At 45.4% G+C, this 120,267-nt stretch overlaps 3 protein-coding genes across 4 annotated transcripts; 1 reads left to right on the top strand and 2 right to left on the bottom strand.

The window, feature by feature from the left end:
- Positions 1–3,017: 3,017 nt before the first annotated feature.
- Positions 3,018–32,387, bottom strand: LOC126540425 (sodium/nucleoside cotransporter 1-like). The gene is made up of 11 exons (XM_050187237.3): positions 31,937–32,387; positions 28,611–28,670; positions 26,701–26,842; positions 22,443–22,655; positions 17,906–18,067; positions 16,503–16,628; positions 13,135–13,274; positions 10,491–10,656; positions 8,013–8,171; positions 5,249–5,432; positions 3,018–3,384 (listed from the first exon to the last, which is right to left on the bottom strand). Exons 1-11 carry the CDS (start codon positions 31,978–31,980, stop codon positions 3,365–3,367), a joined length of 1,416 nt encoding a protein of 471 aa, XP_050043194.2. The 5' UTR covers positions 31,981–32,387; the 3' UTR covers positions 3,018–3,364.
- A 25,747-nt stretch (positions 32,388–58,134) lies between these two features.
- Positions 58,135–100,905, bottom strand: LOC126540873 (uncharacterized). 2 transcript variants are annotated; one of them, XM_055076023.1, is made up of 8 exons: positions 100,753–100,905; positions 86,777–87,032; positions 84,056–84,294; positions 79,421–79,678; positions 78,199–78,446; positions 74,762–74,959; positions 59,632–59,840; positions 58,135–58,924 (listed from the first exon to the last, which is right to left on the bottom strand). In XM_055076023.1, exons 2-8 carry the CDS (start codon positions 86,904–86,906, stop codon positions 58,311–58,313), a joined length of 1,896 nt encoding a protein of 631 aa, XP_054931998.1. In that variant the 5' UTR covers positions 86,907–87,032; positions 100,753–100,905; the 3' UTR covers positions 58,135–58,310. The 2 variants fall into 2 exon arrangements, with proteins under 2 accessions (XP_054931998.1, XP_050043658.2); XM_050187701.2 differs by lacking the exon at positions 79,421–79,678.
- Positions 100,906–114,577: 13,672 nt separating this feature from the next.
- LOC126540874 (gamma-secretase subunit Aph-1-like) lies at positions 114,578–116,789 on the top strand. Its single transcript, XM_050187702.1, has 3 exons — positions 114,578–114,790; positions 115,435–115,636; positions 116,404–116,789. Exons 1-3 carry the CDS (start codon positions 114,578–114,580, stop codon positions 116,787–116,789), a joined length of 801 nt encoding a protein of 266 aa, XP_050043659.1.
- Positions 116,790–120,267: the final 3,478 nt, after the last annotated feature.

The following is a 120,267-nucleotide window of genomic DNA, read 5'->3' as shown; positions in this document are numbered from 1 at the left end:
GAGGAAGCGCGCCGACTTCCGTCGCACGTGAGGTACTCGACATTGCGAATTACCGGGCGAGAGGAGAGCGGGGACGACGGCGTTGTACTTCGGCTGGAATTGCGTATGTGGCGGCTGCACGCGGTCGCGCGGCCGTATTTTGAGAGCGATCTGCTTTGGGGGCAGAGTCTAGGCGCGTCGACGGCTCGTAGCTTTGTGCGTGATGTGTGTTCTCGGCGCTCATTTTGCGTAGGAGCGATACACAGTACGAATGTCACTTCGCTCGCTGCTGCTGCTGCACTTTTTCATGCCAGCGTTTTGACAGCGAGTGTCCGCGGTTATCGAATGGGATATGTTCATGTTTGCTGGGTGCGCTGACACCGTGCTTGTTCATTTAGTTGGCAAGTGAATCTTGAAAAGTTGATACGGCCGATAAAATTACAATCCTTACTTCGAATAGCGGTCTGCTAATTTGCTATCGCAATCGATGCATTGCCTTTTCGGCGAAACTGCGACTTTTTATTACCAAATAATATTTTTCTCCATGGCGACTCCAAGTAGCTAGTGACAAAGCGATCGGCGGGCAGCCATCTTTTATCTTTTCGAAACTGGGCACTCTCCGCCTATTCCACAAGAAAATCAGTCTTGATTGGCACATTAATGCATCTTTCACGCATACACGTGGTCACATTGAGTTATCGAGTTTCTTTTTTTTTTTGATGTCGCGTAACACGATATCATTACGAAAAGGGCTTTACAAATACACTACCGACATACCTTGCACATACTTTCTAGTGACAACACTAGAAAATGTAACGCATACAAATTCCGGACATCTGCACTTGCCGCGATTCCCTCTTTATAAGCCCCCTATACATAGAAGCTAGCTTATACAGATCTTGAAAACGTTTTTGGGGAGCCTAATACGCGTATATATGTCTAGCAGCCTGCGGAATTATCTTACTGAGCGATGTGTTATGATAGGTTATGGTATTCAGAAGTTCAACTCGCCCCCCCCCCCCCTCCCTGTTGTTCGATGGTGTATCAGCGTATGACCTCCTCCAGTGCACTACATCTGCAGGCTTGGAGTGGCGCCTGAGAGATGCCGCCCAGAATAGCCGCTCGGCCAGCCTCACTGCCTCTGTCATCTGTCACAACGGTACGATCCTGAATTACGCATCTTTGAAAGATTCTACTCCCTCGAGGGACGAGCAGGCGGTTATAGTTCTCGCCCTCCAGGACGATAGGAGTTCGCAAATGTAGTCTCTAGATCGGCGGTTAGGGCCTATGCTTCTGGCTCCATTTTTGTCGAAGCCTCTAACATTATGGATAAGAACTCCCCGCACATGATTACTTGGCTTCCAGCACATCTCAATCACCAACATCAATGATACTGCTCACTTTCGGGCGCATGGTCGAAACATCCGCGCCGGGGAGGACGCCGGTTTGCAGGATGGGTAGTGGGAATTTAAATATATTTTATTCACCTTTAACCAAGTCACCAAGCACTATCAAATGAACAGGTGGGCTTTTCCGCCCCCGCAAGGTGAACTTTCGAGTTCTCAGGCAATCATAGTCACAATGTTGCAGACTAGGTCATATCCCAGTTTAGCTTTTTTCAGCATTATTACTCCGGACGCCTTCGAGTCTACCTGCCCGCAGTGCGGGTCGGTTAGCAACTTAGATCACATGCTCTGGCGGCGCCCCTCGCTATGGCAGCCCAATCAAGTCACCAGGAAGGAGTGAAGCTCTGCCATCAAGAGTTCCGAGCTTCTCCCACAAATTTGGGCTGTCCAGAGAGCCCACGATGCGGCGGTGAGGCTAGATCTCCCTGTCCTCACGTGGGAGCGGCCCGCGGTGCTGCTCCAAGGGCGGCGTTTGTCAGGACCTCAATCAAGTTCTGTCTCTCTAAACTTTAATTGGTCTATTGAAGCAACATTTTACGCAAAATAATATGTTGCCTTCAATAATTCTCGAAGTAATGTGTCACTACGAGTTACGTCAAAGCAGTGAGATGTACGTAGGCGCAGTTGTGTGGTATGCGTTGACTCTCCGGCAGGGAACGCGGTGCCCGCGAGGACAAGGGCAAATGGTTTCGGTTTTAAATTTCAGGTCTCTCCGCGGTGCGTAGCGATGTAATACTTAGGTGACATGATCCTTAGCGCTCAATGTATGCACGGCGCTTGTCAGCTCAAAATGGCCAGAACTGGTGACGGTCTCTTTAAATGTGCGGCACGACACTCCCTGTCAATATTTTTATTTGGACCCTTTAGATACAACTACCGATATTCAGGTCTTCACGTACACCCTCTCTGAGGTTTCCAACCGCAACTCACATTCGCGAGCAATGTTCAGAACAATACCCCTATGTTTTTTTTTCTCTCTCTTTTCTCGCACTTAAATGATTTAGAGAAAAAGTGAGATAGTGATAAAAGAAAGTGATAGGTAGGGCGGCTTTCTCGTAGGGTGGAGTCCTCAGTTCAAGGCCCCATTGGCTCGCCACACTACGCATACCCGCTGAATAGGTCGTTGTTGAGGCTGCTGCGTAGCTGAGCTGGTCGGGGCAGTTTCCCCGGTGGACGGGGAGGCAGAAGAAATGGGTGGTTAGTCCGGAGGATGTGGGCATTTCCAGGTGCAGTGCTATACTCTGTGCTTTGCTCCACAGTAAGGACCATACAAAGGATATTGTGCGGAGTTGAGGAGGCAAAGGTAAGAGAGACAGGAGAATTAAAAATCTGTAGCTGTCACCACGCGACGGCATCTTCTCGGTTAGGAGAACAGTTTAGTGTTGGGGAAGTGTGTATTGCAATGTCTGTAATGTTGTAGCGTTGCAGCGTAGTTCAGTGGTTCTAGCGGTGAGTCATCTGGGTTGGACAGCTCTTCCGATGGCGCCCGATGAGCAATCTTTAGCCAACGCCATTAGCGCGTTCATTATACGTAAAATCATGTTGTGGTACGTTAGGAAGACATATTAGTGAATGAGGTGGATCTCCTCCAACGTGATCCCGCTACAGAACGGCCTTGATAACGCTACAGAACGGCCTTGATAAGTAAGAAACAAGTTTGATAGCTACAGACATTAAGGTACATGTACGGCTAAAAAAGGCCCCCCTTCTTCAGAATCATTACATTTTTAAGACGCGTGGTCAAAAAAAAAATGAAAGGACACGTTGCTGCAGCATTGCGAACAATACAATTCGCAAAATAGTATCCCAATAATGAAAATAGACAAACAGTCAACGAGGAAATAAAGCGAGATGACCGCTTGTCTCTCGCTTTGTAGCAGAGTCTTCCACGAGTTGAAGGACAATGCGTATCAAGCAATAACAGCTTCAATAATTGTGGTGTCTGCTGGCAACACGCAGTTTCTTCTTCGCTCTCTCACTCAGTCTGTGACCAAGCAGCCTGCGTTGAAGTAACAAAAATAAATAATTTTCTCGGAGCGATACAGACGCAACACAGAATGATCACATAATCACGATGAATAATTAGGTGTACTGTAAAAATAGAGAGAGAAAGATTTGAATTCCATAGACCGGTAACTCTCTTACTGGTATTTGTAAAGGCATTAAAACAACTAAGACTTCGAGAATTACTATACTTTGCTTCAGCAGTGCTTTTCATGCGCAGTGTGGCTTTCGTTGAGAAATTTAAAGATCACAGTAGTTGTTGCACGAAAAGAGCTAAATCTCTACTATTACTAAGCTGGTTTTTGCACTCACGGTATAACTGTTTGTGCCAAAGCACATGGCCGCCTCAACCAGGGAATTCCAATAACAAAAATCGAATGACGCGGTATTTGTGGAACGGTCGGCGCTAATCTAGATTTACTTATAAGGTATACTGTTCACTACAAGGCAGCTAAAAACACACAGTGAACATTTTTTCTATAGATCGCAGAGAGCAGTCGTTCCAAAACAGAGTCAAATTTTTTTTAAAAGTTTATGATGAGGCATAAATGTGTAAATAAATCAAAAGTATGGAAGCCCTCATGAGGTACTCTCTCTAGTGGTTTAGTGAACTTATCATCCATGAGCCAATAACACCCATACCTGTCTGTCTGAATAGTTGGTAGCTTGCCAGCTCTCGTTCTTGGTTACAGCCCCATATTATAAATGTTTACTACTCTGGATACCTGAGCAGGCCATTTTTAAACATTTCAGTGTCTGTTGCAGGTCCCGGCTCAGGCGGCGGCAGGTGTAACACCCAACGCATCCCGTAGTCTATGTAGAGAAACTTCTTGAACACGAGACATTTACGGGGGAAGGTAGGAGACACATGACGGGATTAAGGCCCTTGTTTTGCGAAGGATAAGTGAATTTTGCGCAGGAGTAAGGTCTAAAGAGAGGGTGTCACATTGGAATTGTGGCGCGGAATCATAGTGTGTATTTCTGGTCGCGAGACGCTTGCACGAGTTTTGATCGTGCTCCTGAGGATGGATCAGTGAGGGGTGCGAACGTTGTATGTTTTCGCAAATTTGTTGCGTCTTCCGAACTAAGCTTCTGATATCTAGTGGGGAATGTAATACTGATAGCATGTAAACTAAGTGAAAAGTATTTTGGCAAATGTCATATTGGAGGACAAAATTCAAGCTTCGGAGGAATAAACATCGCCCACCGGCTTTTCTAGAAAGCCAGTGGGCCTTTGACCTTATTCCTCATGAGCTTAGCTTTAACTCATGAACACCCGAGTTCTATAAATTTCTGCATATATCATACATGTTTTTGCTTTCTTTTTTCTTTTAGGCAAGATTTCCTAGCTTTATTTGCACATGTCCTCTTGGTATTGTTGCTGATAGTTGTATTTTATTTGTACGTTTATTTACTGTAAGGTGGGAACTTTATCTTTTCTTGTTGCTGCTGTTGCGAGCAGCTGAACCAACGGCGACTTCCGTGCAACACGGCCCATCTGCTGGCTTTTGCGTCCTGCTTCCTGTACACTAGGGCCCACTGTTAGAGGAAACAGCCGAGCGTAGAGCCTGTGTAAATCCTCTGACAAGTGTACAATTGTACGAATTTTTAGGAAATCAATTGTGGCTGGTGGCTGTGGCACGTACACTAGGGAACTTCGCTATCCACGTGTGCGGTGCATCGACACAGCTACAGCTGGCATTTTCCGCTAGAGCAGGAGCAAAATGAGAGTCGCAGAGTAACAGTGTTCCCTTTACACATGAACCGTACACTGGAGAATTGAACATCCAAAATAACGTAGAATTTGGAATGCAACGAAGTCGTGAATGTCACGCGATTGCGCGTGATGTGGGTCATACCTGCTATGCACGTGTTGAGCAAGGTGCTCAGACATCCCGTGAAGAGCGCCCTCCAGCAGACGCTCTGGATGTCGGCGATGCGACTCGGTGGTGCCATGTCGTTGAGCACGCTGGTCACGGCTGGCACTTGGCCCAAGCAGGAGGAGCTGCTGAGCGCATACGTGGACAGCACGCCGGCACGCTTCTGCGCACACACCAGGGAAAGTGTACACGACGTCACTAACTTAACCTAAGCTGACTTAACCGGTAATAACCTAGCCTGAAGCAGCTATTGTTATGCTATCATACTGAAGCTACTACAACACTGAAACGGCCGAGGGACGTCTGACTGAGGGAAGGACACTTCAGGTGCCCACGGCAGACGTCCATTCGTTACGTGAATTCTTGCCCTTCAGTGGTCTAGTGACCGGGATAGCAGCTCTCTAACGACGCTCACTTGCTACTTGCCCACTTCTGAGGCACAATCGATAACATTGCTCACTCCCAACGGGATGAAATAGCCAGGTGCCTGAGATTTTCACAGCGCCACGTGAAAGCGAGCGACCAATCGAGGATGTGGCACATGAACAGCGGGTGTTCGTTAATCATAGATTTTCAAAAGCTTTCAAGAAGATGCACTCATTAAATAGTTCAGCAAACCGATTAGGATAGGTATTCCGCGTAGCACGACTGCAAAGTGGCGTATGGCAAAATGAATTATCCACCAAAACCATTTATTGAGAATACTTGGGGCTTGCAGGTTCATTGTTCTCGCTCAGTTATTACAGCAATTCCAGTCTCTGTTCCACATTGTTTAATAAAACACTTGACCGCACAGCTTACGTAGTTTACCACGAGTTTTCACAGTTAACAGGAAACACAACCAGTCCTCAGCCGGCAATACACGATGATTGCGTTTGCTCGACACTGTTCAATCTTTGTCATTCATACCACATAACAAGCTGATCTTGTTGGAACTAGAGTACCCTTTGTACCACTGAATAAGCAAGCAAAGAAGAACAATTCGAAATAATTTTTTATCTTATTCCGCGCTAGGTCCCTCGCATCTGCTATAGTATAGATGCGCGTTCCACAGCAACATTGAGGTATTTCCTGATGAGAAAGCTAATGTAGTAATACTGCTAATTCTTCCCTAGAGCAATGCCGGCCACACGAGATGCTATCTTGATGAGGTATTTAGATGAAATCTTGACAGATGTGCATGCTTACCAGCTGAAGTCCACCTATACAGCTTCATGCTTGCTTTTACCCTGTATACCTTTGTCTTTACAGCGCTAGATTTGTAGGGCTGTTGAGGCCGTGGGCCTTTTATCTCCGTTAAATGGTGCATGTGCAATAACTTCGTACGCGAATAGGCGTGGGTGCATGAGCAGAAAATGCCTGTCCATGACCTGCTTCGGCCACGGTTTTGGCTCTGATCGCGTAAATATGGTCGTCAGCCTTGGCGACAAGATAACTTAAGATTGATTTTCTGATTACGTGCAGCGCAGAACAAAATCTATTCCCCTACGTATGAGCGAAAATGTTGCAAATGTCCATGTGGTCGCTCGCCTGCTGTTTGATTACCGGCTCAGAACATAAGCTCGTGGTGCCCGCCTATTAATCCAGGTTTCACTTCGCTGTTATGAAAATTAATGTTGCTTGATTGTGTCAGTCGTTGCTGTGTGGAAGAACTCAAAGCTGACGGACTGGTGGTCATCGAAACTCAACATTGCATGGTATTTTGTGTGAGTGGAGGTGTTAGCGCTGCGTTATGGCTGTGTTATTTCTGCAGGCCGTGTTAGTTTGGAAGTCCTTGTGGTCAATTTGCTATAAAGCTCAGGTGGTAGAGCTTGTTCTGCTCGCCTTGCGGAAAGATACACATCAACAACGCCCCTAAATACACGCACTACATGTGCCGCTGAGGCGGATGAATCCCTCGAACACAGGCCCATCCCACACATTCAGGTCTCTCTCGCAGTTCTTGCAGTTCACGACAAAGCACGTCTTCCCTCTGCTATTTCACATTTCAGATAAATAGCTCAAGGCGCTTCGCAGCATCCCGGTGGATTATTACTAGGGTGGCGGCCGATGGCTGATGCGTGCTTGCTCTATCTTCAGAAGGCGTTCAATGGCCGCGAGCTTGTGGCGACCTCTGATGTGTGGTGCGCAGACTGCTCGCTGTGTACACGATTAAAATTAAGGAGTTTTACATGGCAAAACAATAACTTGATTATGACTAATTTAATTAAATTATGGGGTTTTACGTGCCAAAACCACTTTCTGATTATGAGGCACGCCGTAGTGGAGGACTCCGGAAATTTCGACCACCTGGGGTTCTTGAGCGTACACCTAACGCCAAGTACACGGGTGTTTTCGCATTTCGCCTCCATCGAAATGCGACCGCCGTGGACGGGATTCGATCCCGCGACCTCGTGCTCAGCAGCCCAACACCATAGCCACTGAAACCGGATTATTAGGCACGCTGTAGTGGGGCACTGCGGATTAATTTTGACCACCTGGGGTTCTTCAACCTGCAGTAAAATCTAAGTGCCCATGGGTGTTCTAGCATTTTGCCCCCATTGAAATGCGGCCGCCGTGGCCGGGATTTGATCCCACGACCTCGTACTTAGCAGCGCTGCACCACAGCCATTGTGCAAGGTTTATAAACTTTGATAAAACCAGTGACGCCCTAGTGGCTGGCAAGACGATGCCTCCTCCTAGAATGCAAGCAATACTCTTAAAACTGCCGTAAAATTGCGAGAGCCGCCCTCGCCTTGCGTACCGATATGGCGCCGGCCGCGTTCATCTTGTTGAGCTCGATGAAGGCGAGGACTTCGCTGCCTATCGTGTGAACTGCCAGAAGGTAGCCTACTTGCACAGCGTCACGGCCTGTCAAGCCGAAGGCGAACGATAGCGGCGAGAAGAGGATTCCCAGGAGCTCCTGCGACCAGGTTAAGGGGTAAACAACGCGCTGTTATCCCGAAAATACGTTGCTCCCAAATTGGAATAACGTGAAAGTCGTGTGTGAACAGTGCTACGAGCTTTATCCACACTCATCGGCAAGCCGTAAGCGCAGTCACTTTAGGTCGAGAGCAGGGCAGCCGAGCAGACCCAACCAAATGCAAGCGCGAGCTGCAGTGCCGAGGTGACCGCCCTCTTTCTCTTCAGCGGACAAGCGCCAGGAGCGATGCTTGAGCTCTGCTTCATTACACAAGAAATATCTATATAGAAACATATCATCAGGTACTCAGTGACCACTCATTAACAGATTGAGCAAATAGATTTTTTTTCACAATAGGGTGCCCCTATAATTGATGGGAACATAGTTTTTGTTATATGAGAATTTCATGTGCTCATACAGTAGAAAAGGTGGTAATGAGGCATGTTTTTTATAGGGTGTTGCATTGATTTACAGGAACGTAAGAGCGTCTATATAGGATGTCCATATGTTTTAATGAAGATATCGGATATGCGGCAGTGGCCGCGAGGGTTGTCGTGTACTGGAGAGACTGGCGCTGCTATCGCTATGACAAAGGAAGTGACACCACGTGACTGGCGTTCGACCTTCGCGACTTTGCCGTAGCCAACGTAGCTGCCTGCCTGGGCGATTGAAGCCTTCATAATGGTGTTGTAAATTTAGTAATTCATTGCCAAGGCTGCAGTTTAGTTCCGCGCTCTTAAAGAAAGGTTCTGTTTGATGCTGCAGTGCCGGACGTGTTCGACCGGGCTGGGTGGGAGTTTTCATGCATACCCCCAAAACGAAGCGCCGCCAGATGACTGGCTCATAAAGTCATTGAAAACGAAAACGCCGGCAGGTCCCACGCGCTGTGGGAATCGATGTTATGCGAAGCAATGGGCGGGGAATAGGCGTGGGTTCTGACACGCATGTCATTGAATTCATGTGATTACCTATAATTTATGTTCGACATGCACTCTTGTCACACTATGGCAATTTTTTACGTACCAAGTTAAAGAAACGACCATAAGAACATCAAGACGTAGGCAGCTGTTTCACGACATACATCACACGCATGTCATGAAATTCATGTCATTAACTATAATTTATGTTCGACATACACTCTTGTCACACTATGCCAATTTTTTACATACCAAGTTAAAGAAACGACCATGAGAACATCAAGACGTAGGCGGCTGTTTCATGACATACATCACACACATGTCAAGACTTTCATGTCACGGCATTCAGGTCATGACCCCCCCCCCCCCATCATTTATGTTCTCATACACTCTTGTCATACTATGCCAATTCTGGTATGTACTAAGAAATTGGTGGCTGTTTCAGGACCTACATGACACACAAATGATATTCATTTCATGATAAATCATTTATTTTTATCATATACTGTTGTCATACTATGCCAGTTTTTGTTCATACCAAGTTAACGAAACGACCACGACAGCACAAACATGTAGGCGGACAGACAGACACAGACAGACAGACAGACGGACAGACAGACAGACAGACAGACAGACAGACAGACAGACAGACAGACAGACAGACACAGACAGACAGACAGACAGACAGACAGACAGACAGACAGACAGACAGACAGACAGACAGACAGACAGACAGACAGACAGACGCACCTAAATCTGTGTGCGAAACACCTCTGAATCTGAAATCTGAATGCGAAAACACCTAACGAGTGTTTTCGCATTCCGCCCCCATCGAAATGCGGCCGCCATGGCCGGGATTTGATCCAGCGACCTCGTGCTCAGCAGCCCAACACCAAAGGCGCTGAGCAACCACGGTGGGTGGGTGGTTGGGTAGGAAGATAGGTAGGTGGTAGGTAGGCAGCATATTATTACATGCTTCGCATGTAATAATATGGTAATAATACTACTACTACTAATAATAATAATAATAATAATATACTAATAGTAAGAGTCGAGCAAGAGATGCACACAGGGCTTGTAGCGGGCCCACTTGATATGATCACTTGATATTACATCAGTCAAAATCGCCTGCGCTGAGATGAATGCGCCTTGCATGTTCGCACACGGCGGAAACGCTGATTGACGAGACAGACCTATCACCGGTTGACGTTAGACGTATTATAACAGAACGGTAATAAATCATCTATCCCTCGACAATTTTTGCAAAGGTCGCAAGCCGCACTCCGCGTGACTAAGCGAGGAAGAGTACTTTTATCCAGCCAGAATTGCGTCCTTGGTCTTAACAATATGCAAGAACGTCGTGTATTTAACATTGGTGGAGGTCCATCATTTATTCCCTCACCTTTAGACGCACGGCAAATCCCAAGGCCAGGAGCATGCTCCCCAAGACAGCGTCGGCCATGTGAAGTACTGCGGTGTACACGATCAATGCGACCATGATGTGGGCTACTTGGGGCAGCGCCCCAATCACGCCATTGGACCCAGCCTCGAATACCGTGTTTTCAGAGCTGCACGATTCGGTGAGTAAGGTATCAGTATAGGTGACCGTATAAGATCTCTGTCGGATTGCACTCGTAATACTTATGCTGACAAAAGTAAAATTCATTGGGAATTATCACTGGTGAACTTCATTGCATTGACTAGCTGTCAGCGCTATCAGCAAGAGACTAAGCTGTGCTACCAGATAGCCTCTTGTTTTGCGGGAAGAAGTTAATACTGTTATTCATGATATTATTCGCCTGTTATACGGCTTTTCTGTTCTGCGGCTTTACGTTCCAACATCACGATATGATTGTGAGGCATGCAGGAGTGGGGGAATCCGGCTTAGTTTTGCCCACCGCAAATACTTTACCGAGCACTTAAACCTAAATACACGAGCGTTTAGGAATTGCACCCCCATCAAAATGCGGCTGCCGCAGCCGGCATTGACCCCGCGACTTCGAGCTCATCAGCACAACGACAAAGCCCCTAGGCCTTCATGGTGCGTCTGTTATTCGACTCCTAAGCAAATTACTTCAACAATACTGCAAGTATCGTCAACATCACTTTCAATGTTTTGATCTAACGCAACAGGATATGGTTAGAAACTGCAGTTTCGATACGCTCAATATACAGGTGTTTGCTGTGACAGCGGGAAAGAAGTCGAAAGCATTGTTTTGTTATTTTCTTGACTGTGGTCATGGGCGACATAAGCTTCACTTCTAATGCCGCATTTTCTTAAAGCGTGTTCGAGGATTCTCTAATGATTCCCGCGTCTATCGACACTATCAATGTCACTGTAGCGCCGTTTGTAATGTAGAAGTACCTACTACGGACACGCCTCCTGTTAACTGTGTTTCGTGATGTTTCAGAAAATGATTCCTTTGCATGAACATTTTGAAGGCTTGTGAGAATTTATTTGTTACAGCTTTGTTTTACACACATTGGCGTTCCCTCTTGAAAGTTAACTTCTAGGTTCGACGCATCGGCTAGGTATCGCCGTACTTTGACAACGTTTACAAATTTGTCTTAGTGCTTGCTTGACTATTCCACCCCCAAGCTCCACGTACTATCGTAAATCTGCGTAATCCGCTGTTCAAAGAGTTAAGTGTGGACTCATTCATTGAACATACTTGGAAGTTCTCTTCCGGAATCATTGCGCTTTGAAGTCTACGTCAGAATGGGTAGCAGGTTTGGAACAGTATATAACATAGCTGTCGGACGGCCGATAAAACTACTAGCCTTACTTCGTATAGCTATCTGCTAATTTGCTATCGCAACTGATGCTTCGCCTTTCGGGGGAAACTGCGACTGTTTATTTATTTATTGCACAGTACTTTGTTGGAAATAACAAACTTACCAGGTCAAAGAGACGTTTAAGGCGAGAAGAACAAAGCTTAAGCTTTGTCCTTCTCATGTACTTCTCATAATTCCATGCATAATTCCCATGCTGGCTTAACTATGCCGATTGCAGCTCACGTATACACTAACGCCAGAGTTTCCTCTAGTAATAATTGTATGAAAACATGCATTGAATGGTTTTTAGCTTTCTTCTTAGTACGTCAGGTGCCAGCATAGGTCGTACTGGTTTGCATTGCCTCCTCATAGAGGGCGTGGGAGCTTTGAGGCACGGACGTTGAAAAATGTTGGGGGGGATAGACATATACAGCTAAGCTGTGGAAGGCTGTATTGCGTTACCGAAGGCGGTCTAGCTAAGTATCTTGTTAACTGCTGTCGCTGGCATTTCCGCGAAAATAAAGCACATCTTAGTTGGTATTGCCGCATTTGCCGTATATGCTCTATTGCTATCTTTGATATCAAAGTGCGTATGTCATTTTGTTTTTCTTGTTCCTTCTGTTTTTTAACCCACTCTTCCACTGCACCTTGCGCATGTTTTCAACTGGTCGGAGTTAAAAGGCGACCTAGTTAGGTAGTTATAGCGCTCTCAAGGAGTTGAGGCAACCCAGCAAAATTCCTTGGTGGAAAGCACACGCCAATGTTGTCTAGTACCACGAAAGCGCCTATCGGGATTCGGTGGCTGGAATAGTTTTCTTTTCAGTTTCAGTTTATTGAGACATAAATTGCCTGGGTTGAAAGGGCTAAAGGCAGATAAGCTCTGCCTGACTAGGTACATGCAACCATACATTTGCTCCGCAGCCGTGAAAAATAAAACAAAAACAGATAGCAATGGCTTTTTACATCCGAACATGACAAAAATAGTTCAAATGGAGAACTAACAAGGACAAGGACATCAAGGACAAGCATCTTACATTATGACACAGAAACACGCAATTATGCAACAGAAATAACCCATCACATAACCCGAGATGTGGCGCTGCACTTGGCGTATGTTTTCACCTGGTCAGAGATAAAAAGCAGCGTAGTTAAGTAGTCGCAGTGCTCTAAAGGAGTTGAGTTGTCCCAGCATAATTTCTGGCTTGAAAGCTATCCCATTAGGAATGAAAAAGTCGGCAAAATTTTCCCTCTAATACTTCGTCAAAGCTCACCTGACGAGCGGCTTGGCGTCCGCGCTTGCAAGTGGAGCCTTCTGCGTTTCGGGCAGCAACAGTTTGGCCATTCCGAGTCCAGCAGGGACTGACATCAGGTTCGCCGCTAGGAGGTGGTGGCCATTTCGATGTGCCGCGTTCTGAACGTTTGATCGATGTGCATTCTATAAATCCTTCTGCGATGACCTTCGACTTCAGAAGCGCTGTTATTAACGTTGACATATTATTCTCGCAGAAAAAGAGCGGGAATGCTTTTACATAAAACCGACAGCCCGAGCACCAATTTCAATTTCACTTTCAATTTGTTCACACACGCGTACAATGTACCCAAGAGATGCGACAACTGGAGGCAATGGCCACACGCTTCCGAGAAAAGCCCTGGTAGTACATTGAACAGTCATTGGCTATCGCAATTATTCGTCGATTAATAGCAAATGCATTTCTTGTACTTTTTCTCAAAGCTTTAAAAATGCTATCATTGAGAGAAAAAAATTCACCAACGATTACGATACTCCCTAATGCGAATTTCAAGCGCAGGTGTTTAGTGTTCTGAATCCGCGATATATTGTGGCAAAGAATTTGATTTCGAACGACAGGGTCCCCTCGGCGGCGGCGCTGGGCCTCTGCTCGAGCAGCTCGTCTAGCAGCAACGGCAGTCGAAGCATTTCCACCGGCTGCACTGTTCAGAAAGAAAGCGTGAACACGGGAACGCGTAGGTCGCGCGGATCGCATTCTCTAGCCTGGGAAGCGCAGGCGAAGTAGCGAATGCACGGTGGGTCCGAAGCCCACGCCAGCGCTTTTTTTCCAAATAGGATATCGGCGGACGCGCTCGCCGCATTTCTGTCGCCGCCGCAAACCACGTCTCTTGTGTCACTCTGCTTTCCTCCTCACTGTATCGCCATACTCTCCTCTTAGGCTTTCCCTCTGCGCGCTCTCTTCACTCTCGCAGTCTTTCCTCGCCGGCTGCGCTCCGTGTTCGCTCTTTCATCTTTCACTGTGCTCGATCGCTCGGCTACGCCGACGCTCAACGCAGGAACGGTTGCCTAAAAACTGCGCTATAAATGAGGTCTTCCACTCGAGCATAGCGCATAGGAGTTTCAACCAACTAAGTAAGCCAGACGCTAGAATTAAGAAAATCGCAATGCAAGTGTGATACTTTCCCGATAGAAGCCAGCTCTATAGGAGGCTCGGACACAGGGCGCTAAATTCTAAATGCCAAACAAATTGCATTACAAAGAGCACCGACTACGCGGCTACATTTAAAATTTGAATCAACTGGCGAATCAATTTCTTGCGCTGTGCCTGTTCCTCCGCAGCGCAACATTAATTATGCCGTCGCAGTAGTTTTGACTACCTCTGCCGCAGTGTGCGTCTGCTTGCCCCAATGTGATCTTGCCTATGTGCGTAGAGTTTGTACACATCTAAATTGATTCAGAACGCTGGTGGAACTGGCACCGTTCTTTTTATTCATTTCTTTTGTGCATTGGTCATGTTTGCAGTTCTTTTTGAAGTGTTGTGTCCCGTGGTTCCTAAACTGCGTTGCTAAAGTCGACAGGAAAGTTCGGCGCCATTGTGCGCTTGCTGACTGTAAAGGCGAGGATAGAAAAAAAAAGCGCGGCATCAGTTATTCCGAGACGCGCAGTTCCTCCAAGCGCCATTAGAGTGTATCGCAGTACTAGCATCCCAGCTGTTCAATCCCATGTAGATTTGTGGTCAGCCGCCTACGCACAAAGCACAGATGGGGAGCATGGCCACCTCGCGTTGAATTACGCAATGAAGCGTCGGTGTGCAAGTCGAAGCCTATATCAGCCGTCAGCGGAGTCTATTAAGCGGGGTCCTCACCACCGAGCCCGTATGGCTACTGGCGTGGCACACTACGCTAGTCAGCCACCGACAAAAGCTACGCGGCTTCAACATTTGATCGCCACACCAATTGACTGTTACACTCGTGCGATAACGACAGCGAGAGAGCGGCCTCATGGAAGTCCCGGTCACAGGCCTTATGAGCCTGGGGCGACGGAACACAAAGCATGTTCTTAAGTTCTTCCACTGTGCGCAAAGCCTATTTTTAAAATTTGAGATAAAGGACATGCGCATTACGCCTTAGTATCATTAAGAAAATTTCTCGTATAACTTGCGGTTACGTTGGCTTGTGAAGTTGTCGTTATGTACAGAGGGAAAGTGTTGAAAATCTGCGGGCTTCGATTTTAACGCACTGCTCCTACTCGGTATAGCGGCCAATGCTTTTCTTGCTCGCTAGAGTTAGCGGGCTACGACGTTGAGCAAAACCGAAAGTCGTCCAGGACCTAGGTCGGTAAACAGTAAAAGGGGCTCACTGTCGGATCGGAGCATGTGAACTCTGTGGCCACACAGCCGCCAGTTCAGGGATAACCTCAGATTTTAGCAAGTCGCGCTGGTGCCAGAACAAGAATTAGTGGCCTTCAGATGAACATTAAAAAAAATTATGGGGTTTTGCGTGCCAAAACCACTTTCTGATTATGAGGCACGCCGTAGTGGAGGACTCAGGAAATTCCGACCACCTGGGGTTCTTTAACGTACACCTAAATCTAAGTACACGGGTGTTTTCGCATTTCGCCCCCATCGAAATGCGGCCGCCGGGGCCGGGTTTCGATCCCGCGACCTCGTGCCCAGCAGCCCAACACCATAGCCACTGAGCTACCACGGTGGGCATGAACATTTAAAACCAATATTGAACTGCGCGCCACGTTTACTTTCAGTGGACGGAGAGCGTCGCGGGAAACGCCCAGGAGCCTCAGCATGCGCAAGCCGTTGACGGCGCAAGAGCACAGGGCGAGGGGATGAAGGGCCAGCGATAGAGAGACGGCGTAAATTCACTTCAATAGATCACACTCAAATAACTTTCGCAGTAAAAGGTGACCTAACTGCCCTCTATTGACAAATACATTTCACGAGCTGCCTTAAAGAATGTTGCAGGTCGTCGATACTTTGCAATAAAGAGAGGGCAACACAGGTCGAACTCTCATAAAACAAGAGGACAAAAAGAATGGCCAGTGCAGATTGAATTGCGTAAAAGACCGAGTCGCATTCCAGAGTGAATAACGTATTGTGTGACGATAATCAAATATTACAAGAATAAGATACTCATAGGTGGAAGAATACGCGGACTTCTCATACGCGGTGGAGTGGTACAATTTAATTGGGAGAAATGCGCAGGGAGCCGCAATTTTTTGTGGTATAACATGTTCACCACTGGAGCATTGCCGTAAAAAAGGAAATTAGGGCATTTTTTGGCACCAAGCCCACAAGGAGTACAAGTTACGATGACAAAAATCGCAATCAGCTCTACTTTACTCCGCCGTCTAACCTGGTGTCATTTTCAGACTCACCCAAACGTTTAATATCATGGCGAAGGTGGCAGCTGGCTGTCCACAGTAGCCTGCTACCATGATACAGTGCAGCTCGGAGAGTGTCATCTCGCTCATGAAAGGCTTGATGAACGCCACGGCCATTGGCTTTGTGTTCATAAAAAAAAAGACGGAAACAAGCACTTGGGTGGGCATCCGAAATTGCGTTACGAATACTACTGCGACGGTATCAAAACTGATGCTTCCCTCAGCATATTGGAACCCCGCTATTGCTTCATGCTAAAATTTCCTGCAATTGACGGGCATAATACTTATTGAATGAGTGTGGTTTTTCTGTCAGCAAGCTGATGTTTCTCCGCTTATTAAAAAAAAAAATTCACTCGCCATCCCGGCGCTGCGAAAGTGGACGTCCAGCGAAGCTGTTGCAAAACCACCACTCCAATGGTCGAGGGGAGGGACACAATGTTTAATTTATGATTCGGATGCTTGTTTGAGCTCGTTTCTTTTAAACGCATGCTGTTCTGCGTGCTGTATGTGCGATTTTAATAAATGCATGCCCTGTTCGCTTTGCTAGGGCTTGTAGCCTCTGCCCTACGGCGGTATGGACCATTGCGTTTTTTTTTTGCTTGCTTACGGAGGTATGAACCATTGCTCATGATAATAGATGCTTGTTTCGAGCTTGTTATTTATTGAAACGTGCACTGTCCTGTACGTTGCATGCGTGCTTCCACTAAACATATGCACTGTTCACTTCACTTTGCTGAGTGCTTGTAGCCTCCGCATTACGAGGGGGATGAGCCAGTGCATTTTTTCTTTCTCATGGGGATATGACTCATTGCTGAGGATGATAATTTCTGATCACGGACGGACACGAAAAATGCCGACCATCGAGAGGCTAACAGCTTCGCTGTAAAACGACAGCGTCAGATATTTTCAAGAAAATATATGTGCTCATAACCTCATGTTGTAGTGACGGTGAAAGCACAGTAAATTCCAGAACAGTTACTCACAAATCTAGCTCTTTAATTCCTAATCGGGCGAACATGTGCAGAGACAAGCAAGTAATACTCAAAACACGACAGTGGCGTGAAAAATTGTAGGTATTCAAAATCTATAATACGGGACAAATTCATGGGCTATAAAACACGACTTATTCATATAAACACGCATATATATACGCCCCATAAAAACATAAATTGTATACATAAACATATGGAAAATATATGCGCAACGAATTTCATGTGCACCACACAGGCATACAAGAATGATGATTAGGGTTTCTCTGTATTTGCACGGGACTGTGTTAGTCACATGTACACATGGGTCCACTGTTAAGTGGGTCCACTGCTTCCCGTTCATGGCGAGTGGACCGACCTGTGCATCCCGTAATTCATTAATGGCGGAGCTGCGAACACCATGCTTACCAGGCCTACCAAAATGGTAGCTGATGAAGAGATACATTCAGGCGTCGAGAGTCTCGTGATCATCCTCAGCACAATTCCCATGTTGACGGCTACGAATTGCACAGCGCCGCAGTAGTGCAGCACCGACAGCAGGAAGCTGAAGAACAGCAGAACTGGAAGAATCTGAAAAGACGCCGTGTGTACACACACAGGGGCAAGTGCACCCTTACAAAAAGTAGGCACTTCCATCAAATCAAAGGAAGCATGATAAAAGCGGTTGACTGTAAGTCCGCAAGTTCCAGGCGCGGGTGTATCTGGCGTTGAAGTCGCTGGGATCTATAGTTTATTTTGAAAGGGGACAGGAACAACTGACGCGGTCGAAAACGCCGACGTGCGGTCATCAGCTGGGCCCGAAGTTTTGTGAACGACGCCAGTCACTCTCGGGAAATCTAATAAGTAAACACGTGTAATAAAACGATGTTGGAAGAGGTAGTGGCCAATAACGGCTTCTCGGGATTCGTGCATGCGATGACATGTTTCGCATTGACACCGTCCATTGTTCCAATATTTCTGGAAACATCGATGTTTTTTTGGTTTTGTTTTTTTAATGCGGCGCTGTTTCAATTGCTCACGAAACCCACACAAACTGCATATAGCAGAGAGCAGAACGTCCATGTAACGCCTCGGGATTCTGGAACGGTCCACGCCACCCGACCAAGAGTGGCGAACCGTCCTGGCTCGGTTTCTCCGTGGCTGCGCGTTTGCGCTTTGCGGGAAAAATGCAGTAGCGCCGTCTGTCGGGTGAACTTTTACTCACCAACGGCAGTAAAAGGCGGTGATGGCGTATGCAACGGCACCGCTCCTTGCTGGTGGCGTGCGATTGGAATTGTGCTAAAGGTATGCAGACACAATTTTCTTGTCACCTAAGTCTCTTCTTGGCACTCAACAACCACTGCGAGGTTGCCAAAATGGTGTTTTAATAGTCGACGTTGACTTAGTATTTGCCTTTAGCGTCCCTTTAATCACCGATACAAAAGCGCCGATGCTAGGGATGCATACTCATGTGCAACTGAGTTTCGCGGCGCTTTGTGACCTTGGACGCAAACGTAGTTCTCACAAACTTATGACTTATATAAATGTCATCTTGAAGGACTAAATAAGCATTACCTTAAAATTCATAAACTAACAAAGGCTCTGAGAGGTTGCGAAATTAGCCAATGGGCGGCAATGTAAAGATGTGCGTTCGCTCCGTTGTAGATATCCCTTCATTACATCGCCACGAAGCCGTACTTGTAAGTTACTTGTCGGGTTGGCAGGCCCATGCTGTAGCTCGAGCGCATTGGGGCGTCTGAAAGGTCAGACCCAAAAAATGCTCAGTTGCTGCATTGCAACGCGCTGCCAAAGACAGCCCTCCTGTTCTCCACCACCCTCTGTCCCTGCGACATCGTTAGGAGGGGGCTCCTGCATCATTACAGATCTACTAGTTAAGGGCTGGGCTCTGTACGGAATGGCACAACGATACAACAAACACAATCCAAATGCTCTTACTCCAGCAACGATACGCCTTGACGGGCATCAATTCTTTAATAAAGTGAATAGTTTTATAGAGAGCTTCGGCTACTAGATTGCACTGGCAATATCAAGCCGGCAGCTTCTAAGCTTTTGTGCTGTCTAAAACACAAACAAAAGCATTCAACAAATAAAACTAAGCTTTCATACACCTCACTTGTTTGACCATTATTATACTGCACGGTTGTTGTCTAGGACCCACATGAAATACTGACATTTATAACATTGAACGGGGTCAGAACATATCCTTCAGATTCATTTATCACGCATGCGGAAGGTGTGGGGGAATAACAGAACTGCGCAGTAGTTCCGGATTGACAATGCTAGACTCTCGCCGTGAGTTTTACTGGGATAACAAGTATATGGGCACTCCATGCGAATTTTGCCGTCGGCATCGCTGTCGTCATGATGTTCTGTATGAAGTCCAAGGGGGATAACACCGCCGCCGCGCGCCGTATGCTGTAAGTGCGGGTGAAAAAAGTACGCGAGGGGAGCCGACGAAGGTGGCTCAATCTGGTACGCTCAAGGGAACAAAGCTTAAAGGCAATGCGCCGTCCTACGTCGCGCGAAAGGCCGTGGAAGGATGGGAGGGAGGGAAGGGGTCGGCGTTTTTCTCTGGGAGCAACTACGTATTTCGCGACCGCGCGGGAAGATACGGGGGGCGGCTTTCTACTCTGGCAGCAACTGTGTACTTTCCGAGGCCGTGTGCGGTCGTGCGCGCCTTGTGTTGAAGGCGATCTGCTTTCGGGCAAAACCGCGACATATTTTACACAGACTACAAATGCTACACAACATCATTAACAATAAAACTTCACTTTAACAATTACATGAGTTTTTTGCGACCCGAAGCACCTGCAGTGGCTGTTTTGCGTGTCTTCCGTGTTCTGCATTGAATGATTTACCGTAGCCACGTACAGTAATCGGCGACATTCAAGCAGTGTGTCTTACTTATTGACCCTTTTCGCGGTGCCTTGTTTTATCACGTGGTTACGCGTTCATTGCTTGCCTCCGGTGCCTCCGTGTTTACAAGGGGCGTGTATGACACCGGTGCGGCTTAGCAAACTTCTGTTTTGAGAGATATCGTGCATGGTGACTGGGTGGAGCATACGAAGCTTTGGCCACAGATTCAGTGAGCATGCAAAAGTGCTTTCGGAGCTGATTAGGCTATGCCCAAATGGCGCGGGCAGCGTATATATGGTGCGTGTTCTAAAAGAGGGGTTTAATATGCATTCAAAGCTATCCAACCTTTCGGCTTATGAATTAAATCAGGATTAGTGTGTTTTGTTCTACGTTCATTATTTGGCAAATATTTTGAAGCAGCGGCTTGTCACATTTCTGAAACAGTAAGTTTCCTCGGTGCGGTCATTATCTGAATATTTTCTGCCTAGTGGCTCACGGTTGTGCTCTGTTCCGATAGATTTGTTCTTGCTGTGTGCAAGGTTTGAAACGTGGCTGTTTTGTACATTGTAATACCTTGTAGCAAAGACGTATTATCGCTAGGAACTCGCTTACTCTTGTGGACTGTCACGAAGCATTCAGCTTCGACCGTTCGTGCACTATCGCTGCAGTCCGTCATTTCTTGTGCGTATATGGCGCGCATATATTCAAGTGTGCGCTCATTCACTTATTGACACATTGGCGACAGAGTGGGTCTAAGATTCCGCGCTAGTTGGCGTAGATGTGTGCAGATACTGTGCGCGAAGCTTACTAAGACAGGAAGCGGCGCTACTCCCTCTGCCATTGTTTAACGAGCGGTACTCACTATTGTTGACGTTCCGCGGCTGAAGCACTTCATTTGGAGGTTAGCGAAACAATGCTAGCGGATGAGCTAATTATTATATCCTCGAGGGAAGCAACACATCTCGAAGTGCCGTGAACACGCACGAAGAGTTGCAGCAGTGGTCCGCGAACTTAGCCAGACAAATTCATTCCATGCCTTAATACACCAGTCACTATTTTTGCAGCCAGCTACTTAATGCACACGTCTCCAATCCACATGATTCAATCCACCATGATTAGAATACAGTGCGTGAGTGAAAACTCAGTTGCATTTCCGACAGCTGATAGTACAGAATCAAGGTGGAAGCGGTAATGATTTCGTATTCGTGCGCTATCACTGAGGCTGCGTGCCACGTAAAGCGCCATCTCATTTCCCTAAAAGAAAGTGCGCCGCGAAAAGGGGCAATACATTTTTATGAGTGTGACTTTCATCCTGTTGCAGAAAGCGGTGCAACTTCTAGAGGTAGGGGGCACGCAAATTTGGTTGAAGTGTTAACTGTTTTTACGCCGTTTAGAAATTTTATACTTTTCAGAAACGATCGACAGCGCGTAATCTAAGCACCGTGTGGTTTGCAACACTGAAATATACAGCGAGTGACCCGAACGTTGTTGTTAACCATGCAGAAGTTTTCCTTCACTTGAATATTATTATGCGGGTTTGGTTTATTGTCTAACCGTTTTAGTAACAGTGGTAAAGAGGGAACCTGCTGTTTCTGCATCAGACATCGATTGATGCATTGTAAATATAGCAGCCCAATAATATGTGCAAGCTTGAGCTTTTGTGTTCCGTTAAGTTACGGTGTACTAGTACAGTGTAGTTAAGTACAACGATATTGTTGCAAATGCAGGTTCGATTGCTTATCGCCAGTGAATCCGCTTTCGCACCAAAACTGTTGTGCTTACCAAATTTAGGGATACCTGCGTTCACTATGACAGCTGATATCAATTACTCCCGCCCCTATACCCATGCCTCTGCGTAAACATTTTCAGGTAGGCATGATCGCAGTTTGTTTTGCAAGTACTGTCATGCCACACTGTATTGCTGCGTAGTTTATACTCGTGTTCATGAAGTAGTACTTGTAGTATACTGAGTTCAGGAAGTAGTGGTTCAGGAATCGGCAAAAGCGATGTGGTCAGGCCACCAAATCAAGAAACTGCTTGATTAAGCAAGTGCGTAGATGAGTCTTTTCGGACTACGAGCGTGACATACGTGGAAGGCGAAGATGGGCGCCTGGCGTGGAAGTCCCTTGTAGTGGCCATCGTCGAGGTATGCGAAGATGAAGGCACTACCGCGGAACGTGCTGTTGATGGCGTTCCCAGCACGTATGATTAGGCACTGGAAGAATCTGGGAGTCCATCGCACCATGAGGAGGCCACACAGGAATTGCGCTATCAGTGCGCCCACCACACTAGGCCACGGGACCTGAGGAGTGCGCAAGTACTTTAGTTTCGAGCACAATTATATGGACACACCAGGCGCAGTTCCGCCGTCACCGTCGTCGTCGTCGGCAGCGCCATGATATTTTCTGTAAAGTTTAAGGGCAATAACAGCGCAACCCGCGCCGTTTGCTCCGTGTGCAATTGAAAGGGGCGAGAGTGAACCGACGATGGTGACTCGATCCACCGCCTCCTAGATAGCACAAGGCCTGTGCAATTCGACCCATGAGGTCATGCTACCTTTCCCGACTGCCATAAGGCTGTTTCACATGACGCGATTGGGGCGAAAGAAATCGTTCTGCCGCGCACGTCGCCGAGCGATTTTCGCTGACAGCTTTCACATGTGCTTGCGGTAGCGCGTTTTCCGTCACAGCGATGCGCAAAGTTGCTCCATGCCTGCATCGTTAAAAAACAACATGGAAACAAGTCAAATATTCGAATTTTCCTATTATTATTCGATAATAGAATAAGTACACCATTTTTTAACGTTTAAAATTGTGGAGGCTTTACGACAGCTTGCAGATGCGGTAAGTGAGACACTGCACAACATCGCAAGTATGAGCGTGCGGCTTGTGCGGCGTCGGTGGGGTGGTTCCGTTTAGTACACCTTAGTTTCGTTGTTACTATGGAAGCCACAATTTTTTTCCTGGATGACTATTTGCTTTTTCAAAAGAACAAGCTACTTTTGAGTGTGCATATGTAAGGAGGTGGCAGAATTGGTAGCGATGAAGAGGGTGACGACGGTGGCGATCGCGTGGGTATGTGCCTTATGTTGAAGCGGCGTCGTTCTCCCGACCTGCATAGCGTGCAGCTTCTCCTTTTAAACGAATTGTGTAAGCGGAAGAAAAAATGTTGATGAAGCTCCTAAGCCGCAGGCGCTGGTGGGTACGCCCTATTAAAACATACCTATAACTGGCGCTCGACATTGCTCCGCAGAGATACCAACGCGCGGTAGAACAGGAAAGCGCACATTTTGACGGCGCTTTGTTTCGTCACACATTGGCCCTCCCACATCGCGTCGATCGCTGCGACTCAGCGACGGCGCGACCAACTTGTTGGAGTCTAGTCGAGGAGAGCCCATGACGCCGCGGCGGTCGCTGAGCGACGGAATTCGCTGTGTCGCTGACTGAAAATCGCGCCATGTGAAACAGCCTATAGAAGGAGACGCTCTCGAGTAAACCACACTGATTTTGACGTCCCCGCTTTCGTCACGCTGGGCATGGCAGGGAAAATTTCAGTCCAACTAGCATGGCGTCATAAAGCACAGTGCAGAGGCCTGCTATCCAGGATACGTTGCTCAATCTCGTGCGCGCAAGGGAATAAGGCGGGAAGTAGTCACCGGGGGAAGAGGGGGGGGGGTTACTCAGGCGGCGGCTGCCGATGGCGCGGCTGGGCACGGCCGCGCGCGTTCAATTTTGCAAACGATCTGCGATGGGGACAGAGCCTACGTGCGCTGAGGGCTAGTAGTTTCGTGTGCGCTGGGCTCTCGCCGCTTAGTTCGCCGCATAATCTTCTAAACATTCGCCTACTAACTAAATTAAGAAGCATGGCGTCACGCACGCACAGGAAAGCATGAACACATCACATTTGTTGACCGCTGACACTCCTTGTCAAAACACTGGCGGGAGAAAGCGCGATAGCAGCAGCGAGCAAGATGACCTTCGTGCTGCCTCTCGCTTCAACGCGAACTTGGCAGCTAGAACACAGCCCACACGAAGCTATGAACCCTCAGTGCATTGAGACTCTGTACTGATCGTAGATCGCTTTCAAGATAGAGCCAGCGAAGTCGCCGCCGAAGTAGAACCCCTTTGCCCCCGGTGCCTAGCACGTGTTGGAACACTGCAGGCTTTCTCTGCGTCGTCCTCCCTTTCCCGCGCGAGATCTAGCCAGCATTTTTGGCTCGCCCTCACGCGCTTTCACTCGCACACCCAGGATGTGGCGGGCGGCCACGATGTTATCGCACTTGGACTTTATACTGAACATCCCGGTAACACGAACGCCGACGGTGACAATGACGGCTAAGACGGCGGAAATGCGCCTGCAATGTCCATATAATTGATGTTGCGATATAATACGAACGTAATTTGGGTAATAGAGCTGACATTTTCCTGAGGTGCCATTCACAGATGTTTACCCATTGCTATGTAAACGAAAGATTTTAACGCGATAGCGTTAAGGAGCTCGTGTCGCAGAAAAGCCGGTGTCGTCAGCATCGGTGTCGGCGTCCGCGGCGTTGGCCGTGAGCGATAAATCCCGGCAGGCACTTCATGAATAAAAAACAACTTGCAAGATGGGCTGGGTGGGAATCGAACCAGGGCCTCCGGAGTGTGAGACGGACACGTCACCACTCGGCCACCAGTTCGATGCTTCAAAGCGGTGCAAAAGCGCCTCTAGTGAATGCGGTGTTGCCTTGGAAACGAGCCGTAGAAAGTTATACTGCGGTGTATATCGGTAATTATGAACATTTAACTTACAGAAGTCGCAGTTAAACGAGTAGCGAAGTGCGTTTCCGCTACATTTCGTCAGCGCTTTCCGCACACGCAGAGCCATCTTGCGGCAAACACAGAAGACCCCCTCCTCTCAATGTACGGCGCTGCCCCGACAGGTGGCGCGCCACGCGCGCATTGGGGTTGTGCGGGGGCAGGTGCGAGGCGCGTCGCGTCCCGGTCTCCTCTCCCCTGACGACGTTTCTCCTTGCCCCCTCACGGGTTGCAGAATCAAGCGTCCTTCCATTCTTTAGATCACTATCTGTCTATCTCTCTGCCCGTGCCAATCACGACGTTTGGCTGGCGTGCATCGCTTCCCCGGGGCTCCGAGACACCGAGTTCTTTGGTTCGTTCCGCTTGCTCAGGCGCACGTTTCTTTGCCGCGCCGAACGCTCCGTTGCTCGACGCTCACCGCGTCCGATGCGGGGCGCCTCGTAAGTGATCGCTGCGCCGTAGCCCGTTGTCTTACACCCCTTGGCGGGTCGACGGGAACGCTTTGGCGTTCCACTCTTGAAGGCGAAGCTGAAGCGTCCTCCAATTTTTTTAAAAGCATATTCTCTCTGTATAGCTCAACAGCAAATATATGTCTGTTTCACGAAGGCATGTATGGAGTGCATGCAATATCCTCGAATACTACGAACAAAATTCATTTTCTTTATTTCTATACTACTTTCAATTAAACGGTTGAGCGCAACTTGCCCAAAGACGTAGGTGTAGGCAGAGACATTTCATATGCGCCAGCGAATTATTCCATTTCTCGAATAAAGGTACTTTCATATATAGGTCAGTTAGCACCATTCAGGGTACGGCTACATAGACTTGTAAGGTTGATTCTTGGCGTGTGTCTTGAAATGCCTGGTGTCTTCCGTTTGTCGTATATGTAGCACGGTTGCCTGTAGTTGTATGATCTTCTACAAACGAATTTGTCGCATACGTGCGCTCTCAAAACATTGCAGTGCCTTACGTGTTTTGTAAATTACGGAGTATTTCGTCTAGTTTTTCCTACATGTGGCAGGAGGTAAAACAGACCAAATAACCGTTTGTCCACCCCCTCTATTTTGTAATTAGTAGAATGATGAGGGCAGCATTTTACTTGGAGGATTCTCCGTAATGTTTGAAATTTTTCGCCCTGTGGGCACCAAACAGAACTCATCATGCCGAAATGTTCTTTTTTTTTCAAAGCGCATTTATGAGCTGCAGACAACACGGTAATGTTTCGCACGTGTCTCATCATTATGTACCGACGCTGCCTTGTTTCGCGTTAAAAGAAAAGTGCGTGCACTAGCATTCCATGTCATCCTTCGCTGTGAATCGAAGCTGGGCATTTCCCGAAGGCCATTTAATCTCCCATATCGTATCCATGCGCAACCAGCCACTAGGCAAAGACTGTTAAAACTGGTGCACTCTCTTTATCACAATGCAATGTTGGCTAGTGGTATCACTCAGGCACTAAGCGTCTCAAGGTGATTGATTGCACGAGCGAAGGATGGGTTTGCCCAATGAAAACGCTTTGTACAAGTTATAAACACAAAATCTGAGCCTCACCTCTTTACGGTTCTTGGAGCAACCGTAGCCGATAAGAATGCAGAGGCCCACGCCACCACAGGCCGTTAGTCGCGGTATGCTGTGGCTGCTATCGAACAGCACGTATGCTGCGACCGCGATCATCACTAGGATCCAGGACGCCCTGCAGAATCGGGTAGGCGGATGTCGTACAGACGTGACCAAACCTATATTCGTGTGACCAGATGTTTTTGAGCAAGAGCTGGGTTAGCTGGAGGTGAGGAACTAGATCTTAAACAAGTACAAGGAGCCGAATTGCAATATATGAAAAAAAGAAGAGAAAGCAACATTCCGCAGAGGCACTTAAGACTGCCCACGTCTGGGAATGCGAGAACATTATACCATTTGTAGCCTACGTTATAGGTTATACACTCATACACGTTATAGACTTATGACGTGGCGCCACTTCCTGCCCATTGGCTGTGCCTTCACGTGCCCTGTGACGCACGTACTAGGCCACACCTTTAGTCAGCCAGATGGCTGCGATGTGAAGTGTGCAATGACGCACGCATTAGGCACAGCTTTAGTCAGCCAGAACGGTGAACACGCCATGGCGTTGGGGAAGCATGCTTGCCTTATATCCTGAGGGACCGGTTTCGATTCCCACGGAGACGGGAATTAAGAGAACTTTTTTTCAAGGCCATTGATTGACTTTGTTTACAGGGACCTCCGTGGGACATTTGACGTCAATGCGAGGAATTTTCTTATGTTTTTAATCTTTGCGCCGTAAGCCATTTCCGGTACAATCTTTTGGTCACACCGACGTCGGCAGAAGTTCGCGTAATGGGGCATATAATGATTTCGCATTAAAAAACAGATACAATCTGTTGAAAGACATAAAATCCCACTTGTTATCTCCGCATAAATTTTATTGTATTTATATTGTCATATTTTTGACCGTATTGACGCACATGTATCTTCATTAGTGCTCTTTGAGGCCAGGACTGGAACTTACAAGGCGATTCGTACGCTTTAGGAATATCAGGCACCCGCTTACGGTGACCTCCAAAATGCAACGATGATAACATTCCCTAACAAACAGTCCTTACAAACACAAACCTGCACGCAAATAAATTGTCAGTGGTGCTTTAGCGCTCTGTATTTGAACTCTGGTCACTATAACAGCGACTGGTTGCTAGTATCTTTCCTTGAGCAATACCTCCCCTAGTCATCTTACTCATGGTAGTTGGCGAATGCAAAAATATTGCCGTTTTTGTTAGATTGCAGCGTGTCACGCGAGCTCCCATGTTTTGAAACGCAGAATCCGGCTATTAACCTCCTACGAGCAACGGAAAAGCGGGAAGAACGAGAGTGTCATCATCACAGCGGGGCCCTCGTGTGGATGTGACGTTTGCCCCGCTTAAGCCCGGATGCCTTTTCCTTCTCCTCTCTCAGTCTAACGAACTTCCTGATGAACAGTGAAAGACACGTGTCCCGTCATGATACGAGTGGCACGAACCACCGGTCATGCACCTTCGTTCTCAAAAATGCACGGGGATGCCTTTATGCTGGTGCTCAGGAAAGAAGTAAGCGTTTAAATTGTTTCATGAACATTTAGTAGAGGTCCGCGGTCAGTAGAGGTAGACTTCTAATCCATTGCAGACGTGTTCTACTGAATATTCTTGCACGCTGCAGCTAATAGTTCTAGTAGCACCCTGCACTGTTCCAAGTTTTCCATTAGTATCTTTATGCAGCCGTTTGCGATATCTGAGTCCCAAACAAGCTATGTGTAAAGACCTGGCTTATTACCGCCGTGGCTGCAAAACTACTTTTTGAATTTCGCTTATTCTTACACCGCCCCTGATATTATTGCAGCTTCGCTCCCAAGAAAAGCGAAAAAGCCCCATTATAAACACGTTCACTGGACTTCGACATATTACACATGAACTTACTTTTGCAGAAGTTTGAGCCTTGGAGAACGGATCTTGAGGTCTTTAACTCCATCGACGATCCTGTTATGCATACGTAAACGAGAAAAGCATAACGTCGCAGCCACAAAGCAGGATTGGAAACGTAGAGATGTGTTAGAAAGCGTGTATTGAGAAATGGTTTAAGCTCACATACATGCCTCTGCATTTCGAAAAATATCCATTTTCACCGTCGCGGAAATTGTTACAGTGCTTGCAACGCCAGACTTTTCTACTCGAATGACAAAGTGGCGCATCTTTTCCCGTCTGCTCTGCTACAGTGTCGCATAGCGCTGCAGTGCTTATGACTCTGTATTGCTATTTTTGCCTTTTGACGGCCGCCACATAGTTACCGTTCCAATACATCCAATGCGAGATTGTTTGTTGTTCTCCAAAAGAACGCGCAAGGCGAAGCTTTTGATAGTCTCGCCGCACATCTGACAATATGCGTAACGAGATTCTACTATTTCGTCACTTTAGTGGAGTTGTCACGGCACCGCATAACTTTAATACTGTAAATAAATAAAGAAACGACCATCTTCGTGCAGAGGTTAAGGCACCAGGGTCGGGTACGAAAGCTTGGGAGTTACAATCGCGTTAAGAGACAGGCTTTATTACCTGAGCGGCACTTTTCATAACAAACCAATAGATATTGTCACGTGGTAGTGACTATGAAGAAAGCAGCCAAACTGAGAAAGACGAAACTAGCGCTTTATTGGGCGAATTTGGGCCCTCAAAAACAGGCTACACTCAAAGAACGGCGATCGGTGAAAATCTGATCAGCGGGTCAAGCGCGTCGGCTTTTATACATCAGTCATCGAATGTTCCAGAGTAATCATTGGGACCCGCGTGCCTTCCACAAAGTTCTACATTATTCGCGTCGCACACACATGCGATCAGATAACGCAAGGTTCGGTCACAGACAGCGGATGGAAGCATCGATAACATTTCAGAAACTTTCTATACATGCAGGCGCGTCCTGCGCTGTGCGATAGCATTTGTTAGGCGGTGAAAGGTGTCGCCCGATAAAGACAAACAAGTACATGTCTCAATATGCATCCACCGCAAGTACTGCTTTCGCGATGTGATAAATAGCCATAGCTACTTAGCCGTGATTGACATTTTAACAAAATGTCCACACCTATTTATCATATCTAAAACAGGAGAAGTGTCAGTAAGGTATCCGCGTGCTGTAAACGAAGTTTAAGGTGTCGAAGTTTCATGCAAGGAAAAAATGCCATAAAAGGTCGGACGCAAACCGCATAGCATACAGCGTTCGACGCTGCACTGAGCGGGAAACAGTAAAAAATCTCAAATTATGATTCTCCAGTCAATAAGTCGTCTGAGGAGGAAGTAACAAGAGTTGGGGCCCCACTCAACAAAATAGCAAGTTAGTCAACATCACTGTTAATGTTCATAAAAGCAGATGGTAGGGCCATATGCATATATTAGGCGAGAATTACTACCACAGAGGTAAGGACGATAGAAGTTCATAGCCAAGTGGAAGACTGATGCCAGGGTGGTGGGGTCTCAAAGCCGACAATAGTCTCTGCAAGTAGGGACTTGATTTAAAGAATCACAGCCACAATGACAACTCAGGAAAAGAACCAGTGTAATGCAGCGGAAAGCACTCATGAGCAAGAATAAATGTTTGAATTCTTGCGTTAGTTTTACTCGTTGTGTCCATTGCTTTATTCTTTGTACCAGATGACGAGCTGGTCACCCGCGTATTGGCGTAGTCTTCACACTCTATTACAACAATGAGTGTTGTACGTTCTCTCGTGCCTAAAGTTTTCCAGGCTGGAAATAAGACTACTTTTCCTAGGGTCCCATGATATAAGCATTACACAAAACAATCGCTGTTGGAAGTTAACGCTGTGTGTGTGTATTTTTGTTTTTCTATGCACCCATGTAACAGTTACGATACACTGAAAAGCCTTCAAGATGACGCACTAACGAGCCCAAATCTCCACCCCGAACAAGTAGACCATGCCTTCGACTCCGACTCCACAAGTACTAGTTCTGTGTAATCATAGAACGAAACGAACGAGGCTTTCAAATTTAGCGACTGATATTGCCACAGTCCTCTATTAATTATTGCCATTTTCATGTAACCATAGTTTTCTTTGATAGCATTTTCTTTGCGCCACGGAGAAAGATCCTCCGGAGCGACTAAAAAGTGAGACTAATGCTGAAGCAGTAATAATTCAAATGAGAAATAGGAACACATATTAACATGGGGAACCATTTAAATAGCCAATGTCGAGGCATAGGTTAAACGTACAAAAGGCAGGAAAACTGCCACGAGTAGCGGATACCAGGGAACTTGCCAAATGCCGCTTCCAGCGCTTTCAAGAAGCTTGCTCACAATTTTTTCCATATTATGCTTTTGTTTCACTCTCAGGGCTCAGTCACTTGAAAACGCTGTGTTGGTATTTGAGCGTAGCCTTACTATTTCGTGGAGTCAAGCAAATTTTCCTTACTTAAGCAAGGAAAAGTGCATGTGCGCCAACGTTCGTGGTCTTTTCCAGGCTTACCTTGCAAACTGTGCGTTGGCGACACATATCGTCTCATTGCTTAGCCATATATACCCTCATATGACAAACTGACAGCAATGAGTGTATTGTAGTTAAGTAGCGATGTGAAGAGTGTCAATGGGAAGACATTGGATCACCGCGGTGATCTGAGGTGTTCTACGAAAGCTATGAACGCGAGTCAAACGTTGGATTCGGATGGCGCATCTGCAAAATCTATGGTTTACCATGGCCAACTCTAGGCGGTGTTAATAATTGCGCTGATTAGTCTTCCAGAGGCTGCAGCACCCAAGTGGACGAAGATGAAGGCAGGTGTAAGGCTTTCGTCGGCTACATCTTTCATCCTCGTCTGATTGCGCGGCTCAGTATAGTTAAGCTGGCCGATAGTTACCCACCGGTTTAATAGCTGTAGCGTAGCAGCTATGTCCGCAAGAATTTTCTGCTGATGTTCTGTCTTTATGTAAGCGCGTTGAACTTGTAAATGACACTGTAAAAGGATGCCGTTATTTCAGACAAACAGCTACGTGACTGCCAATAGATCGAAAGCAATGGCTCCGCACCATGATGGCAACAAAGCACACTCTCGGCGGGCCTAAACTTACTATCAGAAACGTAATCATCCTTGTCAATTGCACTGTTTATGCTAGCCGGAGCACATGCTTGAGAGGCTTTTCCTGCGGCCATTTCTTATCGAATCAAGGCGCAACCATGACTCATGGTAATCCAAATACAGCCGCAAGGTGAATTTAGGCTTGATTGAACTTCAAGAACCTGTACCTGCCCAGGATGTTTCCCTTGACGCAGAGCATGTGCAGTAACATGGCGTCCACAAAGAAGACGGTGGCAGCGATGATCCTGGCGCCCGTACACCAAGTGTCTCCCCAGCCTCGAATGTGCAAGGCTAACACAAGGTACGCGTGCAGCAGCAGCAACAGACAGGCGTACTTCAGCTTGCGCCAAGCGCCGCGCACGATAATCGCCACCCGGCTGTTCGAGAAGGTCTGCACGGCGTGGCCTGTAAGGAACAATTTTTTTTTTGCATTTCAATGCGGAATTATAGTGTCCGTTGCCTTGGTCGTTGACGCAACACGCAAATCCAGAAATGCGTATCGCTCGGGCGATACCCTGGCGCAGTGTTGCTCATTTCTAACGCTGCCAACCCCATTGCACTAGAGAGGCGCGGGTGTTGCACGACTGATCTTGTCGGCAAAAGTAAATAAAATTTGATGCAAAATTTCTTCGGGGCTCAGTACCGGGATAATGCAGCGATTCTGCTTGAATGTCTTTTCCTGCTGTGCTCTTCGTTCGTATTTTGTCTGTTACAACGCTGAAGCGATTACCAGAAGTGGCTCGTCCTGAACGGTTGATAAGGGCTAAACTTCGAGTGAAATGAGCTATTACTCAATGCTGGCTGAAATCTGTGACATGGTTAGCGCATTCCACGGTAGGTCTGCATTTACAGCAGTTTTGCAGAGAGTAGCTGAAGAAAGAGACGGACAGCAGATGTGATCATCTGTCTTACCGGTACTTTTTCTTGGAAGCGTAGTAATGGGATAATGATTGTAAGCGTGCTACAAAGGTGAAGCTGCCTGAATTTGCTGCGAATACTTACTGTGGTTTCCGCATTCACGCATTGCTCCACTACAAGTTTCGGCGTTGAACAAAAGATGCAATCAAATTATTTTGTTACCTCCCATACGTTCTAACCATGACTGTCATAGGCGTATGTTCTCCGCTTAGGGAGCCGCATCTGATTGCAGTGGGTTCATCATAATTAAGATACACGAATCAAGCAATTGCAAATATAGTATTTGCAGTTCCAGTGCTCGAATCTCAGGTCAAATGCTTAGAACACTTGAAATCCGCAAGAAACCTAGGTCCATATAGCGAAAAATAATGATCTAGTCATTTTATTGCAACCCCCACAATCTTCGTCGTGTCTCACCGGATGCGTCGAGTTACCATTTAGCAAACGCTCTAGAAAAATAATATTGCAGTGATTGGCTTTATGGCACCGTCTTTGACCTGAATATATGTCCCTAAAGCGACTCGATTTAGAAAGCCTTATGTTAATTTACTTGAACTCACGTTTAACAAGGGTTGCTGCCAAAGGAACCACTCTCGTATGCAAGGATTTATATAAACATATTTATCAGCTCCAACAAAAGTATTCATCATAACCTTGTTGATAAAAATGAGAAGAATATCACGTAGATCTTATATAATTGCAGAATTTAAAGGGAGATTCAATATTTATGTATCTCATGAGAAGCGCCCGCCCGTGCCGATTTATTGGTTATATTCTGAGTTGATATAGCGCAACAAAGTTTCACAAAAGATCAGCTCTTTTTGTTTTCAGTGGGCTGTATTGTGGCCTTAAAAGCTAGATGCATTACAATAGTTCAAATATTTGAATTTACTGAGAAAATAATGCTTTGGCGTAAGGAACACAACTTATACGCTGGAATGTTTCCTGGAAATCTACTAGTATATCAGGTCCATTTGGAGTGACAAAGCGAATGCTGCATTGATATTTCCTATGATGTTCCAAGATGAGATATACGACGTCCACGTAGCCGACACCTGTGAAAATTTATTGGCAATATTCCGGATTCATATTGTGGATAGTCGGTGCATGATATCCCCTATGGTAGGACAAACAAGACACGCTGAAAAACCGATGTAGCCAAAGTTTGTAAGACGCCATCAAAAGAGCTTTTATAAACACAAATAACACAGTTTCACATTGTGGCAACATCATGACATATACAGATAGAATACATCTGTCTAGCGAGAGGTACAGTCACTTTATAGCACTATTTTTAGATGTGGACACCAGAAATGCCTTCATTTGCTGGCATTCCGTATTGCTTGGTCGCGCAAGGTCTCTACAGTGTTTTGGGCATTCAGTTCAAGAGAACGACTGACATTTTCATGCCACAGACGAAGTGAAACCGCAGTCCTAAATATTGCTTTTTTTGTAACTCACCTCGATGATGTCTCGTGCTCAACATCATGCCGCGGAGCTGGTTGGGTGGTCTGGCTTTTTGGCAGACCAACACTGAACGGGCCACTTTACCTGCATAAAAGTCGTTTATGAAACATAAAGAGACGTGAAGGAAATAGCGACAAATATATTCAAAGAAAAATAGTGTGTGTGACATGGTGGTAGCGAATCCTTAAAAAAAAACAAATATTAATTAGGAGCACTATATTCATGAGCCTGGACAAAACGGCGTATGTAGCTCGCGGCAAGTACAACGACTCCAAAGCACGCTGTAGCTCTTCTGCACAGGTTTAAGCTTTTACAAGACAGCGTGTCGTTTTAACGCATCACGAATACTAAAGATGTGGCATGTTTTTTTCCACAAAAGGAAACAACTCTATATGCCACGTGATTTAGAGTGGTTTCTGCTGGGCAACAGTTTTTATGCCAACGGAAGTCAGCACGGTAATTACGTTATACCAAAACCTTAATGGCACAGTGTAGGGCATCTACATCGTTTGTTAGCGTTTTAATTAGTAGTCGATGGTGTTTACAATGAAAGCTAACGAAATAAAGCTTTCACGCAAGCGGACAGAAACTACACGACTGGACTTCAACAGAGAATAATTTTTGCGCTGATGACCTGCAGCTTGATCGGTTTTCGGAATGAATTCTCGCGGACAAGACTAACCGCACTTCATTCTAAAGCATCTTGTTCACGAACGGTATCTGCTAAACACGCGGAAGCCGTCTAGTGATCTAGGGAATAAAGAAGTGAAAGTATACGTTATGATTACGCTATCGTGACAATAAAGATTAGCAGCTCTGCCCGAAGTGCGCAGCACTACTGCCGCCAGTCACAAAGCTGAAGAAAGACGCCGCTCTAGCTGTTCCTTTTCTGTGTGTATGTTATTTAATATTTGAGCGTCGATTGCAATAATTCCACGGTCGAAGTACCATACTGCGTGGGGAAAGCCTTTTAGAATGAACTCTAAAAAACGCTGAATAGGCTAATAATTAAGCGTTGTGCGATACGGCCCCATAGTACATGCATTCCGGTGTTCTCCCTTTTTCGACCCTTAGCGGTATACGTACTTCTCGGGTATGCGCCTTGAATCACGGGTGGGTACAGTCGCGACTAATACTGCAGGAAACACTGAATTACATCTTAAGCAGTGGCTACTCCTCATTGTTAAATCAGACACGATCAAGTAGTTTTTGCACCGAACATTTGATTTCGTTGAGCTCTTCAACGCGTGGCACGCGTTTTGTGCCACTACGGCATCTTAAGTGAAGTTTGCCTGTTCGCTTCCAAATTGCTCGATGTGACACTAACGGTCACACGTAGCAGAAAGAATTTATTGAAACGTTAGAGTTACTTTGGGTCGAATTTTAATGCGCAAATTATACGTAAATCTAGGGCACAGATATAGAGTGCGCTTTCTTTAGTACATGCCATAATACCGAAAAAAAGTGTAGCTAAAAATACCTTTCCTAAGAGCATGTGTAAGTAATCGATGAAGCCGTAACAGGTTTCGATACACTCTTTTTTCTTCTTGGGGTAAGCTGCGCGAGAAAGGCGTAGAGCTAAAATTTCGAATTATTGCAAGCAAATATATGCTGGATACTCAACGGACAATACTGAACTTTATACCAGCCTTGACCGTCGTCCTTGAGCCGTAACTCTGTTAGCGGTTTACAAGTAAGCCTAACGGCAGTGACAATTTCCGGAATTAGCCAGGATATTGTACGATATATAACCGATACTGATGCTTGAACACGAAAAATATCTAACAAAACCAGACATAAGATAGAGCCCAGCGCAACAATTTATGTTGGCTGGGGCCCTTTTTTTAAAAGCTTACCATAGGCGAGCAAAGGCGTCCTTGTGTTGCCCCTGATCTGCTTCTTCTTCTTCTTCGAAGCACACGTGCCGGGTTAGCCACTCGATGAGTACGCTGAAAAAGAAAAAAAAGGCCATGCACTTTATAGTGACAAGGCAGCAAATATATGTCTATGGATTATTGTTTCACCATTTAGTAAGGTCGCTGAAAACTTCTAGTAGTGTGACATATAAAAATCTATCAAGAAACTATAAAAAAAAAGACATGTTCAGGGTATTTGTTTGAATTTATTCAAGGCACGCTTATACGAACACCATGTTTTTTTTTGTGTCAACATTTCCACATACGAATGATTGATGGAAAAGACTATCTTCGCCTGGTCTGTGCGAAGACGGTCTATGAGAAGACAGAACGCATAACGTTCAGCTTTGCGCTGCGTAGACCTCTTAATGGGCCCTGAATGTGTTCAATGTTGGGTATACATAATTATTTAAGTATACGTGGTGGACATATTGGGCGTAAGCACTTTGCCTAGCTGGAACGTGTGGGCTCATGTCAATATGTGATGCGCCATCTGTCAACATTGCACTGAAGCGCCATTCACGATCCGCGGGCTCCAAGGTTTCACCAGCGCGGCTTTCTGTCTTGGAGGCCACGTACCATGTCATCTACGGCAAGAAACATATGCAACTGCCAGCAGCATAGCAGCTTTTTAGGTATATAGCTGGCTCTCTGACCTTTGTCTTCTGATCTCTTCCTACTGTTGTGAGAAGCTATAAGCGAAGCAGGTGACCCACAGCAGCAACACAAGCAAGTTCATATTCATCACAAGGCTGACAGTTTGGCAAGTTGGTTTACGTCCATCGTGGAAAAGTGGGAAAACTGAACAAGGACCGACAAAAGGAAGGTGAAGCCATGATTTTTATTGTGAACATATCCCTAACACACTGGCGAACTAAAGCCTCTTTGAAGTAAACCCTTTTCCTTAACACGGTGAGTGTAGTGAGGGGCCCGTTCATCATAACAATAACACTATAGTGACGGGGTAACAGCAACCAGTGGAGAACCTGTGTAATAGTCGACTTGTCCGTTTCGTTTCGTGGCGCCATGCAAAGGAATTCGGCTCATGATTTAAGGCTGTAGTCGTGTCGTGTCGTGTCCTCACCATTTTTTACAGGTGCTTCATAATTATTTTCTTCGTTTTACTTCTGCAGTGCTTGTTTATTTGTTCTGTGCTTATCCGCTATGTCTGACTAGGAGGGCTCCTGCCAAGGGAAGCGAAGCGACCCGTTGCCAGCCCAAAAGGAGGGGGGGGGGGGGGTTAGATTCTTAGGTAGATGCCGCTTTAGCGGCCGCGGACCCATGGATATTGAGGTGTTGTTACGTTGTTTGCGTGTGACTCAGTGAGGCGGTACCCTATTCAGTAACTAGTGAAAATGTGTGCACATAACTTGCGATGAAATAAAATGGGTTTCCTCACTTGAGCAAGTATACATTGATTGGGCCCGTCATAATACTTTACAAAATATTATGATTCCACAACGACTTTTCGAAGCGGAATTGATCTATGGTACATTTGACACTGACGCCAGTGGCTGTGCGTTCTGATTGGCTTGACACGCAAGGGCGCAGGTAACATTTGTGTTGTCTCAGCTGAATTGCACCATTACACGCCTAAATTCACAAGAACAAGCTTTGTGCTTTATCAGACGCATATTATTTGCTCCGTTTGAATGTCCTACGTATTTTCGAAATAACCACGAAACGAGACGTGGTGCGCTGTGCAACGGTTTGAGTACGTTTCAACGAGAACGCTCAGGGCGTAGCGAAAATGTCCTCTGGGATGTAATTGCGCGTGAATCCCCACACAAAAGCACTCCAGGCGCTGCCACGCGTGCCTTTGTACTTCCCCGCCACAGTTCAGAAAGGCGGTTCTTGCTCACCGAGATGTTACGCGGGGAGTTTCTGCTCTTGTATTACTACGTTTTGTGCCTGCCCTAGTATAGCCGATATTTTGCTTGTGGTTTCGGTTTCAGTTTTACCAGCACATTTCTTGCATGAGAAATTGAAATGCGTAATTGGTTAATCAATAAAAACTCACCAGTTGTGTAAATGATTACTATTAGGGAACATACTGCAATTTATGAATTGCAGCCGGTAAGCTGGTTAAACGTGTCCCCTTGGAACGAATTTTCAGGATGGCGTCAGTTTCGAGATATTCATTCCCAAAGTGTGCGACAAGATACATGGAAGTGCCATTTACTTTTGTGTTCATTACGTAATATTACATCTGTTAAGAAAGTGGAACAACAGCGCATTCTTGTGGCATGTTTGATGGCACACATCATGATACATGCCTTATCCTTACAATAAGTTCAAAGTGGATATGCGTTATTAACTGACCAGTTAGAATTAGTAAATTGCAATATGTGTTTTAAAGCAATTTGAAAAAGTAGTTAATGTATATTGTTAGGCAATTGATTATGCATTTTGATTTATCGTCCAAGTAATGTCTTCAGCTTCAAGTTTTCTAGCACAAGGGCTTGATTTATGCCACGTACCTCAGTTGATTATTCTTAATTTTGCATAATGTGAAAACAACACTCCGTATGTTTAAATGAAATGACCAATATGCACCAAGGTTGGTCTTGGCCTTCGCTGTCTCCTTCGTGGCTCGTGAAGCTGAGGTTTCTCTGCTGTGCTGCAGTTCACTTGTTAGAATGTTTAACAAACGTTCAACAGACGTCCCAACTCCATGTGCTAAAAAGGAAGACCATATATAAATATCATACTTACACCATAAATATTACCAATTAAGAAGCACTTGCTGCGATCTAACTTGTTCTGGCAAGAACATATTGTGTTGCCGCAGCTCCTTGCATCTTTCTTTCCAAACATTAGTTGTTTTTTCTCCTTCTAATTCTGCGGTGGATATGACGGAGTCATCTTACCTTGATGATGAACTCAGCCGCTTTTGGCGCTGCGTAAAAAACATTTTTGGGGCTTCACTGAAGCTTCAAAGTGGAACAAAAGGAGCTTGAGTTAACAAGTATTTGCTAGTATATGCTCACAGTTTGTTCCGAGTAATTTTTTTTTTTTCAGAGCCTGGTTCATCTGTTTTTTTTTTTTTTTAATATCAACTCGTACTGGTCTTTATTTGCTGCAACCCGGTTAACAACGGTTTTTTTTTGTTGTTCCTTGGACATTTCAGTACTATACACACGCTCCAAATATTTAGGTAATATCTATTTTATAAATCAGCAGTAAAAAAAGAAAAGATGAGACAAAAGGTTTGCGATCGAACAAGTGCACGTACAGTGGCCTTTTTAGGCACAGATTCTTCATCGTTGAAATCTTGCTCGATGATCAATTTGGGGACTGGGATCCTCTTCGGCAGTTCCCGAGTTTCTTTCTCTGCAGCTGCAAATGTAGGCGCGGATATCAGGCCAACTCGCTGACGAGAATAGACGATTGCACTTACCGCCAAGTCGAAGTATCTGTGCTCGACTTTGTCTTCCCAATGTACAACATACAATTGTTTGCCAGCGAAATCTGTCTCCTGCTCCGGATGAAAATCGCGGATGTCATCCACTCGGACACATCTCCATAGTCATGATCTAGAAAACCAACTAGGCCATGCATCGCGAAACAAATCGCATGTGCAACGGGCTAAAAATGCGTACTACACGGACAACCAGCCAGCAAAACAACGGCGAGGACGGCGCGGATTGTGGATTGCGCTCAGCTTAGTGACACATAGCCCTCTGACCAAGTAGTCAAGGCTGCCTGTGCAGGCCTGAATTTATTTACGCGCACACAGTGAATATGTATTCATAACATTATCACAAAGGTGACTTATGAGTGCAAATTTTTGACACAGCCTCGGTACTGGTTATTGAAATAAACAGTATAATGTTGATTAGTCGCTTTTTTAAGTCAACCGCATCATAGCCGACGCAATCCAGATCGCACGACGTTTGCATTTTGTGTCCTGAAAGATTTTCGCTCAAGCGCATGCATTAGATTGATTTGTCTCTTTTTTACTTAGTTCTAAGTGTTTATGTCGCAGTGCCAATTGTTGCCTCTGCCGCGGTCATGTCCAGGACGCCTAAGCAGTAGAAGCTTTATTTAGAGCCATTCTTTGATGGGAACCAGCTGCCGAGATCAATGCGGTACAGGGCGTCTCGCCCCGCAGCGAACATAAGGCAAGTGCTAAGTGTGATTTCGGATGGTGTTCCTGCTACAGACGGACCCGCTGGGAATTCTACAGTTCGCGAGAACGACTGGTCAGACGGGGAAGTCGACGAGTGCGATGATTTTGGGCAGAGCGTCGATGAGAAACGCCATGCACGGAACATAAATGAAGATTGTGAAGGTGAAGATGGCGGCTTCGAGTCACTTCCGAGTCTAGGCTCTGATTTCTCAGCAGAAGACATCGCGATCTTAGACATGGTCTTCCTGGTCAACTTTGGCCAATCGTGGACGCAAGTAGCGCACATGATGAAGCTAGTCAGTTCTTTACTGAAAAGAAGCAATCACCCAGAGACAAAGTTCTTTTTGAAGAAGTTAGTGGGGATTTCGACTGAAAGCGTGGTTTTTGGTTTCTACTGTCCTGAATGTATGTGCCTTTTTGACGAATGTGAGGGAGGCATCAAGTAATGGAAAGAAAAGGAAGCAACATGTGCGCATTGCAAACAGTTGTATGCCGGAGATAACTTTACGGCGCAAGGAAGTTTCTTTGTCATACTTTCCATGGAGCAGCAGCTTGCTTAAATTCTATCATGAAGAAATTTCCACGTCACTGAAAAAGTCTTCAGATGTACTGTCACATTGTTCAGAGGCCGTCTCCATAACATACGTCACAGACAGTCGTTTGTATCGGTAGCAACGCAAGTATCTCGGTCTCTGTGATATGGACTTGACCATGACGGCAAACTCTGATCAAAGTCCGGTTTTCAACTCGTCAAAGTTTTCAATATGGCCCGTTCAGACAATAATTAATGAGTTGACTCCAGGATAGCGGTACAAAAATCCTACAGTTGCCATGCTGTGGTACGCCCAGTGCCATGCACATATGACATTGCTGCCAGAAGCATATGCCAAGCAAATGGTCTCACTAGCCGAGACATGGATCAACTGAACGTGTGATGGAGAGTGCTTTCAGTCAAAAGCAAGTAACCTTTCTATTTGTTTTTGTAATTTCCTGCTATAAAACGTAAAGGCACGTTATCTGTCTCTCCACACAATTCTACAACCAAGAAAGCGAAACAAATTTCAGAAGTGTAAAGGAAAATAAGAAATCACAAAGTTTTGTTGCACTAGCTTTCTTTTCTTTTTGGAAGCGTCATTCGTGAAATCTGATTTTGACTGCTGTATAACACGGCTAAAAGCTACCAACCTACACATTTCTTTTTACCTTTAAAGTTAGTCACCATATTGAATGGCAATTAGTTAATTAGGTTATTCCAATGAATAACGTTATTGCTGTCAGAAGACCCATTGTCAACACATAAGCTTTTGAGCCAAGTGTAATACCGGTGTCACACGGCCACTTGCAATCGCCATTGAGCCCGATTTGCATAGAAATTATGGACCACACTTGGCACCCTTCCACAGCTTGAACAAAGGAGACAATCTGGCCCGAGAAATTCCATCCCAACTGTGCTCAATTGCCATTGAAAGCGCGCCATTTGACAACAATATAACAATATCCCATTTTTTTACATCAGAGACCTTGTTTTTTTTTTCTGTCTTTACAAGCCTACTGTTTCACTGGTACGGCTGATGCCCTAGCCAGGTCTCTGATGCAGAATACAGTCCAGTATTATAATATATAGGCTTTGTGTGTGGTTAGTGTTTGCACCTTGGCAAGTGCATTGAAGGCAAACCAACAGACTTGTATACAAAAACGTATGGCTGAATACACTTTAATCTATGTATGGCCATGGTTTACCATCCCTATTTTGCCACTGTAATTTGGTTTGTGCATTCCTGTTATTTCTTCTACAGAAATTTGAGTTTTGAGTGTTCTTTCTGCAAAGTAACTTTGCCTCAAGTAAAGGTCAATGAGCATTCATTTACTTGTAGTTATACAAACTTTATGAAAGCTTAATATGAACTTCACATAAGCATGCACTGACACGGCTATTGGGAGTACCACGCGTATGCAGGAACATTAATAAAAGTTGAAATATTCATTATTCATTGCAGCAAAGCTTTATTTGCCTACACTCCTGAGTTTTGTAGTTTATTTGTCTCCGTCACAGTTACTTGGCATGAACAATCACGTACCTTGTCAGTGCCACAGCTCTGTCCGAAAGGACTAAATAAGGGGGGTGATTAAAGACGCGGTTGCAGAGCACAGAAGCAGAGTGAATGTTCGGGAAGTGAAGGGGCCATCCCTACCGATTAATTTGGTGGGATTTGACATTGTGTGGAGCTAACCCCTGGCTACATGCATTTTGTTCTCCTTTGCGTGACAGGCCAGTTTATAGAGTTGTGGTTGTCTAGTGTTGGGGCTTCATATTGCATAGGAACCCCACAGTATGTTAAGAAAACTTATGAAAGGCTATGGGCCGTAAAGCCTGCACAGTGCATTGCACGCCTGCCGAGATCTGTTCAACTGAGCAAGATCTGGAAGTCAAGTGAGTGGCACCCAGCGCTTTTATATTTCCGCTTTGCGTGTGTTGATAGAATGTTGCCAGGCAAGTAAATGAAGCCTTACAGCCTGCTGGTGAAAGCAATGAGTCTCTTACTTCCAGGTACTGTGTCAACTGAAGACGTAAGCCACACCACGGAATACCTTGTGCAATTTGTTATTGAAGTTCAATTCCTTTATTTTATTTCAAAAAAGAAATCGCATCAAATGTGCATTTATTTCTACACCTTGTAAAACGTGTTACAATGAAAGGGCCACTTTGGACACACTCTCGCTTTGTTTTTGAAGCAAGAAACGGCAATATTAAAAAGCTCATTACTTCAGCCAACGGGGTGCCTCATCATGAGAATAACAGAGTGCTAATGACCAAAAAAGTTGGTGCATACAAGACAGCTGCGAGTCGTCAAGGTAAATATATTGTCCGCTGTGATTTGTGCAATGAAGAATCACTAGCTCTTTTGGGCAAACCAAGGCTTGTCGGTGTGTCTCTTCGTAGATTGAGTTCGTATCTCTGGGCGTGTATACCACAGCGGACAATACCAGAGACTTGACAGTACTAATTTCACAGCTCTACGACAGCTAAAAATCTGTATGCAAAGATACCGCATATTTTCTCAGTGAGCTACAGCGACAGAAAGAGAATGTACTTTGTATTGATGAGCTAAGTTAGTAGTCTCTGTTTTGGCGCCACACACATTTCAAGTGTTCAAAACTAGGGTGCAGAGAAGGTCATAGACGTTGGAACAAAACATCTGTATGCCTTTGGTTTGAATGTGATGGAAGGCATTTTTTTTTGCAATCTCGCCAATCGTTTCCAGTAATAAAGTTTGTAGTTAACCTTTGTTTACATTCTGCTTTTTCTGAAATAATTTTAAAGGCACCTTGCTGTACTTTTTCATAAGTCTGAACACACTAGAGTGGTTGCGATGCATTTTCATTATTATATTCCTGCATAAATATTTGAACTAAACCTACAAATTATGTTATATATAAGAAGGGCAGCGTTTACCGTTCTCATTCCTCAACACGTTTTACTCTTGGGGCAATGCCCATAGCAGTGCCCCGTTCTTACTTTTTCTTCTTTCTTTGGTGACTCATTGCAATGCTTCAAAAATTTTCAAAGCGTGCTGAAGAGTGGCAAAAGAATGCGGAAAGGGTGGCGGAATCACGCCATCAACCATCACTCTCCCGTTAACTATAGAAAATTTAAGGGATGTGCACGGAGTAAATTTTCTAGCAGTGGTTCATAAATGCTTACTAAATGTGTAAGCATTTCTTATGCTTACCCACCGAGAAAAGTGTCCGTCCGTCCTCCCTTCGCGTGAGACGATCGCTTTCAAGATAGAGCCAGCCAGCCGTGGAAGAAGACGACGACGAAAGCGCGAGCAGTGACAAGAAAAATTTGGAGGTAGACCAACTTGAAATTTGGGGATGGGACAACATAAATTTGGGGGTGGGCCAAGTTGAAATCTTGGGGGGGGGGGCAACTAAAATTTGAGCCGGGGCCATTTTAAAGATGGGGGTGTGCCAAATTAGGTTTGGGGGTCAACCAACTTGAAATTTGGGTGCGGCCTTACTTGAAGATTTTAAGTGGCTGAATTTTAATTTGAACGCTGCCCAGCGTCCTTCGAGTCATGAACACCTCATGTGCAAGGGGAGCGTTGAGACGCTTGGCGCGTTATCATTGGTGCTGCTATGGGCATTGCGCCTGTGTTCTCAATACCTATGTTCTCACTAGGCACTCAGAACACAGGCGAGAGTTTGCGTAGACAAGGAACGCGCACATAACGCAGGCTTGAGTGAGCGACAGCAACCATAGAGTTTCCTACAAAAATTACTAGAGGGAACTCTGGCGCTGCAGTCGTTGTCCTACCATGGGAATGATGGGAAGTACGTGGATTTGTCTGATCTTCGTGCTTGTGGATTCAGACCTTCTTGTGGCTTTGTATATTACGCTATATAAATCTTATTATCGTATATTTCGGCGCAATCTATATTCTTCGAAGTGCGAAAGACACGGGGAACGCGTACAATTGCTATTACTTGCAACGATTTAGCTTGTCCAGGTGGCCAAATCCAAACGCGCCAACCGTCTCAAGGCACTGCCATGCCCGCGATAAATTCATAAGGCCGTTTCATTCGCTTGTCGATACATGCGTCCGTGGCTTAATGGCTTCAATGTCAGGCTTCTATGCTGGAGTCCCTGTGTTCGAATGCTGCCGTCGGGCAATTTTAATGATGTTTACTTAATTACTTATTACGCAATACACTGTTGAAAATGACGAGTTTCCAAAGTCACAAAGCCGTTTGAAGCCAAAAGGACGAAGTTTAGGCAAACCCATGTACTTCCCATAATTCCCATGCTGGGAGAACCGCTGCCATTGCTGCTCCCGTAGACACTAGCGCCAGAGTTCCCTCAAGTAATTTTTGTAGGAAGCTCTATGACAGCAACAACGCCTCACGTGATACTGCGGCAGCTGGTGTTCGCTTTCGACCGCTGTGCTCCGGCGAGGTGCGCTCGTGCCTGGCGTTCCGGCTCATTCGGCACGATGGCACTGAAGAGGCGGGATGCGGCGAGAAAATCTGACAAATGTCTATTAATGCCAAAGCATTCTTTGCCACCAGAAATTCCATGAACAGGTGCGCATAAGCGTGGAAAAACAAGAAAGCAAAACTACGCAAACACGAAGTCAGCCGAGCCACGTAGTGTTTACGAATTGTCTTTACAGGCCACGTGTAATGCTCAGAAAATTTGTCATGGTTTTCGGGAAATTAGTATTCGGCAAAGTTTACGCTAGCTGCAACAGGAAATTTAAAACTGAAGACGTTTGTGTTGTTCACTTCATCCGGATAAACTATTGAATGTAATAACAAATAAATGTTACTTCCTTAGGTATCTTTGAATATTACTAATGAACGTTGTCGAAAACATCCTTTAGTACACCGCTAGAGCACCTTTCAACATTGTTGTCATCAACTTGTGTTATGTGGCTCGGAGGTTTCCTGTGATGTTCCCCGAGCACTGTTGACATTACCGATCGGGATGCTTTTGTATAGAGCGTGATGGGAGACGATAATACATTGTTTCCAGGCTGTTTCCCAGATGCGATTACTAGGTGGCATGCTGATGAAGAGATTGCGCGTTGTAACTTTATTTCAGACATATTATTGTGGCTTATGGCGTCTCAATATAGAAAACGAATAATTATTGATGGGCTTCCTGCCTACTTGAAAACGTCAGTAACTATGAATGTGAAATAAAATAATTTCATTAGAATTAACCCAGAACACGTTTGGAAGATCAGTAACCTTCAAACCTTGCTGCATGCTTAAGAAATGAATTGCAAGTTGCGCACTTCCACTCTTTTACCTCGAGTATGCCACTGCGGCATGGAACTTCAACACCAGTAAACATGTTAACTGGAAGCTATTCAGAGCCAAATAGCGCGCTTTTTTATTTGCTTGTAAAAAATGTCCTATCGTTAGGACCATTTGAAGGGCAACTATACTTCTTCCAGGCCTACTCTGCGACGAAATTTTGAATGAAAATACAGGATCCCCGGTTGTGCTATACTATATCATCCTAGAACTTACATCCTGCATTATTTTTTATTCATTTTTTTATTCTTTTGTACAATAGACTACCTTATTCTGCGTGATCAAGTTTGGTTTGTTGGCATTATTTTGTGGTGTTTATATATTAACAATTGTATATTGCATTAGTTATGTCATGCATTATTGTTTCTATTGTTTTTGTTTTTTGCTTCCATCGTGGTTGCGTAATATTAAAATTTGTTTTTTATACTACCTGACAGGGTGTCCGTTTACAGCCTGGTGCTCAGGGACCTCCTTCTGTATCTTCAATTGTATAGCACACATTAGTAGTTCAATGAAAAATGATTCCGATTCTAAAAAACGAACACATCTAAAGCTGCCCACATGCATTTCATGGCAATGTTAGTGCTGTACTTATTAAAGAGTGCTTTTTCCTATCATAGGGTAACCAAATGGAACAAACTTCCTGGGGCAATTTTTCTGCCACTAATGTTTTCCCTGAAGCATTGAGAAACCTCATACTGCCTCCAATGGCATGAACATTTGTGGTAGAACACCCTCTAAAACACACTTTGTGCATTTTCTTTTTATTCGCTTCCAACTTTTTCTTGTCAGTGTTTGTTCATTGACATATTATATTTCATTGAACAAACAGCATTTGATAGTCTGTTTTTTAAGTACGAACAGTATTTAAGCACGGTCTCTTTTGCATCGTATATTTTTTATCAATTTAATCATGCAACCCCTGCTCGTGTGCCTTTGGATAATTGTACTTATATGAATAAACATATGCTGTTCATCTATCAAATCACTTACATTTTTTTCTTTCAAACATGAAATAGAGACCTTGAGCCATTTGATCTCAAGGTGTAGACTGCTTGCACCTAAACCTGACAAAATTATGTATTGAAACATTTCCTGCAGATTAGTAAAGAAGTTGCTATTTTTGAATTGTACATATAGATTGCAAATATTGTACAAGTGAAAACTGTGATGGCACACACACACGAACAGACATAAAGTGTATGTCTGAAATTTGACAGATACCTAGCCTTCAGTTAAAGTGCAAAAATATTTCCGCCCCTGTACTGCAATTTCGCTTGCTCTCGCAGAACAAAAACTGTATGGACACATTGCATTGACAATGTGGGTTCGTTAGCAATTATTGGAAACACCACCTCGCACCCCCTTGTTTGACAACAAAATAGATAATAATGAGATAATAAAATTGTGACAACATATTCTCAATTCGAATATGCTAAAATTATTCAATGTAAACTTCCATAGCGCACATATCAGTTCCATCTAGATGCATGGGAAATACTACTTTCAATATAGGAACAAGAACTATCCATATTTAGATTCATTAATTTGCTCAACAAATTGTTTTCCAGCTATGACCAGCTCAATAGATTCATAAAAACATGCTCCGATATATTTCTACCTAGTTTCCCGCTGCAAGGCACTTTTCCTGTTTGCTTTCAACTGCGTGAAACTTTAGCTCTCTGTATATAAGATTAGTTTCCAGGTTAACTGCTTCATCTAAACTGCAGATAACATACGCCTATTTGGCGCCCAACTGGGACCATTTATTGCCCATCTGCTCTGCATCACAAAATTTCATGACCATTTGGTGTCCAACTGGCACCAGTTGGTTTCTACTCAGCCTCCAGCTCGGACCAGTTGTTGGCCAACTAGCCTGTACTTGGAAATATGCCAGTTGGTTTCTAGCTGAAACCAGTTGGTTTCCACTTAGCCTCCAATTGGAACGAGTTGGTTACTACTTTGCCTACGACTGGGACCACTTGCTTCCCTGTAGGCGCCCAGTAGAGACCAGTTGGCTTTCAACTGGGACCATTTGATTATCATATGGAACCACTTGATGCCAATTGTATCCACTTGAGTTCCTAGTTCAGAATCTTCACTAGGGCCAGCAGCATGCGCGTAATGCATGCAGAAGGAGCACGTAAACACGTGCCACCAAAATGACTCCAAAGCGTGCACTCAGCGTCGAGGACACCCGGTCCCAAAAGAAGCGTCGCGTGGAACTGGAGAGTCTTTGCTACGCAGCGAAACGTGGTGCAGATTGCGCATGCATGTATACTATGTATAGATGGAATTATAATAATTAATTAAATTACAAACGGCCAAATTTCTAATTAAAGTTTAACACTTCTGCTGCGTTGGGGCTATGTGCCATGTGAGGCAATGATAATGCTCAACCCTCTTAAAAATTAAGGACAATGGCGCACATCAACGCCTCAAGCAAACACCTCTCCCTGTGTGTTCTGTGGACTACGCAGACAAACAGCAGCAGTAGACGCAAGGTAACTTTTAACGTTAGCTTACCACTCTCGTATTCGGCTAAAAGTATCGTCAATCAATGCAAACAGCGTATAAAGAAAGCTTCGCTTACATTGATTGCCACAGCACATGGGATCTGCATATATTATTTAGGTATTTTCACTTGAGTTCACTTGGTGTATCATTACGGTCTGTGAAATAGTGCCAAGGTAAAGGAGATGCGTGAATCGTTGTCTAAAAGCTAACATCAATATTGATTTAGTTTATGAATGCCACACTGAAGGGTCGATAGCCAAGCCCTTTTACAAAACACATTACCACTAAGTCGTTCCACATTTAGCGCTAAGCCGTGCAGAAATGAATTACATGTTCTAACGCGCAAGATGCACTGCAATAACGTTATACAGCAAGAGATACAATATTTGGTATTCGGAGGAAGAGCAGCAAGCGCGTCCATCAAAGCAAGCATTTTTTATGCAAGACAACAAGGAACGTCCATGAACTGTGCAATCATAAATCCTACGCAAAGGAAACAGCCCATTTCACAAATTCCATGGCATACAGCGTAGGTGTTCTCGGTTGTTCACTTGAAGAGACAAGATAAACTTTCACTAGATTATATGTGGCGGGGCCGGAAACGCGTTTGCATATACAGGCAGCAGGATTATCCGCGCAGGCTAAGTATGTTGTTTTCGCGCAGAGGAAGGAACGCTGTCGCTCAATTGTTTAATATGCACCGACGCATCTGTTACTGCAGGTGGAACTTTGCGAACATGACTGCATCCCCCCGAGTTTGAACACTGTCATCGGGAACTGCCGGAAATCCTTTTACCCATAGATACTGACACCGGCGGTGCTACGCTTACATACAAAATCTCCCGCAAGAAATTCTATCTGCGGCAGACAACAAGCAAGAATACTGAACCTGTATGTCATGATATTGTTGAAATGCGCATTTTTGCGCTCTGCTTCTCGCCAGCTCGCCAGCTCAAGGACATGTTGCCGGTGTCGATGTGTCCGCCGCCTGCGCATCGGACAAGCGACGCACCTGTGCTCGTGGTGCCAGCTTCTCACAAAACAGCTCCTTTCTTCGTAAGCGTATGCAACGGACCAAACATTCATCAGCACAGCGCTGCCGTCATTTACTCCTGCTAAGTTCAGATCAGCTTACTAACCCTTGTTCACACTTGCTGCAAGCCAACTACGCCATCTTTATTTAGAAGAAAAGCAGACATGGACACACCCGGCATGGTTGCTCAGTGGCTATGGTGTACGGCTGCTGAGCACTAGGTCGCGGGATCGAATCCCGGCCACGGCGGCCGAATTTCGATGGGGGGCGAAAACACGATGGGGGTCGAAATTTCCGGAGTCCCCCCACTACGGCGTTCCTCATAATCAGCAAGTGGTTTTGGCACGCAAAACCCGTAATTTAAACTTCATTAGACATGGACACCAGAAAACAAGGAACAGGCATGAAACGGAAATTGTTTCTTGCGGAAGTTTTTTATTTGTTGTGAAATAAATCTTGAACAGAAGAAGTTAAGAATAATATAACTCGTACGTTTTCTTTTACGCTGGCTAGCTTCAAGTTGCATACATTTGCGGACTACATAAAATGGCGCAGTAAAAAAAATTGTGCTTGGTTCCGCAACTTTAGCCTGGCATTCATATAACCACTTTAGAGATGCATTGAAATCGGAAACCGCAAGGGCACCGCCATGTTGCTACTCAGTGCAGGTGCGCAGGCGCTAACGATGACGTGCAATTAAGATGAAACAAGCAATGAATGCGATCCTGAGCCTTCTTCAGTATGGTGGCGCCACCTAGGCCAGGCACCTGCAAACGTTTCCTTTCACGCAGCATAAATTTTCCATCAAATGTTTATAAATAACCACCGGGTCTTTCAGAAAAAAATATTGAATGAACTTTAGACACTGCCCATACGTACGTGTTATAAGTATGTGCTTGCCTTGCATCTCATTCTTTAAGTATTTAGCGTTACAAAAATGGGAGGCAGCAACATGGTGGGGCCTTAGCTGTTGCAACTTTTTGCACCAGCTATTCTTCGAGAGTTCGCATACTAACTCTATGGCTTTGGCTGCGCTGACATAGAAAGTTGTTGCCCAGTGTATAGATGAAAAGCTCTCCGTAACCTTCATGCATTGAAATCGGTAACCGCAAGGGCGCGCACATGTTGCTATAGTCTATGCACTTGCAATCGCAGACAACTAGCTACGATTCAGACAAGACGAGCAATCAACTCCATCTCCACTGCACGACAAACCACGGGAGCATCTCCGAACTTGTTATTCGACAACGCACATGGTTCTTTGAAACCATGTTAATAATGGGGTCAAAATGCGAGATGTGTAAAAGCCACCATGAGACAAGACTTCCAGTAAATTTTTATCCACTTGGTGCACTGAAATCTTCCCGTATATGCTCCCGCAGGGAGCGTAGTTGCGCATAACTTTTCCGGCACCGCTCAACGCTATTTGCAGAGCGCTATCACGTGGTACCACATCACCGCAAATGTTCCACTACACCACTGCGTATCCAAGTTTACGGCCGCGACGTGTTTTCTTCAGTGCCATCGACATTGCAATAGACGGACCGTCAAGCGTGCGTTTCATTCATCGGCCCCGGGTATCGGGTAGGGTATTCGACGATATTAAGTCAAGGACCTAGTTGAAGTCGCACAAAACGTGTAATATTGACACTTGTATTCCAGTATACGGAGTGCAGCGCACCAAACTGCACAAACAGCAGGGAAGGTGGCAAAGCTTTTTACGCGGTGCCGTGTGGACAGACATACGTGTGCCGGTGACTGGTACGGCTACTGCGTATGGACCGAGACCGGCAGCCTCTGAAAGGGACCAGGATACGCGAGGTGAGTCCGTTTGTTTACACGTACGTCAACATTAATCTCGAGTAACACCCCTGTCAACGCTTAGATGCGTACGCCTTGCATGAGAGGTTGTTTACTTGTACAATTTTTGGCGAATATGCGCAGTGAGACACAGATGTGGCACAAATAATAAACGACATGTCTGTGTCGCGCTGCACATATATCTAAAGCATGTTAACCTACCAACTCGTGCAATTCGCTGTGTTGCTTGTACGATTGTTCTGGCTATACGGTTCTAGAACAGTGTATTCAAAATAGAGTAACTACTAGCAGATACAATTTGACCGCTACACCCTCATTTTTGTCTCCTGTGTTTTTTTTTTTTTTTTTTTTTTGACGGCCTTCTGATTTTTCATGTAGCGTTGAATGATGTGGTGGTGTTCATTGTTTCGTAGCAAGTCAAAACCTCGCGCGCTCCCGCTTGTGGGACAGCTGAGATAGCTTCAGGATTTACAGCCCGCAATATCGTACTTGTTCGATCAGCCTTGGTCGACACGTAGAATGTAAAATTCTACCTTTATGTTTAATATGCGCTGTGCTACAGTAAATTCATTTTAATATCCTGAAATCTCATGTTGGGATGGAAAGTCATGTATAGACATACAGATGGTTGTCATCGGCACTACTTCGTTCGTTCTATATCTACAAGACTCGCGGGCTTCTTCTAGGTATCAGACCAGGCACACCTTGTTAATATTGCGCATGTTTCTTCGGTAATTGTGTTTACTTATCACTGAAACTGCTTTTATGCAAGACCACTTCACAAAAGGCCACTTGACATGGCGTGCTAAAATAAAATAAATTTTCCTTGCCTCTTACGCGATAGGTCGCAATGCTTTGTAACCTAGCTGTGTGGCCAAAGCCTGTTTAATGATTTTATTGACTTGATATAGGGCCTTTAACTACTGGTTCTTCTGCTCTGAATAGCACGAAGAGATCCAGAAAAATGTGCTAACATACTACGGTCTGCAATGCGTGAATAATTACTTGGCAAGTTTCCCATCTTGATGTGATTAATGCAAAAAAATAGCCTGTTGTTACTCCTAATAGCTTATCGCCTATTCAGTTACCTTGAATTCGGCCCCCCAAAGGCTCCAAGAACCAGTACTCTTGCTATGCAACCAGCAGCCATTGGTCATCCAATCCCTTGGAGAAAATCTAGATCTAGATCTAGAAGCTCGTGCATCTTGATCTCTTTCCACATGCAAATTTGCTGCTACGAAGCACCTGTTTATCTTGCGGTATTAATGAATCGCAACAGAAGCTTTGCATAAAATGTGCGCATGTGAACCGTTGAAATTTTTTTAAATCTACCTGTCTGCACCGCATACAACGAAAACGTGCAGCTGCTGTGAACGACGGTTAGTGATAAATGACGCCGTGTTAACAACCACTTACATAACTGCAGGCGCGATAGTTCTCTCGGCGACGAGCATTATTCGGCTGGTTTCGGCAGCTGGTTTCGGCAGCGAAATGACCCCAGCCAATATAGCTGTGCGACAATTAACAATGTCGACTCAAGCTTCGACGCGCACGTCAGCTTGCGGCCACTGTGCTGCGGCAAGTGTGACGTCGTTTCGAAAACTTTCGACATCGTGTGTGCGATTATGTCGCGAAATTTATCTGAAGCAAAAGCATGTCGCTATTTTGTAGCGTTGCCTTCCGCTAGATTCTTAGTCGACTCACGGCCAGCCGATCCCGCTCTAACGCGGGCGGAGCGTTGCCCGGACCACGCAGCGCGAAAAGTAATTAGCATTGGAAAAGCCATCACTACAAAACATCACCCTCATACTGAGTGAGTGAGTGAGTGAGTGAATAAACTTTATTGCAGGTCCGGCGAGGACGCGAACTCGTCGCGCACCCGGTTAGTCCCACGTCGGAACCGACAGGTCTAGCCCGACAGGTCGCGGGCACGCCAGACGGCCAGGATTTGCTTTTCTAGAGCGGGGCTACGCAGAAGCCAGTTGCGAAAAAAGATAACCGTTGTATACCATATGCGTCGTACAGCCCCGATTCGCCATTACTTCCTGTCACGTTCGTACCACTTGCGCGGAAGTTTCGCGATATAATCGCGTACTTTGCTTTATTTAGGCCCCACGGAGAATTGTGGCAATCTGTGCTGGGCCGGACGCGCTTATGCAGCACACACTTCGTCTACGGTCTTCGAAACAACGGTAACACCACACTTGCCGCAGCACAGCGGTCGCAAACTGACGTGCGCGGCGAAGGTTGAGGGGAAATTGTCGCACATCCGCATGGGTTGGAGTCATTTCGATGTCTTCCACGACGTGGTGCCACCTCCTCCACGAACATATTCTAGCTGCTGCGTCGCGAAACGCTGAAGCCGTCCGGTGTGAGACCATCTTCCCTTCTTTTCGCACGCGTTGGGAGCCGCGGCGCAAAAGCGCTCTCATCACTGAGGCAGCTGTCCCCTCATCAACGGCACCAACATAAACAGATGTTAAAGTAATGCAAGAGTCACGGTCCTACCTGCGTTGTAAGCGTGTAGGCCCAAAGTAGTCGCCATTCCGGCCTAGCTTCCGAGGGGACCGAAAGAAGCCAACTACGACGAAGAGAGAGAGAGAGAGAGTAAAACATCTTTATGATTAATATTTGAACGGCGAGACCAGTGTGGGAGGAACCCTCAGTCCAGGGTCTCTAAGATGATTCCGGCGATGTTTCTAGCCCGTTGCATCACAACTTCGAGCACCTCGGGAGGTCCGTCGCGGAGGGCATCGTCCCACAGCTCTTTGTTGCGTAGGGGGTAAAGGAGAGTTGGCAAGGGAGGAAAAAGGTTTGCGAAGAGAGATTGCCGCCGGTTGTCCTTTTACACTCGCGGCAGCCGAAAAAAATCAAAAGTGTAAGGGACAGTTTTTAAGAAGGCAGGGAGACCATCAAGAGCGTTATCAGAGAGGGAAGTTGTTGTCGCGCGTAGTAGAAGGATGGCGCTAGTTGTTTTTGTTGCCGCTGAAGCGAATGGAGCAACTGAAATGCTCTCTCTCTCTCTCTCTCTCTATCTCTCTCTTGTCAGCGCATTGGTAGTGTCTGCAAGATAACATAAAAAAGCTTCTCCCCTAGGACTCATGACGGCGCTGGTAGTACCAGCGCAATAAATACTTTGATAACTTGAGAGTACCGCCACATTGGAATTAATTAATTGGTAAACTTTGTGCTTCTATTTTTTTTCAAACATCCAAATTTTGAAAATCTTTTTAAAATATTCAGGCACTACATATAAATCGAAATCCCACTTCCCGCAGTCACTAGAAGTTAAGTTTCTCACCCAAACGCAACAAATTTAATTAAGATCGGTCTAGGAGTTATATCCGAAAAACGTTTTTGCGTTTTACATGTGTTTGAATAGGCCGCGTCAGACTTTGGCCTGGGCTAAAGCTTTCTCTTAAAGGCGAAGCTGAAGCGGCCTCCTAATTTCCTTTATATATATATGTGTGTACTCCTCTATGGACGCGCTTGCCATTTACTAGGAGATATTCAAAATGGGGACCTGTCAACACTGGCCGTGTCCGCCATCTTGCTGACGGCGGACGCGTTTGCTGATGGACCAGCCTTAGGCTTTTGCCACGGATCTTTTGTTTCACCCATAGCAACGAACAACAGGGGGAGAATAGCACAGAACAAGGGCGAGAACCTCAGCTAGGCTGTCGAGCGAGCACTTCCGTTTTGTCATTCCGATGGGACGACAAAAGATGGCGGATGGCGCTTTGTGACAAATCGATAGACTTCCATGTTGTTGGCGATCTTTGAAATCCCTGTTTCTTTTTCACTCTGGAAGGTGCGATAAGAACACCAGCTAAGCGAAGGAATGACTAACCACGGCGGTAGCGCAATCACTATGGCGTCGCTGAGCTAAACTCGAGGACACAGGCATAGAGAAAGAAAAAGACTTTTTTTCTTTCTCTATGACACAGGTTCCATCCCAGCGGTGGTGGCGGCCTTCCGATGCAAGGATGCTCGAGTACCGAGTACTAGACGCCCGTTAAAGGACGCCAGGTGGTCATTATATACTCCGGATCCTCCTACTATGGCATGCCTCGTAATTATAGAGTATGGCTTTTATACGTACCATCAAAGAAGTTAAATTATATTAAAACGGAGCGGGCGAACATGGCGTTTTATTCATTTTTTTGTTTTTTTATATGGAGTGAGAATCCTTAAAAACAGTAAAATGATTACACTGAGAGCAGAAAGAACTGCGTTACCTTACTTTATTATGTAAGATGCTTCTTAACTTTAATAATAATAATATTTGGGGTTTTACGTGCCAAAACCACTTTCTGATTATGAGGCACGCCGTAGTGGAGGACTCCGGAAATTTTGACCACCTGGGGTTCTTTAACGTGCACCTAAATCTAAGCACACGGGTGTTTTCGCATTTCGCCCCCATCGAAATGCGGCCGCCGTGGCCGGGATTCGATCCCGCGACCTCGTGCTCAGCAGCCCAACACCATAGCCACTGAGCAACCACGGCGGGTGCTTTTTAACTTTAGGACATGTGGCAATATCGCTGTTGGCACCAATAGGCTGCTCGTATTAAAAACGTTTTGTAGTAGATTATCTGAGCAACCACTGAGAGACTATATTTGGTCATCTTGTTAGGACAATAAAGACTGCTAAGAGCATTATTGCACAACTGAATAATTACCACGAGGTATTTATAGAGACGCAGCAATGACCAATGTAAGGACACGAATCCCTGTTTAAGTTTCCTCATAGTTCGATATAAACGAGTTCTTTGTCCTGAAAGGCGTGTGTGTGCGGTATACCGTTTGCCAAAACCAAAACCATCTCCATCGGGTACCATTTCCAACGTCTCCATCGGGTAGCAGTCAAACTGTTCCTAGATCACAACGAATAGGGCGTAAAAACGTAAACAAAACACAATTTATTTTACTGCTGTGCGACTTGTTGCGTGACTTTATTTTAGCTACTTGATGCGCAGTAACGCGTTAAAATTCAATGTGTATAGGTAGCGCGCCTTGTCTTTCCCTTCCGCAAAAGCGTATGCGAAGCTAAAAACGAATTATAGGAATAAATGCTGTATTAATAATACGTGGCAAGCGAACTATCATTTAGATCGGCGCATCAGCATAAATATTCCGGTGCAAAATATCTTGCGTACCGTTGAACTTGCATGACGTTACGATAACCACCTCACGAAGATTTAAAAAAGTAATAACTAAGACAAGAATGTTGCTAAATAAAGAACGAAGGAAATCCCTGGAGACAACTGGGATCAAAATCCGTAGATGCTATAATTACGAATGTCATTTTCATGATAACACGCAAGGAAAAATAAGTTACCGAGAGGCTGGTTACTTAGTTTCTTTTGACGTCGTTCCAACATAGTCAAGACTTCGTGTCCTAACTGAAGAATGACAGCTATGCGCATATATTACAGAGGCCTACCGCCTTGGAGTGAGTGAGTAAACACTTTATTTAAAAACATGGTATTGACGGATGACCTTGTTGTTAGGCAGCCACAAGCCCCTGGGCCCCGGCGGCTTCTTCAGCTCTCTCGATGACCTTGGCCTGCAGGTCAGGGTCGGAGCTGAACAACACGGCCTCCCACTGCTCAGTATTACTTATTTCGTGATTTGTGTGATTTTCGGCTGGGCACGACCACATAATATGGAATAGATCCGCTTTTTGCTTACAATGCTTACATGTATTAGGGTATTGGTCCGGGTAGCAGTAGTGATAGGCTACGGGGTTGGGGTAGGTGTTAGTCTGAATACGTCCCCAAGCTACTTCTTGTCGCTTGTTAAGCGATTTGTGTGCTGGCGGGTACACTGCCCTGGCTAACCTGTAGCGCTGAGTTATTTCCTGGTAACTGACCATGCGATCCCTCTCTGATTCTAGCGTGAGCCGTCCGTGTGCTCGGTTGGCGAGTCCTCGCGCGGCGGTGTGGGCGGCATCGTTGCCGGGTAGGGAGGAGTGTGCTGGTGCCCAAATGATCTGGATTGGTCGTGGGTGTTGGTTGGTGTCTACTATGTGTTTTATGGGAGCCGAGACCCGACCTTTCGCAATATTGCGTACTGCTGCTCTGGAATCGCTAATAATGTAATGACAATGTGTAGAGGCTATTGCCAGAGCGATAGCCGCCTCTTCCGCTGTTTCGGAGCTTCTGGTGCGAATTGAACCACCAGCGCGTATTGGACCTGAGGAATCCACCACTGCAAGGGACATACAGTTGCGTTCTATGTATTCTGCTGTGTCGACATAGACTACATTTTTGAAGGCGTGGAATTTCCGATGTAGGGCTTTGGACCGCTAAAAAAGAAAAGCTTATACAACTGTAGGATATAAACCTGGGTAGATGTGATGTAGGACCGCGGCTGTCTTACATCACATCTACCCAGGTTTATATCCTACAGTTGTATAATCGCGGCCGTTAGCACAGTACGGGAAGCCTCGAGCTCGCTTCTCCCCGACACCGCCCCAGCTGCGGGGCCCGCCGGGGACCTTCTCCATCGGCGTCGCCACCGCTGGGAGGCGGCTCTCAAAAGTTCAGAGTTGGCAGACCAGCTCTGGGCCGTCCGGCAAGCCAAAGATGCCGCCCGAGTCCAAGGACTTGGAGCCGCCACCTGAGGCCACCACAACGAAACTGCCGGCCATTCATTAATAAAGTTCCTTCTCTCTCTCTCCCTTATACAACTGTAACAAGATCTTCAACTTCACCAACCTTTATTTTGACGCCAACTAAAATCAGTGCTTTGTACCCAAATTCGCAAATGGTGCTAGAATCCGTGAGTGCTACACTATTACAACTGTATAATGCCGAGAGTTATTCAGAGTATTTGCGCACTTGTTTCATTAGATCTTACAATAATTAACGAAAGTATTCTGATATTTTCACGCTCTGCGGCCAGTCAATGTTAGCACAGGGCCTCACGTGCGCGCTTACAAGAGAAGACTGTGGCAAAGAGTGTCGACGACTTGGTCGCAAACTGCAGCGGCGAAAGGTACGTGTCGCCGCAGAAGGTGCGTCCGAAACGCACAAAGAGAAATCGGTCCATGACAAGCTTTCCAACGAAATTATAGTTGCGCCTCGTGGCGAGAAACGCCGCCTCCATGGCCCACTTTGTTCTTGCGTGCACCTTCCACTCGGTCGGCTCGAAGGTAACATTCAGCGCCTCCTTCGCATACGACGCGAGACACGTTCCGAAAGCTTCTTCGGCCTGTCCTTGCACTCGGTGCCCGTCGTGTGGCGAAGCGGGCTGCAAAGCGGAGTCAAACATCAGCTTCGCAATCATGACGCCCATAGTTCCGTAGTTTACACTGGGCTCCGGAGCCATTGGGTAGAGAAAGTCTGGTTGCAGGGTAACGGCTTCAAATTGTCCCCGAATAAGTGGCAAACGTCCGAGTTCTTGGCTTATATTGATGCGATGCCCCGTGAGTCTCGTGCTTAGTACGAGGTTGCTTAGAAAGTCATCGCTGTAAGGTTCTTCCAGCGCAGGATCTTCTTCTGTATCCACAGGTTCTAGTTCAGCTGGGAACAGAGGCAACAAATAGCGTTTGTTTCACACATCGCCTGGGTAAAAAACCAATGCTGCCAAACACGTTATATCGCTAAAGACACAATAGTGGAAACCACCGCAGACTCTCAAATAATAGAGACCGTTACTACTTGGGTAATATTCTCGACAGGTACTAATTACGCCATGATGTGGAATTTAACAGTTTGTCAGCTCTTATTGGCCCATACGGCTGCTGCAGTTTCTCTGATTTGCTCAAAATGCCGCCATCGCAGAATTTGGCAATACGGTGGAATTGAAGGATGTCCAGGACAGTACCCCTGAAATATATGCATTCAGGCATCCAAGCCAACTGTGGCCAACCCGCTAATTGATCTTACCAATTCATTCATGCAGTCGTGCAGTCGTGATGTCCCTGTCTTGGAGATGCAGTCACTTCAGAATTTCGTTGTGGTGTAACATTTACAGGCCCCCCAATATCGGACGACAAAAAATATTCAGCTATGCATCGTTTGAAGCAAAGCCGTTTCAGGAACTCGGCCCAGCATATTCCCATCAGCCCCTCTTCCATCGTGTAGCCATGAAACTTTAATTACCAGGCCCCTAGCGAAACGACTAATGTTCATCTCCGAGGCATTTCACCCAAAGCAAAATCCGGCAGTATATTTAACAATTGTATTTGAAGAGAAAGCACGTTGGTGGGAGGCAAACATGTTCTTACTGTGTATTCTGACGGCACTCATGTGATCGCGCAGTACTGTTTTGTTCAGCTCAAGCCCTTTGCTTAAATTCCACCATTCCAGCGCTGCTCCTCGAACATGCTTCCAGATGGCAACGATGGTGTCCGCCACCTTGTCCTCGGTCTCCTCATCATCAGCCATGACCGTCGGCAGTGCACGATTAAATTGCAAGTGCAAGAACTCCACGCACCTGCATGCAAACGAAATGAAAAGAAAACGTGCCGTCTATGCTCTAAAAAAAGCAAAAAAGAAACACTGGCGTGTTGTGATTAGAGGCATGTTTTCGGTATTGCATTTACTAAAGATTCTCACTTCGTTTATAATGGCCTGCATCTGCCTGGCTCTAGCACATAGTTGGGAAGAAGTCATGCTCTCAAATGTTGTATCACACAATACGGCCAGTGTTCTCTAGTTCCCTTTAGCATGGATGTTCTTCCTTGTACGTTTCTGTGTTAATTATTACCACCGCAGGTAATTACTTAATACTAATTTTTTCCTCATATTTCATGTTTTCCGAAGGATGTGCAGTATTTCCTCGCTGTCCCCAATAAACAGAGACTGCCACTGACTTCATATTTGTTGAAAATACGGGAAACGCACTGTGTGTAGTATGCGTACAAAGTTTATAATTTTATAAACCATTCATACTGCGAACGAATAGGGTGTGCTTGTAATGTAGCAAACGAGAGAAAAATTAAGGGCGTTCCGTTCCGCCATCTTGTTGGGGCCCCACTTGCTGTCATAATGTAGCATAATCATCATAATTATCAACTTAATCAGTCTATCTTTATGTACACTGCAGGACGAAGGCCTGTCCCAGGGATATCCAATTACATTTGTCTTGCACTGCCTGGTTCCCACTTGCACCTGCAAATTTCCCAATTTCATCACCCCACCTACTACGGTGTACATAAGGCCACTTTCTTATCGTTTCCCGATAACACCTTGGTTGAGATGCGAAGTACGATAACACCTTGGTTGAGATGCCAAGTACATCGCAACAGACACTTTGCGGGCCATTCGGATGAGATTAACACCTGAACCACGCTTCCGGTTTCGGTTGTAGGCGACGGCGTTTTGAACGCTAGCTGGCGTGCGTTAAGGGCCGTTTATAGTCCGACGTAACGCCCGCGCGCGCGCGCGCTACGTCACGTCGGCGAAAACGACCCCTCTATAGTCGGGCGCACCGGCGCAGCCAACGTAACCGGCGGCTTCCGACGCGCCCCGACGGGCCCGGCGCCGATATGGCTCCTGAGCCATTCGCGTGTCGGAGTCGGCGGAACTCTCGCACCACAATGCATTGCGCGCGAAGAACAAGGCGCCAACACAACTCCGCAGACGGCGTTTGCGGACGGCGCGCGACTTGGCGAACGTTCTGCGCATGCTCCGAAGATAGCAGCCGACGGCACGCGCGTTGAAGTATAGAGGGGATGGCATCTCGGCTGGCGCAGCGCAACCGACGTAGCGTGACTGACCGCGAATGACGCTCGCCCGCGCGCCGATAACGTCGGACTATAAACGAGCCTTTACGCCGGCTGCACTGACCGGCGTGTCATTTTTTTTCTTCTTTCAAGGGAAGCTTGTATTGGCTCACAAGTTTGGTGATGGTCTGGTCACGTAAAAACCCAGTTGTTCCTAGAGTAGAGCAGCTGCGGGAAAGGGGGTTTTGATGATTTGACAGCTGAGTCCGCGCAAAGATTCCAGCAAAGATTCCAGCATCAGCAAAGATTCCAGCTGCATAGGCACGCGCTCACGCCACGCGCGCAACCATTTCGAGCCATTTCGCTTCCGCCGGGCAGGGAAAAGGAAGGAAAGGGTATCGCACGCGCTGCGCCGGCTTTCAGTCTCGGAAAACGGATGGCACGGCCACGCATTGCGCGTTCCCCGGAGAAACACAGGCAGCCTTAGATGAGCTGCGGTGAGAACTCGCCCGTGAAACGGCTCGCCGTTGACGCGCTGATCCAGTCGTTAAAGGGCCGTTTATAGTCCGACGTAACGTCCGCGCGCGCGCGCGCGCGCGCATGCTACGTCACGTCGGCGAAAACGACCCCTCTATAGTCGGGCGCACCGGCGCAGCCAACGTAACCGGCGGCTTCCGACGCGCCCCGACGGGCCCGGCGCCGATATGGCTCCTGAGCCATTCGCGCGTTGAAGTCGGTGGAACTCTGGCACCACAATGCATTGCGCGCGAAGAAAAAGGCGCCAACACAACTCCGCAGACGGCTTTTGCGGACGGCGTGCGACTTGGCGAACGTTCTGCGCATGCTCCGAAGATAATAGCCGACGGCGGACGCGTTGAAGTATAGAGGGGATGGCATCTCGGCTGGCGCAGCGCAACCGACGTAGCGTGACTGACCACGAACGACGCTCGCTCGCGCGCCGATAACGTCGGACTATAAACGTGCCTTAAGGGCTAAATATAGTCCAACGTAGCGTGAGCGCGCGCACACGTTACGTCACGTTGATGAGAACAGCAACGTCTATCGTTCAACCGATGGTTCGACGCACTGGCGCAGCCAACGTAACCGGACGCGGCCAACGCGCTCCGACGTGCCCGGCGTTGAGCGACGCTCACCCGCGCGCCGATAACATCGGACTATAAACGCACCTTTACCGCCCCAGCCCAGGCAATCCGACAGCGACATGAATTTCCCGAGCTGAGGGAGTTGTGGTTGCATGTGATTGCGCTGTAACAATTTTTATGTCAAGTATGCACCAACTCGCCCAGAAAGAAGTTTTAATGAGGGAGCGGGAGGCCGAAGCAATCCAGCACCGTTACCTGTGGGTTACTTAACCATGACGAAGGTCAAGCGCAGGCAGAACAAGCTTCGCTTACCCCTTTTTCCAGTAGGGAAAGAGGTGATATTTCTTGCTTGTGCTGCTCAACCCCGCGCGGTCTTAGTGCGGGATAGTTTTATTCTTTACTAAAAATGATTGCGAATGATCCTTACAAGCCTCCATAAAATAAGTGCCACGAGCAATTTCATAAGGTAGACGCAAGACGTCTTGTACATGGAGAAATGTTTATTTTGATCTATATAGATGGTCGTTCCGGGCTTTTTGTGCATTTATCAAACGCTGTGGCGCCAGGTAAATAGCAGTAGCTCCTGTACGCAGCTCCGCCGGACAAGATCAGCTGAAAAAACAAAAGTAGAGGCGAAATGAGCGGAAGTGGTGAATGGGCAGCATTACAAACAAAAGCAATTCGCTTTTACATACATGGCGTCAAAAATGTCCGACTCATCCCAAACAATACCATAAAATGTGAAGAAAACGTCTGCTTTTCAAGCATTCCGTCATTCCCGCGCATTATTTCGTGCACTTTAAGAGCACAAATACACGGGCTACTGTGGGTTTCTAAAACAACTTGGCATCAGCGGACGCGATGGTACGCTACGTACACATATTTGGCCACAACACAGGCTCTAAGTCAAATCATGCTAGACGCTCGCAGGGTACCTTCTTCTCGCACTCAAGTAAATTGTGTGGGTGCAGAGCGTGTTTCAGTCGTTCAGAAGACAGTTTTTGAGTTCCTGGTTTTTTAGCCCTCCGCATTATTTTTTGCGTGCTTTGCCGGCGCAAGCAACACCCTCCCGAGATATCACTTTTGGCAATCACTCGTCGCGTTTTCGACAAGCGTAAGTACAGAAGGAAGGTATATGTTGCGGGTCCATAGAAAGCGTCACAAGCTTGCCCCACTAAGATCAGCACATGTCACAGTTTGTCACCACGACCGAGCCTGCTCTTTGTTATATTCGCGCACAGCTTTCTGTGGCTATGAAAGGAAAGCTACGGAGGCAAAGAGCACACAAGTGAGAGCGCTTCTGAAAAGAGTCCCGCGTTTTCGTCTACTTTACTTTAAGCTGGGGAAGAGAACACATGCGCACCTTATTAGCAACCGTTAAATAAGACAAAACACACTGCTTAATGTAAAAGCCTATTTAATTTGCAGCTTTTCCCTTCCGCGTCCGGGGAAACGCAAAACCGTCACACGTGGAAGCTCTACGTCGATTCACCGTCCGTCCGAGCAACCAGAAGCACTGTCCAATGACGGAGGACTACTCCACGCGGTAACACACTTGCAGAAGTTCCGCCCATGTAGCTTTTCGTTCACACCCACAGAAAGTCGTCCGCGAGTATAATCGCGTACCAACGCCAGGCGTGGCGAGCGTGCCTCAAGACTATCCCAAAAAGAGACAAAATTTATTATAATAATGATTGGGTGAGAGAAAGCCTCACGAACTTGTTTCAGCCGGGTTCAATACATGCGAAGCTAACTGAGTCATACGGCTGAGCTGCTTTTTGCTAACTGCATCACATAGCCGGGGGCGGCGAGCGTGCCTCAAAAGTATCCCATAAAGTAACGAAATCAATTACAATAATGTTGGTGGTCAAAGAAAGCGTCACGACCTTGTCCCAGTAAGATTCAGCACACGCGAAACTAAGTATGTCACATGGCTGAGCTGCTGTTCGCTAACTGCGTCACAAAGCTGGCGGCGGCGAGCATGCCAAAAACTACCGAAATAGGTACAATAATCTTAAGGTCCATAGAAAGGGTCGCAAAGGAATCGTAGTATGAGTCATCAACTCAAGGGAAATTTGCCACGAAGGCCCCGCTGTATTTTTCCGCTAATTGCGTCACAAGTCTCGGTTCCGTGCCGTAAAAGCCTAAATTGCTTGAACTGTGTCGGATACTGTCAACCAAAATTTCTTACCTTGCCGTAGTCCAATAGTGCAGTGGTGCCTTGTCGAAGTGCAGAAGGAAGGCAAGAATACGTCGCGAGCCCGACAAGCCAGGCTGCATCCAATTAATACAGATGGGCCAAGGTAAGTATACCTGGAAGCCAAGCTTCCATAGGAGCCCATACGTATACGTACGAAACATGGCGGTTCATCGGCGGTTCATGGGGCTTAGGGCCATATGTATTTGGAGGGAACACTTCCGGCGGAAGAATAAACAATCTCACGCCATATCCGTTAAAAAGCAGAAATGACGTCATTTTGTTTTTAAAGGCGCGAAATTTGTTTCGTTGGCCTGCTTTTGTAGCTATATATTCAAATGCCCCGCAGCTCTACATGATGGGCGTTTCAAGCTTCCAGCGCGGAAAACGATACAGGAGAAGGCCAGCCATAGGGTTGTCGAAATCGCACCCCTCCACAGAAGATACTTTCTTTGGAGGCCGACAAAAGCTTTAGGTGCACTCTAAAAACTAGGCAGGATATCGCAGGAGTGAAGCGGCCGATTTACTCTTCAAAACGTTGTTTAACTCTCGCGAAATATCGAGTGGAGTGAAATGCATTGTTGATTCCGTCACCAAGGAGAGAGTGAAAAGAGAGGGAGGAGAATGCCCGTTCTACTCTTGGGGAAATATAGAACAAAACGGAGCGTAATCCCCCGTTTCAACAGTAGGAGGCTGGCCCCGAACATGGCGATGTATCATTCAGGCACGCTGAGCAAAGAACACGCCGTTTTGCTTCTAAGAGAGCAGGCAGCCACAGTTGAAAGGAACGCGTAGCGAGCGCCCTACTTTTTCACTCGGAGTTGCTCCACCGCGCGCGCGCTCAACATCGCGGAACAGCACAGCACCGGAGAAAGGTGATCCGTCCTGCGAGCTGCAACGAAGGCTATCCAAGGGAGGTCGTGTGTCAGACATCTCGCGTCGCCGCGAAAACACGACAGTCGTTCGTCATTCATTGGATATAACAATGAATCCTCCACGGTAAGTGAATTCTACCTCAGGTGCACATTCTGCGCGTATGACAAGCTATCGCAAGGAAGTAGTCGTGGCGCTTAGCCGACGCGATTGACAACGGACTAGGCAAGCGCGCTGTGTCTCGATGTCAATCGAAGAACCCAGTCGTCGCGATAACTGCATGTGATTTTATCACTTGCCGTTATCCGTAAGATCTTTGAAAATCGCAAACGTTGCCAGAACCACGGTATATTCAATTAGACGTGAGGCGAGAGGACGCTTAAAATGGTATGTTCACCGGGCCCATGATTCCGAGCCTATGCGGAGCGTGGCTTAGCGTGCGTTTTGTGTGTTTGAATTTATTCAGTTTGGCAGGCTACGGTGTACGGAAGGCTGTTGAAATAAGGAGGCCCATAACAGAAGGCGACATTTTGCTGGCGGTATGCTTTCGTTATAAATAAGCCGCGCGCTTGACGGTGTATCATCGCCCATGGGTAATGTGCGACCACTGAAGTTCGGTGCAGCGCCAGTGCTGGTTTGAAATATTGCCGCAGGCATTCAGCTGCATGCTGCAAGAGGTCACTTGGGCGCGTTATCTTGATCTTACTGAAAATGCTTGAGGAATTCATGTTTTATGCTGAATAAAGTATATAACACCATATAAGCGATCTTGCGCGCGACAGCTACAAACGATGCGATGGAGATGGCTGGCGCGTTCACTCGTGGCTTATATGTCTTACTCCCTGCGAGAGACGATATTGAGCGACGTCTCCCCGGTGTTGCTGGAATGAAGGCTGGAAATACGCGGCAAAACTAGCGTGACGCGTGCTTTAGTAATTTAGGCTGATTTATTTTACTGTAAAAAGTAGCATAATATATTTCCGAAGGTCTTGCAGTAGGTTCTTATCCTTGCACGTATAATAATTTCAGCATTTGTTCGTTCCGCACGACAATAGGTAGTATTTGAGTGATGTACGTACATCCAGCTAAGGCTTCGCGCTATTGGCTAGTCGCTCATAGCACTTACGGGCGACGATCGACGACTTCTAGGTTTCTAGAACCGAGCGATCTGTTCAAGCGACGGCCCGTTTTCTCGCTCGAAGCCGTCGCTCGTCGCCGTCGCGCACTAAATCGCTCTCATGGGGTTTAGCCCTAATGAACTGTTTTTGCTCATGCATTGAAATGGTGTGACTATATGTCTGATTTTATGTCCCCTGTTGCGGTTTTCGAGCACGGTGCGAATTTGAAAGGGTGCTTATGTCTACGAACTCGGTGAATAGTCAAGCAGTGAGTTATGCATCGGCATCGAATATTACGGCTGCTGTGTGGAATTACAATTGCAGGGGCGCTTTGCATAGGCCTATTGTTTTGGACATGCCTGTGCATTTGCTTATATGAGTTGGCGTTTCAGAGTTATTTCGTATGAACAGCTAAATCAGCCTTCCTCTGGGGGTTACAAGCGTAATGTGTGCATCTTGCTACTGCATGGCAGATCAATATGTGTTTATGGCTTTAATATTTTTAGTGATGAAATAAAGTATCAAGCGTTGCTTTAATTCCGTGTTACCAGTCGTCTGTCGTACCCAACAAAGAGTTGGTCTAATAAACTATTAACTGCGGTCTAACTGCAACTTTTACATGCCTTGAAGGATTTAAAATGGTAGATTTCAAACTGCAGCACTAGTCGAGTCTGTCAAAAATGAACTCCATTGCGTACCTTATAAATGAATATAAGTTCATGCCTTTTAGTAAGCTTAGATGCAGGCCGCTGTGAACTTTCTTGTTATTGTTGAAATGTGGGCAAGCTTGCCATAACAAGCCTTGTTGCCCTTTCTTATAGGCACACCCGTTCATATCCATTGAACTGGAGGACCAGATTTTCATCCAAACTGAGCATCATGATTGCAGATATGATCCTCAAATTATGGCTTGAGCGGTGGCACAACCAGAGATGGTGCGGGGGGTAAACTGGGCACCTGCTTAGGATATGTGTCACAAGTGGTGTTTGCTACACACCAGACTAATGACAGACCTATGACATCTGACAATATCCAATATGCTATCTATTAGCAGGAGCATTTGAACATTGGTGCCGGACGAGGATGAACTGTCGTTTATTCCTTTTTGTTTAAATCTAAAAATGGAAGTTAGTTTAGCAATGGATTGTTGCAGTCATTTAGATGTTTTGCATGCATTTCAGTAGGAAGACTAAGAGGTCAGACTTTCTTTTAGTGCCATGACCTTGACTGTCTTGATGTTGTTTTACACCATGTCCTCGTGTTGACTTTTGCACACGATATTTTTTCAGGCACCCTTTTTATATAAAGCAAGAAGGCAGCTGCAAGGACACAAGGAGGTCAAAGAGCCAGCCCAGCGCGACTTCACGTAATGCAAAAAAAATTAAATTATGGGGTTTTACGTGCCAAAACCACTTTCTGACTCTCAGGCACGCCGTAGTGGAGGACTCCGGAAATTTCGACGACCTGGGGCTCTTTAACGTGCACCTAAATATAAGCACACGATTGTTTTCGCCTTTCGCCCCTATGGAAATGCGGCCGCCGTGGCCGGAATTCGATCCCGCGACCACGTGCTCAGCAGCCCAACGCCATAGCCACTGAGCAACCACGGCGGGTTTCACGTAATGCAGAGGAATTAACGCCAAGAAATCAAAATACATTTTCATGCAATTTGGACAAGAAAACTAGAATGTGGGTATATTGAGTGTACCATTTGACTAAATGTCAACAATATCAAAATTGAGCATGTCACACTAAGATGAAAATTCTCACGTGCTCTAGGCAGTCATCTTAACATGGTATATTTATGTAATGTCTCGGATGGGAAAGTGAAAATCAAGTATGCTCTTTGGAGACAAACACATAGGAGGAAGTGTCATTGAAAAGTTAGAAATGTGTTTAAAAAAAGCTGGTTAGTTGTGAGAAGTGACTGCTTTTTGTCTTGCCTCTCAACAGATATATCCATGTAATAAAAAAATAGTGGTTCAATAAAATTGCACATTTGCTTAGTGAGATGATACATCCTTGCAAGAGCACGGTGCCTGTATTCACTATATAAACCAACAGCTCATGCTTGGTTAGGTGGTTACATACGTTTAAGAGCTTTAATAACTTATATTTAACAGCATGTGAATGCCTGTTTGCAAAAACAAACCACCGTGATTCTGTATTTTAACTGCTGACAGAAAGCTGGAAGACTTTCATGTCTTGCTTTTTATCTATTTTTTACACCTAGTTTGAGAATTATGGCTTCCTTTTAGTTTCCAAAAAGGGGAAGCGTTGGGGAAAGAGAATCCCATGTTTAAGAAGTCATCATCGTTTACGTGCATGCTCACGAAACCACTTCATTAGAACCGCGCTGGTGCCTCCTGAAGCAAAAGCAAGGATCAATTAAGGCCTCTGTGTAAACCGTGGTGGACACCTTACGTCTTAGAAGCCGGAGAGCCACTTGGAATTGAAAATTATTTTAAAAATGTAAAATTGTGGTTTGTCTAGTCTACTTTCCAACCAAGTATGCTATTCGGGGTAGAGATGCGTTCAATGGAAATAACTACGAGCCTCTGATTAGAACACTTGTTCATCAAATGGCGGTTGTGAACATGTAGTGTTAAGCAAAAGCCCCTTAGTTTCATGGCTTCTGTAGACTTAATTCTTCTGGACTTAAAATAGAGTGCGCAGGGAGGTGATGTGTTAATTTTTCTAGACACATATGTACTTATTTTGACATGAAAATTCTGTGAAATGCGATACTTTTTCTTACTTTAGCACATCTTAACCACTTCAGTAGGAAAAAAAGCTTTAACCCCAGGTGGTTGGCTCATTGTGCAAGTATATGCACAGTCGCATGCAAAATCCACGTGCATGGAAGGGACATGTGAAAGAGGATGGTGCCATTCTCAATTTATGTCTTGCTTCTTTGTTTTTTTCGTGCACTCCCCTGCCTGTACTTATGCTTATCTTGTCTTCGATGCATCATATTCGTCACATCAGATTTCTGGTTCACATCTGAAGCCATGCTATACTTTAGTTAGATCACATATTCAACGAGTCACAATAACTGATCATGTAATTATGCAAGCTGCTCAAAAGTGTAGCATTCTTACCGTAACGGGAGTGAAAGGCTACCATAAATGCAAGAAATTTGACGCACAGATTTTAATGCAAATGCTCATTTCAGTTTTATACTCATTTGCTACACACTAGATAATGTAAATTTTATTTATTTGGGAGAAAGTGTAACAGATGAATCCCAACAGCACCAGAAAACTACTTTCTTGAGGAGGCCAACCGAATAGGAAATATAATACACCTCTGTACCGGTTTCAGACCGGGCCCCCAGGATATTGCTGCAGAACCACGACAAGACACACTTAGAAACAATGGGATGCAGACCACACATGAATAACTTTATGTGAAATATAAGCAAAGATAGCTAGGCCTGCGGCCTCACATGAGAATATACAACACATTTCTATATGCGCTGTATTCTCAGTGAGGAACATTCATATGCTGTCCAGGACATTATCAAATGAGCTGCTGTCTTAGGATATGGCACACGAAAAAATTTTCTTGCACAATTTATCTACATTACCAGCCCCATGCTTAGCAGCTCATCTGGTAACCTCTGCCATATAAGTGTACGCGCTTTGTGCCAGAAAAGCGTTTGCTGGCCAGTAATGTGGCGCATATTTCTCTTCGATGATGGTCTCCATACTTTGTGAGTTTGCACACTTTTGTTCTATGTTTAACTTTCCAGTGAATATTTCTGAAAGAAAGGAGCCAATTGAAATTAAAGGATATTTCTACACTTTAATGCTGGTGAAAACTTGAGAGAATATACTTATGTTTTATTACAAGATGTGTTTTAAAGTTCATGGGCATCATTGTAATCTGATTTTATGTGTTTGTCAGTATGTTTCTCAAATTTATTATTCGGTTTGTTGTGTGACTGATCAATAAACATTTTGACCTTTTAAGAGAGAAAATATTTCATTTTAGTAGCTCGGCGACTACAGATTACATCCCATTCAACAAGCCTAAGTGCAGGAGCAGCTAATGAAGGAATCAAATATTACTCACATGTAAGTATTGCGAATCCCTTCAAACGTGACCACGGATCTACATCGTGCTTTCACACTATCGCGAAGAGTACTAGCACTCTGTTCTGAAAGAGTACAAGCACTCTTTTTGAGGGAGTAGAAACACTCGGCTTGGAGGAGTAGAAGTACTCGGTTTGGAGTAGTAGAAGCAGTTGGTCTGGGGGAGTACTATTACCCCTGTGGGGAGAGTATTAGCACTCTGCGGAAAAGTACTAGCACTCCCTTGCGGTGGAGTAACAAAACTCTGTCAGGAGTAGTTGACCTACTTTCTCTCAAAGAGGGTCGATCTACTCTCGACAAGAGAGTGAAATATGGGACAAGCACTCCCTCAAAGGGAGTGCCCGGAACTCTTTGTTTTTAGTGTGTATAGAGTGCTGGTTCTATCGTCGGACGCCATGTCACTACTTCCAACTACCAACTCACTACTTTTGACTGAACAGGTTAAGAAGCGATGAAGCTACCCGCGTCACGAAATTCAGACAAACGTCTACAAGCAAAAAAAGCACAAGTGAGGGGGGCGTATTTCAACAGGTGAACTTTACGAGCGCGCCTTTCTGCCCATTTCAAAACCTGCATTGCAGTGCGAGTGATAGCGGCGTCAACGTCCCTTGTAACGATGGGCGCTGAAAATAAATTTATTTATTAATCATTACAAAATTAAATAAACTCGTATTTTAACTCGGCATCAATATATAAAATTGACCAGAAATTCTGTTTTCGTTGAATGAATATAACCGTGTCTCGCTGGAATTAAAAAACTATTTTTTCCTTCTCAATGTTTGTTCCCTCAAAACATAGTCGCGCTTCAATCGCTGCTCCCTGACCACCCTTGCTGAGGTCGGTGACAGTTTGTGCTGAGCCGCTTTTCATCCGAAGCTTCGCGACCTATTTGGATCGACCTTGGATGGGCCGCCGAACAGACGAACGTTCACTGCGCAGCCGGCCTCGCTCGCTTCGGTGACCTGTCCGGCGCATGATGCATGCATCTGGCGGGTCTGGCGTGCCCTTAGCTTGTTGCTAGGTAACAGAAGAACAATAAGCCGCAAAGTAGAATTTATACGTAAAACCTTTATGTTTTAGCGGGAACGAATAAGAAAGACTGAAACATTTTCTGTAAGTTCATTTCGCATTCTTCTTTCGATGCTCGCGTCAGATAACAGAGGGGGCGAACACTACGCGTGACGTGTTTCCCGCGGCCAGTTCTCGCCCGAGCGTCCCCTCTTGTTGAATTGCTTTTTCTATGGAGAAAGCGTCAACACGGGAACGCGTGGCTCGCGCGGAGCGCATTCTCTAGCGGCGGCGGTGCTACAAGCGATGTAGCGCACGCGTAGTGGGTCCGAAGGCCATGCCAGCGCGTTGTTTCCGCGCTCGCCGCGTGCATGCTCGCCGCCTGCTCTTCGCTTTCCTCCTCACCATGCCCTCCTCCGCTTTCCGCCTCATGGTTCCGCCGCACCCTCGTCCCCGCTTTCCTCGTCACGCTTCTTCGCCTTCGCAGCTTTTTTCATCCCCCACTGGGCTTCCATTTTTCGCTGTGCTCGTTCGCTCGATTACAAGTGACACCGACGCTCGCCGCAGGAACGGGTGCCAAAGAGTGGCGCTCTAATACGAAAGCCGATGGAAAGAAAAGAGTCGCACCTTCTTCGCACTTTATCGACGTGCATTGGCGGTTCTTGTGCTGTCTTCCAGGCATATGCAATGAAGGGGACAAAAGGCGTGAGAAGCAAGTACACACGCGTGGTCTCCAACTTGCTCCCTGCCAGGACATCCAGAATGCCACGAACCGCTGCAACGTCGTTGGTGCGAAGAGTCCGAGGCGCCAGGCGCGATGATGAGTCGGCGTACGCATTGAGGACGGGCCACCACCTACAAGTTTAGATAGCCACGAGTTCGGCGTAAACTTGTCCGGTCAAGGAACTTATCAGAAAAAAAAAGCTAGTAGTTCTGGTCATTGACCAAGTAGCAAATTTTTTTCACATTTAGGAGCCCATACTATTTCATTAGTTCATATTTAACAAAAAAACCCGCATGGGTCTCGAAATGAAATTACATTTTGACTGTTTCAGTGGCAAGTACGCATTGTGTTCCTTCACCTGAAAGTTTGCAGCGGCGTTAGGGAAGAAAGAGGTTTGTATAAATAATAGTATCTATTTTCTTTATTGTTTCCCAGATAGTGACATCCATCGATACTTTGCTCGTTGAGCATGAACAGCAAGATACAGAAAACCGGCTTGTTTAGGCGAAGAATACCTCGGATTAAAAAGAACATAGGGGGCACGTACCCGCGTGGGTTCAGCGAACGAAGCAGCTATCATTATACTAACTCTATGGCTAGTAAACGTGTGGTAATGATTCGTTGATGCAGGGGAACAGCAAGATAAGCAGCAAGAGAAGCAGACGACACGGGCACTGGTTATCTATGGTCTCAATAGCACAGAACTTCAATCGAGTGGTAATAGCGAGGCTTTTGTCAGTTTAGGCATGAGGAACATCCATACTTTCCAGTGTTTTGTGACGCATCTACTCGTACTTTAAGCCCAACATCTTCCTTACAGGCTAAGATACGTAAAAATAGTTTGAAACTATGCTTTGTAGGTGCTTGAAAATTTCCTTGCAGTTGACCTTTAACGAACGATAATGTCCAGATATTCATGTAAATGTTCGGGTGACCTGAACGCTTCAGAGAAATTCGTCTCCATTCCACCCTGTGAAAAGGAATGTACCGCGAAGCTGTTACCGACGTTAGACGATGTTAGATAAGCACCACAAGCACAAGCGACATGTGCGGAAATGCAGCATGCGTGTTCATTTCTCTAGGCCCTCCGCCAAGCGCAAGTGCATTATTGGACTAATTCAAGCCTTCAACGTAAATTGCGTCAGATAATTCGTAGAGTACGAGTTACAAGCTGCAGTCATGATGGCTTCGGATTGTGATTCGAATATACGAGAAAACGCATTTCTAAATTGCGGAAACTGAAGGACAAAGACCTTTTCCAGCTCCCGTTCGACGTTCGTCTGAGTGGCCATGGCTGCCAGGTGGAGGTACGATTTCTAGACAGTGTTTGCCATAATGTCAATTATGGTCGCAGCACGCGCTGTGCAACTGATGCAACGGGCAGAGTGCCCAAGCATCAAGTACCGATACATTGTGAGCACACGTGAATCACGCGTGCATGCACACGTGGGGTATAGTGTAGCATACTTCCTTATTCTCCTATGCCTTCCTCCAAGGGCAAGTGCCTCATTGAACTAATTGAATTTATGAAAGTAAATTCCGCCTGAAAATTCCTAAAGTACGACATGCACACAAGCTGTATAGATGATGATTCGGATTGTGATTCAAATATACGAGGATAACGGTATCGCCACCTGACGATGTTGCCTAATGACGTAATCGGATAATGTTATCACGGAAAAGATGATGTCACGCGATGTGTTTTGGTCAGGAGCTGATGTCATTTGATGACGTCATCTGATGCCTCTTTGAGAAGCAGCACAATGTGCGATACCCACTTCTTTGCACTGTCTTCGGGATTGTCCAGCATATTTTGTGTGGGCACCGCGTACGCGGATACAAAAAATCCCGACCAACTAGGGATCAACAGCTTCGCTGTACAGCAACGTTTGTTTGGTTTATTTCCAAGGTATTGTAGTAGCCCACGAGCCGCCGAGAAATAAGTATTCCACAAGTTTTGTAATCAGCTGAATCGAGAGTCCGTTGTTTGGAGTAACGATGCGCGGGCATAGTCCGTCGTTTCCAGTGTGCCCAGCAGTAGGCAGTGAAGTCGGATATGTTTCGCCGGTGACGCCAGGATGGCCTGAAATTTGCGATATGTATAGTTCGTCCAAATTAACGTGGTGGGCAGCAGCTCGCCGATCAGCTGCTGACGCAGCGCATTGCGCTGCGTACGAGCGCTTTTTGTTCGGCGAAGGAGCCAACTGAGTACGCTTTCTTCAGTGCACCCGAAGTGTTGGACAGAGTGCTTTCAGACAGGCAAGCCAGCCTGCGATGCACTATGGTCAAGCGGCTTTGGCGTGAGATGGTACATGTTAATGTTCTATTACCGCGCCAGCCGCGCCAAAGTGCGCTGAGCGCTGTCAGTCACGCTGACTCCGCCGGACGCTAGACTGTAGAGCACCCGAATTTTGCACGTTTCGCCGGACTATACACAAGCTTTGAACGCGTTCTTTTCCGCTGAGCCACGCCTTTCACAACGCGGTATTAGTGACGGCCTGTACCGTGCCACTCGGAGAGATACATGAAGTGTTCACACGAAAAGGTGGCAGATATGAGAAGTTTCTCACCTGACACCGACTGCGTCCAGGTCCAATGCACCTTTCTCCACGGTACGCACAGACTTCATATTGGCTCGTGCCGACTGGGTAAATACACGCACAGCGCCGTCCAAGCGCTTCACACTGGCGGTTAGCGCCCAAGGGTAGCGGAGCTCCAGTGCAGAGGAGGCCTCGTCTATCAACTCGCTTATCAGGTCAGAGTTGATGCTGTCAATTAAAGATACATGAGCTTCGTACCAGTCGTTAAACAAACTGCAAAACCTTAAAATGCGCAACGACTACAACAAAGTCGACCATGCAGAATGCGGACACATTATATTTAATCAATATACAAATATACATGCCAACATTTACTACCAGCCTTCCGTAGTATTTTGTTATTCGATAGTTTGATGTCCCTCTAATTATCGGCCACATTCTGTCATGATGTTTTGTTTACGAATGGTAATTCAAGAATAACAAATTTGTCTTGAACATAGACTGATGGCTCTTCCTGTTTTCGAAAGTCCATAAAGCCCGAACACAATTATATATGAAAGACTATTTGAGGAACTTCTGGTTTATTTCCGGAATTGGAGAATATACTCACGGCAAGAATCAAAGAAATGTGTGTAGAAATTTGTGTAGAAATTACTTAATTATCAACAAAGCTACAAATGAAAATTTGTTCCAGCGCATCAAAATGCTACTGTAATCCTTGTGTTGGTTTTCTCGCTTAAATGGCGTTAATGAGGTATGAAACTGAGCGTATCAAAAATGATACGTTGGATTTTCTGGGGTTAAGTACATGCTGGGATAGTCGGTGATCGGTTCCCACCGAGCTCAGGAAAGCCGTTGAACGAGATGTGCTGATAATATAGCATGAGCGAGGCTCCGCTTAAACCATCTGAGGTGATTTTCCTCTGTTATCTTTTCTGCAGTGCCACCAGTTTTGAAACCTGACGTCTAACCATGGGCGGATTCTGTCCAACATTAGGACGAGAATTATGCTAGGAATTTAATGCGCTTTATATCGCAAACTGAATATATACGCTTTTTAGTCGACCTATACCTGTCTAAATTGCAATCTAGGTTAATCCTGTAGTGTGAAGATTTATTCTATAGTATCCAGACAACTACACAGCCCTCTGCTGGCTGACACTTCTAGATTGCAGAGTGGCCTTTGCAGGCGAATGAGCTGGAATGTATGCAATAATCAATTTGCCATGTTACTCATCAACAGGGCCGGACTAACCTGTGGGCAAAGAGTGCTGCGGCCCCGACCTGCGCGTGCAAAAGGGGCCCCGTGGAACATGTTTCTCTGACCGGTGCCTCAGTAATTTAAAGGGCCCATCTCTAGGACCGAGACGGAAATTTGATTGTAAACTGGAACTTGTAAAGAATCTTGCAGGTAGCGTTCTTCCATAACAATTATTAAGTTCGGCTTAGTGGTAGCGTAAAAAGGAGCGAATGATGTGTGGTGCGAGGAGGCGTCCTGCTCTCTTTGCACGGAGAGTGTCTTGCTATACTCGCGAGCGGCACCCACAAGCGACCTTCTTCTCTTGACTCCCATAGATTTCAATTCCTAGTACATGCGTTTTCTTGTAATTGCGTAGATTCTCTGCCACATATGCAGAGAAAAAGTGTCTTTCTTAACTAAAATGTTCCTGGCTTTACAACACGCGGTTCGCTTGTTTCTGAATGACTGAGATGTCACAGTTCGCGCATTTGTGACTAACTTTATGGTTAAATGTTTGCAACGTGCTTGCTATATAGATAGTAAACACTAGACAGGAGAGAAAAAGGGACATGTTCTCTCGAAGGAGGAATGTTGCAAGATGCCCTCGCATATATGTTCATGAGCATGTTAAATTTTATCTGAAAGAAAACAGAAGTTGAGTCCGGCAACAGGCTGAATACTTGGCATTTTACCCGTTCACGGTGATCGTCGTCGTCGTGAACGTCGTCATCACGCAGGCCCAGCGGAGATTTCAGCCCCGGGCCCAGTTCATAATTTCTTAATCCGAATCCGACGAAGTAGACCCTTCCCAGGGATGAACATTCGCTCCACGCGGCGACTCAGGCTTCGTAGTGGCTGAGTGGCTACGGCTTTCTGCTGCCGAGCACGAAGTCGAGGGTTCGATCAGCCGCTGCGGTGACTTCATTGCGATGGTGCGAAATTGCTCGTGTACTGTACGTTTGGCGCGCGTTTTAAACACCCAGGAACCCGAGGTCGTTAACATTAATTTGAAGCCTAAACTACGAAATAACTCGTAGCGTGCTGTGAAGTTTCGAGAAATTAAACCACGAAATTAAATAAACTAAATTTACTTGTATGCCATATACATTTATGCAGCTACTCAGAAAACACTCACTGCAGAATATCTGGTGCTGCACATTTCTCTGCACTCGCTTGCACATACGATTGTCAACAAATCCGTCTACTAGCTCCGCACATGCACATCTAATTCACGCATCAGGTGCAAGAAAACAACAACCAGAACGGCACAGTCATCACGCAGAAGGTGTGCAGCAAGTACAGCGCTTGTTGGAAAGGTGACAATAAATGCTCCATTCCTGCCAATCACTATGTTCACATGCCACATGCATCCATTCGTCAATCTCTGTGTGTGCGCCTAAAAAGTGTGAAAGGTAGCGTAGTGAAAGCCGGGGTGCGTTGTATTTGTGCTGTTCGTGTCTTCCGACCCGCGGCGAAATCAGTAGACGCAGTGAAAGCTGTTGACCATTGCCTCTGAGATCAGCGTGCCTATCTCGCGACTTCACCGACGAGTGGCGCTGCCATCTCGGAGGTTTCTCTCGTTATGTCTCGACTTGTTCCAAACGAGAAGTGATCTCTGAAAACCCACAAGGTTATCCATAATACTTCGTTATGCGGCCTGGCACGAAGCGACAGCTGTTTAAGCAGTGATTTGCAACCTTGCTATCAACGAAGTAAATTCTACAAAAGCAACGCCGAATTCAGTTCGAAGAGGGTGTGAGGGACCGACTACATATTTTACGTAAACTACGACAACCATGCAGAGGCGGTAACCTTAAATCTGAGAAATAGCGTGCGTTCGCTAAACGCAATGGCTCGTTTAGCGTTCTACGTAAAGGCATTTCGAACCCGCTATTCCGCTTAGCCCGCTATTGCGCTACGCACGCTAATCTAAAACTATCTATTATCAGGAATAACTGCATGTCACCGTTCGCACTGAATATAAGCGGGAATGTTACCACGTTGTCTAGTCCGAGGTAGTTGCGGCCGTATCCTCATGACAGCAGTATGCAAAAGCCCTTGATGTAAAAGCACGTAAAAAAGCCAGAAGGCATCAACATTAAGCGAAAGCTATTTACTACAGTGTAGTTATAGCAGAAAAGTTTGATAGTTTGGAATGTAAAACCCGAACAGTGTATTACTCTCGTCTTTTAAAAATGTATCTTTCAGGTGCAGCACCCCTGCTTACCTATTCATTTCGATCGGGCTGCCGGTATATACGTCCACTGTTCCATGTTCATCGTAATCAACACTCAGAGCAGACGGAAGGTGATTGTTCAGAGTGCTTAGAACCACCAGGGTGAAGAGCTGCGAGAAGTTGGCCACCTTCATCCATGTAACTGTGTCCATGCCAGCAGACTTCCACATCGAAATTAAGTGGCCACTGATAGTCACGTTAGCAAAGAAAGCAACACAAGATTGGTACGCACGGGCAACCTGAAATAAAAAAAAAATGAAAGTTTATCCTGCGACAAACGGAACACAGGCTATTCAGAATTCGATACACGTTTCCAACGTTATAATTCGCCTTGTTATAAAACACGTGCGCACATACGCAGGGGCTCATGTTGTGTGCTTGGCAAGCCAGGAGCCAGCACATATCAAATACCTAGTGGCCCGAACCGAAATTTGCGTGACTGGTAATGGGCCACAGTTTATCGTACGAGATCGTCCAGCCATCCAAAGTGAGCGAAGTAGTTAAAGAAAGCTGTCGATTTAAAGATGATGAAGCGGACGTGGTAGAATGACGGATGAGCTAACGAGACATAGCACTTCACCACTCCGACATTTTACTAACAGGGCCACTGAGTATAAACTCTCGAACCGTCTCCGTCTGTGTACGAGCTTCACAGCCCTTCATGACACTGCGCCATTCAGCTACATATTCCGTTTACGCGGCCTGCGGCATTGGGCTCATGGACGGCCCAGTATATTGCTTGGTGCATGCGAATGATGATTGTTAGGCTTTGCTGAACGAGCCTACCAGATGGCACATATATTTCTATTAGGCGAAGTGGATATTTTTGTTGCACGCGTGAGAATGTACTGATTGTTCTATTCTCCACGCTAGGTAAAATTCAGTTATGAACTTTTTATGTTCAGTGGAGTAGAGCATCATATGCTTGCATGATCACGTAGACAATGTGACGTGTAATTGCATGAGCATTACTTTCCGCGAGTGAGTTACACTTTAGCCTATGTTAGCTGATCTTACCCAGTGTGAGTTTGTCTTGTAGTCGCCGCGAGCTGTAAGTACCGCGTAATAGTTAGCTGTTCAATACCTTTTCACGTTGATACTGGCTCTGTCTCTCGAAACACTATGAGTTACGCTATGCCAGCAACTAAGTGAGGATTCAATATTATGCAACATATATTCTCGCTTTGTTGCATGGACTTGGTGTGCCGCATACCAGTCTGGCGGCCGTCCAATCTTTCTTGGCCTCGCCTGTCTCTATGTCTGTGAGCAGACGGAGCATCCAGGAGTGCACATGGGTGACGTAGCGCTCTTCAAGCCACAGATGATAAGAGCCCGAGTGGTTACCTCCGTGGATGATACCCTGCTGCGATACGTTCCAGAGTCCGCAACAGAAGTTATAAAAATCGGAGCATGGGTTAGCGCTCTGAGAACGGACGGAATCGGCGAGTGCGGCGGTGGCCTCGTGACACTCCTGCAGGCGCGATAAGGAAAACAGCAAGCGCAGAAAAAAATGTACACAAAGAAAAGATATCCTACATAATGATAGCCAAGCAAGTGTAATTAAATTCATTAGTGTATACCATCCCGTTCTTCATTTTCTGGTATCTCGCGCGGCAGTACAGGTGAAGGCATATATTCCCATCTTCTTTATTTTACATTTGTCTTTATCATCTCGTAAATGCGTCCCGCACATTTATTGCTATTCCATGTGGACCTTGTAAAACCAGGTAAATCAATGACTACTCAAATCGGCGACCGGAATGAGCGCCGTTGCGTGAGCTCCTGAAATGCAATAAATGAAGGCGGCATACTAAAAGTGACCTTGCTTGCAGTGCTGCCAGAAATTGCTGCTGCGACAAAGGCATACTAAGAGTTAATTTTGTTTGAATATTTTCTAAATAAAATAGGTTCGTGATGTCCAATATTATAAAGGACACTTAAGAAGATGTGTTAGAGTTTTATGCTTTATTTATTACCTTCCACTGATGTATGCAAATTGCCCAACTTTTCGAGCACTGCTAATGTCAGACAAACCATGGATTGCCACAATTTGCAATGTATTCTTCAGTGGATGGATAAACAAAGATGAATACGTTACCTGTGACAGGTTCCCGACAGTTCAATTGCTGTGCATTCTCGTGAATGGTTCCATTTTAGGTATGATTTTTTCCTTTTTGTTTTCCTTCTGTTACCGCTGTTATCGTGATTCCAATTCAGCGAATCACGGACCACTAATGTAATATTCCAAGCAATGTTTGTAGCTAGTTTTAAAGCGCAGCTCTTTGTTGCCCGTTCTCTCTTTTCACTTCGCCGTCCACTGCGCCGTTGTGCCTCGCCGTAACCAGCTCCGTAGCCGGCGCCATCTCTCGCGCACGGCGCGAGCGTTGCTCTTACCTTGTTTTCCAAAGCCGGATTACGTGTTCTTGCCTATCCTCTCGCCCCCTTCCTCCGCGCAGCGCTGTTGCGGTCACTCTCGCCGCTACCGTCCACCCAGCCCTCGCCGTCCCTTCTCCCGCTGTCGCGGCACTGCCGCGGGGTCAACGGCGGGCCCTCCTTGCCGCCTCGTGCGTGATACACGGCTCTTCGCTCCTCCGTCTACGCGTCGCGTGCCTGTACGGCTTTGAGCCGTGTCTCTTGCATCCCTGTCTGCAGGGCGCATTTCTCAGTGGTATTTGTCGCCTCTGGCAGTGCTTGCGCCGGGCTGTCCTCCCGCCTCCACTCATGCCCTGTACCTCCCCTTGCCTACACCTCCCCTTGCCTGGCACAGTGCCGTTGCGGTGACTCAAAAAACGGTTATATCGTTTCGTCCCCTTACTTCTACTTCCCACCTCAACCTTGTGCGGCCACATTGAGGCCTGTCGGGGAGTAAATGAGTGTGGACCTGTACTCAATGCCCATGTTCTCCACCCGTTTCCTCATCCCACCTCAGAGGAAACATTAAATAATAATTGCTAATAATTGCGGCGCAGTCGTGACCCACTATAAGATCACGCGATGACGCCTGGCGGGAGCGCCGGCTCGATAGCGTTGGATCGCCCTGTCTGCTGCCCAATCCGAACCGCAGAACTACCTCCGTTCGGCACTGCGTGTTTTGTATACTGTTGCTGTTCCCTGTTGTTGAAATAAGGCAACAGCGGCGCTCAAAGATCTCGGGCCCTATAACGTAAAACTATTCCAATATGTTTCTATTCCAATCTCCTGACGTCAAATTTGCGTAACCACCGACGCAAGCACCGGGCGGTCACCCGCAGGGTTGTCTGAACAGACCAATCAAACGCTCTCCTCGTTCATAGGAGGTCACTTTTGTTTGCTTGAAAAACGAATAAGATTGCCTACACTGAGCTGCTTGTCGTATGTAATTGGCTGACAAGAGGCGAGGAGAAGGCTCAAGTGGAGAGGGATTCGCTGAGGCAGAGCCAGTGCACTGAAAATCGATAACCGAATGAAGAGGGTGGTGCCGGCGTCTGCGATTGGTCGGCTTTCCCTTACTTAGCTTGTGGTGGCTGGTTGAAAATGGCGGCGGCATGCAACGGAAGCTTAAGAATGACGCTAAAACTGACCCTCAGCAAAGAAGAGTTGGCAGAATGAGGTGGTAAACGTGCCGAAAGGGCTCGAAAACGTTACACGGCCACGCAAGGAGCTTTGTTATACGCAAATACACCCATGCTCTCCAGCAGGTGCGAGTAGCCAGGGTCTCAGCGATATCCGGCAGCCAACTTTTATTCCTTTCGGAACGGGGCAGCCTGCGGCTATTCCGAAGAAAATTCAGTTTTGTTCGGCATATTAATGCATGTTTATCGCGTACATGTCACTTTGACGCGGTGAGTTTGTGCGGTTTTGTGTCGTCGCGTGACAGGCAGGTGAAGTGAGTGCAGCCTGAAAACTTTTTACCAATAGCCGAGGTCTAATGGCAAAAAGGGGTCGAATCAGAAATAACAGTTTTTCTTTTTTCTGTCAAATCATGCACAATCAGTGTGTACATGTCATATCAGATGGGGAAGTATCGCGGTTTTCGTGACGTCGCGTGACAGGCAGGTGGAGGGGGGATGGTCGAAAAAAGTTTTTGACCAATCGCGGAGGGCTGATAGCAAAATTGGAATAGAAAAGTTTGGAATAGTTTTGCGTTATAGCGCCCCTCATTGCGAAGAAGCGTAATCGCTGGCTAATTTTTCAGACTGTCGCTTCAGCCACCGGTTTACTTCGAATGTTGTTCGACGTCGTATAACTAGACACTCTGTGTGAGTAGCAGCGTTTGCTGCAACGACATTGCTTACCGACAGCGAATTATGCGACTAAATTTCTTATGCTATATTCGACCCCTATAACGTAAAACTATTCCAATGTGTTTTTATTCTAATCTCGTGACGTCAAATTTGTGTAACCGCCGACGCATCGAATCAAACGCTCTCCTCGTTAATAGGAGGGCGCTTTTGTTTGCTTTAAAAACGAATAATATTGCCTACACTGTGCGGCGTGTCTCATCTAGTTGGCTGACAAGAGGCGAGGAGCACGCTCAAGCTGAGTCGGATTCAACGGGCCGAGCCAGTGGACTGAAAATCAGTAACAGCAGGAAGAGGGCGGTGCCTGCATCTGCGATTGGTCCGCTTTCCCTTACTTAGCTTGAGGTGGCTGGTTGAAAATCGCAGCGCCATGCAACGAAATGTGAAGAATGCCGGCAAAACGGATCTTCAGCAAAGAAGAGTAGGCAGAGCGAGGTCATAAGCGTGCGGAAAGTGCTCTATAACGTCACACGAGCACGTAAAGAGTTTCATTGTAGACAAATAAACCCATGCTCTCCGGCAGGTGCGAGTAGCCAGTGTCTGAGCGATCGGTGGCAGTCATCTCTTATTCCTTTCAGAACAGGGCAGCGTGCGGCTATTCAGAAAATAAAATTCAGCTTTGGTCGGCACATTAGTGAATCTTTAGCGCGTACACGTCACTTTCTCGAGAGGAGTTTTGGCAGTTTTGTGACTTCGTGTGACACGCAGGTGCAGTGGGTGCAGCCCGAAAACATTTGACCAATAGCCGAGGACTAATGGCGAAAAGGCGACGAATCAGAAATAACTTTTTTTGTTCGGTTCAGTCATGCATAATCAGTGTGCATGCGTCATATCAGATGGGGAGCTATTGAGGATTTCGTGACATTGCGTGACAGACAGGCGAAGTTGATTCGAAAACGTTTTCCACCAATCGCGGAGGGTTGATTTCAAAATTGGAATAGAAAACTTTGGAATAGCTTTATGGTATAGCGCACTTCAGCTGACTGCTTATGGCCGCTTCAGCGTGTTCCGAGAAGGCGCCACACAGTCATGTGGCTGTTTTAGAGTGATTAAGTTAGGTTCGGCTGTTTCCTTCAAAAGCATGCAGGATATTTTGTATTAGGAGACTCTTCCTGTGGGAAAACGAAGCACGGCAGCTGGAATTCGGATTGGTAGAAAATTATTATTTGCATTTGAGCTATACTTTAGGGCAAACGTTTCGATTGTCTTGTGTGCCTATTCTCCCTGGCAATCACATATGGATTTGCCTTAAGATCCGCGTGATTTCTCTTCATGCGTATGAACTGGTATAGAAACGCTAAGATGGATGACTTCAAAAGAAGTGATCACCAAGACAAAAATTTGTATATAATTGTAATTGTAATTGTATATTCAAAGAATTATTATATGTATTATGTACATATGTACGGAAATGTATTATATTATTGTAATTTCTATAATAGGATTTGTAAATTTGTTCAGAAATTCCTACGTGTCGGATGTTATGGGAGCGGACAGCTCAGGACATTGTTGCTACAAACTATGATTTAGCGAATCACCGAATTGCCTATGTTGCTCCCAATTCTTACTTTAGATATGCAAGCCCTCATCACGTCCTTGAGAAAGTGACGAAGCTTCATCTCCTCGGTTCCGTTGAGCGCTTGCAATGCCTTGGCTATTATGAAGTTGAAGGTCCAGATACCCAGGAAGAGAATGCTCAGTGCAACTACGACAGCGCCGGCCACCAGGAGGAAGGGCAGCTGCTCAGGATCCTCGTCGTCGTCATCATCGTTATCAGCGTCGGCTTGGACCCCGTCTTTTGTTTCATCTGCGCCAAAAGTAATTAAGGCCTCTTATTACACTAGCGGCAACTGTGAACCTGCTATCAAGAACTGGAAAAAAGTTCTCCTCTGACTGCATTACAGATAAAGTGTTACCGGTTCTCAAATCAAGAAACATAAGCACAAAGCCAAGGGGAACGTTATGAGAACAACTAACACTATATCCGTACCTCCCGAGTTTGAAAATATAACAAAGACCCGTAAAATACACAGATCTTCACACACTACGTTAGCAGGCGCTTCTGAAGAAGTGTTTCGCATAACATGTCACACTCACATTCCTTCAGCATATTTGAACAGCGTGGAGTAGGAAAATGGGCCTCCACAGGGCTCAAACTTTAATGATCCCCGGAGAGCTGAAACCCAACAATGCCTGCTACAGTAGGCCCGGAAGCCAGGCCATTTTACATGGAGAAATCTATCAGAGTAAGAGGAGCCTGAATTTGACGACCTATGCGGGAACACCAAGGGGAAGGCTGCATTACTTAAGAGCGCCTAACACATAAGTCAGATCTGGTGCAGACAACATTTGGCTATGCAAGAATAGTTTTCAAAGAAATGTCTGAAAGGGACACAGTCTTTTAAAGACAACGAAGTCTGCGTTTTACCAGCGTCGGTGCTTAACCCCGAGAAGCACAACGTATTCTTTAGGTTACGCTGCGTTTGATGCATAAAAATTAAAGTTTAATGATAAATGAGTTTTATTGGTAATAATAAATTGATTACAAGGCTCACAGTAGCATTTTAATAGGCTGGAGCATGTGCCTGTTGTCTGAAGTTGAGCATGCAAGCTACTACCATAAGTATAATAATCAATTTATTTCTGAACTCTTCATTCTGCTGGGTATACTTGCTCTCTTTGGCATAATTAAAGCTCAAGTAGTAAATGTTTTTGCTCTAGTGTTAACGGGGGCTTTAGGCTACCCGCACTCAGATTATTCATGCTTTCTCTACTGTGCTAGTGCACGGAGGCACTCGCCATACATTAACGCCATACCCTTTGTTTTTAGATCACTACAGGCCATGCATCACTCTATTCGAAAGCAGTGCGTTACTGTGGATGCATTCGAAACGTTTGAGCAATTTCCCGTGAGTGACTGAGAATAATTCAGTGAAGCCCCATTTTGCAACCAGATTGCGAAGTAACTACAGAGTGAATGTGAAAACGTTGCTCATATTATGCGTGATTTCCAACTGTTATGTCTAGCTATTGTGTCTAGCTATTATGTTATAGTGTGCGGCTGTTACTCGCCAATTATTGGTCATGATTGGCTCTGTACAAAAAAATGTGTTGAAGGGCTTTTTGATAAAGGCAGCACTCCAGACAACTTTTGTGCCACTCTACTAAGATGGAAGTAAAGCAATTCCCTGAAGGGCTTGCCTTTGTAAGATCACGGCTGGCAACTCTGCTTCCTTCGAGAGGCCGTCGCTTAAAGCGGTAGGTAAACCTCAAGAAAGAGCTACAATTGACAACGAATGTCGCAGCAGGTAGCTCTAGTGTGTGTTGAATCGAGAAATATCTGATGCCACGTAGAGTGGACTTTTGCACAAGCAAAGCATTCTTGTTTGAGAGAATTGCCGCCAATTATGGCCCTCAAATGCCTAAGTTGTAAATGTCGGCCCGTTACTATACGAGGAAATAATTGTTGGGCATCGCATGATGCACAGGGAAGAAAAAAATCAATAATCCCTTTCCAAATGCTTGCGTGGCTTCGACAGGCAATAACTCGGGCATTATATTCCTGAAGAGTGAATACATGCAGATTTACTACAATAATCGAACTTGGAGATTGAGCAGTATTCTTCAAAATAAAGGGAAGCTGATAAGAGAAAAAAAAATAAAGCGATTCGCTAAAGCTCGACGAGTCCTAACAAGTGAGACAATTTCAGTTTGCTCATAGTGCGAACGCATTTACAAAGAAAAATAAAGTTGCATTTATGGCAATTTCAGTAAAAAGAATGATGTAGTTAAGAAGTGGCGATGACTTAGTTCAATTGGAGGGGGCATCAAAATTACAAGTGATTTCGCAGCGTTGACATTATAGCAGGCCTTGTTCGTTGTCTAGTGAAGTTCCACGCTCTGATAAAGGATTCATTCTCTCAGACAAATGGATCCGCCAATTTAGAACATTTTATATCTCTCAGAAAGCCCAGCCTTATATACTGAAAGTTATTTGTAGATGACATAATTTGTGCCCTGTAGATCTCTGCCATTTTCATCTGCTACTGCTGTGTAAGCTTCCAATTTGGAGGATATTCTTGCTCCAAATTCTTCACAGAAGGGAAGTTGTACTGTTTCGGTCGCAACTGGTATTATGAAAAAATGATACAGGAGGCAAACAAAAGACGTTCGTTCTACTACTTTCTAGTATCTTTTTTCCCGTGTAGGCCTAAACTGTTACACGGTGTTTAAGCTTTAAATTGAAAGCAAGCATTGCGCTACGTTTTCTCGCGATGTTACAAACTTACCTGGGCTCCCAACACCTTTATTCGGTGTACTCGCTCCAGAATGCACAATCCTACGACGTCGACGCATCTTGATGAGGGCCATGCTTACAGCAGTCAGGTTGACTGTTTTGCTGAGCTTGGCTGACATCATCTGCGAAGTGCGCTCCGTATCTGGCTCATTCGCAGGTTTTTTTTCCTCGCCTGTTTTTTGGGACTTAGACGAAGACTTCTTCACGTTCGCGTTCTTCTCTATTTGATTTTTCTGATGCCGTCTCACCTGCGATGCCAAAACTAAATTAGGGCGCGTAGAAAGTGGCTGAACACGACTATCAAGGCTTTCACAGAAAGACATGTAACATGCGTACTCCACGCAAGGCTCTTTTCTGTCCTAGGTTAAAAAGAAAGGTAAGCTAGGAACAAACAAGGCAAATTGAATTCGCCATGTATTATGCCAGGCTTGCGTTCAAAGCAGAATTTCTTGTTGGGCGAGTTGGTAAGTGCGCGAGAATACACAAGAAGCGAGCAAATGGACGATAGCAGAACGAAAGAAGTAAACGGGCCAAGCGCTAGTCGTTTACAACTAAGTTTATTCAGAAATCGTTTCCCGCATTCAACTTAGCCCATGGACACCGTCATTCTGTACAAAATAAATGTGAAGACACTATCAGACTAACTTTTTATCTACGTAATTATTCTATTTTTCCTATTAAACAATAATGGCGCCCTCACAAGTCTTTCGTGGCCCAACTACCCTTAAGTTAAAACCTTAAGTAGGCAGTTTTAGTAAAGCGTATAGGAGTAAGCTCAAGGAGTTAGCGTTGCGTGCTGTTCACTGCGCATGGGGCGTAGATACACAGTTCTGAAGCTCTTACGTATATACAGAAGCCATTTCCGGGAGTTAGCGTTCAACACGAACGCACGCAAGGAGAGCTTTACGTACGACAACATGGACAACATGGCGGCGCCCGTCGATGTGAGAACCATCCGCTTCGGATCAACGAGTCATCGGCCTGCACTACTTCAGATTTGTGTAGTGATGTTTCGACAGTGGCGTACTGGTGGCAAATGGGCGCTGCTGTCGAGATATTTTATCGTTTAGCGGTGGAGTATGCTTAACGAGCTACTTTACATGTTGATGTTTGCTGCATCCACGTGGAATGGCGCGAAAGAGCCTGTACCAAATTTTTTTTATTATTCGCCAGTTTCAAATGATACATTCAGAAATCAAGCCGAGAGATGTTCCGTTCTGTGCGACAAAACAAAGCGAAGTGCGTTAATTGCGTAGAGCAGTATGCGCGTGTGCACTTCAAAGAGTGAAGACGGCATCCACCTCCACAAAAGGTGTTCGCCTTAAACCCATTTGAACAGACATCTAAATGGGCCCGTATATGTTTGCGCTAGTGTTAGCGTGCCGCTCCATTCTGCTATTATTAAAGACTAGCTTGTGACACACAATGCAGCCTATCTTAACGTTAACGTTGAGTAGCACGCTAACGCTACCGCAAGCCTTTTACGTTATACTAAAAGTCTGCAAGGGAACAAGTGTTCAGAATCGCCAGTTAGCCTGTAGAGTGTGTGAAGGAGTACGTCTACCTAGGGCAATTACTCACAGGGGACCCTGACCATGACAAGGAAATTTGCAGAAGAATAAAGATGGTTTGGAGTGCATACGGCAGGAAATGCCAGATCTTGATTGGATGCTTACCACTATCATTGAAAAGAAGGTGTACAATCAATAGATTCACCGGTGCTAACATATGGGGCAGAAAGTTGGAGGTTGACAAAGGAACTCGCGAATAAGTTAAGGACCGCGCCAAGAGCGATTGAACGAAGAAAGTAACGATAAGAGACAGGAAGAGAGCGATGCGGATCAGAGAGCAAACGGGGACAGTCGATATTCTAATTGACATGAGGAGAAAAAGATGGAGTTGGGCAGGTCACGTAATGCGCATGCTAGACAACCGGTGTACCATTAGGGTTACAGAATGGGTGCCAAGAGTAGGGAAGCGCAGTCGAGGATGGCAGAGAACTAGATGACGTGATGAAACTAAGGAATTCGCAAGCAATAGTTGCAATTGGTTTGCGCAGGACAGGGGTAATTAGAGATCACAGGGAGAGGCCTTCGTCCTGCATTGAACATAAAATAGGCGGACGATGATGATGGAAATTCTCTATTGTCACGTTCGGGCTGAGTTTCCTCTTATCCATTGTCATTCTTGTTTTCTTTTGGCACAGCTGCTGATGCGAATGACCGTTTGCTGTGTGTAAAATACTCTGCAAACAAATATTGAGTTGGAAATCTAGCGCTTGTCCCATCTACTTCTTTTTCTGTGTAAGCGTCTGTTTACTGGTATTCTGTCTAAAATTTGGTACAGAAATGTGCCTTCTTTTTCTCAATTATACCAAAACCGCTATACGTTCTCTTCAGAACTGTTACAAACAACACGGAGAGAATGTAGAGCTATTACTTATGGCGTAGCAACAACCAATAAAATATTCTGGCGTCAGAAAGTTTTACACGAAAGGTTTCTGTCAGTGTAGTGACTTCCATATGGGACATAACACTGTGATCATAAGGAAACCAGAACGGACCCATATAAATTCATTCAACCAGCGCTCAGCTCACAAATATAGTTTGTTGCCGCATTCATTTATATAAACGAGTGCAACTATACACTTGATTTGAGTTGATGTAGCTCCCTGATTGAGACTAAGTGAAGAAAATATCGCCTGCAGAAAGAGCATTCCCTTTTTATGAAAAGCAAACGAAGCTTGGCTAACACATCTCTCCCTGTACTTGCATGTGTGCGTCCGTGCGTCTATGAACCTTTCAGTTGTTAGCTAAGAGCTGATGCTGTGTCATATCTATCCATGCTGGTTTTTTGAGTGTAGTTTTATATCCGTTATAAAGTATTACCAATTCCCTCAAATCACTGAAAAATTGTTTTTAATGAGCTCTAATGTATACGACAATAAATCCCCTACTGACAACGTTGCGAACATGGCCACTCTCTCTTCAGGCAGAAATGGAAAAGCTTACTGATATTGTCAATAGAAACACGTTCTTAATTTTGGTTTTATATTATTTTAGACAAAAGAAGTCACAAAAGTAACCCACGCTATTCTTTACTGCATCATGAGCGAGAGAGACGCCGCAGATTATGTGATATGTATAGGCGTCTTATACCAGCCGGCGCTGCAGCATTCACACTCACAAAATTCTTTCATAAGCACAGTATTTATCTACGTACTGATCGTGGAAATCGTAATCTTTTGTTTTGTAGTAAGCCTTGTCATGAAAACCATTTTTCGACTTTTTACTTGACTTCTCGTAGAGCAAATTTGTGTATTTGTTCTGGCTTTGAAGGCGGGTTCTATCGGCCAGTTTGATGCCATTATTTACCGCGAGTGTTTCCTGATATTATTACCTTTTGGAATTTGTCGTTTGACGGTCAATGTAATTTAACATACTGCAACAACAAAGTTTCTTTTTCTTGAAAAAAAAAGAAAGACCTATGAGTGCACCTGGACAGTTAGCGGTTTGTAGCCGTGACAGACATTGTGGACCAAACTCTTAAGGTTTTTGCCAATGAACGGCCGAACAAGCCACCGAAGCTTGACCGGAGCGCAGTTAATATGTCGAATGTATCATTGACTGTGGTATTTAGCGCCCCGAAACTGCGCAGTGTGTTATAAAAGACGCCATAGCGGAGTACTCTGAGTCACGTTTCGCGCTCTGAAGATCTTTAACATGCAACCAAAGCACAGCACACTGGAGTTTTTGCATTATGCCCTTATCGGAATGTGACTGCCACGGCCGTATTCAAACCCGCGGCCCCGCTGCGCAAGCTATGGCTGTGGGCTGGTCGCGCACAGCCATCCGCGACGGATTAATGTCGATTTCGATACGCATGTTTATCGTGAGATTTTTATAACTCTCTCATGGCAAACCTACATTACCTATCATTTAAAACAGTACTAAGTTCTAAGGTCAATCTTTAATTATTCTGACTAGTGCTGATAAAGATATTGCGAAGTTAGCGCTGTCAAGGAGGTTTGTAAATCTCGAGCTATTTCAACAACCCCAGCCATTAGAAATCATGCTAATTTGCTTTGACGTCACTTTGCCCTCCAGTGTACTTCCCTTTGCATCTTCCTTGCTCAGTGACCTACTGTACTCCTCTATTCTTCAGGCACGCCTAATGAATTAGCCTCAAGCAGTCATTGTTTCGGATCTGAGCTTTTCAGTATTTCGGCACTACGAGTGTTCGACTTCTTGCGTGGTTTGTTTTGCTGGTCACGCATCCCGTGTTCGCCCCATGGCGGACCTTCTCCCGATTTCTGTGTCGACGTTAAATGTTTTATGTAAGGCAGGGTGAACGAACAGAATCCAAAGCACGTAAAGCATGTTTAGCATACCGGGATAACTCAAGCAGGCTAGGTTACTATTTGTCCGTGCCCCGTTTCCAAGAGGATGTAAATAAATGATAATATCATCACCAAAGCGTAAATGTATTTTTCTAAATATTTTTTCACGACCACACAACGCAATGTCCTACTAAGGAGTAGCTTTTATGTTTGTCATCATTACAGGATTTCAGCATGGATAAGCTAAAAAGAGAGCACAGAAAGTGGGCGTCAACAAAAATGCAGAATTTGTGACCGTTTATTTTGCGACTGTATTTCATATCTGCCTGCAAATTACATCATGGTCAGTATCATCTTAGATGGCTTGTACGTCTGACTTCACCGTTACCGTAGTAAGCGATAACGTGAGGCTGAAATCTCATATTTTTTGCTATTGTACTTGGACAGCAGCAAACTTTTCATATACTATATTCACGTTGCCATCACATAACACGCAAATGTCTGTTAGTTCTAGATTTTCCAGTGGAGCAGGGTGATCTATCTTCGTATATGCATTAGAATGAAACTGTTCCACAGCAAAACGCAAACAACGTGATCTTGAACTAAGTCAGGTGCCTTTCTGAATCCAAGGTCACGTGCTCTTCAAGAAATCCTATATATATATTGCAAGTGTGTATAGATAAACAGAAGCTGTATCGCTACGACCTCTGTCACCGTAGCGTCCATTTTTCGCCCCGCACACTCGTGTTGCTTTGGTCGCCGTCTCGTCAAGTTGGACTTTGTGAAAAACTACTCTCCTGTTACATAGGCTCATATTGCATGCTCCGCCATGTGACCTATGTCACCTATGAAATTATTCTAGCCACTGCATCCACCCCTATGACAAGCAGTGATATTGTCAACGTCGGCAGACTCATGCCCTACAACTGCCCACGCGACTTAGATATCTCACCGTACCGAGCCGGCGCTTTTGCCGTCGGGGAGTAGCATTACGATACCATCGACAGATGCTCAAGAGGCGAGCCACCATGATAAAGACGATGAAGTGTCTGGGCTATTAGCACGAGCGAGTTTCTGCCTGGCGGTCTCTCTTCAGTGTAAATACCGTGCAAATAGACTCTTTGGTCCGTGTCTATCCACTTGTAACGATATATATCAGACACCTGCTGGCATGGCGAGGGCCCAAATTCTTTGTATTAGCCTTCTGGTTCTTGCTTTCCATGTGAAAAAAGAGCTATGGAATTAATTGTATAATGGATGTTGTGCTATGGCCATCTTTCATATGTCCTTCAAGTGACTCTGTGAGTCACAAGAAGAATAACAAGGAAACATATTTCCTATATCAAAATATTCCTGTACACCATCACCGAACTGCAACGCCTGGGCTGAGGTGTAATAAAGCAGGTATGACTAAACGCTATCCCACCGGGAAAATGCCCAGTAGTTTTGTAATAATGTTGAGAGGATTGTAAAGCTCACATTTTAAAATATAGTTGCATTTTCGTTTCGATTTATAGCACCATTAAAAAGTGGAATTTATTTCTTTCAGAGTTCACAAAAGGAAATAGTGAGCCAAGCTAGACTGTATAAATTATCAATTTCGACATCTACCTGTAGCTGTTGTGAGTCAAATGAACTATACATACGAGAATTTGGACTGCGCTCTAAAGTTATCATTATTAAAACGCAGTCATTTCGCCACCGCTCACTTTTACCAACGGCGCCGCTGTTTCCTTCTTGTTCTACTAGCTTCATTATTTTTCGTATTGTGTATTCAGGCCTTACCATGCTCTCTATTTTCATCGCCTCATCATCGCTTCCTCTTTCACAAGTCGTGTTCGCAACTGCGCATCTGTGTACACAATTCGGTAGGGGACTCACTATTATTTCAACGAGCCTGTAAATCTGTACATATAAAGCTTTTCTTTCTGATATGAGTCCTTGTAATTCGTATATTTTACGACTACTATTTGGAATCTGCCTGTGCGGCATTCTGGGGAAATCAGTCTGTCAAGGGGCATAACTTTACAGGTGATCTTTTTACCGTAGGTGTCACTTTCTGTGAGTTTTTGACGCTGTCACGAACTTCAGAACTTCATTTCTTTAGGCTAGTATGTGTTATTAATGTTGCCTGACCGTGGTACTTATTGAAAGAGAACGCTACGAAGGAACCCCGTTCAGTTTCGGGGCGACAAATTTTTCTTCAACTACCAATCGTTCTTTTTGAGAAAACCGTGTTGGGTCTTCTTGGTGATTTTACGCTACTCTCAGGTGGATAACAAATGTTGCCATTCTTTAATCTTTCTCCACCCTGAGGGCCTACGTAAAATTAGTTTGATATCTTGAGCGGTACTTTGGGTTTATGACGTGAGTATGGTACTTGTAATTTATTTATTGCTGGAAGTTAAGTTTGAGGTTTTGATAATTCTTCATGTATTGCAGATATTATTCACTACGTCATCACTCAATAGCTTCTCCATAGAGTAGCGTGCCGTATTGTCTGGAAGCTTGCTGAGAGAGTTACAACGCCGTCTCTGTATCCTTTTGCAATCGCTTTCGCGTTCGCGGCTTTGGTTCTAATGACCATGCACCAACTAACTAAAGCGCAAGCTTTCTTGATGAGCATAACGAATTCTAATATCAAGGGCTTGTCTAGCACTTATAATCCGCACTTCCCTCAAGATGGTTGGAGCACACACACTCTTGCTTTCGCAGATCTGGCGCTGCATCTTAACCGAACTGAATCTTGGACAGGCGCTTGCACAGACAGGGTCAATACGAAGCGTCGTATTAAATGGCGGACGTTTCACAGCCTTACTTCCAATCATTGTGCCCTCTAGTTTTTTACAGGTGGCATTGCCGTAATTTGGCACTATTGAATTTCATCGTGCGTTTACGTGTGGAGGTATGAACGCACAACAGTGGCAGCACTATCACACTGCCGATAGCTTCTTCGATCTCGTGCTACTTGCCGTGGCGCCCTCTGTCACTCGGTAAGCAACCATGATCCGAATGTTCCCGATGCAGGATTGAAGACTGACTTGGAAGCGAGCTTCTATAACGGTGAACCGGTAGCCTTGCTATAGCTGCTTGCTTGTTCATATGCTGAATTTGGTCTTTGGCATCGTTACCTATATCGCTGCAGCAACGATACTAATTCCCGCATTCTAGAGTATTCCTGCATTGGACAATCTATTTTCACTCGGGAAAGTGAATTGCAGCGCCATCGCCTGACTTTAGCAATAACTGCTTGTCGAATGGCACTAGATGATGATTCATGAGTGAAAATTTTGTGACCAGATGCTCTCGGCCTCGGATCGAATACATGAGTACTAGTGCAATTCACTAACAACTCCTCATTGAAAATAACTGCCTCACTATAATATCACCGACGGACAACATTGAAGCTCGGTGTCTTCTTTAGCCGAGGAATGGCGCTGTGCTGCACTCCATGGTAGAAAGCCTAAATTCAAGCCCTGCTGCGTGTAGGATCCATACCTCGAGGCGCCTTTGAGAGTACTAGGGTTGCAGTACATATCATATAGGCCAAAAGCGCTACACTCACAGTGCCATTCAAGTCGCTCTAACGTCATTTCTTACTCTTTTGAAAATATGGGCACCAAGGGGCGTATAACTATTCCAATATGCTTTTATTCCAATCTCCTGACGTCAAATTTGCGTAACCACCGACGCAAGCATCAGGCGGTCATCCGTAGTGTTGTCTGAACAAATAAATCAAACGCTCTCCTCGTTCATAGGTCACTGTTGTTTTCTTGAAAAACGAAAAACATTGCCTACACTGACCGGCTTGTCTTATCTAAGTGGCTCACAAGATGCGAGGATCACGCTCAAGTGGAGAGGGATTCGATGGGGCCGAGCCAGTGCACTGAATATAGATAACTGGATGAAGAGGGTGGTGCCGGTGTCTGCGATTGGTCCGCTTTTTCTTACTTAACTTTCGGTGGCTCGTCGACTACCGCAGAGCATGCAACGGAAGCTCAAGTATGACGCTTAAACTGATCCTTAGCAAAAAGAGTTGGCGAAACGAGGTCCTAAACGTGCCGAAAGTTCTCCAAAACGTTATACGCCCACGCAAATAGTTTTATTATATGCAAATAAACCCATGCTCTCCGGCAGGTTCAAGTAGCCAGTGCCTCAGCGATCGGGGGCAGCCATCTTTTATTCTTTTCGGAAGGGGCCAGCCTGCGGCTATTCAGAAGAACATTCAGATCTGTTCGGGATATTAATGCTTTTTTAACGCGTACACGTCACTTTGACGCCGTGAGTTTTTGCCTCTTTGTGACGTCGCGTGAGAGGCAGGTGAAGTGGGTGCAGCCCGAAATCTTTTGACCAATAGCCGAGGGATAATGGCGAAAAGGCGTCCAATGAGAAATAATTATTTTTCCTTCATTCGGTCAAATCATGCACAATCAGTGTATACACGTCATATCAGATTGGGAGCTATTGCGGTGTTGTGACGTCATGTGACAGACAGGTAAAGTGGGGGTGGTCCAAAAAAGTTTTTGACCAATCGCGGAGGGCTGATTGCAGAGTGAAATAGAAAAGTTTGGAATAATTTTACGGTATAGCGCCCCAGGTCTAATATTTCATGAAATCATACTTTCGGGTGTGCATTCTTATGAGCAGATATACATCTACATAGACGGAAATAAAATATTCAAAAATTGAATAACAAATTAACCAATACTGTAACTAAATCTTGAATCGAAGTTCTCGTGATCTGCAGACAGGGCATTCTGACAGCAACTTACCACAGGAAAGCCAAAAACTTTAGACCAGCAAAGGAAAGGCAATGTCAAGCCGTACAAATCACAAATATTTTTGTGTTTGCCTGCCGTTTAGCTTTTTCATACAAAGAAATCTATTTTGCGAGTAGAACTGAATTTTATTAAAGATGGCACACATGTGGGTAATAAAACGGTGTGTTCTCAACGCAAGATTTATTTCACTTTCAGTGAGACAAAGTGAAGCCACCACCTGGGGCGACAACCATGCACTAAGGATCTAGCAGTCACTTTTGGTGGCGACCTGCTAAACGGGCCCTGCTTACTAGCATGTCTCAAACATCCATGTCGTCGTCGAAGGTTGGAGTTTTGTAATGAAGACAGCACACCTCTGTATTATGTGGCTTCTCTGCTGGTACTTTCAGTTATATATACGTATTGTACTACCAACAAAACGCTTTAATTTTGTTGTCTAAGACACATTGGTGGTAAATATCCAGAAAAGAATCCATTGCACTGAGGCACTTGGCTTGTACAATTTTCACCGCTGTTCAGCTATGAAAGTTGTCTTAAAGGCCAACACACATGTCAAGGTCAGGTTCATGAACACGGTGAAGGTGACAGTTAGACTTCTTATCTCTTTGTTCTGTTTGGCGAATGAGACTCCACCGTATAAGCAATGGTTAAGCGATGATTAACATTGCAGAACTGTCTCCATATAGGTACCTTTGCTGCCATGTGAAGCACATTATCTTGATCAACCACGTATCAGGAGTATCACAAACAGGTCGAAGGGGTTTTGTCGTGCCGAATCTTCCTTTGCGCATATTAGTAGGCCATATCACGAGATTAGAAGTCAGTATCACTGACATCACGGAAATCACGGACATACTGACATCACGTCAGTACCACGGATAGGCCGCCTTTGGAATCGGAACCTGGCAACGTTTAACGCTAGAACGTTATCCAGTGAGGCGAGTCTAGCAGTGCTATTGCAGGAATTAGAGGGCAGTAAATGGGATATAGTAGGGCTCAGTTAAGTGAGGAGGACAAATGAAACATATACAGTGCTAAAACGCGGGCACGTCCTGTGCTACCAGGGCTTAGCGGAGAGACGAGAACTAGGAGTCGGATTCCTGATTAATAAGAATATTGCTGGTAACATACAGGGATTTTATAGCATTAACGAGAGGGGGGCAGGTCTCGTTGTGAAACTTAATATGAAGTACAAATTGAAGGTCGTACAGGTCTACGCCCCTACATCCAGTCATGATGACCAATAAGTCGAAAGCTTCTATGAAGATGTGGAATCGGCGGTGGGTAAAGTCAAAACAAAATACACTATACTGATGGACGACTTCAATGCCAAGTTAGGCAAGAAGCAGGCTGGAGACAAGTCAGTGGAGGAATATGGCACAGGCACTAGGAATAGCAGGGGAGAGTTATTAGTAGAGTTTGCAGAACAAAATAATATGCGCATAATGAATACCTTCTTCCGCAAGCGGGACAGCCGAAAGTGGACGGGAAGGAGCCCCGAATGACCAGACTAGAAATGAAATAGACCTTATACTCTGCGCTAACCCTGGCATCATACAAGATGTGGACGGCAAGGTCCGCTAACCCTGGCATCATGTGGAGATGTGGTCAGCAAAGTGCGCTGCAGTGACCATAGGATAGTAAGAAGTCGAATTAGCCTAGACTTGAGGAGGGAACGGAAGGAACTGGTACATAAGAAACCGATCAATGAGTTAGCGGTAAGAGGGAAAATAGAGGAATTCCGGATCAAGCTACAGAACCGGTATTCGGCTTTAGCTCAGGAAGAGGACCTTAGTGTTGAAACAATGAACGGCAATCTTATGGGCATCATTAAGGCGTGTGCAATAGAAGTCGGTGGTAACTCCGTTAGACAGGATACCATTAAACCATGGCAGGAGACGAAAGATCTGATCAAAAAACGCCAATGTATGAACGCCTCTAACCCTACAGCTAGAAGAGAACTGGCAGAACTTTCGAAGTTAGTCAACAAGCGTAAGACAGCTGACATGGGGAAGTATAATATGGACAGAATTGAACATGCTCTCAGGAAAGAAGGAAGCCTAAAAGCGGTGAAGCAAAAACTAGGAATTGGCAAGAATCGGATGTATGCGTTAAGAGACGAAGCCAGCAATATTATTACTAATATGGATGAGATAGTTGATGTGGCTGAGGAGTTTTATAGAGATTTATACAGTAGCAGTGGCACCCACGACGATAATGGAAGAGAAAATAGTCTAGAGCAATTTGAAATCCCACAAGTAACGCCTGAAGAAATAAAGAAAGCCTTGGGAGCTGTGCGATGGGGGAGGCAGCTGGGGAGGATCAGGTAACAGCAGATTTGTTGAAAGATTGTGGGAAGATTGTTCTGGAAGAACTGGCCACCCTGTATACGCAATGCCTCATGACCTCGAGCATGCCGAAATCTTGGAAGAACGCTAGCATAATCCTAATCCATAAGAAAGGGGACGCCAAAGACTTGAGAAATTATAGACCGATCAGCTTACTGTCCGTTACCTACAAAATATCAAACCTACAAATCGCACATAGAATGAGGAACACCTTAGACTTCTACCAATCAAAGGACCAGGCAGGATTCCGTAAAGGCTACTCAACAATAGACCATATTCCCACTATCAATCAGGTGATAGAGAAATGTGCGGAATATAACCAGCCCTTATATATAGCTTTCATTGATTACGAGAAAGCGTTTGATTCTGTCGAAACCTCAGCAGTCATGGAGGCATTACGGAATCAGGGTTTAGACGAGCCATATGTAGAAATACTGAAAGATATCTATAGGGGCTCCACAGCCACGGTAATCCTCCATGGAGAAAGCCACAAGATCCCGATAAAGTAAGGCGTCAGGCAGAGAGATACGATCTCTCCAATACTATTCACAGCGTGTTTACAGGAGGTATTCAGAGGCCTGGATTGGGAAGAATTCGGGATAAGAGGTAATGGAGAATAGCTAATAACTTGCGATTCGCTGATGATATTGCCTTGCTTTGTAACTCAAGGGACCAATTTCAATGCATGCTCATTGACCTGGAGAGGCAAAGCAGAAGGGTGGGTATAAAAATAAATTTGCAGAAAACTAAAGTAATGTTTAACAGTCTTAACTTGTTGTTGGGCGAGTTGGTACATATTGGCGAACATTGTTAAACTGCGCGAACAAACGGACCACAGAGACAGCATGGGACAAGGACGGGCGCAGACTTACAACTAATGTTTATTCCACAAAGACCACATATAAGTACACCCCCGACATACACCACTGCGCGTACGCGCAAAAAGAAAAGAAAACCGCGACCTACCTAGGCTCGTCAATAAACCTGAGGTTTATGAGCTTTATTGATTAAATGAGGTTTATTGACGAGCGTAGGTAGGTCGCGGTTTGCACATACCAGGTTTTTCTTTTCTTTTATCTTTTCTTTTTTCGCATACGCGCAGTGGTGTATGTCGGCGGTGTACTTATATGTGGTCTTTGTGGAATAAACATTAGCTTTAAGTCTGCGCCCGTTCTTGTCCCATGCTGTCTCTGTGGTCCGTTTCTTCGCGTAGTTTAACAATGTTCGTTTACGATAGGTAGCGAGGCACTGGACGTGGTAAGGGAATACATCTACATAGGGCAGGTAGTGACCGAGGATCCGGATAATGAGTGAAATAATCAGAAGAATAAGAATGGGCTGGGGTGCGTTTGGCAGGCGTTCTCTGATCATGAACAGCAGGTTGCCATTCTCCCTCAAGAGAAAACTGTGTAATACCTTTGTCTTACCAGTATTCACGTACGGGGCAGAAACTTGGAGGCTTGCGAAAAGGGTTCTACTTAAATTGAGGACAATGGAACCCGCTATGGAAAGAAGAATGATTGGTGTAACGCTAAGGCACAAGAAAAGAGCAGATTGGGTGAGGGAAGAAACGCGAGTTAATGACATCTTATTTGAAATCAACAAAAAGAAATGGGCATGGGCAGGACATGTAATGAGGAGGGAAGATAACCGATGGTCATTAAGGGTTACGGATTGAATTCCAAGGGAAGGGAAGCGTAGCAGGGGGCGGCAGAAAGTTAGGTGGGCGGGTGAGATTAAGAAGTTTGCAGGGACAACATGGCCACAATTAGTACATGACCGGGGTAGTTGGAGAAGTATGGGAGAGGCCTTTGCCCTGCATTGGGCATAACCAGGCTGATGATGATGATGATGATGATGATTATGATGATGATGATGATGAAAGATGTAGCCGACGAAGCTATGCTTTGCTCGCAACGTTCTAAGGACCGAAGTTTTGTTTGTGTCCGTTGAAGACTATTGACTGAGCGGGTTCCACGTGCGTTACAGTATGGAGGTCATCGTGGTACGCGAAAATTCTTGCCAAGTGTGACACTGAAGTCCAAAGACATTGAGCTACCACTCCTAAATTACCGGTAGCTTTAAAGAGCAGGCGGCTTGAAAGTCAACACACAAAACTCGCACGCTTGAAGTAGAAAAACATCCAGACAATGTGGTCATCCCGGATGATCAACACGACGGAAAAATTATTCAAGGTTGATATATGAGATACGTAATAAGTACAATGAGTAGTATTGAACCGAATGATGCGGTAGATCTTCAAGTAATATACGTAAATGCTGTTAAATCCCTTTAATCGAAATCCGTACTTCCTTACAGTATACCACTTGAATCTTACTTACTAAATCGAAATTCGTACTTCCTTACAGTATACCGCGTGAAGCTTACTTACTAAAATGCAATGTAATGATGTTTCACAAAATGACGAAATTTTCTTACGTGTAGGGCAGGAGCAACGAGTTATTGATATTCATCGGAAATTCAGAAAGACGAATCTTACCTCTGCTACGCCCGGGCGCGAATCTTGAGTCTTAAGGTTAGTACTCTTTCCGCTGGCGGCTTTCGATGCTGGCGCTCTTGCATGGTCAGTGGCAGAAATCTTGTTTCTCTGCGCAAGACAGCACACTCTTAACTATTCGGTTTGAGCGCAAGTGCCTTTAGCTGCATTTTGAAACTGAAATTCAATCAACAGAAAATAACATTACATTTGGAATTGACACGAGATGGGTCATGTCTACTGAGCTCGTGCATTTGTAAGACTACTGTTACTACCACTATTACTACTACTAAATAATAATAATAATAATAATAATAATAATAATAATAATAATAATAATAATAATAATAATAATAATAATAATATTAAAATGGTGACAATGATAATACCACTGAGAGTTGTTGTAGTAATGCTGTATCTCGAGCTATAAGACGCCATGGTGGAGCGTTGCAGACAAGGTTGCACTACCGCTCTTCTTTAACATGAGCCGGAAGTTCGGCCTGAAAGATCTTTTCGTCTTCCGGCTGATGCGGATGATTCGATCCGCTGGCTCTGTTCGCAATGGGATAGCACTGTACCGACATTGCCGCGATGGCGTTTACCAAAATTCTGAACCATTTTTATGTTCCTGTGATTAAAATGTTTTTAGTGAGAGGTTTTTCAACTATTCTCGCATATAAAATTCCTTCTGAAGTTTGAGTGTTTAAGTCTTCATTTTCTGAGTATATTTACAAACTTGGAAGTTGCATTTTCACGGTCTGATACAGAACATTGTGCATATATTATCTGCATGTTTGAGCGAACCTACAAATAAGATTGCCTATAAATGACAATTTGTTTATTATGAAACGGGACAAGGCTAATTAATCGAAACCAAGCATCAAACGAACTCAAAAAGTACATCGGATGCGCCAGCCAAGAAGCACCAAATTTTCAAGTTCCAGGGTGCACCATGCAGAGAAACCAACTGAACCCTGTCAACAGTCAGTTAGAGAGCCGTAACATGTTTCGTCGGTGACTTAAGAACTTAACTTAAGGTACGATGAGAAAATATTCAAATTACGCTGTTTTTTTTAAATAAAACTTCGCAGTTAGTCAGTAGGCCATTCTTCAAGAACATTGACAATGAAATTTACCTGTTTTTCGTAAGCTGTTAAGCGCGTATAGCCTTTCTTTCTTAATGAGCGTTTAGAAACAAGCGCAAAAATGCAAAGTGAGCCACTATTGGAGCCCGTTTAATTTCATCATCAGCAAATGGGTTGCAATAAGCTGCACAATATCTAACCTCCTACAAATCTGAAGGTCTTCTTCTTGAAAAGTGCAATAATTTTTTACGTATTTATTTACCTGTTATACACTGTAAGCTTTACAGCATCATCCAGGAGAGACGAAAACAAGGGCGCTATAACGTAAAACTATTCCAAACATTTCTATTCGGATTCTGCAATCAGCCTTCCGCAATTGGTCAAAAACTTTTTGGGGCCACCCCCACTTCAACTGTAGGTCATGCGACGTCACGAAAACCGCGATAGCTCCCCATCTGATATGACGTGTTCACACTGATTATGCATGATTTGACCGAACAAAAGAAAAAAAGTTATTTCTGATTCGACGCCTTTTCGGCACTAGCCTTCGGCTATTGGTCAAAAGCTTTCGGGTAGCACCCACTTCACCTGCCTGTTACGAGACCTCACAAAACTGCAAACACTCACCGCGTCAGAGTGACGTGTACGCGTCAAAGATGCATAAATATGCCGAACAAAACTGAATTTTCTTCAGAATAACCGCTGGCTGCCCCGTTCCGAAAGGAATAAAAGATGGCTGCTGCCGATCGCTGATGCACTAGCTACTAGCACTTGTCGGAGAGCATGGGTTTATTTGCGTATAATGAAACATTTTGCGTAGCCGTGTAACGTTTTTGCGCACTTTCGGAACGTTTACGACCGCGTTCTGCCAACTCTTCTTTGGTGAGGATCCGTTTTAGTGTCATTCTTAAGCTTCCGTTGCATGCCGCCGCGGTTGTCGACCAGCCACCGCCAGATAAGTAAGGGAAAGCGGACCAATCGCAGACGCCGGCACCACCCTCTTCATCCAGTTATCGATATTCAGTGCAGTGGCTCGGCCCCATCGAATCCCTCTCCACTTCAGCGTGCTCCTCGCCTCTTGTCAGCCAATTAGATAAGACAAGCCGCTCAGTGTAGGCAATGTTATTCGTTTTTCAAGCAAACAAAAGTAACCTCCTATGAACGAGGAGAGCGTTTGATTGGTCTGCTTAGACAACCCTATGGGTGACCACCCGATGCATGCGTCAGCGGTTACGCAAATTTGACGTCAGAAAATTGGAATAGAAACATATTGGAATAGTTTTACGTTATAGGGCCCCAAGCCTGTCAAGTTTTACATAGTGCTTTTTAATGTTTAGGCACCGAAATCGTTACTTAGTGTTGCCGAAAATTATGTTGTAGGTAATGCATTTGATTGTCAGCAAAATGTACCAGAATAGCAGTTACTGTATAGGTTATGTATACTGAACCAGGGATTTTTTTTTGACAAACTCGGTGATATTCAGCGTAGACGCTGTAGTGCATGCCAAGCGCTTCCAAGGCTCCAGTCTTTACCTGCCGTGATGTTTTTCCTTGCCTTCACGTACAGCCTGTATGTATATTACGAAGAAATGAAAAGACGATACCTTTTGAACTGCATTGAACGGACAGCTCCATGCGGGTCCTAGTTTTTCTATTCACTTTCCTATGCCTTTAACCTCGCTGATTTCTTAGATACTTATCTGCTTTGAGTACTATTGAGTATTGACCGCGATGTTCTGTACATACGTGAGCGACGTCTGGATTAGAATCCTGTTTCTTCGAGCTGCCTGTGTCCTTCCTGGCCAACTTCTTCGCTGGCGGTTTTCCGTGATCGTGGTGCTTTTGCTTGTCTCCCTGCAGATATCGACCCTCTTTCGAAACATAATTTAACTGGTCAAATACGCGGAAGTCGACGTGAATATTGCGTGATTCACTCAAGGTATCGCAAAGGTGAAATGTTTATCACCTGAAGCTAATAAGACCATGAGAATGGAAATCTTCATACGCATCACATTTACCGCCCCCCCCCCCCCCCCCCCCGAGAAGTAGTATACGGGCCAGGAATTCTGCGATAAACCCTATTTTATGCACTGCCTATACATGTATTAAATATTAAGGACTGCTGTCGAGACCTAGCATTGCGGACTTTTCCGCTCACTCGTCAATTTCAATTTGTGAGTCCCAATTACAAATATAATGAGCTTACTTTTTCGGTCAGACCCTAGTCCTATCCTATTGCGCATGTATGCACGCTACTTTAAGGACTCCACATTATAGAAAAAAAAAAGAATACTCTCACTGGAAAGGTAAACAAGTATGTCTGACCAGGGGAATTTATGGGAGTTTTACGTTTTAGATTAGCGTACATCATCCTTTGTTCAAGTATGATGTCCACATGCCGCCATATACTGAATTTACATGAATTTACTGAATTTGCATTGTTGGCATTTGCTGAGTTTAGGTTGAGGATGATTAGGCAGAATTTTGGAGTCCCTGTATTGTTATGAACCGCCAAGCAACGCATATATCCACTTATCTTCATGCAGGACTGGATGCCATTGAGAAATAAAATTGATACTAAAACAAAAATGCACCAAACGTTTCGAAGAAAATGGCATTCGCCAGCGAATGAGACACTATAATCAGTAATAACTAAGCAAATCCAGTAATTACTGGCATTCGTTCATTGATCGACTGTCTATTTAATCCAATAAATTTCACATAGCAGTATTTTTCCCTGGTATACGTCTTTGTGCAAACTTTCATTTTAAGTGATCATTTAATTTTAGCCTATTTCAGCGACTTTCTATCTATCTATCTATCTATCTATCTATCTATCTATCTATCTATCTATCTATCTATCTATCTATCTATCTATCTATCTATCTATATATCTATATATCTATCTATCTATCTATCTATCTATCTATCTATCTATCTATCTATCTATCTATCTATCTATCTATCTATCTATCTACTGTCTGTCTGTCTGTCTCTGTCTTATTTTTTGTTGACGGAAGCGAACAAGGATTAATGGCACAGCAATCCAGCTATGCGTATTCAATGAAATTGATCAGTATGAGAAATATCAGGAAACTACCAGTTATCAATTATATGTCAAGGACATCAACAAATTGTTACTTTCAGGTGCTGGCATTTTTGATTCATTTACCTGCACTTATATTTGTACTTCTGGCGCCTTAACCCAGACGCCCATTTTCTTGCTTTGCTTCTACGCTGTCTTGTATTCGGATACTGCCCACCGGAATCTAGCGATTCTACAACCTTCGCAATTGCACAGCAAGGACAAATGGCTGATTATTGTCTTCAGCTTGCTTTGCGTGATTAAAGTGAAGCTTGAAGGTAAGGAAGCAGTGTTATTTATTAATTGCTTATTGTGTGCATTTTAATTGGTCTTATGACTTCTGTCAAAAAATGTGTGCATTGGGCAGTTTATTTATAGCGCGGACTGGCTTTTTACAAGCCTTCAGTACATTATTGCATCCGAAAGGGAATATTTTCAGTTCAATAGATGTTATGGGCGTATTAATAGCATTAATTAGAGAAACTTTTATCTCTGCGGTTATTGTCTTGTTTGGTGGCTTTATTTCGTCCTGCTTAATTCTTGCAATGCATAACGCATTTATGGTATATGTTGCGAAATTCCAACTGGTGTCATAATCGCTGTTTGGAAAATTACCTATGCTGTCATTCTAAATGCTGACTGACAATTTGACAGAAGTCCGTAATAAGTTTATCATCATCGTCATTTTTTCCATTGTTATATCCACTGCAGAAAGAAGGCCTTGCCCAGCGATCTCGAATACCCCCGTTTTGACCCAGCTGATTGTAACGTGCATCATGCAAATTTGCAAATTTCATCTTGTCACAATTTCCGCCGTTCTCGATAGTGCTTCGGTTCCATTGCCACCCCTTCTGCAACTCTCATTGTCCAGCGGACATCGGTCCTATGCAATGCATCAATACATGGTCCACCTAGCTCTATTTTTTTCTCCCTATGTGAACTAGACTATCAGCTGTCAGGGATGACCGATAATTATGTACATTGAGTATATGCAACTGCGTACTTAGGAAAGTGGTGTCACTCTAGTCTTAGCCGAGCATCAGCTAAGTGCTAACATTATGAACTGTTTTGGCTATGAAGCTTAACTGTTTGATTTTGCTTCATGCTTACACAACACATACACGAGGATGTGAGTGTGTAACAGCTATTTACGGACCATAGTAAACCATGGCGATTGTATAAAAACGTTAGCTTCACAAATACAGTCTATTTATCAAATAATAATTTCTGTCATTGCAATGTATTTACTCATAGAAATTCTATTTAGGGTGGTCAATGTTGCCAGTTAATGCCCATTATAACTCATGTTTGCATAACCATGTACGTACCTGCAAGATGTGGACAGACAAAAGCCAGCAAATATAACGGTTGTTATCTGACTAAAACATTCATATTTCAGGCCAGTTCCTTTCAAAGAAAAAGATATGGTGGTTCGTTGAACAAGTGAATTTTGTATGGTTCTTCAGACACCACCGATGTTATATGGTTATCAATGTAAACCGTCTATATTATCCTACACGGATTTCATAATAAAGCACACTGTCTCAGAGCTAATGGTCTTTGAAGAATGGGTTTCGAAATGTTGAAACCAGTGGGTGGTCAACGCTGTTTCCCTTTATAGAAAATAAATAGAAACAAAAGAATAAATGATCACCTACCTCCTTTGAGACGACAATCATGTGAAGTGCTCGAACATGAGTGATGCTGTCAAATAATATACACCTAACGAACGAAGCCAAATGACGCATCGGTACACGCAAACACGCCCCCCCCCCCCCCACACACACAAGCACATGCGCATAGATGCACGCACACCCACACACTTCTTTTACAACTGCAACAGATATGTGCAGCTGTGAAACATATCTGCAACCTTGCAACACATTTGCGACTGTTCGTACATCAATTCTGGCTTTCTCTTCAAATGTTCCCAATTTCGGTCTTGTAGGCAATGCAACATCATCCGTGAATAGCGTTGTATGTCCGCAAGAAAGCGCGCCTGCCGATGGCTTGAACAACAAATTGAGTGACCAACAACACCCGCCGTGGTTGCTCAGTGGCAATGGTGTTGGGTTTAACAATGTTGAACAATGTTCGTTTACGATAGGTAGCGAGGCACTGGAAGTGGTAAGGGAATACATCTACTTAGGGCAGGTAGTGACCGCGGATCCGGATCATGAGTGAAATATTCAGAAGAATAAGAATGGGCTGGGGTGCGTTTGGCAGGCGTTCTCGGATCATGTACACCAGCTTGCCATTCTCCCTCGAGAGAAAAGTGTGTAACAGCTGTGTCTTACCAGTATTCACGTACGGGGCAGAAACCTGGAGGCTTGCGAAAAGGGTTCTACTTAAATTGAGGACGATGCAACCCGCTATGATAAGAAGAATGATGGGTGTAACGTTAAGGTATAAGAAAAGAGCAGATTGGGTGAGGGAACAAACGCGAGTTAATGACATCTTATTTGAAATCAACAAAAAGAAATGGGCATAGGCAGGACATGTAATGAGGAGGGAAGATAACCGATGGTCATTAAGGGTTACGGACTGGATTCCAAGGGAAGGGAAGCGTAGCAGGGGGCGGCAGTAAGTTAGGTGGACGGATCAGATTAAGAAGTTTGCAGGGACGACATGGCCACAATTGGTACATGACCGGGGTAGTTGGAGAAGTATGGGAGAGGCCTTTGCCCTGCAGTGGGCGTAACCAGGCTGATGATGATGATGATGATGATCACTGTCATTAGATTTGTTGCACCCTCCGAAAATATCAGAGTGCGATTGTATTTCCACACACTGCTAATACTACGCACTAAGCAATATTTATAAAAATCTGCCTTATAAGACCCTGCAAAGCATGGTGGTCACTCCAGAGGACTCCTCAGTGGTGGTCACTGCAGGTGACCACCTCCTTCAGCGACATGGCGAAACGAAATAAGCTTGTCTAGCTCTTCATTTTCTTGTGCGACATAAACCTCAGTCGCATAATATAAGCTATGCTTTGCTCGCAACATTGTAAGGACCGTAGTTTTGTTTCTGTCCGTTGAAGACTATTGACTGAGCGGGTTCCGCGTGCGTTACAGCATGGAGGCCATCGTGGTACGCGAAAAAATCTTGCCAAGTGTGACACTGAAGTCCAAAGACATTGAGCTACCACTCCTAAAGTACCAGTAGCTTTAAAGAGCAGGCGGCTTCAAAGTCAACACACAAGACTCGCACGCTCGAAGTAGAAAAACATCCAGAAAATGTGGTCGTCCCGGATTATCAACACGACGGAAAGAATTACTCAAGGTTGATATATGAGATACGTAATAAGTACAATGAGCAGTTTTGAACCGGACGACGTGGTAGATCCCCAAGTATTATACGTAAATGCTGTTAAATACCTTTGATCGAAATCCGTACTTCCTTACAGTATACCACTTGAATCTTACTCACTAAATCGAAATTCGTACTTGCTTACAGTATACCACGTGAAGCGTACTTACTAAAATGCAATGTAATGAAGTTTCACAAAATGACGAAATTTTCTGTTGTGTAGGGCAGGAGCAACGAGTTATTGATCTTCATCGGAAATTCAGAAAGAAGAATCTTACCTCTGCTACGCCCGGGCGCGAATCTTGAGTCTTCAGGTTAGTACTCTTTCCGCTGGCGGCTTTCGATGCTGGCGTTCTTGCATGGTCAGCGGCAGGAATCTTGTTTCTCTGCGCAAGAAAGCACAGCTGTCTGAGAGTGTTGGGCTGCTGAGCACGAGGTCGCGGGATCGAATCCCGGCCGCGGCGGCCACATTTCGATGGGTGCGAAATGCGAGAACGCCCGTGTACTTAGATTTAGGTGCACGTTAAAGAACCTCAGGTGGTCGAAATTTCCGGAGTCCTCCACTACGGCGAGCTCATAATCAAAAAGTGGTTTTGGTACGTTAAACCCCATAATTTAGTGACCAACAAGTCCTTAATCGCGTTATTTTGGTTTGGCTCGACAAGACCGGTGCATGATCCCATCCTGACACTTGGAGAACACATGGGAACAAACATGGCGGTGCCGACCAGGTAGAGGCACATCATTAGACAGCCACACTACGTCGGCTTGATGATTGATCGCTCTTAAAATCAAAAAGTATGGCGATTGGCAACGTGCTTCTTAGTAGAATCTTTCCAGTCCCACAGTCAAGTGTAGCGCTGCATTCACGTGGGAAATTTATGACTACAATAACTTTGTGAGTTGCGTGGACCAATATAGTGAACTCGGCTATAAAAATACCCTCCAATCACTACCAAAACCGAACAAACGCCAACAGGGCGCGACATTTTGCCTCCAACTCAATGAAAGGTTTGTTTGCGATCCCACGCAAATATACATTCGTGTACTAAGCGATCTTTGAATCGAAGGCTCATAACCGAAATAGCGGCAGCAGTGTTCACAATAGCAGTAATATTTTATCTAACATTTACATCGTGTATACACATGCACACCTTGTTTCTTAAAGTAACTACATGCGGAGGAACTGGCGAATCTGACCGTTCCTTCAATTGACCGCACTAGTTAGTTTCCCATCTGTGGCGGGAAAGGCGACGGTGTAAGATGGTGTAAGGCTGCGCTAAGTGACAAGGGACTCATCGCACGATCTGTACAGCCACTGTTGCCGCAGTGGATGAACTCCAAATGGTGAGGGCGTGTCTTCACGTACACGAGCTGGGTACACCAAAAAGCGTGGCACTCGCTGCTGGTGGCGGCGACAATAGCGTGAATTATGTCCTCTGGAACTGCAGGCGTAGCCGACAGGTAAGTCAAGGTTGAAACTAAGTGGAGCGGGTACGCATGACGTGGGATGTAATTGTACAAGAAAATATCGTGGTGTTGCGTAGTACTCCGCAGCATCCTCTGACTGGTGTGGACTGGCGGCGACTGAAATTCGTCGGAAGGGACCGAAAGCCGAGGCTGTTCAAGTGTGGTTCTTCCGATGGCGGTCGGCACTTGATGTGACGTTCTCGCGGCCAGGATTGTGTTGGTTCGGAAATACAGTCTCCAATCACGCACTGCTAGCCAGCGTCTACTGCCTGTAGTCGTGCTGGCTCACCTTGAACCACTTGATGAACGGAACGTTCTAGGCGATTTCAGTGCAGGTAGCGGCGTCCATACTTGCAAATGCGGTGACGTTAATTTCGGTAAGATTGTTGGGGTCGTCAAAGACTCGAACGCGCTACATTGCTGGCTTAATTCGAAAGGAGTGTTTAGGTTTTCTTTCGTTGTTAGAAAGTTGTAAACGCCTTCAGGGATGCCTTTTAACACATGTTTTTTTTTTCTTCATCGCACATGTTTAATATGCTTCGGTATTTCGTCAATATGGGTTCTACATGTTTTGACAAGAAATTGTCTCTAAGAACACTACGGCATAGAAGTATGCGTTGCTAAATCCAGAAGATTCCTCCTTGTTTGTTAATTGTTGTACATATAAGTAAATCCGATACCTGTAATAGCAAAATCAAAACTTTGAGGCCATACTTCTTCATTCTCAAAATCAGGCTCCTCTTTCGGAACGCGTTGTCAATTATTAAAAGAAACAGTTCACCAGTTCCCCTCAGTTGTCTTATCTGGCAAATAAAAATGTCTTATATATCTGTACACGGCAATGTCACATGGTGTATTTTCCTCACTGTCTTTCTGCTTTATTCTTTCTTGTGCAGCATATTCTTTCTTACGTCGTGCGGGTGGTAAAACATGGTGTCGTTCTCGTCTTTTAAGTGCTCCAAGCAAGTGTTTGAACGCGTATTTATGTATGCATATATACAGCAATAAACCGACAGTTACATTACAGCGCTCTTGCTTGTTCATTGTGTTTTACGACGCTGTTTCGAAGTGCGCTGACATATTCCACGACCACTAAGCAATTAGCCCACCAGTACGTTTTAAGTATAAAAACCTGGGTACTAATTATATCTGCTCAGTGTAAGGAACAGTTTCCATTTTTTTTTTCTGATCGCCAGCTAAGAGGATCTATGAAGGACTAAATACGGGATCAGGCATGTTTCTCTTTTCTGTATAAACACCCGGAGCCTAAATGTTTATTTTCAAACAGCGATTGCGGAGAACCGAAACACACGTCTTTTTCGTCGTGAACATTCGGCAACACGTAAAGCAATGTCAATTGAGGTGATAGAAATCTAACAAGGGCATTCGCAATGCGATTTAGGTCTCTGTTGAAATACGCTCGCTGACATTACGTTGACATAAATTATGTGGTGACTGCGTTGTGTCGTTTGACTACTCAATCAGATGTTCTGTTAAAAGAAAAGTTTACTTCAGGACACCTTGTATAAGCACATGAAAAATGGGAAATCGTACTGCTCGGCATTCAATACAACGCAGATGATGAAAAGGATAAGCTCTACTGGCTGTGAAATGCATATATTCTCGTGGCCACCAATCGTCTTAACTATTTTAAAAGTGCCCTAAAATTTACCAAATAAAGAAAAGCAACTCACCTGACCAATGTCACTTACGAGATAATCCCCGTGACCCTCCGACATGCCACCCGCTTCCACATCACCTGACGTCGTACACGTTTCTCGGCTTAAACTCTACTATGCTCGTTCCGACGGCCCCGTCTGAAGCACCGGGACGGTGCTTTTTTTCTGCCGGGGGTCGTGTTACGGTGGAAAAAGAGGACAAGGTCGTCGACGGTAAAGTTGACGAAGTGGCAAGAGCCTCTCGGTATTCTCGGCAGCTGTGTATATGCGCTTAGTAAATACAACGTGTAAATAGTTTTATACTCATGACAATATTCAATGTTTTCATCTTAAAATAACGGAAGTGATAGTTTTGGGTAAGAGGAGAGGACTGCCCCCTTCCCGTTCCCGAGGACCGGGGGGACTTGAGCCCCTCCATCCCCCCCCCCCCCCCCCCCGATCTCGAAGCCCCTGATACCACTATGCATAAATTGAAGCCCTCAAAAAAATTCTCCTTTTTATGGTCGCAAGAAGTGCGTAGAAGATGCGAGAATATGTTGGCCGTTAAGCTCGCCATAGGATCTTATATTGGCCGTTAAGCTCGCCATAGGATCTTATATTTATCCTACCTGCTTTAATATTCGACCAGCTTGAAAAATGCTTGCGGTGAAACACTCCTTCTCTAGACCGTGCTATACAGCAACCAGTGCATAAATAAAATTTGTGATAGGACCTTGTGAGCCCCAATGCAAAAAAAAAAAAAAATTCATTTGAATTGGTTTATCGACTGTCTAGTAAGATACTTTCTGTGCTTCACGTGTATTCAATCTGGAAATAGGAGTTGCTTCTGAGATAAAGGTGTCTCCTAAGAAAGTGCTACGGGTAGCGTCCATGCAAACTGTAGGCTAGGCAGAAGCGAGGCTTACCTTTGCGGCGTGCGTTGTGCCAACCTTGCCAGCGTTTTGGCGTCCACCACGACCACCGGCGTGGTGTTGCCCGCGCTTTGAAGCAAGCCCCCCGGATTTCTTCGCCCCGACAGAGCACGGTTGTTTGGCCTCTGCCGATGCACTACGAGACTTAACGGATGATGCGACGTCATGACTGTTCTCGGCCATCTTCTTCTTTGTCTTTCCCATTTCCGCGTGCCACAAATATCTAGGCAGCAATTTCATCCCAGTGATGCAAAAGTGGAACAGGCAGGCTCAACTCACTATTCTCGCTCTAGAAGGGGTTCACACCACTGACCATGGCCAGCCGTCCTTCTTAATACAGACCATAGAAGAACTTGTTCTTGGGTGAGTTGGTGCATATTAGCAAACAGTTTTATAGACAGGGGTAATTTATTAATACGATTAGTATTCTTCGGATAATTCGCGCACTTTTCGGTATTTTATCTACCTATCTGTTTATGTCCGGACATAACAGTTCTCTTTTCACGCGTGGTCGCTGGGCAGGCCGTGATCGTTTGGGCAGAGCATCGGGGCTGCTGTTTTGAGGGCATCAGATTCGAAAGCAATAATCAGACCAATCTTAGGTAGCTTGATCGTCTGCAAGTTGTCTGTCTTTCGTTTGCTTTTATCTCTCTTGCCTATTGCGTCTCGGAGCCAGCGCCCCACCTTTCTGCTCGGAAAAACAACAGCCAGCAAATAACTACCGACCCAAGTTGGCTCTCCTCCCATAAGCGGCCAGAAACATACAAGCCGCGAAGTGGCGTGTGAGAGAGAGAGATTCAAACAAATTGCCTAAAGAAATTCAATGCTATGCTTCACGGAATGGAACGAAGCGTTTTTTAATGATTATACTGTAAAATCAGCAATGCAGGTCACACCGAAATTAAGGCTGATTCCCCAAACTTTAATTCTAAAAAAAAATTAAAACCTAAAAATAAACTCGCATGAACCGGTGAAAAATGACAAGTAAATAATACTCGGGTGGACTTTTTCCAGCGGCTTCTTGAAAAAAAACTTCGACATATATTCCTCTTTTTACGGTAGTGGTCTATAGCTTTATATTCTTATTCATATTCCTCATATCTAGAAAGATCAACTCTTCCTCCGCATTGCTTGCACATCACAGATCCTGGCCTAACCGAGAAGTCAGTGTTATTATCAAACTAAATAATTTATTTTCTGACTATTTCTGCGCAAAACTAGAAAGTACGTTATTGATGTCTTAACGGTTCCAAAGTTCATAAACGATTTCTTCGCCTATTAGTTCAACATCGCTTCAATCCAAAACATCAACAATCGCGTTAAAAGGTTATGTATTACCGTAAATGTTGCTACAAACATTTAAAGGAAACTGGGGAGATATGGGACTTTCAGCAGATGCACGTTATACCGACTTCTTCACCGCTGCACTGATCAGACATAGGCGTTTGCATGTATACACGCATGTAAAATGATTTATTATTGCTATTTATGCAGGACGAAACTCTGGTTTACTGTTGCATTGGGTGTGCTCATGACGTCTTGGGTCCCATCAGAGGGGAAACGTGGCATATGTCGGTGAAGTTTGTTTATATAATAAACCTAGTGCTCAAGTCCTCTGGCAGCACGGAGAGCGAGGGTGTCGCCATCCGGCCACGTGATCACGTTCTGCTCCAGAGGGCTCGGAGTGGAACTGCCGATATACCGGCAGCCGTCAATTGTGGCCAGGAGCACACGATGTGCTACCGCAGCTGTAATTCCACGTCGGTAGTACGCTCGGGCCATCTATTCAAACACAAGGAGCACCCCACAATGGGATCTGCTTAATCGGCACTTTGGGATTGACCTCTTATAAAGAGTGGATGAGCTCGATACGTCCCTATCCCTTCTGACTTATGTGCAAGAATAGGGCATCCTACATTGCATGTAAGCCCGCCCACCGTTACCCTGACCTCCAGCCAGGCGACGCGCCAGCTCTGGCCATTTGTCGTTGCCGGCGTGGGGGGATGCTGAGAACGTGAACAGCTACCAGTTGTCCATTATAAAAGAAAACGGAATCAGAGACACGGAGCCCACTTTTTGGCTGTAATTTTGTAAATTAAACAGGCTTATGAGATTTTTCTTATAGAGGGTTGGCGGCTTTCCAGGCGAGAGAATATATCATTTAGATACGCTAAGAAGAAGCCGAAGAAGAAGAAGAACCTGCCAGGGTCTCGGTTCTCTCGTACCACCAAGGACGAAAGTGAATTAACTTTTGTCGTTGAGGTAGACTCGAAGTATAGCGAAGCGATGGCCTTCTTGGAGTGCGTCGGCTGCTCGTTGGTAGCATTCGGGCCGTCGCTAGCCATCTTCTGGGTGTTAATTGTGGGCCAGCCCAGCCGGCTCGTGGTGTTCATCGTTTCCTCGTTCTTCTGGCTCCTGTCGTTGCTGCTATCGTCTGTAGCCTGGTTTATGCTGAAAGAACTTTTCGACGCCCCGTTCGCCGTTAGCCTCGTCACGTCTGTGGGTTTTCAGGTGCACTACCTCCTCCAGTAATATCTTGCATTATGCACAGGAAGCGTAAAACTGACTCGCTTTTTTTTTTGCGTGCGGAAAGAAAATTTCCCAGTCGACTAACTTCACGCACGTGTTAGTTATCTTGCACAATTTTATTAACAAAGCACACTGCGGCTTCTTTTACTATTTGTCTGCAGATGACTGCCCATTGGATTGGACTCTACATTTTAATGCGACAATTCAATTATCCCGAACGCCAAAGCTCGCGCGTGTGACGTAATATGAAGCATCTTGAACGAAATAATAATAAGATGCATGTTAGTTCGAGGAGGCAAGCGCATGTTATTCTTTTTTCTTGCTAAAAATTCCTGAGAGCTCCGCGGAAAATTATTTCAGGCAAAGAGTACCTCTAGTATGCCTAAATGGGTTCGGCTTCATTTTTAAGAAACATATACTTAAAGAATTATGAGTTTTCATTATTGATCGTAATAAATTAGCCTAATTACCGCAGGAATGAAATATTTCGTATCTTGAAGGCTATAGTGCATATAACATTCCATTGGTTTCACGCATTCGCGACGCGCCATTTTTGTTAACGCTTGGTGCATGTTATGGGCAACGGCTAATAGGAAAAAAAACAATTTCTACAGGAATTCTTCAGGTATCTGGCATTCCGAACACTGCGCAAGGCCGAGGAGGCGCTGAACGTAGTCAATCTTGTCGGCTCGGACTTGGACGTGGCTCTTGTTCGCTACCACATCTCGTTCGCCTGCGTCTCCGGCCTTGGCTTTGGAACTACCAGCGCAGCCTCAGCGATGCTCAACCTCCTCGCGGACGTGGGCGCCGGACCAGGTATGTGGCGGTAATAGGCCTGGCAATGTCGAGCTGGCTAACTACAGCCATGTGAGGCGAACGCAATATAGAACGTCATTTAACATCAAATTCCGTCTAGCCCATGTTGCTCACCCTTCACCTGTCTTCCTACACCGGCCAACTTGGCAAAAAACAAAAATGACCTTTCCGAATAACGCTACTTCATGCAATTTTCAGAGAAATTGGTTTGTGCTTCCTTTGCAGCTTCGTGCTACATTCGAGTAGATGAAGTTTATTATTTTTACGAACCTTTCTCCACCTTACTGTATTTCGCACAACTAAATTGGCATATTGATGGCAAAGCACTTCGTATGTTAAAGACACCGTTGATGTGAGCCCAATTTCCGTTTCTTTTTTGTTTCCCTGATAATAATATTCGTCAACCAATCCCCACAGCTCAGCTTTTGCACCGGGGGTATTTGCAGTCAGCAAACCTGCCAAAGCAGCCCCGAAAGCAAGGAAGACAACATTCTAAGCAGAGCGCAAACAGGCGGAAATAACTAAGAAACACACTGAAGGAACGCCTTTCTTAGTTCGCGCTGAGTTCCTCATTGATATTCGTATATTTGTACGCTGCTTAAAAGTATTTCTTTCTGACTCGCCCGCTCCATCACAGTTCTTTATGAATATAGCTCGAGCATTTCTATTCCACATCAGAGCAAACATACCGATCACTGAGTCACCTTTTCACCGGACTTAGCTTAGACATAGTGAGCAATTTTACGCCCATTGTTGCCGGCACGCAGGCACGGTGGGATTCTTCGCCGACCACGAGAGCGTGGACTTGATCATCTACTCGGCGACGGCCGCGTGTCTCGCTCTGCTCCACACCTTATGGAGCGTGATAGCGTCCAACGCGTTGCTGTTCCGGCGCTACGGCGTTTTGCTGTTCGTGCCAGCCGCCCATCTCTTCACCGCGGGCGTGACGACCCTAACTCCAAATGCGCACCGGGACGTCCTGTATGAGGCCATGCCTCTTGCGGCGACCGGCGTGGTGCTCTATATGAGTGCAGTCACGGCTTTCGTTGTTTCCGGAGGCACACCGAGAAACCTGCTTTCATGCCTCGGAGGTCTCTTGCGCAACCCCGGCGCATCATTCAATGCTCCAGAAGTCCCTCGGGGGCAACTATGATCTTCCTGTGGACAGGCGACTGAAAACGATTGAAACTCTAGCAGGACAAAGTGTTTTGTGCAGCACTTTTAAAAACTAAGCGTGTGTGTGTGTGTGTGCGTACATGTGTTGCATAGCGTCGATGTTGCCTTGTAGTCTTTCACGCGTTGCACGAAGTTTAAAGAACCGTTCCATATAGAATTCTGTAGGGGCATAAACAATATCACTGGCATTCTTGTCTCATCTAGGTTCCGCCTACAGCTGATACTATTGTTATAGGATCGGTATAGAACAAGTTCGTTTTAAAAAAATTACAAAGTAACATTCACTGAGTCTGAGGCATGCGTGGCGTGTGATTCCGTAAAGAACACTTAACGGTTCAGATTGCAGACAGAACTGAGCGGTTGGCGACGTAATCGACAGCTTGTCACCCGCATCCACATGCAAGGTGCGTCTAAATGTTGGTTTCTTCGGTATGTAACCACTATTACTTTTCGTAGAAGTCGTGTAACGGCGCAAGAAACCCCCACTTTTTTTACAGGCGAAAATTGGACACTGCCCCTTAGCTGCTGTCTTCTACAATTAGCAGGTCCTGGGTAAAGTGCACACCAGTCCCGTATATAGGGTCTCCCTTCAGCTAACGTTAGCCAAGCTGCTTGACGAAGAGATAAAGAATAAAAAAGATGACGCAATATACGATTTTAGCAGCTATGGGCTTCGATCGTCGGACCATCGATAATCGAACAATGTGTGTCTTCTAGTCCTAACTGGCACCTTGTTTTTAGAATGTATTTTTACTATTAAACAGCTTCGCTACGTCAGCAGGGACAGAGGGTATAATACAAAGTGAGGCCAAACGGCACACGAGGGAATTGTCTTAAGAGTAGACATCTCCAACACGAACACAACTTCGTCGTAACCTTGGCATCATCATTTCATCGTTGTCATTTTACCACATTTATGATCATCATCGTCCATGCACTGCCTTCACGCCTGCTTCATTATGTCGTCGTCGATCGCCATTGAGGGCACCTCTATCCGTCGTCATTCATTGGTCATTATGCCAACGTTGTCATTTCATCGTCTTTATTTTAGTGCTGTGAATACATCGTTGGCACACGTATTTCTTTCGGTCGTGTTTTCGTCGTCATCATTCAGTGGTCTGCATGCCTCGTCGTTATGTGGTCATCGCAACTTCATCGTCGCCATGTCTTTGTCACAATGCCGTCGTCATCATTTAATCCTCATGCCATTGTCATCGTTCTTCGCCGTCAGGCCATCGTCATCAAGCAGTCATCGTTATGAAGTGATGATCATTCTGTTACCCTGAATCTGACATCATGCTGTCATGCTCATTGCCTGGTCGTCGTACAGAAGTCGTCATGCCGTCATGGTCATACTATCGTCGTGCCGTTGTGCTCGTTCCACCGTCGTCAGTCCGTCAACGTCTTTCCAGGTTCCTCACCTCATTGTCGGGCCTTGGTCCTCACGTCGTGTTCGTAGTCCCTTCGTCGTAAGACTATCGTCTTTACATCGTGTTTATTCAACCGTCATGATTACATTGACTCGATGCTACCATAACTCCGTCTTGGTCATACTGTCTTCGTGCTTTCATCGTCCTTTCTTTGTCGTTATGTATACGATCAACAAGTGCAAATGGCAATAGTGACGCGTTACCCCGTGAAAAGGTGCCTGACATGGTCGTGTGCTTTGTACTGGCAAACAATTGCTAAAGAAGAGCATCGTTTCTCGCAAACACTGATGAATGGTTTCGCTAAAGCGATTCCCAGAGCACAGGGTATCCGCCAATTTTTGGTTGATTCGGTAATTGATTAAGGTTATTAAAACAGATGGTAATATGTCCTTAGCGTGGGAGGGGGTAAAGGAAGAAAGGAATATAGAAATTGAAATCGCATCTCAACCCGCGGTCGATGGCAGCCAAGTGCGCCAATTTTTATAAGCAGAGTAGCGTTTGTTCAGAGGAGCAAGTAATTCCTTAGGAGATACCCGCTGTGTAAGCGCGGTAATTTGGAGATTTATATGGTGGTGGTGGTGGTAACAACTTTATTGAGACTCTGCTCAGTTATGATCTGGCAGGCCCGAGCCCTAGAATGGCCCCTCACGAGGAGCGACCCTTTCGGCCCAGGCAACGAGGGCTTTTTGTACTTTTTCATCCGGCGTTCTGAGCAGCTCTTCCCACGTCTGTTGTGAGGGAGCTGGCAGGAGCGACCTGGGAGGGGGTAAGCCCTCGCACCCCCAAAGAATGTGATTTTGGGTAGCCAATGTTTGATTTGTGCAGTTTTGACATATGGGTTCCATTGCCCGTTGGTAATTATGGCTAGCCAATGTGGGCTGGGGAACGATTTAGTTTGGATTCGACGCAGGATCGAGGCTTGCGCTCGCGTGAGGCTTGCGTTTGGAGGCGGGTAGATTCGCCTTTTTTGCTTGTAATAATTTGTTTTTTCGTGGTATGTCGTCGGTGCCTCATCCATGGGATCCGAGTCTGAGGGGCACATCTCCCGGTTGATTAGACCTCGGGCTACCCAGTGCGCCTCCTCATTCCCTTGATTCCCCGAATGGGCAGGGACCCATACGAGTTCAACAGTGTTTTCATTATTAAAGTCCCGTAGGACTCGCGCTGCACAGACACCTATGCTGCCTCTCGAAAAGTTGACTATTGCCCTTTTGGAGTCGCTTATGATAGTTTGCACGGAGGGATTCATGATGAACAATGGCAGTCTCTTCCGCTTCCACGGTGGACGCTGTTTTTATGGCCGCGGCGTTGAGGATACTTCCCTCTCCGGTCACGACGCTCACTACGTAAGTTTGGTGATTTTGCTTTGCTGCATCGACATAAGCGGTGTGCTGGTTGCTTTGGTACCTTTCTTGAAGGGCCTTGGCTCTGGCAGACCGCCTCTTGTCGTGTCTCCCAGAGAGCATGTTCTTGGGTAACGGTTTTATAACCAAACGGCGTTTGACCGCACCGAGTAATGTTCTTCCTTCTGAATTCATAACGGGATTCAGCCCGAGTTTACTTAGAATAACCCTGCCAGTTGCGGTGCGGGAGAGTCGTTCACGTTGGGCTGTTTTATGGGCCTCCACGAGTTCGTCTAGGGTATTGTATATACCTAGCTCAAGTAATCGTTCAGTGTTCGCATACCTCGGGAGACCAAGGGCAGCTTTATGAGCTGTGCGAATGACGCTGTTAACCTTTTCCTTGTCAGAAAGGCGTAGGTGGTAGTAAGGGAAGGAATACACGACGCGACTGATCAGGAAAGCCTGCGTCAAATGGCAGATATCAGTCTCCTTCATACCGCGGTGTCGTGTGGCTACTCGTCTGATTAGGCCACATATTTGGCAGGCTGTCGTCCGTAATCGGACAATCGCCTCAGAATTTATGGGTGTTATGTTGAATTAGCATGCCCAGGACTCTTATAGTCAGTACGGGCGGAACTGGGCCGTCTTCCATACTGACTCGTATAGGGGAGGTGGCGTCCCT

The sequence above is a fragment of the Dermacentor andersoni genome, chromosome 2, assembly GCF_023375885.2.
Source record: "Dermacentor andersoni chromosome 2, qqDerAnde1_hic_scaffold, whole genome shotgun sequence".
In the NCBI taxonomy this organism is placed as follows: domain Eukaryota; kingdom Metazoa; phylum Arthropoda; class Arachnida; order Ixodida; family Ixodidae; genus Dermacentor; species Dermacentor andersoni.
The sequence above is the reverse complement of the archived record's forward strand: the minus strand, read 5'-3'. Positions and strand labels throughout refer to the sequence as shown.

What these genes read in the sequence shown, in the direction of transcription:
- LOC126540425 (XM_050187237.3), bottom strand. Translation starts at nt 31,980, where the DNA reads ATGTTACTGCACATGCTCTGCGTCAAGGGAAACATCCTGGGCAG. An exon ending in AAGGGAAACATCCTGGGCAG is followed by an intron (nt 28,671 to 31,936) that starts GTACAGGTTCTT and finishes TATGCATAACAG; the next exon opens with GATCGTCGATGGAGTTAAAG. An exon ending in ACGCGGCCGGCGCCATATCG is followed by an intron (nt 5,433 to 8,012) that starts GTACGCAAGGCG and finishes GTGTGTGCGCAG; the next exon opens with AAGCGTGCCGGCGTGCTGTC.
- LOC126540873 (XM_055076023.1), bottom strand. Translation starts at nt 86,906, where the DNA reads ATGATGTCAGCCAAGCTCAGCAAAACAGTCAACCTGACTGCTGTAAGC. An exon ending in AGCCCGATCGAAATGAATAG is followed by an intron (nt 74,960 to 78,198) that starts GTAAGCAGGGGT and finishes TTTAATTGACAG; the next exon opens with CATCAACTCTGACCTGATAA. An exon ending in CTGGACGCAGTCGGTGTCAG is followed by an intron (nt 59,841 to 74,761) that starts GTGAGAAACTTC and finishes GTTTGCATGCAG; the next exon opens with GTGCGTGGAGTTCTTGCACT.
- LOC126540874 (XM_050187702.1), top strand. Translation starts at nt 114,578, where the DNA reads ATGGCCTTCTTGGAGTGCGTCGGCTGCTCGTTGGTAGCATTCGGGCCG. An exon ending in CCGTTAGCCTCGTCACGTCT is followed by an intron (nt 114,791 to 115,434) that starts GTGGGTTTTCAG and finishes CAATTTCTACAG; the next exon opens with GAATTCTTCAGGTATCTGGC. An exon ending in GGACGTGGGCGCCGGACCAG is followed by an intron (nt 115,637 to 116,403) that starts GTATGTGGCGGT and finishes GCCGGCACGCAG; the next exon opens with GCACGGTGGGATTCTTCGCC.